Here is a 144,179-nt window from a genome sequence, read left to right on the forward strand (position 1 = left end):
TGTAAAGGTTTTTAGAATGCAAAAAAGAGCTTTAAGAATAATTTGTGGCCTTAAAAAGATGGAGTCCTGTAAATCCCATTTTACTGAGCTTGGTGCCCTAAATGCTCCAAGTTTATTCATTTATGAAACTATCTTGTTCACTAGGGACTACCTCCTGAAAACAGGCAAACTGCTACAGAACAAAAGTGTACACAACCAGAATGGAATCAAATATACATCAAAAATATCACAGAACAACCACCTATCAGAGGAGCATAATTAACATTGGTGTAATACTACACAATAAGATACCAGAGGAAATAAAAAATACTACTTATCCAATATTTAAAGCTAAACTAAAGGCATTTCTAATAAAACACTGTTTCTATTCTGTCAGAGAATTTCTGAATAAGTAACAAAATTAATTGTAGTAGGTACCTAATTTTAATTGCTAATACTATGTATTATTGTAACTTATCTTTGACCTGTCCAATATCAATTGCACAATTTGTGCTATATAATAAAACTGGACCAAATCAAATCAAGGTTGACATTATACCAATTATGCTATCAACTACAGGAGTCATACCACACAATATCCACCAGTACATCAATGCAATACAGCTACATCCAAACTTATATATACAACTACAGAAATCTGTAATTATTGATGCATGTTCAATTACCCAAAAATTCCTAAATGCAATGTAACATATACCATACAGTTAAAAGGAAGTCACGCTTGATCAAGGTCCATGTCACTTTCCATTTTTAACCAGACATAATGTCTGAGAAAGGGAAAGAGTAATAATTAGTAAATATAATAATGGTTAAGGAAAGGTGTACACACACACACACACACACACACACACACATTATGAAACGGTAATAAATTTAGTTGAGACTATATGCATATGTGTTGAATAAAAGTGGAGAAAATGAAATTTTAAAAAGAAGATTGGCTACTAGCCAGACAATATTTGATAGGGAAATCCATTTTTCACAAGGTTCTAAATAATGGTGCTATAGACAAAGGGAACCAGTTAGAGTTATAACGTCACCGGGAGCAAGGTGGGGCTGCAATGAGCCAGGATAGTGCGAGCAGGTGGCGGAGATGAGGTGGGAGAGCAGGAGGCTCCAGAGAAAGGGAGCTGCAAATGTAACAATGGTGTGGCCCATTGTGCTGTGTCACTAAGTCTGAGGATGAACTTGGAATGTAGAGCTGCTGCCCTGCCATGGCCTTGAACTGGTGACTTCTACTGGGGAGTTCCATGTCGCATCCTTGTTGGGCACAGCCCCATCATTCTGGGTGGGCTGCAATACTCAGAATAATCATATTACAAAAATGACTAGTACCTACAGATGGCAGCAGTATGCTAGTGCACATGTGTCACTACCAGTTATGTGTCCTAAAATGCCACTGCCACTGTCAATGTGGAAATCTCCCTTGACCCTGGCTGCACTAGTATGTGTAGTACTGATGAGATTGCTGTTTGAGCTAGCTAACCTACCTCGCAACATTGCAAGGGACTTGTCGAATTATTGAGTGACAACATTCTGTGCTTGCCTGCTGACAATGCTGCTCCACACTGCTCAGGTTCACCCTAATGTGCCCATGTATGTTTGTTATGCTACATTACCCCTCTCTATGAACAAGACCCGGTCCCTCAGATTGACCCTAACACCAGTTTCATATTCTACTGGATGTTTGTACAAAATGCAGAGAAATTTTAACCAAAACAACAGGAGGCTTGCCTAAGGGGGTTATATACTGCATCCAACCTTACTTACTGTGTTGCTTATTGTTATTTGTTTATGAGTTTACTTAACATACTTATTTCTGCTTTTGGCAATTTAAACATTCATGGCTTACCCCATTTCTTCCTTTTCTCTTAACCCTAAATTTACATCTAGTCTGGATTCACACTGAAAGATTGCACCCTCAATCCTTCCTATGCTGTATGGATGCGTAGCAAAGTAAGAGCCAATATGACACATGGTATCATGGCACTCAGAATTGCTGTCACACTTCAATGTCCTTGTCTGAACTGCTACACATGTTGACTTAACCGCTCAGGTGAAACGCGCCCTTCCATGTGGCAACAAATTGATACAGGTGATGGATTAGGTCAAGTTCTAGAGTTTGATTTAGGAATGTTATATTCGGTACTGGGAATAATTCCAAAGATGCATCTGGCCAATACAACTGTGGTTGTTAAATGTTCACTTGTCCGATTCCCATTACCATGGCTGGTAGATGGAAGGTTTGCCCTGTTATGTTGAATGTAGTCCCACTCAGTAATAATCCATTTCCCTTCTATTCATTCCATCTGGCCTCGGTGAGCCTCCCCTACTCGTAACAACTTGTCACTATTACTAAGCCATCATATGTGGAGTAAATCCAATAAAACCATTTTTTTGGAAATGCATTCTGGGTTCCATGATATCCCTCAGACAATCCAACCCATTCAGTCTAACTAAGAATACCTGTACTGCGCATGTGCACTTGCTGGTATTTACAATGAGGTGACAAAAGTCATGGGATAGTGATATGCACATATACAGAAACTGGTAGTATCATGTACACAAGGTATAAAAGGGCTGTTTATAGGCCGAGCTTTCATTTATAATTAGGTGATTGATTTGAAAAATTTTCTGACATAATTATGGCCACGTGATGTAAATTAACAGATTTTGAACATGGATTGGTAATTGGAACTAGACACATGGGACATTCCATTTCAGAAAGTGTCAGGGAGTTCAATATTCCAACATCCAGGGTGTCAAGAATGCACCAAGAATACAAAATTTCAGAGATTACCTCTCACCAATGACAATGTGGTGGTTGATAGCTTTCATTAATGACCGACAGCAATAGTGTTTGCGTTTAATTGTCAGCACTAACAGACAAGCCACACTGTGTGAAATAAATGCGTCTGTTAGGACAGTGTGGAAAAATTTCGCTTTAATATGCTATGACAGCAGACAACTGATGCAAAAGTGTTTGCTAACAGCACAACATCACCTGCAGTGCCTCTCTTGGGCTCGTGGCCATATCGGTTGGTAAACTGTGGCCTGGTCGGATGAGTCCCTACTTCAGTTGTTTAGAGCTGATGGTAAGCCCTGAGTGTGGTGCAGACCCCACAAAACCATGGAGGCAGGTTGTCAACAAGGCATTGTCCAAGCTGGTGGAGGCTCCATAGTGGAGTGGTCTATGTTTGTGTGGAACTGAACTGATCATTGAATGGAAATGATTATTTTTGGCTATTTAGGCAACATCATGGACTTTATGTTCCCAAACAATCATGTAATTTTTATGGATGACGATGCGCCATGTCACTGGGCCACAGTAGTTCACGATTGGTTTAAAGAACATTCTGGACATTTCGAGCAAATGATTTGGCCACCCAGTTCACCCAACATGAATCCCATAGAACATTTATAGGACATAATCAAGGGGTCATTTTTTGCACAGAGTCCTGTACCACCAACATTTTTGCTATTATGGATGGCTATAGAGGCAGCATGGCTCAGTATTTATGCAGGGGCATCCATCAACTTTTTGAGTCTATGCCACATCTAGTTACTACACTACACCAGGCAGAAGATGGACCAACATGATACTAGGAGGTATCCAATAACCTTTGTCACCTCAGTGTATCGCCCTGGTTAGACACACTGTTGTGTAACTCCTGTTGTTGTAACTCCTCTTCAGTCATTACTACATGCCTACTACCATCTTCAGAAATTATTAACTCCCTGCAGATCCTCACCTACATGAATTTTCCGAGAACTCCCCATTTCACTGTGCACATGAACTGCACAACACTTAAACTCTGCATGTCTTCCTGTTACCTGTAATTGAATTAAAATATACAATCATGTTCAGTCAGTTTTCACTTCTACTGATGCTGTGTCATAGTAGAAGGGTAGGTTTTGTTTGTCAGGTTATGTAATTAGGCTTGACTCAGGCAGGAGCTCACACCATGGTTTCAATAACCCTGACAAGTACTGTTCAGGCAATAAAATGAAATACCCCTGTGTCTCATATTCCTTCCATTCTTGCCCTTGATGTCTCACAACTGGAGGACAGGGATAAATGTCATCCTTCCTCCCTTCTCAGGATGCTTCCATTATCAAGCTCATTCACAAATAACAAAAACAACAACAAAAATTTCACTAATGTAACTTATTCACTACAATCCTATACATACACAAACATATTAACAAAGAAATCCTTGACAAACATCCCTCATCTTCTTGATTTTAACATATATGGTACTTCATGTACAGGCTAAAACACATCTACTTGTGTCTTCCTCTCCAACTCCTCTTCCTTCCTTTCTTCTCCAGCTCCGTGATTGATACTCCTGGAATTGACTCTGGAATACCTCGAAAAGGCTATAGATGCCCTACATGTACTGTTCTTGTAATTGTTGGCAACTGAAGTTTCATGTTGCATGGCAAAGAAGTCTCCACCATCTGATAAGATCCTTGATACCTTGTGATGAACTACTTTGTCTTCTCTTTTGGAGTGTAATGAGTAGATAACATCACCCATTGCCCTACTTTATATTGTGGTAAACCTGTTGTATGTTTCACTGATCACTCCTGCTTCTCTAATGCTTTTGTATTGGCCTTCTATACTTCTTTTCATACTTGCTGTTCTATTTTTGCAAACTTATGTACTGACTCCTCACCTTTACCTTTTGTTACCTTCATCAAATTGAATGGTATGGCATTTTGTGACCATAAACCATGTCATATGGGGACAACACAGTATTAGTGTGCTTTTCATTAAAACACTGACATAACATACCTTTGATTTGTATCCCAGTCTCCATGATGTTCATTCACATAGTAAATTAGCATTTTCCTTACTATTCTATGTACCCATTCCATTCTACTGTTGCCTGTGGATGAAGAGTAACAGTTCTTAACTTCTTCACACAGCTCCTTCAATAAGTGTAACATGAAATTTGTACCTTGGTCCATAATTACCATATCTGGTCTCCAAACTTCAATATCCAGTTTGTAAAGTGACACCATCTTCTAGCATTAACTTTCTTTAACAGAAGTAGTCGATACCAGGAATATTTTTGAGTCTTGTATAGGTGAACACTATCTCAGCTGTTTAACTAAATGAATTTCATATGATTTTGCATGTGATGTATTATATTTCAGGCTAAAATGTACAGAAAGAAATTACTTTATTACAACAGATATGTATTAACTCTGTATGTACAGTTAAAATTACTCTTCTTTTAGAAACATTTGAAATTACAAAATATCTGGCATACCTAAAATTCCTATTATTAATTGCACAATCTGACAATATTTATTAATTTTATTTCTGGACTCAGTTATGAAATAATGGTATAACTTGGTGAAGAGTCTTCTTTTGTCAAGAAAGTCTGTAAACTCTTTTTGTTTTGTAAACTCTTTGGAATATTGTCAGTACCACAGAAGGAGTAGTAGTGGGCATGCCTCTGATCAAATCAGACGTGTTTTTATGTCAGGCAATAACAATGCAATTATTGGTTTGATGAAAGTGGAAATTGTAAAGACAGTGTGATATAGAGGAATGTGACATAATAAAAAAGGAAACAAAACAAAAATTTTGCAGCAGACTTACTTAACAGTTATCAAGTGATGTGGAACCCACAAAGCCAAAAATTTCAGCCACAAGAATCTACCCCTAGACGTGACTAACTGCAGCCAACAACAAGAAAATGAAGATAAGTAAAAAAAGTTTATTTGTAAATCTTACTCCTCTCAAAGCTTGATAAAAGAAGTTAATTTTTATGAAGAGACAGAAAATCTACTGGTGATGTGTGGGAGGGTAAGATTACAATTTGTTAACAATTGCTTGTACGACTGTCATTGCTTGCTGGTTCGGCAGAGCAACCATCTCCATGTACCAAGAAAAGTGAACTATTATAGTTAATACGAAGTGGTTTCCTGCTGCTGTACAATCGAACGATACTAATACCCTAATCCCAAGCATTTCAAACAGTTTTGATGCTTCTGGTAACCTCTGCAATGGTACTTCTTTACAATTCAAGTCCGCTCTCTGTGCACACTATATGTAATTTCTCATGTATTGATCCACATCAATTTCTTTCCTTTCCAGCAGTGCCTCTCAGTGGCTCTCCAGTTTGTTGCTCTGTACCCTCCATGACCAGACAACATGTGATCATATGCTTCCTCCAAAATCTCCTCCTTAAACTTTGCTGGTGGTTCTACTACCTCTGGCTGTAGCCTCATTTCCTTGTACAATAGTCTGTCACATGTACTAAACTGCAACTGTGTCCTACACTGTTTACAGTCACTGTTAGCTCTCTGCAGTGCCTGCCACTTTGCAAGACCATGACCCACAACTTTTAGCTCTACTCCCTTCCTGCTTAATGTGTCTCCATTCATGTGCTTATTCCCTGACTTGAGTACTGCTTCATAGTTGAATATGGTAAGTCTCAGGGCCCATCTTGTCACCTGGCTAGATGGGTCCTTCAGTCCCAATAACCACTTCAAAGTGGCATGGTTGTTCACTACCTGAAAAATTTTCCCTATAAGATAACATCTAAAATATGTGACAACATATATGAGGCTCAACATCTCCTCCTTTGTCACTGAATAGTTCTTCTTTGCTGGATCCAGCTGTCTCAACCCTTAGACTACAGGATGCTCTTCACTGTTAATCTAGTGGCTTAACATACACCCCAAAGCATGATCAGATGCATCACATGAATGGATAAAATCCTTCTGAAAATCTGAAAGTACTAAAATCAGGCAAAACTCTCTTTAATTCATCAGACACACGCTGATACTCTTCTGTCCATATGAGTTTACCATCTTTCCTCCACAACTGCATGAGTGATTATGCTATGCCAGCAAACCCTATCATGAATTTTCTATAGTAAATTGAGCTTCCCAGAAAATTATGCAGCTTCTTAATTGACTTAGGAAATGGGAACTTTCATACAGTTTCCACTAACCTTGTGGGCAGGGCTATCCTTACTTCTAATAATTACATGACCTGAATAACCTAACCCTTTTAATGTGAAATGGCACTTTTCTGTACTTAGTGTCAGATGCACAGCCCTTATTCTGTTAAACACTTCCTTCAGATATTGTCTGTGCTATTCGATGCTGGAAGCCAGTGAGGGCACTCCAAGACATAAAAACTGTAACATAATGCAGAGATCAGGCAAAGTGTCGGCATTTAGGTCACCAGAGGTAATTGCAGACACTCTGGACAGCTGTTCCAGAGTAGAAATTTAACTTCAGAGAATTTAATGATAACTTCATGCACTGCATAGATACTATTGTAAGGTGTCACAGTAGAAAATGGTCACAAACAGACATGTATTAGCACAAGCATCAGTACATTTATACAGGTTAGAGTGAGACGCCAAATGGGTAAACCCGCTGCAACAATGGTCCTCACTTACAAGAGTGCTCAGGGCGGCGAGAACACATTTGTTGCTAGCCGTAAAAGGAAGGACAGTGACACTTAGCTTTGAGCTAAATGCTGTTGCTACCACACTTGGAGTTTGTTAATGTAAGACAAGAAACACCCCTACCTAGAAAGTAGGAGAAGGGGTGGAATCTGAATTTTGCTGGCTAGAGATACTGTGGAGTTGCAGGGGCACAAGTCATATTGGTTGAAGCCCATAAAGTGCCAGTGGATTGCTGCGCCAACTATAGGAAGGGAGAAATAGTGTGCCACCACAATTCTTTAAAAACCCAAGTCCTTCGTATTAGAGGGAGTTCTCAGTCAGATTATTGGGATGCCAACCACCATTCACACTAAATGACTTCCTGGTGCCTCCTGGCACACAGTCATGCAAATAACGCCTTAGTACAATTGTATGCAGTTCATATGGATTGTCCAATATGCTAATCACATCTCACAACAGTTTTACCATTGGCAACAGCTCCATTAGCTGGATTGTCATTCCATTAATTTCTACTGTACAATGTACAGTTTTAAAACAATGTTGATACAAAAAGCCTAACCCCAGGATAATGCTGTAGCACCCGCTTACATGTGGTACTACTTCTATATACTGCTTAAATCGAACAGACCCTAAATGAAAATCTGTGTCCACCAACCCCAATGGTCTTACATCATTATCCCAGACCCCATGTAACCTACAGTATGTCGGGATCCACTGCCTTTGATCCACTAAGTCTCTGCACCGGCCGGAGGGGCTGAGTGGTTCTAGGCACTACAGTCTGGAACCGCACGATCGCTACGGTCGCAGGTTCGAATCCTGCCTCAGGCATGGATGTGTGTGATGTCCATAGGTTAGTTAGGTTTAAGTAGTTCTAAGTTCTAAGGGACTGATGACCTCAGAAGTTAAGTCTCATAGTGCTCAGAGCCATTTGAACCAACTAAATCTCTACTGACAGCTGACACATATGCCCATGTGTCCATCAAAATCTTGTGCGCCTTATGTCTTACAACACCTATTACTGCACACTCAAACCTCTGCATGTATATTTGTTGCAACTAATTTTAATGGGAACGCCTTTAGGTGGACTTTGGGTTCACTCCTGTGTTTAACAGCTGCTTACCACTCCCTCATCCACCCCTATGTCCATTACTAAAATTCTGCTGCTGATACTTTTCCACATTTTCTCTATTCCCCTGTGGATGGCACTACTATCTCTGTAAAAGCCCCTTCTGTCCACACCCGTAATACTTAATGTTCATAGAAAATATCTGACATCTATTTCATACCCTGTTGATACGTCAATTAGAAAATATCTGACGTCTATTTCATACCCTGTTGATACATCAATTTCTTTGCATTCCATCGCATTCCATTCTTGTATGCACCCTTGTTGAGATGTCTGACGGTACTCCCATCAGAAAGGCATCGAGCAACCGCTGCTCAGCTTCTTGCAACAAAACTGCATGAATTTGGCCTAACTTGTGTGTGTGTGTGTGTGTGTGTGTGTGTGTGTGTGTTCGTTACATTTCCATATCCGGTCCACAACATTTTCTACAGTTTCCCCATGTCTCTTCACAACAGTGCTCAACTGCTCCCAAAAATACCTTGCACTATTCTATATTTGCAAAATCCCTTTCTCCAACTGTTCAAAGCTTGCTGGATTTTTTAGTGCTTCCATACATCTAACGTACTGTTTTGCTTCCCCAACAAGCCATATTTTTGCTACCCACAACAACTGACAATCAGTCCAACCACCCAACTCCACCTACGTCTTACGGTCCTCTAAGAATGACTGTACATCCTCGAATTATTTTTCAGAACGGGGAACAGTTAATCTTGCGGCAGGTGGATCCACCTGATCCTGCAGTACCTGAAGCAATTCTAGCAGTTCGATGCTAGCTGTCAACTGCCCATGTAGCTGCGTCTTTCCGTTGTTAGCTGCGCTACCATTTCCAACGTAATCTGTACTGCTTCCTGAAACAGCAAACTTTTCGTCTCTGACTCTGCCTTTGTGATATTCTTGCTCTATAAATTTAAGCTACCATGGATCACTATAAATTAATCTTTACATCTTATAGTGAGCCACCTACTCTCTACACTGCCTAGCAACATCATCGTATTGGCGATATGTATAAAATGCTACAGGTACTGACTTGGTGCATGGCGCAGTATGCGCAAGTAAGTCACACTGTATACACCTTACAGGCACCAAATATGCTCTCTGCAATCACCCTGAAACTCAGATAAGTCAAACGGCACTACCGGTCCAAACAAGGTAACCTTTACATTATGTCGACAGTCAGCTGTGTGCATATACTGTATACAGCTGTCTAAGGCGTGTGACCTTGAGCGGGACTTAGCCACTGGACGAGGCTGCCGGGCAACACGGGCCCTAGTATTACTAGGCCCGTGTTGCTGGAAAACTCAGCTTCCGGTTGCGCAATCGGGACTTGCTTCCAAGTCTATTACACCCTCCAAAACATAACCAAATGGTTCATCACTCACAGCACCATGTTGACACCATTGGTCGTGGCTGAGTGAAGACAATGCTGCAAATTCCTGCACCAAACTATATAGCCTCCCGGTGCAGGGTGGGGCAGTTATGAGTCACGACAATGTGAGCAGGTGGTGGTGGCTAGGTGAGAGCACAGGAGACTCCAGAGAAAGGCAGCTACAAATGTAACAAAATCTTTCATTGACGCAATTGTACTGCTTGATATCTGAGTCAGTGGGCCGGCTCGCTGCTGAATTCTGGTTGGCTGGCTGCCTGTACGCCCCGCGATTCTCACGCAGTACTCCACCGCGCTAGTGGCCAAGCCGACTGTTTGGTTTCCACGTCAGCGGCGTGTTTTCGACTCTAACTGTGGTGTATCTGCCACGGCCCCTGTCGACGCCCGGCTGTGTCATGGTGGGGGCTGCCCGCCTTACTGAGGCGCACATCTGGCAATGGCGAATGGTGACTGATGTACACGGGGTGCAGCCCACTGACCCCTAGGCTGGAGTTGGCCGTGCCGGTGGAGATGACCAGGCATGGCGCGCTGCGTTGTGTCATTAAGTTCTTGGAGGTAATTAGTCCGTAGAGCTGTTGCCCTGCTATGGCTCAAACCGGTGACCTCTACTGGCAGGTCAGTGTGGCACCCTCGTCTTGCACAGCCTTGTCGCCCTGGGTAAGCTGCGAGACTCAGAATAATTCTGTTAGAAAAATTGCCAATACTTATAGCCGACAGCGGCGCGCTTGAGGGATTTTGAAATTGCCGTAATCTGGCAAACAGATCTTTTTCATGCACAAAATGGTGTCCACCATTTCTAATTTCTTAGAAGTTCGTACAGTGGTACGTTAGTCTCTATCGGTTCCCTAATTTCATTACAGGCGTCACAGTTAAAAATAATGTGTCTGAGACCTCTCGTATGACCACAGTGACAGATGACATTGTCTTTCCTATTGAACCTATACTCGGCAAGCCACCTCATGGTGTGTGGCGGAGGGTACTTCTGGTACCACTAACTGACCTCTCCTACCCTGTTCTACTTGCGAATGGCGCGTGGGAACAATGGTTGTCGATAACCTCTGTATTGGCTCTAATTTCTTCAATTTTCTCGTCGTGGTCATTACGTGAGATGTATGTGGGAGGAAGTAACATGTTGTCTAACTCTTTCCGCAAGGTGCTCACTCTCCGTGATGCACAACGCCTCTCTTGTAACGTCTGCCAGTGCAGTTTGTTGGGCATCTCGGTAACGCTCTCGCACTGACTAAGCAATCCCGTGACGAATCATGCTGCTCTTCGTCTGATCTTCTCTCTCTCGCTCTCTCTCTCTCTCTTCTATCAGTTCTACCTGGTAAGGATCCCATATTGATGAACAGTACTCAGGTATCGGTCGAACAAGCGCCTTGTATGCCATTTCCGTCATGGTGAATTGCATTTCCTTAAGATTCTTCATATGAATCTCAGTCTGGCATCTTCTTTCCCTACTAATTGTTTTATGTGGTCATTCCGTTTAATGTCGGTCGGGATAGTTACTCCAACATATTTTACGGTAGATATGGCTTCCAGCAGTTTCTCACCAATAATGTAGTTGCACAGTCGTGGCTTTCTTTTCCTATGGATGCGCAATATGTTACATTTATTTACGTTCAGGGTCAGCTGCAAGAGCCAGCACCATTCATCAATCTTCTGCAGGTCATTCTGAAGGCAAAAGTGAAGCTGTGAGGACGGGGCGTGAGTCGTGCTTGGGTAGCTCAGTTGGTAGAGCACTTGTCCACGAAAGGCAAAGGTCCGGAGTTCGAGTCTCGGTCCAGCACACAGTTTTAATCTGCCAGGAAGTTTCATTCTGAAAATTGATACTGTCTTCTGGCGTTGCTACCTTCTTACATACACCTGCATCATCTGCGAACAATCTTAAAGGGCATGCGATGCTTTATACTACCCTACCACACTTCCTTTGAGTACTCCGGAAATTACCATTACGTCTGTCAGTTTTGTTCCGTTAAGAGTGACGTGTTAAGCTCTGTCTGAAGGGAAATATTGAATCCAGTTGCAAATCTGGTCAGATACTAGATAAGCTCGTATTTTTTTTCACTAAACGGCAGTGCGGGACGGTGTTAAATGCCTTCCTGAAGTCAAGGTACACGATATCAATCTGAGCGCCACTGTATACAGCGCTATGACTCTTGTAGAGGAACAGCTGAGTTTCGCAAGATCTCTGTTTACGGAATAATGTTGATATTTTTATAGTGGAGACTTTTTTCTCCAAAAACGCTATAATTCTTGAGCGTAAAACATGTTCCACAATCCTTCGACAGATTGATGTCAGTGATATAGGTCTATAATTGTGTGCATCTGTCCTATGGCCCTTTTTGGAAACGGGAATGATCTGCGCCTTTTCCCATCGCTTGATACCCTTTCTTGCTCCAGCAATTTATATTAAATTGCTGCTAGAAGGGAGTAAGTTCTTTCGAATACTCTTTGCACAAGTGTATAGTTATCTCAGCTGGTTCTGACGCCTTTGCTTGACTAAGCGAAACAGGTAAACTGGATATAGGCCGTGTCTCGTTAGGTAATGTGTCATTCCCTGCCTGGGGTTTACATGGCCAACGCCTAGGCATTCTCGAATGAACGGGAAAAGTTGGTTGACTCTTCAGCTCATTCCAAAGTTGTCACGCCCGTTCTGCCATGTACTCAATTTCCAATTCAGGAGTTGGCCTTCGGTTTAAGATTCGTTGGATTTTTGTGAATTCCTTTTACGTAACCAGTAGGTGGGTGCATTACTCGTTACCATAATGTCTCTTGGGTAGATTCCGAGGGTCACATGTAAAGCGTTGGTTGGCGTGTTGCCAAAGGCCCCTGTGAGTCCGAGCAGCACATCCCTCTGTGTATGCCGCAGGATTAGCCTGTTCCACTCTTACTGCGAAGCCTACGATGGACGTAAAAATGGCATCGTGATAGGTCCTCACCACATGCAGCGGTAGTTTGCAATTAGCTGTAGAGTGCATATTATTGCTTGCTCTGTGTGCGATTGTCAGACTGTGGTGTGTGGTGTGTGATGTTATACTTTTCGTCCAATTGGACTCCAATGCATCAGGTGACTGTTTGTCTGGTGATGGAGATGTTTTCTAATTTAACTGTAGGATATCTGCTTAATGAAACTAACCTGCAAACTACAGTCTGGAACCGCGCGACTGCTACGGTCACAGGTTCGAATCCTGCCTCGGGCATCGATGTGTGTGATGTCCTTAGGTTAGTTAGGTTTACGTAGTTCTAAGTTCTAGGGGACTGATGACCTCAGAAGTTAAGTCCCATAGTGCTCAGAGCCATTTCAACCATTAACCTGTAAATGTTAGGGTGAGTTTGTTCAAACAACGAGTTAAAACGAGATTGAAAACTCTCTCACGCATATTTTCAAAAGCGCAGAGGACTCTTCAGCCCAAATACGAGGTCAGGTAGACTCTTCAGCCCAAATACCAGATAAGAAAGATGCATTTTCGTCACCAATATAGTTTTCTATGAGGCGGTCAGCAAACTGTTGTGTAGGTGATGCCAGGAGAGAGGGTGAGCTGAGAATCTTTTGCCCCCCCATCCCAGCAGCACATGCACGAAGCAAAGTAGCCCACGTCTCTGCATCTTTTCATATATTTGGCAGAGTTGCAACTTAACGATAATCAGTCTACCTGACTACAAACCCCAGTCAGCTAGCCACTTCGAAACGAGACGATCAGTGAGAGAGCGAAGGGACGGCGACCAGTCACACTTTGCAGTAATGCTAGTCCCTAAATTTCGTCTCTTTTAAACTGGCGTTTATTTGATAATAAATATGCAACCAGTCGCTTTTTACGACATGACTATCTCCACTCACAAAAACAAGCATACCTTCCAAATAAACAGAAAACCCACTACCAGTGACATTACCATTAACAATACCTCACGCCAGCTGAACCAACATAAAACTGATTTCTTCAGGTCATCAGTAAACCGCATGCTCCACACCCCTATCAGTGAAGAAGATGCATGTAAAAAAATGAACATACTTAAATCTATAGCCCAAAATAATGGTTAAACTGCCTCTTTGATAAACACCCTATACGAAAAAATCCAAAGTAAACTCAAGCAACCACAATCTTCCATTCCTTGGCAAAGTGTCATACAAACTTGCAAATCTTTTCAGATCACACAACATAAAAATATCCTTCCACACTGCAATAAACTACAAAATAAAAATGTTCACAATAATAAATCCACTAGAGATTGGCACAAAAATTCCGCCATATACAAACTCACATGCTCCTGTTTTTCCTTGTACAAAGGCCAAACAGGGAGAAACTTTGCAACCCACTACAAAGAACATATGGATGCCCTTCGACTCAAAAACTTAGGTAAGTCCAGTTTTGCATCACATGTTGCTCATCATGAACACTCTGTTGATGACAGTCTTTCCATGCTACACACTGCTGAGAACGGACTACAGATGGACCTTCTTGACAATTAGAAATTTTCATCCACAAACTAAAATCACCCCAAAAAATCCTGAATGAACAGACTGAGTCAACGCAAAATCTTTTCTTCCAGAATTTCCAGGATATCCTGACACCAAAAAAACAACAAAATGACAATAATTCATCTTCCTGCATAAATAATGTTCTTGGTGTGTAACGACTATGGTATTCTGTAACTCACAAAAAGTTTGTAATTATGTATTAAATATTCACCTCTAGCTGTTTATCTTTTGCATGCAGCAAGCAACATTTACTGAAATGTAAAACCTGTATTAGTAATATTGGTATCATAAGACAATGCATCTCTTGCTAAAGACTATTATGTAGTAAAAGTGCAGTATCTGTCATATCCGTATTCTTTGTAAAAACATCAAATGTTTACATCCTGCAAGCCAGTGTAAAGCCAAGTGTAGCTACATACTGTGTTTATTTGTGTACATAGCGTAATAATGCACGTTATAAGAAGCAATCTGATGTGAATTCCACAAGACAGTGCACTGTAAGCACCTAAAACATAAAAAAACTTTCGGATTCGTAAATGTTTCGTCACCGATTACTAATTTCCGCCAGCAACACCAGCACTGCATCTAGCTACACTTGGTCCACAAGATAACGTTTCTGTAACACCTCCATCTGAAGATGAGCCTGTAGTGGCTCGAAAACATGTTCATCGTTGAATAAAGCGTAAAAAGCGACTGGCTGCATATTTATTACCAAATAAACGCCAGTTTAAATCACAGTCGCAGTTCGTCGTCCACAATGGATATACTGAAATTCATCTCTTTTGTTCGTACTATGTTGTCACAGCAGAGCAAAAATACATAGAATGTAAAAGGATATGAGAAACAAACATTGCTAGAGGAGGTAGACAAATCTCCTCTTTCGAGAATGCTTGGACAAACGTTTTAAAATTTACCCTGACGCGAGAGAATTCGGCATATATTTCGAAACGTTTTGTAAAGTGCCAACATTTAGTTGAGCATATTTTAACCGGATACAAGCCGGAAGTAATACGAATATTTACCCTGAGCGCAATCTTGGTACTCTACGTTATGCAGCACACAGTTCATGGTATCACTATTGTGTGTACTGTCTCTGAGAAAATTACTGCAAAAGATGTCGCTCGATCTTAATGAGAGTGCTATGCAAGTCAATAACACGATTGGACGTTAGTTCTAACAACGTCTGACATCGTGCGGAAAATCTAGCCAATCAACCGTGCGTCGATCTCAACATTCCTCGTACGTCTTTCAGCTATCATATTTATCCTAGGGAATTTTGTTAAAAACTCTCGAAGTGAAAACGTCAGAGTTACGGAGTCCCTCCTCGACCAATTCCGATTGTTTCATGATGTCGTTAAGGGTACTGCTTCCGTTCTGATAAAAGCTGAAATGTTGCAGGCGGCAAGAGAAATTGATTCAACAAAAAGAATGGAAAAAGAGATTCCCATAATTAGTCTAGATATATTGGGTAGGTGCGGCAAGGATGCATTTCCTATAATGTATGAGCTCGTACAGATTCCTGCAACGCTTCCAGTGACAAATGCAGCCGCCGAGAGACTATTGTCGCCGTTGCGGCGTCTTAAGACATATTATAGAGCAACCATGACTGAAAACTGCGTTCTCGGTCTTGCTCTTATGTGCATGCATCAGCATATCCCCGTTGACATTGAAAAAGTAATTACAAGATTTGAAAAAAACCGGCCGTAGAAGTAGAATGGAGTTACTTACTTCATATTAAATATTTTCTCTATATTTCTGAGTTTTCATTTGATAGTACGAGGGCTTTTCGGTAAGTAAGAAACGATAGGTCGCGAAATGGAAACCATAGTGAAAATCAAAACTGTTTTATTTGCAACAGTTCGCTACAACTTCCAGCTACATACCCCTATAGTCGCCGATGCGACTTATTCGTTTGTCGTAGCGTTGTACCAACTTTCCAATACCCACGTTATAGAAGGCAGCCGCCAGTGCTTTCAGCCAATTCTCTACGCTGGCCTACCGCTCATTGTCTGTGCCAAAATGTTGTCTCCATAGCCAACGGTTCATGTGGGGAGAGATGAAACTCAGAGGGAGACAATTACGGGCTGTATTGCGGGTAATCAAACATTTCAAATTGAAAATGATGCATGAGCATCTTCATTGCCCCTGTAGAATGCGGCTGAGAATTGTCTTGAAGAAGAAAACGCACGACAATTATGTAATGTTGGCTGCCTAGCTTCAGGCGAAATATCTCACCAGGCCCTCGTACTTGGGGGGAGACACTACAGTCCTAGGTATCTTTATGTGCTCCCTGTGCGCTCAAAACTAAAAAGAACGACGTAACGCGATCGACAGGCATACTAAAGACACTGTCCAACACACCTGTGCAAAACTACATCGGATTTTCACTGCAGTTTCCATTTCGCGACCGGTCGTTCCTTACATTCCGAATAACCCTCGTATTTGAAAGTTAGTCAATCTGAGTATAATTCAAGTGCAAGTATTGTATATATAATAAACTAAAATTTTGTGAATAGTGTTGTTTTGAATTACTTTTTTGGGAGATAGGCAGTGGATGCAAAAATTGCTCACCCCTAAGAGAAATCATGGATCCATGTCCAGGTTGAACGAATGGAGTTTTGATTTAGTGTGTCAGTTTTTTTTTTCGGTTTATGCCACACATCGGCCTGTTCGTGGCGATCAAGCAATTCTCTGTACTGGGACGTAAGATTTCTGTATTGGGTCAGTCGGGCTGCTTTGGTGGTCGCAGTGGAGGACCTCTGGTATCCCCATCTAGCTCGCTTTTGTCCGTCAGGTCAAGAGTTCAAGGCCTATTCTTTAATGATGTAATGGCAGTTTTCAGGATACAGTTGCGCATTTGGTATTATTTCTTGTAATAATTGAGCCCTTAGACCTACACGGCCTGATATTTGGTTGACATTGGATACTATTTCGCCCTACTTGTTACAGTTTGCTTTCTTAAAGATAAATCTTTCTACCATAATTAGGTTTCGCTCGGTATTGCTTCTACCGTTAATCGTTAATGTAATTCTGTCGTTATCACTGCTGGTCTATCCAGAGTGGACTGCCCACTAGGAAATTTTGTTTACGGCTTTCCTATTTATTATTGAGATGTCTTTGTTGGTAGCTGCACCGGCTCTGTTGTGATTGAAGTCTCTCGAGCACGCCACGCCCCGCTATTGCGTTTTCTAGTATGAATGCTCAGAGCGGGCAGGCTGTGCTCGAACGAGGCGCCAGTGATTTTGGGGGTGGGGGGACCATCTGGTAAGCTCGCCGCTTTGCTGCTACGAACGTTGCGGTAGCTCTGTGTCTACAGGCTGGCGTCCCCCCCCCCCCCCCCCCCCAGCTGATGGAACTACCTCAAGATCAGTTTAGTTATGCTGCAGACGTATGCTCCTGCATGACAGCGTCTAATCGCAACACCATTATGACGCCTGAGAGAGAAGACAGCTTGCTTCGGACAATAGCAAGCTTTGGAAACAGTTAAAAGTTTGAAAGAAAAACTGAGGACCTACTAACTTTTGTAACGATGGCCGATCTCGGAGTGACAAAGACACCTTTGCTCTTTTTATAACATCATCTGTTTATTGGTTCAAATTTATATGTATGAAAGTTACCACATAAAAAATTAGAAATCTAGAAACAAATTGTCTCCTAACTATTCTTCGTTAGAATTTTAATTGCAATGAATTGTTTGAATATCATCGACTCGTTTCTCATCAAGTCTGCTTCGTCCGTCTGAGGTTCTCTGCAGCACTGAAATTTCTTTCACTAGCTACATTTGACGCTGATACACAAAACACTCTTTTCGCTGAAATAGCTAGCTTTGGATAAAGGCTATTGTTACGTTTTCACCAGTCAAACGGATCGTCATCACCACCATTCATTCGCGTTAAATATAGATCAACCTCATCCGTGGATTGAGCATCAGCTGGCCGACAGTCCAGCCACTCCGTTAACATGGACTTCATTTTTTTGGCTGGTAAGCGTGGATGACATTCTCCAGACGCCCCTAAATAAATATATAGCAAGTATCACAAAAACAGAATGAGCAGGGTAACATCTTACAGTTGGGTAAATGGAAGAACTGTAATAAGTAAACTTAAAATAGCTATAGGCTATATGAGCATTATATCAGTATATACCCGGGAAGAAGAAAGAGTGTATTTGATAAATTTCACAAGAGCCTGCAAAATTTCTTTGATTCTGTAAATAAGAAAGACTATATTGTCAGAGGAGAAGATATGAATCCTAGAATAGGAAAATAGTCCAGTAAGGTTCTAATCGGAATAAATAGAGAACCAGCAGTTAATCAGAATGGATAAATGTTACGACACTTCGTGAACTTAAACTCACTGTGAATAGAAAATAACTTTTTCGAACATAGAGAGATTCGCAAATTTACCTGGGCATCTCGCGGATGTAGATCAATAACAGATTATTTAATTGATACAAAATGAAAAACTGTTCTCTAAAAGTCGGTGGCCGGAGGAAGAAGATAAATTAGAAGTAAAAGAAATCAGCTGCTGTCTTCCGGAAATCGATAAAATTGACTTTAAGGAACTTGAAGACGCCTTACAGAGTTGCAAAATCCGAAGAGCTCCTGGAATGGATAATCTAAATATGGAACTTCCTAAATACCTACAAAAAGAACTTAAGTATAAGCTTTAGATTTTGTAAATAAATGTTTGCAGTCAGAAAATTTCCATTGTAATCGTGGAAAGCAATAGCAATACCCATTTTCAAAAGAAGATCAATAAGGTACTGTAGAAATTAGATATTTAAGTCTCTTAACTACGGCATATGCTACATATGTGATGATAGAAATACAATGACAGTATATTACTCAAACAACAAATTGCTTTTCGGAAAGGAAGGTCCTGCTAGGATAACACTTTCTGATTAAAACGACTGATAGAAAAAAGAAGAGAATGCGATTCACTAACCTGCGTAGTCTTTACAGGCTATAGGAAAGCTTTTTGCATAATGTAGAAAGGAAAACTACGGAATGTTATGGAAGAATAGGAATACCACTACATCTCATCGAAGTTATACGAAGTACATATATAAAGGAACGCACATAAATTTAATGCTAGCTTGGTAATATCGCTCAAGGAAACAATAAAGGGCTCAGATTGGAGTGTATTTCTCCGATACATTTTAAGTTTGGACGACGTTGTGAGGGAATGGACACAACGAATTATAAAAATTTGAAGACAACTTCAAAGAAAGAAATTTTATGAAAACTTTATATTTTAAGATGACGAAGATAATTTACAGAGAGCGTTGTATGAATTACACAGAATAGTAAAGCAACATATTTTGAGTACCTCGACAAATAAAACGAAGTCCATGACATGCCAAGGCTCACAACCTTTAAGATGTATATTCATATTGGAAAACAAAACTATTGAACAACTTAACATCTTCAGATTCTTGAGATGCGGATATAGCCCGGTGAAGTGGATATTGCAAAAAAAGGTTTAGACATTTAATATGATGTGTGGCACGATCAAAAGAACTCTCAAGGAAAAAGTGCGAATGGACCAATGCTAAAATTTTGTTAAGTATGGCAGTTTCCTGTGGACTATGTCGAAGTGAAAACTGGACTGTGAACTCTATAGCACATAGCAGACTCCAACAGCCGAGATGAAAGTTTAGAGATCAGACCAGAAGAGAGATTAAAAGTGAGACCATGCGGAATAATGTAGGAATTTAGAACTTAATTGTAAAGGTTAGGGAATACAGCAAAGAATAGAAAGAATATATACAAAGAATGGGTGATAAACGTATTCCAAAATAACTGTTACGGTACATCCCGAAACTCAAGACAAGCTGGACTCATTCAGATTTCGCAGTGGCCAAGTGGTATAATACTTCAGGGGATGAAGGAGATAAAAACAGAATGGCATATTACTGTCAAGTTACAATTTTATTCTTGTTTACTTGGCACTGATATTTCGTCACAAATTTCACGCACAGCATTCAAAGTCTCGTCTCTATTACCAACTAACATAATTTACAGTAGTCGGAAGGGTAGTCACAGAAATGTTACTATTCTGTGCAACGTCTGAATTTCTACTTTGTCATCCATGAGAGGGAGACAACGCTCTTTCAGCGTACATATTAAATACAGTTAACATAAAATAATGCGACATTCGCACTGCACTGTCAAGTACCACTGACGCTGAAACTGGTGTTTTGCAACTACATTAAATACAGTTTGTAGTTTCTAAACGCGCAGCGTGTGATCAAACGACAAAAAGTGGATCTACAGTAATTTAATGAAACCTGTCTCCGTATCATTGTGCCCTGCGTAGCATTGACTTTTCAGTTTATGAACCCATAGGAAAACAAATTGAACTGTAGGAAATTTCTCGCCCTCGAGCATTTCTGTTGCATCCTTGAGGCCTCCAAAAAGTCACGAATTCTTTCGCAGTTTCGTTATTGTAACCACTAAATTTTTCAGGTACTTCCTTCTCAGCAAGTACCTCAATGTTTTTGTCGTATTGGATACCTACAGACTGTAGTATTGCAAATAAATTATTCCACCTAGTCTCCGTTTCATGCTTCAAGCTCGTCTGTGACGTATTCACATCACCTGTCTTCTTCATGTGATGATCAGTGTCTAGGCAGAATAAATAAACCGCTGCTAGCTCATTTTTCAAATAATCGTCATCGAAATCGTGTTTTAGGACTATATTCAAAAGATGAGCAATACATGCATAATGTGGAATTTATTTCTGTGCCTTGCATATATTAGCGTCTCGGTCGGTGGCAAACGAATTCTTATTGAGGTGCTGGGGATTTACTCCTAAATTAAATAATGTTTCCTCAGTATCGTTCTTAATAAATTTCCCAGATTTTTTCTTCTCAGAAAAGTGAGTTGTTGCCAATACCATGTTCTTAAGTGTCCAATGTAGATCGACGAATTGTGCATGGCGTGGACAATGTTTGGCGTCATACTAGCCCGTATTTCATTGGCTTGTGTTTCAATATTTCGTGCCATCATCGTATTATGAGGCAGAATGTTGGAGACATCCGCCTGTTCAAATTCGGAACCGACATTTCCAAGTTTCTGACAAAGAGCGAAATCCTCCTCCCAATTTTAAAGTAATTGGACGAATGTACCTAGCACAAAATTTCTATGCACTTTTTAGTTACAGAGTCTTTCAGTTAAGCCGGTAATGCTTCATAATTCTGCAGACATGTGTCTTCAGATACGGCGTAGGTAATGTCTAAGAGATGAGAGCAGAGAACCTACCACAGTACATGTAACCAACACGATTTCCATCCTTATTAGTAACCAATGAAAATCTCTCCCAAACATTGCTGCGAGCATCTACTTTCACTCAGGATATATTCTTTCAGATTAAGCTTCCTTCAGACACGCTCCTTCACCTCACGTTCAAACGACGTAATGCTGCAGAAGGTGAATGGGCGGCGATCGGGTAAGAGTAGACAGCTGCCGAACTTTCCTGTGACTACGTGCACCATGCAATTCGAGCGAGCACAAACGCCAGATTCAGACCTTTACTTGTGGTAATGTCTCTGGTTGTAACGGACTATTCGCCACTAACAGGTCAAGTTCTAGCACCTATTATCGTATGTTTTCTAAACCAGAGTTTTCTTTTCTGCGTTTATGTCTGCTGTTATCAACAGGTTTTTACCGTGAGCTAAGTTGACAGCTTCCTAATTTTTTTCAGTGTATGATTCTATGTGACCCTTCTGTTCTTTTTGTAAATTCAGCCAATTACAAAGGAACTTTCCATTGCATTAATCGGCAGAATTTTTAAGACCCATCATAGGAAGTGTGTTCTTATGTAGTACTGTAGCACTCCAGAGAAGGGGGGGGGGGGGGGGTGTTGGGAGGAGGGGCTGGAATTCATGTCGCCCATGGTCATGTCGCCCATGGTCATGTCGCCCATGGTCATGTCGCCCATGGGCGTTTACAAGGTCTCTGGACACGTTGTGTAGATCCAGAGGTTCCGATATTTTTGTGCGGACTTGACGTCGCCGGTCACATAATTCTTTAAAATCTGTGGACAGATTTTCTCCATTATTAGTCAGTCTGCTGCCTTGTGGGGACAGTGACTGATTTCCCCTTTGCATGCCCTATTCTTGTTATGCATCGGAGGACGTTGTGTATAATTATTTCGTCCTCTAGGTTACTAAGTTTCGCGTTGATGTCAATATTCTTATAAATATGAGTAGGTTTCACTGTTCCTAAATGTTGTCTAGTGCGTGTACTTGTTAATGTGCTCACTTTGTTTCGTATTTTTGACGCTTTCTCTACGGCGCTGTTCATTTCGTTGCGATACCTATACATTTCTCATTACACGTCTCTAAACATTGTCCTGTCGAAATATGGCATGCTGCGTTGATAGAATAGAGGCAGAATCTCGGAGGGGCATATTTCTTGTGTAGTGGCATGCACAGGATAGTTTGCCATCAGTCCGCGCAGAGATGAATAAAACATTCCCAATTTGAAACGCGAATTTCCTTCGTATTTGTTTTCATTCCTGCAAAATAATTATATTACTGAGTATATCTTATAGGCAAGTATTATTATCCGTCAAAAGACGGAATATCTTTTAGTTGATGTCATCTCGATCTCATTAGTTAACAAAGCTGCAAACCTTATTTTCTCCTTTGCTCCATCAGTCACTATTTTATGAGCATGTTGTGACTATTGATATTGACTGAAATATATTACCAGCGTCTTTCGCGTGTCAAAGCTATCTGAGAACTAGTGTTGGCAAGAAGGAGACGGAGAGAGATAGGGAGAGAGGGAGAAGTAGCGAAAACTATTTTTAGGATACGCGCTAATAACCCCCGTAAACTGAAGCGATAGAATTAGTGAAGTGATTTGCATGTTCTTCGGCTTCTATACAGTATGAAAACATTCCTCATATCAAATACCAAAGAAGGATGAGATAATGTTGGCCACTGTATATGAAGGACATCTATTTCGCAAGAGCAATATGCTTTCTTCAAATCACCAGGCCCATTATGCAAAGGCGGCATGAAATTATTGCAAGGCACAGGAACAGAAACTTCTTTCGCAGCATCATACTGTTCCTCGTGTTAAGGATCCAATTTATGCACACGAACGCCTGTCCCTTCACTTAAATTATGATTTACCACGTTTAATCCCACGAAATAGGTAGAATATATTACGTAAAGTTAACTCGTAGTAAACTTATTTGTGGCCGAGAGCGTCAACTACATTTTGTGCAAAACGCTTCAGGGGTTCACCGTTTCTTTAAGTACGCAGCGCCGCGTGCTGCAAGACGGACGCGCTGCTGGCAGTAGCGACGAGGTTGGCAGCACTGGAGCGCCTCCTTTCCGGAGGCAAGCGTTACGCGATCAGTCTTGCGGTGGGAGTATCTGCGGCAAGTCCGAAGCCGAGGTGGTAGATAGCGGCACTGACGACTCTGACAGAGAGCTATCGCCGAATCGACTGGAATCTCGCGAACCGTCACCGCCGCCCAACATTTCTAAACAGCAGCACCCAAGAGAAGTTCGACGCCAAATGTCGCCACAACCGGGTACTTCAAAACAACAGCAACCAAGAGGAGCTCGACGCCAAATGTCGCCACAACCTGGTACTTCCAAACAACAGCAACCAAGAGGAGCTCGACGCCATATGTCGCCGCAACCTGGTACTTCCAAACAACAGCAACTAAGAGGAGCTCGACGCCAAATGTCGCCACAACTGGGTACTGCTAAACAACAGCAACTAAGAGGAGCTCGACGCCAAATGTCGCCACAACTAGGTACTTCCAAACAACAGCAACCAAGAGGAGTAAGACGCCAAATGTCCCCACAACCTGGTACTTTCAAACAACAGCAACCAAGAGGATCTCGACGCCAACTGTCACCGCAACTGGGTACTTCCAAACAACAGCAACCAAGAGGAGCTCGACGCCAAATGTCATCACAACCAAGTACATCCAAACAACAGCAACCAAGAGGAACTCGATGCCAAATGTCGCCACAACCGGGTACTTCCAAACAAGAGCAACCAAGAGGAGCTCGACGCCAAATGTCGCCACAACCTGGTACTTCCAGACAACAGCAACCAAGTGGAGATCGACGCCAAATGTCGCCACAACCTGGTACTTCCAAACAAGAGCAACCAAGAGGAGCTCGACGCCAAATGTCGCCACAACCTGGTACTTCCAAACAGCAGCGACCAAGAGGAGCTCGACGCCAACTGTTGCCACAGCTGGGTACTGCCAAACAGCAGCAGGTATCGGAGTATCAGGAATTTGATACACAGAGCAGTCCGGAGCCTGAAGAACCTCCTCCAGCATATGAAGCGCCACAGAACGAGAACGTACTTCCTGAGCGGCCAGAAACTGCTCAGAAGCCTCCAGAAAGTGCGCGTTCAGAACAAGAGCAAGAGTCGCAGCTGTCGAAGCTTCACACAGACAGGCTGTCGGATAGCCCACGTTGGTGGCTAGAGAAGAAAGACCGCTTGACACGTGTTCGCTACTGGCGAGTTCTCACCCGTTTTTGCAACATTCTTGGTGAGTATTCTACAGATATAAGATTTGGAATTTCACATTGACGGGGTTGTCCTTTGACTCACGATTGTGTCCTTTTGCGGGAGGCCACCTCAGTGAGTGAGGTTCGTGGCGTACCAGTATCGGCGCTCGACATTTTAATTCACTACGTTTTCTTTTCTGAAAATAAGCAATAGAAAAAAATAGGATTTTGTGTGTTGTGTGGTCTCTGTTCAAACAATTAGCTAGGCTGTTTCAGTGCTTCTGTTACCGGTTATTACGTTTAAGGTTTGTTTCCTTATCCTTTTTGCTTTTCGTTTTATGGTGGATCAGCCTCTGATCGATGTAGATATAGAGAAGTTCCAACGGAGAGCAGCGCGCTTCGTTACAGGATCATTTAGTAATCGCGAAAGCGTTACGGAGATGATAGATAAACTCCAGTGGAAGACTCTGCAGGAGAGACGCTCAGTAGCTCGGTACGGGCTTTTGTCAAAGTTTCGAGAACATACCTTCACCGAAGAGTCAAGCAGTATATTGCTCCCTCCTACGTATATCTCGCGAAGAGACCATGAGGATAAAATCAGAGAGATTAGAGCCCACACAGAGGCATACCGACAATCCTTCTTTCCACGAACAATACGAGAATGGAATAAAAGGGAGAACCGATAGAGGTACTCAAGGTACCCTCCGCCACACACCGTCAGGTGGCTTGCGGAGTATGGATGTAGATGTAGATAGATGTAGATTTGTGAGGGATGTTGGAAGGAAATCGCACGTGTCCTTTTCAAAGGAATCATCCCAACATTTGCCCTAAGTGATTTAGGGAAACTACGAAAAACCCATATCTGGACGATCGTACGGAGATCGGAACCACCGTCCCTCCGAATTAGAGTCTAGGGTATTAACAAATGTGCCACTTTACTCAGTGCTTTTTATATATATCATTAACAAAGTCTTAATTCTCATAATTATACTACTTAAGCACTTGCATATTGAACAGCGCGCATCTGTATCATTACATATTTAACAACCATCAGTCACAGGAAAAAAGCAGATAAACGATTCAGGTGCTAATGAACTGCCTGTCGCGTGATCAGGAGACAAAACCATCGTAACCATCTTCGTTAAGATGTGAAGGCTTGTGGATATTTTAATTGTTGGACAAACTCTAAGAAGTAACGTGAATAATCACACAGTTGTTGTAGAGGCTAGAGCTATAGCATCCTAAATCGTAAACTATAGGGAACTGAATGTGCTTTGTCCGTATTCAATCCAGTCTGCGAGAGCTGAATGTATTGCATGAATTACGTGCGTTTTCACACTTACTGTACTGAAAATAATCCACTACTACCGTGTAAGAGTTATTGAATTATCGAAATTAGGTAAGAATTACAAACATATAAAGTTTATTTCATATGTTTCTCATCTACTCCGTGTCCGCAGCTCGTGGTCTAGTGACTAGCGTTTCAACCTCTGGATCACGGGGTCCCGGTTCAAATGGCTCTGAGCACTATGCGACTTAACTTCTGAGGTCATCAATCGCCTAGAACTTAGAACTAATTAAACCTAACTAACCTAAGGACATCACACAGATCCATACCCGAGGCAGGATTCGAACCTGCGGGGTCCCGGGTTCGACTTCCGGCCGGGTTGGGGATTTTCTCTGCCCGGGGGCTGGGTGTTTGTGTAGTCTTCATCATCATCCTCATCATTCGTGACAGTGGCGGGATTGGACTGCGAAAAAAATTGGACTGTGAAAAAGTTGGGACTTTGTACGGGCGCTGATGAACGCGCAGTTAAGCGCCCCACAAACCAAACATCACCATCATCATTTACTCCGCTGCTACTTGATAGTTTATGCAAACGTGAAGAAACATATTCCTCGAAACACCACGTTCGACTTATATTTTTGCATAATTCTCTCTTTTCATTGTGTTTATCAACCTATTTCCTTAATTTATACCTTTAATTAGATGAAAAACCCATTGATCTGTGGCTTGCACCTGTTATTTAAAGTAAAAGTACATGTTTCATATTAAGAATTGATAGTTCAAAGTGGGATATAAAAGGCAGAAAAAGAGAGAATGGAGAGAAAGAGATCCAGTGCACTGCAGCTGAAAGCAGCGAATTTTTTCCATTGCTACAATCTACAGTATTCGCATTAAAACTGTAATTGTCACAGAAAGTGCCCCTACCAAAAAATTCGTCTTCGCTCCCTTGTTTGCTTTATTGGTTCCTAACTACAAATTTGCCCAGTTATATCCATTTACATTTTATCTGAATCTTACCTATACAAATAATAAAGCTTCTCAGTATCGTGCATCTGTACATTAACTTCCCTTCATGCGTTTACTTTCATTAGCCATTTTCGGTAGCACTTATTGCAATAACTGTTAAAAATATGGTTGCAGATTTCCTCCATGTTATGGAAAAACAGTTTGCACCCAAAAAAATATCGCCACTGTTACTGCAGTGTTAGTAGGTTATCTTTATTTTTTCCTTACGTTGATGTAAATATTTATTACAACTAATGCCATACTGATTTTTCCATAACACATGTTTCTGCTTGTTTTTACCTGACGTATTAAGTACGTTACAGGTTTGTAACTTGCATATGCGTACAGTACATTATTTTCAACACAAGCATGAAGGTCATAAAAAATCTTTAAAGCATTTTTGCGTTATTTGCAGTATAAGAATCACAACCGTCCTCTGTTTGCTTATTCCAAGTGGGATCCTTAATATAACTTATTTTCTCTTTTTTTCTCTTTTTGTGATAGCCCATGATAGAATGGTTTGTTAAAAAGGCCAATCATGTCTCTCATTCTTCTCCAGCTTTTTTAATTTAATTTTATCGGGTTTTTGCTGGAATCAAGACAGCCATTAGAATGGCTTATTAAGGTTAGTGAAGAAGTTAAATCTGAAGTTTACCACTGTTTTATAGAAATATGTGAGAGACTTATATCCGCTTTTTGCAGCTAACGTTGTTATCACTCATTAGTGCTTTAATATTTACTGTCAAGTGAATCCACATTTTTGCAGTGATTCCATACAGTTTATTTTGATGTGGGGCATATTTAGAGCATCTCAAAGTGACGTGGTTAAGATCTTTGTCGTCTCTTGGAAGATCGCTGCAAGCAGGAACGTCTATCAAAATGGTTCAAACGGTTCTGAGCACTATGGGACTTAACATCGGAGGTCATCAGTCCCCTAGACGTAGAACTACCTAAACCTAACTAACCTAAGGACATCACACACGTCCATGTCCGAGGCAGGATTCGAACCTGCGACCGTAGCAGTCGCGCGGTTCCGGACTGAAGCGCCTAGAACCGCTCGGCCACCGCGGCCGGCGAACGTCTATCACTCCAGTCCACTAGAGGTGTGCAGGGAACCATGTTGGTCCCAACCTTTTTCGAATAAGTGATATCACGTATATCCGCGGAAGATTCTTCTGGCTGTACAACGGATTTGCTGGAATAGTGTCTTTGACTGAAGCAAACGAAAACCCCTTCCTCTGCTGCTATATTTGGCACTCTTGTTCCCATTGCTCGCATGCCTCATTTCTTGAAAAATGGAGAAAGTAGGAAAATAGAAGCTGCGCAAATAGTCGATCGCCTTCTTTGATGTTGTCTTTTGCAAGACCATCTGCCACTTTTTTGCGCCGAATACCGGAGTGCCCCTTTAACCACATTAGATGAACGATCTTTTTATTTGTTAACTGTCATTATTAATTCCTCCACGTCATAAATACAGTAATTATCAGATTTTCACTTCGAGTGCTCTAATTGCTCCAGAGTACTTCTAGAGTCGATTAGAATAAATATTTTGATCTCTTTTCCTGCTCCAAACATAATACTTCTTTCATTACGGCTACTTCTGCAGCATAAACAAGACTTACGTGCGGTAATGAAAAATTTTACGCTATCCGCGACGCAAGACAACAATATCCACAACCGACTCCATCATGTGTTTTAAATTCGTCGATATATACGAATATAGCTATATCACACCAAAAACACTTTCCATTTCCGCAATATTTACGGTGCAAGTCTTAGGTGACTGCTATTGAAGTGCGGTTTTCACAGAATGTGTTGGTAGTAAGGGGCTCGTATTGTTAGCCAATCAACAGAATGCAATAACGCTTAGAAAGTTTATTTTTGTGCAAACATACACTTTTTAAATGTAACAATGCCTATTGTCATTAACAGACTAATAAGTATGGTAAATTAGAATGTCGGTGGTGTTTGTTGCCGGATTCTAGTGCGAGTCGTTTACGAGATATCGTATTTTGAAAACTTTCTACACCGAGACTTGTTTGTGCCATTCAACCCGGATGTCAGGTAGCAACAATCGGTACATACTTTGTTGTATCTTTTGTCTAAACAGCACGAATGAGGCAGTCACTCCCTTCGTTTGACAAAGTAATAACGGTTAACTCATGACAGGTCGCCTATTAATGTCGTCACACGCTATTATTCTTCATGTGGCACTGAATACACAATCCTCAATGCAATCCAAATCATGGGTGCCCGGCTTGGTTGTCACGTAATCACAGTGTACAAATGAACTCTTAAACACATCAATAAATCACTCATTTAATGCCATTTAGGTATTTGCTGGAGGTCAGGCCCACAGCGTTGTGTGACCTTGTGCGACGTTGTTGCTACCTGACATCCTAATTAGCTTTGTTGCATTTGATACGACGTTGTTATGTTTGCTTACAGTGTGCTTGTGTGTTCTTTGACTGCATTGCGACTTGCGAGTCAGTGCCTGACAGTCCAAGCAGTAGGTCGTGAGTGGACGATGGGATTTACTGTTGCAGAAAAAGCCGACATTCTCGTGGTGTATGAAGCAGTCACCTGCCTTGATATCGTGTATATGTTTACCATCTGTAACCACCGTATAGTTTGATAAATTGGCTGTCTTTTTAATAGCCTGTCGCTGTGGCCGAGCGGTTCTAGTCGCTTCAGTCCGAAACCGCGTTGCTGCTACGGTCGCAGGTTCCAATCCTGCCTCGGGCATGGATGAGTGTGATGTCCTTAGGTTAGTTAGGTTTAACTAGGTCTAAGTCTAGGGGACTGATGACCTCAGGTGTTAAGTCCCATAGTGCTTAGAGCCATTTGCCAATCTTTTTAGTAAGTATTTAATAACTTTTCCTTCGGGAAATAGCTACTATTAAATTACCTCTTTTTTCTTTTTCTTATTCGCTAAGAGAAATAAAAGAGAGGCACCCTGCTCATCACTCCATGACTGAACCAAAAACACGGAGACGCGGCAGCAGCAGCAGATTAAAGCTGCGACAAAGGAGCAACTTCTCTTTGCAGTAGCGCCGCGCAGCGCCGTTCGGCCCGGTGCGCTGTAGATGCGCTTCTCAGTGGCTACTGTAACAAACAGTGGAAACATTTTTACGACCTTACGGTTTGATGCATCCATCACTACTGAAATAAAATTAGCTTTGTGTAAACCAGTTTCTAGTTGAGAAGTGGCAAATGAGGTTAAAACGTTTAATATAACTGTCTCGGTTTTGCTACGGCCAGAAGTAAATTTTGGGTCAATAATACAATGGATAAGGGATAAGCTTAGCAGTACAGTCCGCTGATCTGAAAGATTGTTTGTGCTGGACAGTATGGTAAGCGAACGCTCCTTCAACAGCTGAAAAAAAAAGAAGAAAAGTGCTAGAAGAAGCACTTGCTCGCACCGCACCCCACCATTCTTTTATGTTTATCGCGGATTATATGTTGTTGTGATATATCCAATCAGCGCTAGCCCCCCTCCCCCCTCACCTCACAGTGGCTTAAGTTGAAAGTAGATGCACATTCGTTACATTGGATATATGAGTAGGAATTTTTTTCACCTTTTGTTGGTCACTATTTAAAAAACTCTTCCATTTCGGCGGAGGCATATTACTAATTTCAAATGTTGTAGCGCTCGCAGTTTACAAAAGTTCTCTGTCTTTTATTATTGTATAATTTTAATTAATATTGTGTTTATACTGGTTGCTGGTGAGGAGGAAAATTAGTTATTAGTATTTTTTTAATGACCTCATTCATAGGCAGCCGTATCACAGTCATCACAGTCGCTCAATAAAGTTATAATTAAGCTTTACTTGTTTAATCAGAATTGGACGATGACTCTCCTTGTCCGCAATCTCGATGATTCGAAGCGATATGCAAACCTGTATATATATATATATATATATATATATATATATATATATATATATATATATATATATCAGAGCAAACTTTCCGCTTGATCTGAGGTTTCCCGACTGACTACGTAACGCAAGAAAACCAAGACATTTTATTTACACAGGTTTGCATATCGCTCCGAATCATCGAGATTATATATATATATATATATATATATATAAATAATTCCTTACACACCCTTGATCTTGATGTAAATGCTCAGTATATATTTTCTTGAGTAGCATACAATATATTTTCAATCTCTTTCTTCCAGCAATCTCGATAGCAAAATTACAATTATTAAATGCGGCTATTCGGCACGGAGAAGATCCTATAAGTCCTCTCAACATACACCAGAGATAATATTACAAAGAGTAATTATGCGCTCATGGAATAGTAATAGTACTATACTACTTTGCGCATCGATTCTGCGAGTATATAGATGGTTAAGTAGGAAACGTAATTCATTCATAGAATTGTGCAGGGATAATTAGTAGAATATAAAGAGATATTACAATCGCACAAGTGCAGAACACAGGACTGCACATTCACGTGAACGAACGTTAAAGTTAATGATTGGGGTTATATGTTTCAGGTAAATGACTTCGTTGCTTCTGATGTTTCTTAAGATACTACGAGAGTATTATATTGCGTGGGTAACTTATTAGAGTGTGAGCTACTCCCTTTCTTCACTATTTGTTTCTTCACTTGTAGAATATGAGGGTGACAAAATGTACTTGGCATACGACTGGTTATTGTATCATCATCGTAGATAATTGTTTCTTTCTTCGGGGGGGTGGGGTGGGGGTGGGGGGGGGGGTGGAAGGGTTTGATTCTGTTCAAGGACAAGATGTCCATTCAGATCAGTATCGCAAAATATCAGCAAGTAAACTGTCATAAACTGTTTCGCCCTATGTAATTGGAGCACAGGTTGCATCTACTGAAAATTCTGATATTTTGGCGATAGGAGTGGTGCTGCCAGGTTGAGCGGTGTGCAACAACATTCAGGAAACATTTTTATAAACCATATAACATCTTAACCGACAAGTCAAAATCAAGACACACCCCTTCCCGGCCCTCCCCCCACTTAACCATATAATACAATACACCGCATATAGAGACCTCAAAACACGTCCACCAAAAGAAAATACAGAAGAAAACTACTTATACAGAATCTGTCAAAATTAATTATCACACTAGCCAGTTTGAAATTCCAAAATTAAAAAAATCCTTAAAGTCTCAGCTTTGTGGCGGCATGTACACTTGTCTTTTTAAAACAATTATATAGCGTGCATCATTATTTCAAATCCAGTTAGATGCTTTAAAAAGGAAAACAATATCAAATAGTAATCGCCAGAGGTTAAGGAAACACAGTGTAGTTAAAATAGGGCCTCCAAAAATACTCCATACTCACAACATTAGGAACAAGGATGATTCCAGTTACCACAAATGGGTTTTAAAAAGAAAAACACTTCTAATGCCATTTAAATGATAACGTACGTTAACATGAAACTTCATAATGTCAGTAATAAATAGAAAACATTTGTGGAAACAAACAACACAGCCACCTTTAAACTTGTCAGTGGCGAAGTTTATAGAACGTTCGTAACCATGTGCCTCCGACACTAAAGTTCTTAGTGTGCCATTTCATACACACCAATCTGAGCTGAAACGAACCCAAATCTTGTTGGTAAGTGTAGCTCGTTGCCATGTCGAGGCACATGGCACACTCAACCCAGGGGTCGACGCTATGATGATAGACGATATTTTTTTCTTGCTGATAGCTCGACAGGGGAGACCACGCTCGCTCCGTCAATAGTTGCGGCGCGCGTGTGTATTTCTCCGGCGGCGCGCGCAGGACACGACAGTCGTTCGGCGGTCGTTCAGAAGTCATGGAATTGAGCCGTCAAAGATACAAACGAATGTAGATGAAAGCACTGTAGTAGAAAAACTGCTATGCGTATTGATGTTGACGCGTAACGTGAGTATTTAGCGCCTATAAACTGCATGTTACGCAACACTCCACTTAAAATTATTTCTTTCTCATTATAGTAGATCTCGAAAGAAAGCACTTAACATCGACACCGGAAAATAACAAGCATCTTCTCTATAATGACATATTAAGTTCCTTCTTTCTCTTTGCGAAGTTATCTCCTTCCATTGGTGTAACAGATACTGAACGAAGAATGGACAAGAGGGCTAATCCATTTAGTATTCTCTGAAAGGATAAAACACAATTATTAACGTAATTCAACTCATACAGCAGCATAAATTATTTATTTTTAGAACGTGTAAATTTTAACAAACGATAATCTAATAACTGTTATGTGGCTTAATGTGTGACAATAAACTTCAAGACTCGCCTGTCCTGTTGAATTTCACAGGTATGTCTTGATTCTCTTTAAAGTGAAAATGACCTCTCTGCTGCAGATGTAGCTACAGGAAGTGCGACCAATGTCTTCAGAAGGTTGCTGATATTTTGAATCAAGTCTTTGTTGCTTAACTGCAGTGATGTCATGGCAGATGAAGGTCTAGAATCTTCTTTAACAGGTTTCCTTCGCGATAAATCTAATTCAGCAAGAACGTCTTCAACTCCGCACTCTCTATCTTCAATGCGGAATTCGATCAGAGCCTTGGCCTCTTTTCGTACTTCACAACTGAAGAGTACTTCACTGGTAGAAATCGTGAACAGAGAAGAAAATGCAGACGACAGTTTCTTATGTTCTGAAAACTTTAACTCTGTTATAAAACAATCTAAAAATGGAATAAAGACCGCTCCTAAGTAGTACTGATCAAGACCACGCATAAAGTAGTTTGATCTTTTCTTTTGGATCTTAACGACCCGGGAAATCCAGATTGAGATGTCCAGCTGTTGCCAAATTTCAGTGGCTCTCTCAAAAAGTCCCGAAAGTTTTTATAGCATCAGACCCCAGAATTTCCAGTTCTTCTGGGATGTCTTCAACTACTTCCGTAATTTCTCTAAAACACAGTTTGGGTTTCTGAAGTAACATTTCCACGCTTAAAGTGCTTTATACCCAATGGGTCTATCTTATGGGACATTACAGTTATTTTACTGCATTTAAAAAATATTTATGGTTTATTTAAATGATGACCCCATAACCTTAATACTGAATGGGTGGTAAGAAAGATGCATTTAATGTCATGTTCCGTTAGCGTGATTAAATTAACGCAATTATTTAGTAGAATCTCAGTCTTCCAAAATGTAAATAATAAACTTACCCTGAAGTATCACTTCATATGAACTAGGGAAGCAACACAATCTCGCCGGTCGGGGTAGCCGCGCGGTCTGGGGCATCTTGTCACGGTCCGCGCGGCTCCCTCCGTCGGAGGTTCGAGTCCTCCCTCGGGCATTGGTGTGTGTGTTATCCTTAGCATAAGTTAGTTTAAGTTAGATTAACTAGTGTGTAAGCTTAGGGACCGATGACCTCAGCAGTTTGGTCCCATAACACCTTATCACAAATTTTCAAAAAACACAATCTCAATCACGCAAAGTACTGCAATTCCCTTGTTGCTATCAGTTTGACGAACGTTTTAAAACTTCTACAGACTCTATTCGCCGTTTAACCCTCATGTAAACAAACACGCTCTCAGTGATTGGTTAGTGTTCCTAGGACACAGTTTCCGGGTGCTGCTACGCCACTGGAAATAGGTCCAGCCTGTGCATTGGGTATGTCATAAACTCACCAGAAAAACAATTAGGCACCCCTAGAGACATCATTACAAGCATCATTTACTACCGTTTAATTCCGCCTCTGGTTTGGATTCGCTGCTTAGGAAGTGAGTCCACAAGGTTGTGCAGGTACGCATCCAGGTTAAGCCACCCGCTAAGGCTTTAAAAGATCACACAGTTCCAACAAATCGCGGGGATGCTAATGCTGGCGTTTTACCCGCTGTTCCTACATGTCTCACAGATTTTATATGGGATTCACGTCAGGTGATCTTGTAGGCCAATCGAGATGTAATAGAGCGGAGAAGTGCTCAGAAAACCAGTCACATAGTTTTCTAGCCCCATGAATTTTGCTGTTGTCGTCTTTATGTGCCAGTAGGAGCAATACCCTCCTGTGAGGTGACCGACTCCAAATGTTCATTGCATGCAGTTCCCGTCGCAATGTTCTCTCGCTAACGCGTTGGGATGTACCTTCGTTCACCACCTGCAGCAGTTCCTGTCGGGCTTGGATGCGATTTTGATTCACAAGCTGCGAAACGCGTCTCCGGTCCCGCCCTGTCAGGATCTTTTCCGACCACAATTCTGACGTCATGTTTGGTGGCCACATGTGTTCCACCACTGCTTGTACATACGTTAAACAGTCCGCCGCGAAACACCAACAAATCCAACAACTTCGCACACTGTATGGACATGGGCACTGCCGAACCCGATTGCCACTTCTTGCCATTTTGTCACATCCCTACATTTGCTCACGTTTACGTACAATGTTCGCTTGTAACATTAGTAACTCACTACTCACGCTACTGCCTTATACAGTACTTACGTAGAGGCAGTCATCTGTAAAGACCTCATGCTTCAGCTGCGCGTGCGCACTTGGATGTGTATTTTCTTGTCTGGTGAGTTTAGTTACATCACTACCAATGAAACTCTAACACGCTCTAAGGTCGAAGGCATTACAAGTCTTCACTTTTTTGTAGCCACTATGTTGTTTAAGCCATGTTTCTTTTATCTGAGGTTTCAATGAAGTCAGACACAGTGGTTCCACTCTCTAGGTATCGATAAAGTCTATGTAAGATGTCCGTGCTGAATTAAGCTTCGACGGTGAAGTGTGAGGTGTGGAGAAAGCAGGAAGAACTTTGTCGCTACGGAAGGACATGGCATGGGGACATGGGAATTTTGTCTCTTTGCTAAAAAACGATGCAACTTCAGACAGAAAACAGCTATTTTTAGCAGCTAGAGATTGTGTGCTGTATTATTGGAATGTATTGAAGAAGAGAATATTTTCCATGATTAAATCTTCCCTGAAGCAATGATTACTGTTGAGGATGAACACATTTCGCAAAATTCGTGTTTGTCAGTGATAATCAGTATTCTCCATTGGCATCATGCCCACTATTCGTCCAGTTGTAATCACTGAAATGTTTTTGGAACATAATCCCAGATGCCTCAGGATGCTGTGCATCCATATTTAGTCACTAAAGAATGTGTTGTCAAAGAAGCTTTCCTTACATGTTATGATGATGACCCTTACAAAGTCGATTTGATTCTGCGATCTGTTCCGAGCATCATTTTTAAGGATTGGCACTCCTGATGCTGTCGGATACTTTGAGATGTTTTCACATTAGCTGGTACATCCGTTGATTTGTATAGTACAGTCACTAGGTTATATACCGGGATGACAATGTCCCATTACCGTTCCCAAGAGTGTTTATGTCTTCAGCGCTGCACCAAAGATATTGTTTATGTTTATGGCGTGGGACATAAGCTAAGTCTAGGGAATCAGAAAGGCTTTCTTCATTCATATTCATTGAGCAGGTTTTTTTAGTTACGCGTCATTAATGTGTCTCAAAAATGACTCTTAGGTATGGGTGACTGTGGAATTTTGGAGTGTAATGTCGTGGATGATCATCAGATTAAAGGAAGAGCATGAAAACACATAGCCTACACTACAGTAGCACAGATGGGGGATGGGGCCATGGGGCCGCAGTGTTGAGAAATTTAGAATTTATTCCAGGATATTGGGAGAAAGTCTGGTGATTAGGAACATTGTGAGACAAAGTGATCTCCATTGCTGTGCCAATGCTAAGGGTGACAACAAGCTCTGTCACCAAGATTCTAGCAGATTATCCCCGAATCAAGTACCACTGCATAAGCTATCTCGACACGGATGCTACAGTAACACGTGAATAATTTATAATATGTGCTGTTATTTGAAACGGATTAATAACTACACCCATAGAAGTACTAGGAATGGCCGTCTACACATATTGACCTGAACATTGTTCCCTGCTGCCTATCTTACAATTTTGTTAAGACACCTCACATACACATTAAGAGTCATAGTTTTGCACATTTTTTATTAAGTCTGCATCAGTATATGTAATAGTTTTTTTCTCTTTCTAGCACCACGGCGACAAGTAACTCCACAGGCCGGCAATGATGATCAGGGAGCGCAAGGTAACGTGTGCAGGGAATTTTGTTGCCTACAGTTTTAAATTCTAGAAATAGCAATTTCCTGTGTGAGATGCCGTGATTTACCTATCTATTCTAGTTCCAAAAGATGTTTTTCTTTTTCTAGCTGCCCAGCAACAAGTAATTGTACAACCCAACGCGGCTGCACCAGGACAGCAAGGTATGGTCTGCAGACTCTTTTATTGTGTTTAAAGTTTCGTAAGACATAAATAATATAGCTTCTTATATGCAATATAATTTTCACGTAATTCGTGCTAGTTCCAAAATATGGTTTTTTCCTCTTGTTTCTAGTAGGCCCGCAGCTAGCAGCTGTAGAAGAAATGGCTGCGCTACCAGGTCAAGGTAAGGTGTACAGGAAACTTTGTTGTGTAAGCAACTCTTAGATTCTGGACAAACGCAGTTTGTAAATGCATTGTCCTCTTTCGCGTTAGTAAACACGATCTGTACGATGTCTAGATAGTTCTGATTCTCTCTCATTGCTCGTCTAGTAGCTCTCCTTTCATGTAACGTCTTTTTAATATTAGTGCAGCTTTCCTTTGGACACCTTTCACAACTTTCTTATCAGTTCTCCTTTGAAACGCCTTGTAACGTAAATCATTCGTTTTTTTCTCGTGCTGTTGATGAGTATTTTTATGAAAAATTAAAAAGGCTACAGTGTATATTAAACAGTGGCAGAGTTAGCACAACTACTCGTTGGTAAGACTTTAAGCGTTCCTCACAGTGACGTGGCAGAAATTGCGTCGCGACCTCCGGAGCATTTAAATTTGAATCCGAATTTTGTGTCAGTTGGCGTGTAATGGGCTTGCCTACACCGACGACTGCTTAACAACGTTTCCTACCTTGCGATCGCTGTATACAGTTTATTTTCCGGTGTGGATGTGTTCATGATGTGCACAAGGGACCTAAAAATTTATCGAACTGTTTGGACGAAACTGTTCCTTTAAAACAGTTGATAATTTCTCGTCTTATTGTCCCACACCGATACTTGACAATGGACTAGTTATGTTTCGAGCATTCGTCATAGTTATTCCAATGTTTCGAAAGTAAGTAACCCAGTCATAGGTTCCGCATTGGAAACGTAGTCACTAGTTACATTGGACTTGGTTCACTTTAGGTCACATATTGCTGCATCAAAACTGTGACTAACACATCGAACTTACTTTTAAAGCTGAAAGCAGAATCATATATTGATAATGTAGATGAAATAGATTTTAGGTAGTGGAAGTATGCCACACACTGCTGTGCTCGAGACTACACTCATAGATTATCATATATTCGGCTGTATATGTTGTTGTTGTTGTGGTCTTCAGTCCTGAGACTGGTTTGATGCAGCTCTCCATGCTACTCTATCCTGTGCAAGCTTTTTCATCTCCCAGTACCTACTGCAACCTACATCCTTCTGAATCTGCTTAGTGTATTCATCTCTTGGTCTCCCTCTACGATTTTTACCCTCCACGCTGCCCTCCAATACTAAATTGGTGATCCCTTGATGCCTCAGAACATGTCCTACCAACCGATCCCTTCTTCTGGTCAAGTTGTGCCACAAACTTCTCTTCTCCCCAATCCTATTCAATACTTCCTCATTAGTTATGTGATCTACCCATCTAATCTTCAGCATTCTTCTGTAGCACCACGTTTCGAAAGCTTCTATTCTCTTCTTGTCCAAACTATTTATCGTCCATGTTTCACTTCCATACATGGCTACACTACATACGAATACTTTCAGAAATGACTTCCTGACACTTAAATCAATACTGGATGTTAACAAATTTCTCTTCTTCAGAAACGCTTTCCTTGCCATTGCCAGCCTACATTTTATATCCTCTCTACTTCGACCATCATCAGTTATTTTGCTCCCCAAATAGCAAAACTCCTTTACTACTTTAAGTGCCTCATTTCCTAATCTAATTCCCTCAGCATCACCCGACTTAATTAGACTACATTCCATTATCCTTGTTTTGCTTTTGTTAATGTTCATCTTATATCCTCCTTTCAAGACACTGTCCATTCCACTCAACTGCTCTTCCAAGTCCTTTGCTGTCTCTGACAGAATTACAATGTCATCGGCGAACCTCAAAGTTTTTATTTCTTCTCCATGAATTTTAATACCTACTCCGAATTTTTCTTTTGTTTCCTTTACTGCTTGCTCAATATACAGATTGAACAACATCGGGGAGAGGCTACAACCCTGTCTTACTCCCTTCCCAACCACTGCTTCCCTTTCATGTCCCTCGACTCTTATAACTGCCATCTGGTTTCTGTACAAATTGTAAATAGCCTTTCGCTCCCTGTATTTTACCCCTGCCACCTTTAGAATTTGAAAGAGAGTATTCCAGTCAACATTGTCAAAAGCTTTCTCTAAGTCTACAAATGCTAGAAACGTAGGTTTGCCTTTCCTTAATCTTTCTTCTAAGATAAGTCGTAAGGTCAGTATTGCCTCACGTGTTCCAGTGTTTCTACGGAATCCAAACTGATCTTCCCCGAGGTTGGCTTCTACTAGTTTTTCCATTCGTCTGTAAAGAATTCGTGTTAGTATTTTGCAGCTGTGACTTATTAAACTGATAGTTCGGTAATTTTCACATCTGTCAACACCTGCTTTCTTTGGAATTGGAATTATTATATTCTTCTTGAAGTCTGAGGGTATTTCGCCTGTTTCATACATCTTGCTCACCAGATGGTAGAGTTTTGTCAGGACTGGCTCTCCCAAGGCCGTCAGCAGTTCCAATGGAATGTTGTCTACTCCGGGGGCCTTGTTTCGACTCAGGTCTTTCAATGCTCTGTCAAACTCTTCACTCAGTATCATATCTCCCATTTCATCTTCATCTACATCCTCTTCCATTTCCATAATATTGTCCTCAAGTGCATCGCCCTTGTATAGACCCTCTATATACTCCTTCCACCTTTCTGCTTTCCCTTCTTTGCTTAGAACTGGGTTTCCATCTGAGCTCTTGATATTCGTACAAGTCGTTCTCTTATCTCCAAAGGTCTCTTTAATTTTCCTGTAGGCAATATCTATCTTACCCCTAGTGAGATAGGCCTCTACATCATTACATTTGTCCTCTAGCCATCCCTGCTTAGCCATTTTGCACTTCCTGTCGATCACATTTTTGAGACGTTTGTATTCCTTTTTGCCTGCTTCATTTACTGCATTTTTATATTTTCTCCTTTCATCAATTACATTAAATATTTCTTCTGTTACCCAAGGATTTCTACTAGCCCTCGTCTTTTTACCTACTTGATCCTCTGCTGCCTTCGCTACTTCATCCCTCAAAGCTACCCATTCTTCTTCTACTGTATTTCTTTCCCTCATTCCTGTCAATTGTTCCCTTATGCTCTCCCTGAAACTCTGTACAACCTCTGGTTCTTTCAGTTTATCCAGGTCCCATCTCCTTAAATTCCCACCTTTTTGCAGTTTCTTCAGTTTTAATCTACAGGTCATAACCAATAGATTGTGGTCAGAGTCCACATCTGCCCCTGGCAATGTCTTACAATTTAAAACCTGGTTCCTAAATCTCTGTCTTACCATTATATAATCTATCTGATACCTTTTAGTATCTCTAGGGTTCTTCCATGTATACAACCTTCTTTCATGATTCTTAAACCAAGTGTTAGCTATGATTATGTTGTGCTCTGTGCAAAATTCTACCAGGCGGCTTCCTCTTTCATTTCTTAGCCCCAATCCATATTCACCTACTATGTTTCCTTCTCTCCCTTTTCCTACACTCGAATTCCAGTCACCCATGACTATTAAATTTTCGTCTCCCTTCACAATCTGAATAATTTCTTTTATTTCATCATACATTTCTTCAATTTCTTCGTCATCTGCAGAGCCAGTTGGCATATAAACTTGTACTACTGTAGTAGGTGTGGGCTTCGTATCTATCTTGGCCACAATAATGCGTTCACTATGCTGTTTGTAGTAGCTTACCCGCATTCCTATTTTCCTATTCATTATTAAACCTACTCCTGCATTACCCGTATTTGATTTTGTGTTTATAACCCTGTAGTCACCTGACCAGAAGTCTTGTTCCTCCTGCCACCGAACTTCACTAATTCCCACTATATCTAACTTCAACCTATCCATTTCCCTTTTTAAATTTTCTAACCTATCTGCCCGATTAAGGGATCTGACATTCCACGCTCCGATCCGTAGAACGCCAGTTTTCTTTCTCCTGATAATGACATCCTCTTGAGTAGTCCCCTCCCGGAGATCCGAATGGGGGACTATTTTACCTCCGGAATATTTTACCTGAGAGGACGCCATCATCATTTAATCATACAGTAAAGCTGCATGCCCTCGGGAAAAATTACGGCTGTAGTTTCCCCTTGCTTTCAGCCGTTCGCAGTACCAGCACAGCAAGGCCGTTTTGGTTATTGTTACAAGGCCAGATCAGTCAATCATCCAGACTGTTGCCCTTGCAACTACTGAAAAGGCTGCTGCCCCTCTTCAGGAACCACACGTTTGTCTGGCCTCTCAACAGATACCCCTCCGTTGTGGTTGCACCTACGGTACGGCTATCCGTATCGCTGAGGCACGCAAGCCTCCCCACCAACGGCAAGGTCCATGTATATGTATCTATACAAAAGCGTTACCGATCGAGGTGGCGCAATGGTTAGCACACTGGACTCGCATTCTGGAGGAGGACGGTTCAAATCCGCGTCCGGCCATCCTGATTTAAGTTTTCCGTGATTTCCCTAAATCGCTCCAGGAAAAATGCCGGGATGGTTCCTTTGAAGGGGCACGTCCGACTTCTTTCCTCACCCTTCCCTAATCCGATGGGATCCCTCCCCCAAATCAACCAACCAACAAAAGTGTTCATTCCATTTTGGTGCTGCAATGTCAAAGTTCTATTCATAAAATAACATCTAGAAATTGTTACCGCAAGTAACACATTAACAGCAATTTAAAGAAACAGTAAGAACACACGAATTTAATAATATTCGATACACGCGCTATATAAGGGGAAATGATAAAAGATAAGAGCATGTAGGACTGTTCGGGTCTATTACTGGTGTTATTTTCATAGTATCAGTCCAGTTTGTACTGAAGTGATGGGACAGAAATTTAATATGATATAATTTCATAGCCAGTGATTGTTTGGAGGCTGTTGATTAATTATAATTCGGTATATGTTTTCAGCATGATAAGCTAATACCTAAATTAAAGTAAAGTAATCACAGATCATTCTAAATCAAACATAAAAACTACGTAATGGATTCACATTTTGTGAATTCAGCTGTTTGTGATAAATAAAAAATTGTACCGGACGGGGACTCGAATCCTGTTTTCCCACTTATTGTGAGAGGTCGCCTTAACCATTTCGCTTATCCGAACATGCTTTCAGCACTGACCTAAGCTTCCACATGTCATGGAATCCACAACCCTTACGCTTTCACACTGTGTGATTCCCGTACAGGAAGAGAGAAATATTATATCGTCATACATGCAAGCATATCTGACGGAACACCGTTCTGACGCTTATAGCTGTGATAAACACTACAAAATGGAAACGCATTTTGCGAATCCAGATTGACATTAGCTGTTTGTGACAAATGAAAGTTCGTGCTGGACCACGTCATGAAACCAGATTTCCCGCTCATCGCGAGCGGTCGCCTTAACCACTACAGCTATCCGAGCATGCTTCCAGGACCGACCCAAACATCCATATGTCCTGGAGTCCACGACTCTTTGCTCGCGCATTACGTGATTCCCGCACAGGGAGAGACAAATATCTTATTGTCATTTTAGCCCCTTAAGGCAACCCTACAACACTGAAAATCCAATTAACCGTCAATTATGTATCCACGTCTCAACAGGCTAAACTGACGATAAAATATTGGTCTTTCTCTGTGCTGGAATCACGAATTGTGCGAGTTTAATGGTTATTCACACCTAGACATGTGGAAGTTTGGGTTGGCCTGGAAGCGTGCTGAGATAAGCAAAGTGGTCAAAAATTTTGGTTCGTCAGAGTATATACTGCAGAATTATGGACGCACTTCCATGTTCCAAATTCAAATAAACCCCAGACTACGCTACAGCTCAGTCTGGTACGACAATGACTTCATCTTTTAAGCAAAGAGTCCCCTTCCAACCTAGCCTAGAAGTCGAACTACTCTACAGATCAGTCATTCACCACAACCTAGATTTAATTTTCACATTCGTTGCCTTCGCCGACTCACTACCCAACTGCCACCTTCCACCCTAATCAAGACCTTGGGCTAGGCTACAAATCAGTTTGTTATCACAAATGAGATAATATTTTCATAGATGTTGACTGCACCAATTCACAACCAAACTGTCACCTTCCAAACTAACTTAGACCATTGTCTACACTACAGACCAGTCCGTCACCACAATCTAGATTTCACGTTCAAAATCGTTGACTTCACCAAATCATAGCAAAACTAGCACCTTTCAATGCTCCCTTGTACAAGGGCTAATCTGTAGATTAGTCTTTCACCACAACCTAAATGTTGTGTTCGCCAACTCATGACCAATCTATCGTCCTCCAATCTAACCTATATCTCTGGCTACTTTACGTGTCAGTCTGTCACAACCCAGATTCCAGTTTCATATTCATTGTGTTCCAGAATTCAGAACCGAACTTTCTCCTTCCAGTCTAATCTAGTGCTTAGGGTCCGCTACAGATTACACATGTATACTTTCACCTTCGAATCTATCTAGAACTCAATTAAGTTAGAGATCAGTGTCACCACAACCTTGATTTCACTTCTACATTTCTTAGCTTCACCAATTCACTACCAAACTATCACCTTCCAACCTAACCCACACGTCGGGCTACACTACAGATCATTCTGCCACAATTATGTAATTTTCACATACTGTACACATTCGTTGGCTTTGTCACTCTGTCACCACATCGCAGATTGTACATTTCAAATGGAAAAGTTAATATTTCAAAACAGATAGTGCATGAGATCTGTATACATCAATAAAAGAGACGCCCGTCCATATAACGTGACTAATTTGTATCAATTTGTCACCACAGCCAAGTTTTGTATTTCACACGAAAGCATTAATAATAGTTCATCAGTGAAGATGCAAATATGCTATATAGGTTTTTTTTATATAGAAATAATAGAAATGTTACGATGTAAAGCAGAAACAGTTCCCAAAACAGTATTGATTAGTATGTTAGCGGCATATATACACTCAAAAAAGTTACTACAGCAAAAAATAATTAAAGTAGAATAATGACATTTCGCGAATACATTCGTGTAGGTAACATATTTAAGTGATTAAAATTGTAAGATCACAAGTTAATATACGCGCGAGATAAGCCATTGCAAATGTGAAATGCTGGTACATTAATAACTGGTGTAACCTCCAGAATGCTGAATGCAAGCATGCAAACGTGCATGCATTGAGTTGTGCAGGTGCCGGATGTCAGTTTGTGGGATGGAGTTCCATGTCTGTTGCACTTTGTCGGTCAATATAGAGAAGGTTAATGTTATTTGTGGATGATGCTGGAGTTGTCGTCGATGATGTCCCTTATGTGCTCGATTGGATCTGGTGATCGCGAAGGTCAAGGCAACATGACAACTTTCTGTAGGGCAGGTTGGCTCCAACAGCGTTTATGTGGGTGAGCGTTATCCTGCTGGAAGACACCCCCTGGGATGCTGTTCATGAATGACGGCAGAAGTGGAATCACCATATTGACCTACAGATCTGCAGACGGATTGCATGGGATAACCACGAGAGTGCTCCTGCTGTCACGCTAAATCGCGCCGCAGACCATAACTCCAAGTGTATGTCAAGTGTGTCTAACACGCAGAAAGGTTGGTTGCAGACCCTCAACTGGCGTCCTTCTAACCTACACACGCCAATCATTGGCACTGTGGCAAAACGGCTTTCGTCAGAAAACACAACAGACCTACACACTGCCCTCCAATGAGCTCGCGCTTGACACCACTTAAGTCGCAAATGGTGGTTGTTTGAGCTCAGTGGAATGCACACTACAGAGATTCTGGCTCGGAGCTGTCCTTGAAATAATCGGTTTGTAACAGTTCATTCTGAGACTGTGATGCCAAGTGCTGCTCAAATAGCTGCTGCAGGTGCAGTACGATGCGCGAGAGCCATGTGCCGAACACGATGGTCTTCCCTCTCGGTAGTGCCACGTGGCCGTCTGCAGCCTGGTCTGTAGAAAGACGTTTACCAACTTTCCGTTATGTTGTGCAACTACTTCTTGGTGTTGCGATTTTTTCCGTCGGTGTATATATAGGGTTAACAGATATTCATTGGCAAGCACGTAACATCTTTCTACTGGATGACTCAGCTTGACACAGAGATGCATTGCCAGTTTTATTCTGTACCACAAATTTCAATTAATTATCATTTATCCTAGAAAAGTTGCACGGTCATCAATGATATCTGTTCTTTCGAGAACAGCTACTATTTTCATACAAATAATTGCATTGTGTGGCTGATCCTTTATAAAGTTTAGCCTCATTCATCTAACTTCCCGGTAACATTTGTCTTCTCACGTCATTTCCGTTTACCGTTATGTTTAAGGTCATAGACTGGTCGGGTCTGTAATTCATAATATGTATAGTGCCCGAACTTTGACTTCCATAGAAATGTACCACGGAAGCATGCAAGAGAGAGTGTTGTACCTTGGTGCACTTTTCAACTTTTGCCTCTGCGAGCCCTGTAAGAGAAATTTAATATCTTTTCTTATTCCATGTTTAAATGAAGGTACGCAGTCTTGGTCTGAAATTAAGAAAATTACCTCGGAAAATTAAGGTTTTTCCAAACGTGAAAACATGTACTAAGGTCATGAACCGAGGAACAAATATTCCAGTGAAATTTAAAAGCATAACTATTAATACTATATTTAATAGTATATATGTTACATTACTACTCTCCTACACATCAATAATCAGCAAGTGAAATCAAATTAAGCAGAAGTTTCATTAAAAACTAGTTACAAGTTAAATACATTTTGAAATAGAAGTTATCGGAAACTAACACAAATTTCTATTTTCTAGACGTGAAAAATTGATAATAGATTAAAGAAACTCAGTTCATTTGCAACTATCACATGTTTCAAGGTACAAGACGGTGCACGACCGACGAAATCTGGCTTAACCGTTCACATGTTATATAAATACTTATAAGGATATATAGCATTTTACTCATCGTAAAATTCTGTGCCTGAAGAATTAGCAATAAATCTCAAGTAGCTTTAATCTATTACTGAACACTTAAACGTGTCGAACGGGAAATATTTACAAACGTAGGCTGAACGCGAAATATTTACAAACGCAGGGCATAACACAACCTCATGTCTAACAACAACAAACACTGTAGAAAATGGCGGAAACTGCTTATGGCTGTCTGTAGTGCGCATTCCGTCATGTGATTCTAAAATCAGTCGCTAAACTGAAATACCGACCAAAGAACATCCTGTATTCCTAGAAACACTTTCCTTTAGGTACAACTCTTTCCCCTACATGTGAAAGCAGTCTCTTACATTATCCTTTAGCAAACGTGCATTTGTTAGTCAGTTTCTGCATCTGCGAAATGAAGTGTGTAATTTTGTCTGTTTCTAACTGTTGACTGTGGTGGTCTCTGTCAAATCAGGCAAGCTGTCAGCACGTAGTATTTCTTCACACCAAATGATTTCATGTGTTACTACACTTTGTCCATCGTTGACGAAGAAACTCCTGGACTCTACTGAGTTACAGTTTGTATTGGCCTGACTGCAACCAGTTACATGTGTTGGAAGGACTTTATTTCTTTAATCAGTTCATCACCTACGGATTACAGAGTGCTCCTTTCGCACGAAAGGTGTTTATAGCACGTGCTCAATTAACCGGCTAATACACAAATGACATTAAAATACAGAAGTTCATACCGGAACCGTTCTAAGCACCATTCGCAATAAAAATATCCACGTTATTGTAAATCCCCAGAAAATGAGCACGGCAGCGCCGAAAACATTCACGTTTGGAAAAAAAAATTTAAGCTATTCCAAGACATGTGACTGGTAACAGCTATTCCAATACAGCTTCCATTCTGTGTAGGTCATTATACATCCACCAAATGCAAGCGATGGTTGTTTGTAGGTCCTGAAAATCATCTGTTATAAATACAGTTGGAGATATTTGCTGAAATGGTTCTCAGATACAATGGCTGGGGCGCAGCTTAAGAAACTTTCCAGTTTTCGGATTCATATGTGCAATGGAAATTAAGAGTAGTCTGATAAAAGATAATCGGAATGACAGTCTGAAAAATTCCTTTCTATGGAGTTAGGTTACTTTTTAGTGTTGTTATGTTCTAAATCTGTTGCGGCAAAGATTACTTCAAATTTGTTGACTGTGGTTGTGTGTTAAGTGCAGATCGACAGACTTATCTATTATAAGAGTATGTATGATTTTTTGTCATTGTAGGTGCAGCACAAGCCGTTGATGGAGCTGAAGGTGGACCTGCTGCAGCTCTGCCGTGGATGTAAATGTAAGCTACAGCTAAGCAAATAGCCGCAACTCTCCGTTTCGTCATACACGACGTTTGAAATACTCAAAGCTCGTCAGAGCATATGCTTCATAAAATGTGTAAAATTTTCATGTAGCTTAACATTACGTCGGAAGTGTTCATACTAAAACTTTTCTTGGGTCAACAAAGATAAACAGTCAGTCGTCAGCGGCAGAAGGAAACCTTTATTTGGTTCACTTTCCAGCGTCGACAGTTTAAACTATCATCTTCGGTTTATGTTCAAAGTTTGGTGGCGGACTTTTCTCGCACATACTATGTACGATGCGAAATATGACATTTAATTGTTTGCTATTCATCGCAGGTATCATATACTTTTAGAGATGTCACTCTGTTTTATTGACTCTGTAGCAAAGTACACTACCGCCTAATTCTTATTTTGACGCTGGCTTACCAATGATCTGAGCTTATGTTACTTCTGAAGATGACAGTTTAAACTGTCAAAACCCGTAAAGTGAACCAAATGAAGATTTTTTTGTGCAGCTGACGGCTGACTTTTTATCATTTTGGAAATATTCTGCAGCTGCCGAAGTACAGTTGAGAACAAAATCACTTTTCTTGGTATTTGCTAGAAAACAAGTAGTTTCATTGCTCTTACCTCTGTTTCGTATTCCAAGGAGTATAATGTGCACAAATAGTCTTTCAAAAATGGTAACTTCAGAACGAAAAAATTTAGGAATAATTCGAATTCCGGAGTTTCCCTAATTATACAGTAAAACGGGATTACTGAAGCCAGTTTTCAACTTGAAACATCAGCAGTTCAAAAACTGTTTACTGAATTCAGAGAGCAACTGACTGAGTTAAAATTGGAGCTACTACTCTACTTCATATTACACTAGTTGCAGTAACCGGCGTTGCCGTGGATGTTTAATATCTGCCACACAAGGTGAATGGCACCGTGCCCTGTTGACAAGCATAAAGAATGCAAGCCGCATGCAAGACTGCACTCTGTTTAAATCGAAGGGCATATTTAAATCACTGGGTATCAACGGAATGCAAGGAATGATTACGTCTTCGCCTGCCACATACCCAGTGATGTTGGTACCATTTATTAGGTTCGGCAATAGGTTCTTCACGATTAGCATTGTTCCGCTGAATATGTAACAACGGCATCTAATCAGTAAATGAGACCATACAGTGCAAGCTTTCATGGTTGGTAATGGCATCACTTAAAACTTCCCGGCTAATACACCGTGGTCGATGTATTTGAAGAAGTCTCCTGCAATCGGAGAGGAAACGTTAGGGGAGTTTTATACATCGACCACGGCCTGTTAGCCCGGAAGTTTTAAGTGATGTCAGTAAATAAGAGTCTGCAATCATGTTTCTGTCAAATTCTCGAGCTTTCGCTCGTCCCGCCATCTAGTGCCGTCTGATGGTACAATCTCAAAGGCGGGTATTGCCACTGTAAATTATTCACGATAGAAATGATAGTTAGTTCACCACGATATATTTCGTTTGTTAGGCCATTAATTTTCATTAATTTTCTTAATTGTTTCATCTGAATGTAGAAAATGGAAGTAAATCGTCCAAGAACATAACAATCTTTCCCCTTTATATATTACACAGATAGATGTTTCAAGACAGATTACGAAAACTCTGTAGGCAAGTCATCTTCTTCTTGTCTTGAAGGTAAAGTGTCCAAAATTTTATCAAGACATAAGCTGTGATGTGGCGTGTCGCGAAAAGTGTGGCATTCATATCGGTGCATTACCCCGTAAACATTAGCGTCATGGGAGCTATAGCTTTGACTATATGCGCTAGGAGCTCTGCTACTGTGTTACGTGACAAGGCGGCCCGAGAGCTTCAGTATGTGAATCAAGCCCACGGGTAACCAAAGGTTGCCCATATTTGGTGTAAATAGAGGATGACTCAAGCAGAAATGACAATCAATCTTACCCTTGTCCCGCATAATTCTCTGTTGATATTAGGTCTCCCGTGGTTTCCTTGACATTCTCCAGAAGCAAAGTGCATTTATTTCTCCATCGAAGCCAAAGATAATGAAATAACCAATTTTGTCACATTTTACGGAACACTAGTACGGTAGTGCACAAACAACTGCAACCTAATTTTGTTCCAGAAATGCATACATCTTTTGTTAACAGCCGGCCGCGGTGGCCGAGCGGTTCTAGGCGCTTCAGTCCTGAACCGCGCTGCTGCTACGGTCGCAGGTTCGAATCCTGCCTCGGCCATGGATGTGTATTTCCTCATTAAAATCAGCATTGCTACCACAAAATTGTAGTACTCTACAGTTGTGTTTAAGTCTTGGCTCTGTATAAGTAAACAAACAAAATACTTTAAGAAAAGACTACTTGAGTGTTTTTCCTTTACATACTGTTTGTTTCTGAACACGCCTGAGTTCATTCTTTATGTTGTGGATTTGCGTTTTGGTTTCTTATGATGTCTTACGCAGGTTCTTTCTTTTTAATTTCAGGTACTGAATGCAGTGGCTGTGATAATAAAGGACAAATTTGCCAGATGGACCTATAGGACTGTCCTGCTTTTAGTTCATTTAAATATTGTTAAAAACAAATCTATTTTTGGAAATTTATTTTGTCTAACTAAATTGATCTACCCAAAATGTTACTAGTCTTTCATGTTTTATGATGGATAAGTAGTCTGTGCTTTACTGTGTGCTTCAGATATTTTTTAATTATGTGTGTTTAATGTAAGAAGAGTGGTAATAAATATTGAAACCAAAAATGCCAAAATAATGTGACTCAGTGAAATGAACTTTAGTGTTTTATAGACTGATTGTGGAAGGAATGTATAACACATCGAAATTTTATTTTTATTGAGTTGAGCTCTGTCTCTCTCATACATGATCCAGATGCAGATAACGAAAACTGAAAAATATGGAATACAAAAAAACAATACATATTTAGGTTGATTTTTGTTGAATGCTGAAAATAAAAAAATGACAGATAATACTGAAAGGCATCGAAAAGTTACGTAACATCTTTCACATGTATAAATATTTATGAAGCTTTCATTATTTTACTGTAATTCATACACAACAACTTGTAAGAAAATAAAACTTAACAATGTACCCATACTACTGTTTGTCCTTATAATTACCGAGCATGGCTGCCTGTTGGGGCCACAGTCACTTTATGAAGGTTGTTCCTAGAAACAAAATACCTTTATACTGACTATTGATTAAACAAAATTGGACTAGGAATTCTCATCAGCAAATTACCTGTACTTTCTGCGTGCAAACATTTCCATACATACTGAAAAGTCAACCTGCACATACACACACACACACACACACACACACACACACACACACACACACACTGACAAATATATATGCGCCTGTATGTGTGTGTCTGAGTAAGGAACAGGTATTACCTTCAAAATATGTAAGCAGAATGTACTTCACTGGTTTTTTCATTTTTTTTCTACAGAGGTCAACAATCTTATGTCATGAAAAGGATAGACTGCTACTTACCACGTAGCTGAGATGCTGAGTCACAGATAGGCACAAGAAAAGATGGTCAAATAAGCAAGCTTTCGGCCAGAAAGACCTTGATCCGAATTAGACAACACACACACACACACACACACACGCACGCAACTCACACGACCACATCCTCTGACCTCAGAAGCCAGAGGCTGTGGTCGTGTGTGTGTGTGTGTGTGTGTGTGTGTGTGTGTGTGTGTGTGTTTCTAATTCAGATTAAGACCTCTCTGACCAAAAGCTTACTTGTTTGACCATCTTTTTCTTGTGCCTATCTGCGACTCAATATCTCTACTATTTGGTGAGTAGCAATCTATCCCTATCATAATATTGCCATTATATATTTATATAGTTTGGTGACTTCTGTAGAAAAAAATGAAAAACCAGAGAAGAAAGAGATACATTCTACTTACACCCTGTGAAGGTAATACCAGTTCCTTACCTTGTACTCAGAATACATAAAATATTATTTTAGTGGGATGATATGAAGTGGTATTCGTGGAGTTGCAATCACATAAAGATAATGATAATAAGATATGCGTAAAAGCTATGAAAAAGAAAACTAATTCTGTTTCACTGTAGTTGTAATACTTTCATATTGCTAAGCTATTAATGTGCCCATTCAGCTACTCATTCCTATATATGTGTAAGGATAACATTCTGAAGAAGTCATAACTCGAAAGTAAAACAAAGAGAAAGAGTGGGGGGGGGGGGGGTCCTATATACATGTAAAAAGTCGACAGTTTCTCTAATCAAACTGTTGATATTGTTGTTGTAAAAGTAACAATGATATATGAAATTACTAATTTATGCAATTTCAATGGTCATTATAGTATACCACTGAGGAAACATCTGTCTCAAATTCAAAGAATGAGATGATTTGATTAGAAAACACTCATGCTGTTATTACATGAAGGTATGAAACTAATACGAAGATGCTAGTAAGATACCATAAGTGCATATCTAACAAATAATAATATAAAGAATAGTTAGTGGAGGAGAGAAAGGAGGGAGGACAGTTTTACGACATGTCATATATTATGTTATGTTATGAAGTAGATGATTGCATTAACTCTGCATAGTTCGAGGCTGTCCTATTGATAATTATTAATGATGTAGGCAAAATGCCAGTTAGTGCACATCTGTGGTGTTTTTAATCATCAAGCTTATGAAAGAATCCTAAGAATACTACTTTGTAGAGGTAACTTTTACAGAAAATTCATCAGACTTACATGTAATCAGATTCCAGAAATAGGAAACAGGTATTTAAACTGATTCTCACTAGCCATACAGTCAGGGAACCTGTTGACGATACACGGTAAATGTTAATAGTTCATAACTGGGGTTTGAATGTTATTGTATTTGTTCGACAATGCTGGGTATCTATCAGACTGAACGTTTGTTTCGTAACTTACAAATACAGCATTTAAATTTTTTGATAACATTAACACATTAAATGTTGGATTAAAAAAATAGAAAGCTAATGCAATGAAAAACTGTAAACTGACATGTCATTTCGGTGAAGTAGAATGGCTCACTGCAATATTATGTGCATAGGCCTTCACAAGAATACTACTACGGGCCATTATTCGTGTCATAGTCTCAAAACTGTCCATAACATCTTTTGTAGGCTTAGAGGTACTTATCACACGTGGAATGAATGTGGAAATAAAAAGTTAACGAATTCTTTAATGTACTCTAGTTACAATAAAAATACAGTGAAATCCCGTCAACTTACACTCTAAAACTAAAAAAATAAAAGGAAGGAAGGAGGTAGATGTGTTGTACATGTATAAACAAAGAAATGATAACAACTTTAGAAAAACTGAATAATTTGTTCAAGAGAAAGAGCTTTAAAAATTGAGCAGGTCACTAACACAGTGGTCCAGCTCTGGTCCTTATTCGAGTACTTATTCTGCTTCGCACTGGCTATCACGATTTCCCTCAGGAGCACATCCAACAACAACTCTGTCAATCACGCCATGCCGAATAACTGCTTTCATAAGAACCAGAGGTAAACGAACATAGTATGTACCTGTTAAATTTGTGAAGCTTTTCCTCTTGAATAAATTATCCAATTTTTCTGAAAATGCAATAATTTGTTTGTTGACGGATCATGGGATCTTTCGCAGATATATTCTGGGATAGTATGGTTTAAATGTAAAGAATTAGTCATGCACCTAAGGAAGATTTGTACCCCCCAACGTGGTAGCTAAAAGAGACTGGCCTTTTCTAAGGCCTCATCCACAATGTAAAAAGAGAATACCACAAATGATGGCCAAGACTGCTGAAAACAGAATGACCCACCACGACAGTGAAAGTGGCGAAAAGCCAGAACAAATGCAAGCAGCATTACACTAAAGTAGATTAGTTGCGATCCACGGATCCCGTGGATCGTGGTCTCTGGGCTGTGCCTTATTTAATATACATGCGACACAATAAAATGACTTAACATTACGAAAGACTACTATGAGGCATGTTTTTATAAGTAATTATCATTTTGAAATAAAAATAAAGCATGTAGATTTTTCTCGGCAATATCATTTTTGCACGAAAGCCTGTACTTTAATTACTTTCCGCCTAACTCCCACCAATATTGAGGCAATTACCGTATCGTACAACAAGAGTTGAATACCATCCTTGTAGAAATCTGTCGCCTGAGGATAGCTTTCGATAATTTAAACTTTAGTAACAATTGCATAAAGCACATTTCTCGACACTTATGAGCAATGAGCAGTGGGGTTCGGAAATGGGTGAGAGCTTTTAAAGATGCCAGTACTAATGTGCGTAATGAGGAACGAAGTGGACGACCTTTAGTCATTACTGCCGATCTGGTGCAGAAAGTTGATGAAAAAGAAAAAGAGAACAGAAGCTTTACGTTTCCGAATTCATGTGATGAGTTTCCCCAAGTGTCAAGAAATGTGCTTTATGCAATAGTAACATAAAGTTTAAATGATCTAAATTTATGTTCAGACAGTAGATATCTACGAAGATGGTATTCAAAGCTAGTACGATAAGGTAAGTGCCTGAATATTGGTGAGAATTTTGTAGAAAAGTGGATTAAAGCACGGACCTTCATGTAAAAATGAAATTGCTAAGGAGAGTCTACTTACTTTTTTTTTTTTTTCGAAACTGTGTTTACTTAAAAAGCACACCTCGTACATTATAGTGCAAATTCTACTTATGAAATAAGTTGCAACACTGAATTTTAGTTTCTGTTCAAACAGGGAACCGTGCAGCAGCCGCCTGAAAAGGTATAGAAGCAAGTGGTATAAAAGAAATGTGGCAAAAGCAGGCTACTCTGTAGCAAACTAGAAATGGAAGAGTCTTATGCTTGGACGATGAGCAGTCAGGTGACAGCCTTCTTGTACGAACTGACGTGTACTGTTTGTCTGTGAAGACAAAGCTTGTTTTATTCTGTTATGCAAGCGGGATCACAAGATATTCATGCCTGTAGAGCCATAATATCCTGGTAACAGGAAGTCAGATTTTGCAAATAAAGACTCAAGTCAAAGGCTGCCTGTGTTGGTTAAACACAGTCCCACAGCTTCTCTGGCCCCACGATGTGTGCATGAATGGATCTGAACTAGCTCTAACGTGCCATGAATAGCTTCGAATTTGGATGTGTTACATAAGTGTTAGGGTTTAAGGGAAAAAAGGATGAGGAAACCCGAGAAAGACATGGGAAAATGGAATATAAGAGGTAATGCAGGAGAGGAACCTGTCGGTGAGAGGCATTAAGCATGGCTGCAGATAGGGAGAGAGGGAGATCTCTCTTATCCTCTGTACTGTGAGGTAGACCAGCACCGGATTAAGTATGAATATTTATTTTACAGGCTTTGGCAAAATAATTAGTAATTTTTGTTAAAGAACTAGTCTGTCCATGGACAATTGATCACCTAAGTTATTACTATGAGGATTAGCTCACAATGTGTAAGCCAACATTTGAAATACACACATGACTATCCGGCTGGGTCGAAACAACTAAAATAGTGATTGGCACAAACTCCTAGAATAAATTAATAAAGCACCAGAGCAGACATTAGGATTGGCCACGAATAAAAAAAGGAGTGTGATGAAATACTAGAAAAAAGAGTTGAATATGGAGAAACTGGATGCCTGAAAAAGACCTACATCAGTTCAAACAACCAAGAAAAGAAGCATCAAAAATAACCTGGAAAATCAAAATAACTTCTGAAGAGTCTCAACTTATAGAAATACAAGAAAACTGCACAAGAAATGTTACTACAAATTTTTACCAAAATATGTAAAAGGTATTAGGTGCCACATACCTTTTCAAATTTGAAAGTTGAAAAAATAGGATTAAATAAAAAGGAAAATTATGAACTATTAGCAAATTTTTGATAGACTCGTAAACTTTTTAGTTCCAATGATTAGTTTAGAATTATCAACAATGCCAGAAAACCTTGACGAAGATTTTCCATCATCAGAGCTAGAAACTTGTGAACCCATCGAAGCTAATAAAGTAAGTGGTGAATATTCAGTGACAGCAGAAGTATTGAAATGGCCATAACTGAAAATTATAAATGATCTACACTTGGTATTTGAGAACATTTGGAAAAGAATACAGAACAGTGAAAAATAGCACTAACCCACTCACTGTATAAAATGGTACACAAACCAAATGTTAACAGTTACAAAATTTTGTCACTTCTACCAGTGAAATACAAAATATTATCAAAAATTATCTTGAACACAGTTGAGAAACCCAAAGAAAAAAACTGAAAGAATATCATGTTGGTTTTTTAAAGGTAAGATGCTTTTAAGAACAGATTTTTAACTTAAAATGAATAAAATGAAATGACATGACAATATTGTCCAGAAGACCCCATCTGGAGTTGTTCAGCCACCTGGTGCAAGTCTTTCTATTTTATATCACCTCGGTGACTTGAACGTTGATGAAGATGAGATGAAACGATGAGCACAACACAGACACCCAGTCTCCAATCAAAGAAAATCTCTGACCCAGCCGGAAATCAAACCCAGGACCCCATGATCTTGGGACAGCAGTGCTAACCAGTAGACCATAAACTGTGTACAGTTCAGCATAGAATGTCAAACAGAATACTTGAAATAAAACTAAACTGATTCATAGACAGAAACTCAATAGATGAAGTCATTAGAGGATTAGTTGTTGAAGCAAAATTAGAAAAAATATTCCATTAAATACAGCAAAGACGATATCTAACGTGAAATTTACGGGATCTCTTAGCCATCTGAAAAGAAATATGATTTAAAACAACGGGTCAGCTTATCACCTTCACTTTTCAACTGTGTTTTAGAATAGAGGTCCTTGGACTTGGAGCCAAAAAAAAGTCACAAAATTTAACCAATAAGTCTACGAAGGAGGTAAAATTGAATTAAAGTGAACTACCCACATTTTGCAGACGAATTTCCAATGCTTCCAAAAAATATAACAGGAACAGTCACTTTAAAAAATCTCTTGGAAAGAATAGACAATAGAACTGGTCTCAGAATTACAACTGATAAACGTAACTCATGAAAATTTTTTAAAAATGCGCCAGAATATTTGGAAAAACAAACAAGTATAACAGAGTCAGTAAATATAAATACCATGGTGAAATCGTCCAGCAGAATGGACTAGAACAATTTGCTCTTTATGTAAGAGATGTATCATCATCGATTTGTTGTAGAATCTTAGAACATCTTGTGATCTCAAACATAATGAGGTATCTCGAACAAAATGAGCTTCTACATGCCAACCACCGTGGATTCCGAAAACAAAGGTCATGTGAAACCCAAATCGCACTTTTCTCAGATAATGTTCTGAAAGCTTTCGATCAAGTCAGTTACTTACGTGGAGTATTTCTTGATTTCCGAAAATCATTTTTACTCAGTACTTATCAAAAGTACTGTAGTACATGGTATCAAGCGAAATTTATAACTGGATTGAGAATTTTTTGGTGGGGAGGACACAGCAAGTTATCTTGGAAGAAGAGTCATCGACAGATGTAGAAGTAGCTTCGTGGTTGCCCCAGGAAAGTGTGCCGGGACCCTGGCTGTTCATACTGTATACTAATGATCTTGCAGACATTATTAATAGTAACCTCAAACTTTTTGCAGATGATGCATTTACCTGTAGTGAAGTACTGTAGGAAACAAGGTGCACAAATGTTCAGTCATACCTTGATAAGATTTCGAAGTAGTGTAAAGAGTGACAACTTACTTTAAATGTTCATAAATGTAAAATTCTGCACTTCACAAAAAGAAAACTTTTTATTTATTTATTTATTTATTTTACTGTAACTTAGAACTTAGTTGGAACCGGTCAGCTCATAGAAATGTATGGGTGTTACACATTGTGGCGATATGAAATGGAATGATCACATAGGTTCAATCGTGGGTAAAGCAGGTGATAGACTTTGGATTATTAGTAGAATACTGGCGAGATGCAATCATTCTACAAATGAGATTGCTTACAAATAACTCATGCAACCCATCCTAGAATATTGCTGAAGTGTGTGGAACTCGTACCAAGAAGTATTAACAGGGGCGTATGCAAACAAGGGCAGAACGAATAATCACAGATTTGTTTGATTGTGGGAGAGTGTCACAGAGATGCTGAAGAAACTGAACTGGGGGACTCCTGAGGATAGCGATAAAGTATCCCGAGAAAGCCTACTTACAAAGTTGCAAGAACCTGCTTTAAATGACGATTCTGGCAATATACTTCAAACCCCTACGTATCGCTCCCATAGTGATCATAAGGACAAGATTAGATTACTTACAGCACTCACGGAGGCAATTAAACGGTTCCATATGTGAGTGGAACGGGAAAAACTTTAATAAATGGTACAATGAGACGTAAGCTATGCAGTGTACTTCACAGTGGCTTGCTGAAGTTTCTCCTCATGCAGTTGATGTGTATCTCTTTTTGCTTTGCTCAAACAGCCTACGGTAACTTCCTGCATTCTGTTTAAAGATTTTACACGGTCCAGTCACATTAATGTACAGTAACCATTCAGAGACGGCAGGTAGCAGCAGTAGCAGTCTAGGGCACATAAAGCGTGTCCAGGGGACGCAGAAAACTGTCGGTCGTTGTCGTAATGCAGAAACGGAGCGATTTATCTTATGTCCAACGATCATTTGTTTTCGGGCCAAGAGTGGAAGCATTTCCGGAACGACTAAGTTTGTGAACTGTTTGCGTGCCACTGTGGTTGAAATATACTGTGAATGGTAAAATGGTGGGTCCAAAACCGGCCCTGAGGCACTGTGGTTCACTACGGGCCATATATGACAGGGTGAACTACGGCTGCGGAAATGTGTATGGGCGAACAGACGTGCAACTGTTGAGCAGCTTACCGCCCAGATGAACCACGGGACTGCCAACGGTGACTCCTCGACTACCGTTCAGCGAACGTTGCTGCGCATGGGCTCCCACAGCAGGCACCTTGTACATGCATCCATGCTGACTGCTCGTCATCAGCGACGGAGGCTGGAATTTGCACGCCAGTACCGCATCAACAAGTCCACTGAGTGGCGACAGGTGGCCTTTTCAGATGAATCACGTTTTATCCACCAGCAGACAGATGGCCCTCGGCGTGTACAGCGTGACGCGTCTGAAAGTACAGGGTCCAGGCTGGAGAAGAGAGCTTTATGGTCTGGGGAATGTTTTCGTGGTATTCCCTGGGTGATCTCGTCATTTTGTAACGCACAATGGATCAAGAGAAGAATGCATTTGTCCTTGAGCACCATATCCACCACCACATGCAGATTGTTTCTCCTCAGGACGATGGCATCTACCAGCAGGACAGTGCAAAGTGTCACACAGTTCGCAGCGTACAGGCATGGTTCGAAGAGCGCCAGGATGATTATCTCATGCTCCCCCGCCCACCAAATTTCTCGGATTTAAGGCCAGTCGAGAATCTGCGAGACCACCTCAATGGGCTGTTCGCGCCATGGATCGTCAACCGGGAAATCTTGCGCAGCTGGCCACGACACTGGAGCTGGCGTGGCTCCAAATCCATGTCGGTACCATCCAGAACCTCACGACACCTACATCTACATCTATACTGCGCTGGCGCGCGGTACTTTGTATTCCACAGTCACTTACTCCCTTTCCTATTCGAGTTGCGGATCGTTAGGGGGAAGACCTATTGCCAGTAAGCCTCCGTGTAGGCTCGAATGTCTCTAATTATGATCCCTTCGCGAGATATACATGGGAGGAAGCAATATATTTGTTGACTCTTCTAGGGACCTACGCTCTCGGAACTTTAACAATGAACCACACTGTCCGAGCGGTTCTAGGCGCTACATTCTGGAACCGCACGACCGCTACGGTCGCAGGTTCGAATCCTGCTTCAGGGATGGATGTGTCTGATGTCCTTAGGTTAGTTGGGTTTAAGTAGTTCTAAGTTCTAGGGGACTGATGACCTCAGAAGTTAAGTCCCATGGTGCTCAGAGCGATTTAAACCATTTTTTTGAACCACACCGTAATTCAGAACGCATCTCTTGCAGTGTCTGCCAATAGAGTCGGTTGATCACCTCTGTGACGCTTTGGTTCCTACTAAATGAACCTGTAACGAAACATGCCGCTCTTCTTTGGCTCTTCCCTATTTCCTCTATCAGTCCTATCTATTATGGATCCCATACTGACGAGGAGTATTCAAGTACTGATCGAACTAATGTTTTGTAAGCCTCATCCTTTTCTGAGGGACCGCATTTTCCTGAGGAGTCTTCCAATGAGTTACAGTCTGGCATCTGCCTTACCAGCGATTAATTTTATTTGGTCGTTCCATTTCAAATCGCTCTGCAGGCATACTCGTAGGTATTAAATGGAAATAACTGCTTCCAGTGATTGCTCTGCAATTATGTAATCGTAAAATAAAGAAATTTTTGTCTCTGTATTCGCAATACTTAACATTTGTTTGTTTTGAGGGTTAATTGCCACTCCCTGCATCAAGCGTCGATCTTCTGCAGGTCTTCCCGCATTTCGCTGTATCATCCTCGAAAACCCTCATGTAAGTTCCGACGTCATCTACTACGTCATTTATATATATCGTGAAAAGTAATGTTCGTATAAAACTCCCCTGGGGCACTCTCGAAGCTACTTTCACATCTGAAAACTTATCTCCATTCTTAACGATATGCGGTGTTATGTTTGTAGGAATTTTTCAATCCAATCACACTGTTGGTCTGATATTCCGTACGCTCGTATTTTGTTCATTAGGCGACAGTGTGGAACTGTAGAGAACGTCCTTCGGAAGTCAAGGTAGGCGTCATAAACCTGTGAACCTGTATCACCCTGGAGCACATTACAATCTTAAAAATGTTAGGAAATGATGTGAGGAGTGACGTGAGCGATAATTACTGACTTTCATGGCGTCACCCTTCTTGTGGAGATGGCTAACTATGGCATATTTTAATGATACGTATCTGTTGTGGAGAACATCCTTTTGCTTCGAAAACTCCCCTTAAGAGTAGAAGTTCACCTTGCAGATAGTTCTCGTCACTCTATGGGTAGATTTCATATTTTTGGGAGTCGGTGGTGAAATAAATGGCTAAACTTCGTTTGGTGAAGAATTTAGTTAACAGAGATAGCGATTTAAACATAGAAAAATCATGCAATTTGGCGCTTTCTTTAATAAGCTCTATCGCTTAGCCACAGATTCAACATGTGCATACACTTCTCTGCAATCAGCCTCTCTGGCATGTGTGTATATGTGATTTAAAAGGACGCAACGAATACTGTAGATTCAGGGAGAAAAGTTAGTTTCACCCAAAGCTTCCTGGGAAGTGACGTCAAAATGTCGTGCACTTGTCTAGCATAATTGTCGAGTTTCGTTGTCGCACATAATTTTACGGGAGTAAGGTGTGTGAGTGAGGAGTCATTCGAAGGTTGGTTGTTACTCGGTAGTGATGACTTTAACGATGCGGCACCGTGAATGTGTTAATACAACGCCAGTATCTAAGGATAGCTTTTGTAATGTCAGCTGTATTTAGTTCCACCGTACTCTAACACTAATGTTGCATCTGGTTTACTTGCTGCATTGTGCCGTGAATGGAAGCAATGTGACTGGTTGCTGTTTCAAATAATAGTGGTAAAAGTCATGTAGTAGACTCTCCTTGCATCACTCCGTCGCCACCATCAACAATCCACACTCTAGCAAAGAAATGGAAACACATTTATAGGCTACATACGAGTGAATACGTCATATCTTTGGTTTTTTAATCAGACTGAAATGTATACTCTGCAACAAATTGCCGTGTCTCTTTTTCTGCCAAAGTAATTACAGCGTTTCTTTTTACATCAGTTCAGCAAGAGAAACGTGTAGTTAATGGTGGATAAATCATGAAGTGTCTTCTGTTGTCATATTCCAATTAATTGTACTGTCTTTGTTGATTCATTAACGGTCCAATATTCATTCTATGTATATCTTCCAGCTACAGTTACAGAATACTAAATGCCCTCTATACCACAGTAAAGAAATGCAGTATTAATACAGTTACTCTAGAAACAACTTATATGTATAATTAAAAATACATGTAATTGGTTTGGCAGGAAAATAAATGAGGCTTCTTTTTGCAAAGTATACACTTCATTCCGATTAAAAAACGAAAGTTGTCACACAACTGTAGCAGATTATCTGTATTCACCAAATGAATATATGAAACTATTTATATCAACACATCACTTATAACGTTCATTATCACGCTATCTCGACAATTTTCGCAGGTAATATGGATGTGGTTCATCTATATCTACCTCTACATGGATACTCTGCAAATCACACTTAAGTGCTTGGCAAAGGATTTATCGAACAACCTTCACAATAATTCTCTATTATTCCAATCTCGAACAGCTCGCGGTAAAAACAAACATCTATATCTATCCGTGCGAGCCTTGTTTACCCTTATTTTATTATGATGATCATTTCTCCCTATGTAGGACAGCGTCAACAAAATATTTTCGCATTCGGGGGAGAATGTTGGCGACAGAAATTTCATGAGAAGATTCCGCCGCAATGAAAAACGCCTTTGTATTAATGAAGTCCACCCCAAATCTTGTATCGTGTTTGTGACGCTCACTCCCCTATTTCTCGTTAATACAAAACCTGCTGCTCTTCTTTGAACTTTCTCGATGTATTCCGTTAAACGTATCTGGTAAGGATCCCACACCGCGCAGCAGCACTCCAAAAGAGGTGGACAAGCGTAATGTAGGCAAGTGTGAGGGTAGGCTTCTGCGATTATCAGTGTCAATAAAATTCTTGTGTGCTGTTGACCGCATTGCCGATATACAAAACTGTCCGACGTTTCGGCCACTATTGCAAGTGGCCTTCCTCAGAACTTCGTGGTAAGCTGACGGCTGAGTGAGAGACTTTAGATCTTATATAGTAACAGAGGGAGCTGTTTACGTACTTTGATAGAGTATTTGAGGGTAGGAGGAGGTCATTCTTTATTGGTCTTTATATTACTCCTTGTCATTGGTGGATAAAGACGTGCTTGATTGATGTTTACATTATTTCTTACCATTGGTGGAAACAGGTGAATTAGAAACGGGTGGTAGCTGTGACGTAGCGCCGTTTACTTGTTGCCAGGTTCAGGCTGCGGCGTGCCTACGCTCTGTGTACGCACGACCACAGCGGTCTCCCGCGCACCTGTGTGATTTATTTTGCGCGCGCTGTCCTCCCGTAGCGTTACCACTGCTGGCAGCCAGGACGCCGGAAGCCTATAATCGTCCTCTCTATTCATGTGGCGGGTCGCTTGGCAATATCTGTCACCTCTCCAATCTCCTCCTCAATGTAAATGGTTGTTTCGCCAGTACTCGGACTTCACGGAATATTATTTCTTTATCGCACTCATCCAGGTGTTCCGCCACCGCTAACCTGGTGCGTTGTCCTAGACGGATATATCTTGCGTGCTCTGCAATTCGTTTGATGATCAGCCGCCCCGTCTCGACTACATACACCGGTCCACATTCGTGACCGATTTCGTAGACTTCTGCGATTTTTAACCTGTCCACCACACCTTTAGTTGGGCCTAGAACATCCTTTATTTTGTTATTGCTCCGAAAGATTGGCTTGATGCTGGCTCGGCAGAGAATTTTGCACACACGTTCAGTGACCCCTTGTACATATGGTAACAGGGCTATGTTCCGTGCATTCTTCTGCTCTTCCCTGTTGCCTTCACCCTTTGTCGTCATAGTCTTATCTGTCATATTCTTGCCATGACCATTGGCTCCAAAAATAGATCTGAGGTTTCTTAGTTCCGCCTTCAGGTGTTCGTCATAGCTGATCCTGTGGGCCCTCCTGGTTAAAATGTGAAGGGCGGACTTCTTCTGCACAGGATGATAGCGGGAGGAGGCGTGGTGATACCTGCCCGTGCTGGTACGTTTTCTGTATACTCTGTGGCCAAGTTTACCATCAGGCTTTCCGTAGACTTTCCGTCGAGGAAAGGCAGCACCCCATTCTTTTCATTATCCATAATAAACTGTATTTTGCTATTCTGTTGATTGAGATGTTGGTGGAACTTCTGTAGTTCTTTCTGTCCATGTGGCCAGTTGACGAAGGTGTCATCAACATATCGGAGCCAGCAATCAGGGCGTAATGGTGCGGACTGGACAGCTGTTTCTTCAGATGCCTCCATGAAGATGTCTGCTGCAACAGGCGAGAGAGGGGAACCCATAGCTACATCGTCCGTCTGTTCATAAAATTTCCCTTTCCACCTCATATAGGTGGTCGTTAAACAGTGGCGCATTAGATTGCAAATGTCAGTTGCCACACGTTCCTCTAAGATGATGATCATGTCTGACACTGGTACATTCGTGAATAGTGACTTCACTTCAAAACTGACCATCATATCCGTAGCTAAGACGCACTTTTCTTTTAAAAGTGTCACAAAATATGTGGAGTCCTTGACATACGAATCTGTGTGGCTCACTAGACGTCGTAGCTTCGGTGCAAGTACTTTTGCTAGTCTGTAGGTCGGTGAATTAATACTATCCGCAATGGGTCTCAAAAGAAAATCCTTTCTATGGATCTTTGGTACCCCATACATCCTAGGTAACGGTGGAACTTGTGGGATGAGTCTTTTGGCCCTGTTGAAGTTCATTCTAGATTGTTTCAGCAGTGCTTGTGTCGATTTGATTATCTTGGGTGTCGATCACCCTATAAATAGATTCTCTAATGTAGTGCCAAATTCTTACAGCTGACGGCCCGTATAAAATAGAAGAAGGTAAGAATATCTGTTTGTAAGTGCTTTTTTTTTTTTTTTTTTTAAATGAGAGGAGGCAGTACATTTGTATTAGCCTCGACAACAACAACAGGAAACTGGGTGAATCGTACCTCTTCCTGACAAGGAAGCTGTAGATGGAAGACTGGGAGAAGGTCGACAGGTCAACCTTTCAACAAACCACAAGATCGAGAGACAATATCACTGTCCGTCAGATGAGGAAGTTCCCCAAACTGCAGCCGAAATCGATGGAAGAAGAACTGATGTTGGAAACATGATGGACAGTGGTAAACCTCCCCAGCCACACCTTAAGTGACGCAACCACTCAAATTCTGGCTAATGAGTGAATTTGGGAATTGCACCACAACAAGTCCCGAAAGAGGATATCATTGAATCTGATGAGACCTCGGTACGTCATCTGCCACAAGCTGAAGTGGAGAAGATCCGACAAGAAACGGTACAAGTCTGACTCAGGCACAGCCACCCAAACAAAACATCAGCAGGGAGGAAAGCCATGCTATCTTGGAGCTGAAGAAGAACCCTCATTTAGCAATGATACAGGCAGACAAGGACAATGCCACCATGGTACTGGACACAATAAGTGGGACAACAAGGGCATCAGCAAACGTTGTGGGTTACCTACATCAGGGGCAAGTATACATTCAACCTATTGTTTCTTCGGATTGACAGGTACTTAATCTATTGTCTGCTAAGAGTATTTTTGATTGAGAGGTCCTTAACCTATTGCTTGGTTAGGTGCTTTTCCAAGAAACCCGCACCCATCCTCCACTCCCTCCTCCTTTCCCTCCCTCTCCTCTCCCCCTCCATCCATCAGGGAACTCCCCCTCGCTCATACAAACAAGCTTTTGATATCAATTTGATTGGATAGTTAATTAAATCCATCAATTAATGAAGCCCTCCCCATCTGGGAAACCCCACCGCCCCCAGCCCTCCCCATTCCCCACCCACTTGCAAATTGAAGGAAAAAGACTCAGATGATTGGTCATTTGTAGGGAAATCGATTGCACTCATGGAATATATTGTTCAAACAATTTAGACAATGTGTGAAATATTGTTTATTTAAACAATTTATAGGATATGAGACTGTGTACAGAATATAATTTATTTATTTACGTAAAGAATTTGGCAGGAAATAGATTGCAATGTATGGAATATTGTTTAAATAATTTAGACAATGTGTGGAATATTGTTTATTGATATAATTTACAGAATAAGAGGTGATGTATGGAATATTTATACAGCTGCGATGTTTTTTCATTCTGATCGCATAAGGAAACATGTATTTACACTGTCACACAAAGCTTAAACATATCTGAAAACTTTCTCGTGTCTCACGATGTGTGCAGGCTGCATGGAGCCGGGACGCACCGAAGGGATTTTGGAAACGCCAGTGGGCTCGCCGCACCACTGTCGGCTGCCGGCTGCCATCTCAGGTGGTCTGTATGCATGAACCAACTTGTCGGATAGCAGCACACGCGAGAGATGCCTTCCTTCCAAAGTAAATATCTAATTGGGAGCGATCCTGAAATACTGCTGAAGCTTACTGGAAGAAATGCTGTCTGTGATTTGGAATCAAGTCTATCCATTCAACCTCATACTTGCGTTGAATCCTATGGAGATGTCTTTTAATGATTACAGCCACTGGTAATCATATTCGTGATACACTCATATCCCAAAAAGAGTCACCTTTTTTCAAACCTATCTGCTACAGCAAAACGAATGGCGGTTTTTAGACAGTCCCTCTGCATCTTGAAACTGTTCCTCAGTCTCTGCCCCACCCTCCCTGCAGCTTTGTGCATGTGATCACTCCAGTTTTTGTCGGAACTGAACAGATGCTGGAAAGAGGTATATTTGCCACCTTCTACAACCCATGCAGAAACAGTTCGCGCTGAGTAAATGCGACCACACCATGTTTTGACCACTCAGTGGAAATGGGAACATTTTGTCGTAGATCAGCCAACTGTGTACGACGTGTAAGGCCAGCGCCAAATGAAGCTTTCTACTGCAACGCGAGGTAGTATAAAAAGACAGTATGAGCAGTTGTAGTGGTGTTTCTTATTGGGAAAGTAGAAAGACCCCACATCACATAGGAACTGGAAGAAAGAACAGGATTTTGCTACAGCATTGTGATGCATCTCCAAACTACATACAGGTACTGCAGTCTGAAAGAGGTCTGCATCCCTTTGGATGCATTCATGTCTGTCACCCAAACATCCTTCAATCATCGTTATTTTGTACTGTCCAACAGAGATAATCTGCGAACTATAAAAACTCTGCAAACATCATCTAATAGAGAACTCGATAAGATATTAGCATGTACCTCTCTTCCAATATATACACTGCTGGCCACCGTAAAAGCAACACCCTGAAGGAAGTATCCGAATCAAGTGAAATTTACACCATGGGTTTGCAGCGATGAGAAATGCAGCGCAGACGCACATCACGCGCTTCTGTGGCGCCACCTCATAGCGCCATTTAAGGCTTGGCGATTTCGACGAGTGTACGTTCGGCACGTGTGTTTATCTTGTGGTTGTTTCACAAGACGATCAGTTATGCCTCGTAGACAACAGCGAACATCTTTTGATTAACTATCCGAGTTCGACAGAGGAAGGATAGTGGCTTACCGAGATTGTGGATTATCATACAGAGAAATCGCTAGTCGTGTTGGACGAAACCAAACAACTGTAATGCGGATATGTGACCGTTGGATGCAGGAGGGTACGACGGACCGACGTGGTCGATGGCATTCACCTCGGTGCACCACTGCACGTGCTGATAGGCAAATTGTGAGCATGGCAGTGACGGATCGCTCAGTGACATCCCGAACCAAAGCACAGCACATTGCGTCTGTAACGCATCATCCAGTGTCTGCGCGTACCATTCGACGCCGTTTACAGCAGAGTTGTCTGTCCGCAAGACGTCCATTGCTTCGTCTACCATTGACGCAGAACCACAGACGTCTCCGTCGCCAATGGTGTGATGACAGACGGATGTGGACGGCAGAATGGAATGACGTTGTCTTTACTGACGAGGCACGCTTCTGTCTGCAGCACCACGATGGTCGGATTCGAGTGTGGAGACACCGTGGAGAGAGGATGCTGGACAGCTGCATTATGCACCGCCACACTGGTTTTGCGCCGGGTATTATGGTATGGGGCGGTATTGGATATTACTCTCGCACGCCTCTAGTAGGCATTGCGGGTACTTTAAATAGCCGGCGCTACATATCAGAGGTGCTGGAGCCAGTTGTCCTTCCTTACCTTCAGGGCTCGGCCACAGCCATATTTCAACAGGATAATGCGCGACCACACGTGGCACGCATTGTCCAAAGGTCCTTCGTCAATAACCAGATTGAATTGCTTCCCTGGCCGGCTCGCTCTCCGGATCTTTCGCCGATAGAAAACATGTGGTCCATTGTTGCTCAACGAGTGACCCAGATTACATCCCCAGCTGCCACACCAGATGATCTTTGGCAACGTGTGGAAGCTGCTTGGGCTGCTGTACCCCAGGAACACATCCAACTTCTCTTTGACTCAATGCCGAGACGTGTGGCAGCGGTGATCTCCAACAATGGCGGCTACTCTGGCTACTGATTCTGGCAGGAACCACATGTCACAGACGTCTGTAAACGTAATCATTTTATACTTGGTCAACATGTTATCTACAAAATAAATTTTGTTGTGCTACCTCTTGTCTTTCTTGGTGTTGCATTTACGGTGGCCAGCAGTGTATTTCGAAAGCAAATACTGTCTGCGTGCTGACATCAAGCATATGTGGCGATCCTATTAAATATTCAGGTACTGGTTGATTGGAGCAGGTGACCAGTGATCAAAGTCCATTCCACGGACCAGTGTAAAGTTTCATCACATGTGCTGTAGGAGGACCATATCCCACAGACTATCAGTCGCAAGAGAGAGTCTCTGTGTTGTTGTTTGATACAGTGTTTTTTTCTGCTGTGCCACATCCAAGTAGTGTATGATTACAGCTACATACACCGCCATCATTTTGTTTTTCCACCACGACTTCAAGGTCTGTGTCAGGTGCCAAACCAACATTAACACATTTTGATCCATTGGCTCTCACAGAAAACTGAACCTCGCTTGGTGTAAATTATGCTGCTGCTGCTTCCACAATACACAGGATGATTGAAATAGAAAGCTAGGGGCAGTGTTTCTTATTGACAAAAAAAAATGTGGAAGACATCGCGACGTAGGGAAACTGTAAGTCTTTTGCGGCATTGTGGGACATTTCCAAACAGCTGCTCGAATGTGATTGATGACCTCTGCATTTAAAGTTGTCTTTCGCAGTGACATGGTAGCGGATATCTAGGTGTCCCATTTTGATTGATCCCCCATTGATGTCCTGTACATTTAAAGTTATCTTTCACAGTTACGTGGTAGCAGATACCTAGGTGTCCCATTTCGATTTATACCCTATACTGCAGTCACGTATGCGGTCATGCCGGCCGCGGTGGCCGTGCGGTTCTGGCGCTGCAGTCCGGAACCGCGGGACTGCTACGGTCGCAGGTTCGAATCCTGCCTCGGGCATGGGTGTGTGTGATGTCCTTAGGTTAGTTAGGTTTAAGAAGTTCTAAGTTCTAGGGGACTTATGACCTAAGATATTGAGTCCCATAGTGCTCAGAACCATTTGAACCATTTATGCGGTCACTGTTTCGGTGCAGGCCGTCCCTGGAGGGTGTCGTTTCCACCAAGACTCTCCATGTCAAACAAGTGATGTCTGTCAACCATTATGTGGCAATCAACAGCATACTAGTGGACGGATGGGATGGAAAACACACCTTCGATGTACTGTAATAAGCACCACAGTTGATAATGCGATCAATTTCAGCAATTTTACCAGTTCCTTCCATAATTTCAAGGCCAACCAATGACACGGCAACATGCTTTCCAATTTCTATATCATCGCTAAACCACCCCTCTACTACTTTGCGAGCACCATATACTAGATTGTGAATGTAAATAGATGACAGTGCAGTACGTCCATTCATTATTAATTCTGTAACATATATATATAACAAAGAATACCAGACAATGATCTACGTATTTATAGTACTGTGCTTCGATCATAGTGCATAATTTACGATTACGATTGACGATCTTTCCCTATGTGGGTGAGAGTCACAGAGCATTCTTGCATTCTTAGGATAAAGTCAGAGATTGAAAGAGCTCCCGGCATTTCCTTTGACCAACCCTTCCTGCAACACTGTCACTGATTTAATTTGCAGCTGGCCAGAAATAGGAGGCTACATTCCACGTCTCGTCAAGAAACAGAGCAAGCCGAGTCAGTAATTACTGTTCTGCACCAATCTTCCTCACGGCACCCATCCAAGTGCACAAGATTTCTACAGATGTGGGCATGTCGAGAAGGTTAGTACTCCTTATCAGCATATAGTAGGTGAGAAAGTGTTTTGATGATATAAAAGATGGTTACGGAGAACAAACGTGTGGTTTTTAGGCTTAATGGAGCTCCAAACGGTCATAGTTTTTAGCATTTTACATAAATCGGTGGCGCTATCAATTCTAAAGTATTATTCTAGTTTCCAGGGTCAGTACCAAGAATATATTGGTAAGAGAAAATTGATCGTGGAACATAAACACATACATTAATAAGGATACACGGTTTTGTACTTAACACGTGCTATAATGCTAGAGCAGTGCGGCTTCCGACCTATTAGTCGTGAGGAATGCAATGGTGTTAATATTCCAGTGTAATAAATATATTCCCAGCGCATGACATACATTCTCCCTGCAAGCTTCTCTACAATAAACTATGATGACAAAGTGATAAAAATACTACCTTTCACACCAAACAACACATCGATTCTATGTAACGCAAACAGTAAATACACTCCTGGAAATGGAAAAAAGAACACATTGACACCGGTGTGTCAGACCCACCATACTTGCTCCGGACACTGCGAGAGGGCTGTACAAGCAATGATCACACGCACGGCACAGCGGACACACCAGGAACCGCGGTGTTGGCCGTCGAATGGCGCTAGCTGCGCAGCATTTGTGCACCGCCGCCGTCAGTTTCAGCCAGTTTGCCTTGGCATACGGAGCTCCATCGCAGTCTTTAACACTGGTAGCATGCCGCGACAGCGTGGACGTGAACCGTATGTGCAGTTGACGGACTTTGAGCGAGGGCGTATAGTGGGCATGCGGGAGCCGGGTGGACGTACCGCCGAATTGCTCAACACGTGGGGCGTGAGGTCTCCACAGTACATCGATGTTGTCGCCAGTGGTCGGCGGAAGGTGCACGTGCCCGTCGACCTGGGACCGGACCGCAGCGACGCACGGATGCACGCCAAGACCGTAGGATCCTACGCAGTGCCGTAGGGGACCGCACCGCCACTTCCCAGCAAATTAGGGACACTGTTGCTTCTGGGGTATCGGCGAGGACCATTTGCAACCGTCTCCATGAAGCTGGGCTACGGTCCCGCACACCGTTAGGCCGTCTTCCGCTCACGCCCCAACATCGTGCAGCCCGCCTCCAGTGGTGTCGCGACAGGCGTGAATGGAGGGACGAATGGAGACGTGTCGTCTTCAGCGATGAGAGTCGCTTCTGCCTTGGTGCCAATGATGGTCGTATGCGTGTTTGGCGCCGTGCAGGTGAGCGTCACAATCAGGACTGCATACGACCGAGGCACACAGGGCCAACACCCGGCATCATGGTGTGGGGAGCGATCTCCTACACTGGCCGTACACCACTGGTGATCGTCGAGGGGACACTGAATAGTGCACGGTACATCCAAACCGTCATCGAACCCATCGTTCTACCATTCCTAGACCGGCAAGGGAACTTGCTGTTCCAACAGGACAATGCACGTCCGCATGTATCCCGTGCCACCCAACGTGCTCTAGAAGGTGTAAGTCAACTACCCTGGCCAGCAAGATCTCCGGATCTGTCCCCCATTGAGCATGTTTGGGACTGGATGAAGCGTCGTCTCACGCGGTCTGCACGTCCAGCACGAACGCTGGTCCAACTGAGGCGCCAGGTGGAAATGGCATGGCAAGCCGTTCCACAGGACTACATCCAGCATCTCTACGATCGTCTCCATGGGAGAATAGCAGCCTGCATTGCTGCGAAAGGTAGATATACACTGTACTAGTGCCGACATTGTGCATGCTCTGTTGCCTGTGTCTATGTGCCTGTGGTTCTGTCAGTGTGATCATGTGATGTATCTGACCCCAGGAATGTGTCAATAAAGTTTCCCCTTCCTGGGACAATGAATTCACGGTGTTCTTATTTCAATTTCCAGGAGTGTAGCTTTCCAGAGGTGTAGGACGCCTACCGTTTACGAAGTTCAAGAACAATTGTGGTTCAGAATTATGATATGACCACAACAGCCCTATAAAATGATAGTTTACAGCCAAAAATGCGTAGGAGGTAACAGTCTTACCACACATTACCACTATATCTTTTTCCACAGCTGTTTCACAGAGGAAGACTGCACCGTAGTTCCTTCTCTAGATTGTCGCACAGATGAAAAAATGGTAGATATCGAAATAGACGACAGAGGGATAGAGAAACAATTAAAATCGTTCAAAAGAGGAAAGGCCGCTGGACCTGATGGGATACCAGTTCGATTTTACACAGAGTACGCGAAGGAACTTGCCCTCCTTCTTGCAGCGGTGTACCGTAGGTCTCTAGAAGTGCGTAGCGTTCCAAAGGATTGGAAAAGGGCACAGGTCATCCCCGTTTTCAAGAAGGGACGTCAAACAGATGTGCAGAACTATAGACCTATATCTCTAACGTCGATCAGTTGTAGAATTTTGGAACACGTATTATGTTCGAGTATAATGACTTTTCTGGAGACTAGAAATCTACTCTGTAGGAATCAGCATGGGTTTCGAAAAAGACGGTCGTGTGAAACCCAGCTCGCGCTATTCGTCCACGAGACTCAGAGGGCCATAGACACGGGTTCACAGGTAGATGCCGTGTTTCTTGACTTCCGCAAGGCGTTCGATACTGTTCCCACAGTCGTTTAACGAACAAAGTAAGGGCATATGGACTATCAGACCAATTGTGTGATTGGATTGAAGAGTTCCTAGATAACAGAACGCAGCATGTCATTCTCAATGGAGAGAAGTCTTCCGAAGTAAGAGTGGTTTCAGGTGTGCCGCAGGGGAGTGTCACGGGACCGTTGCTATTCACAATATACATAAATGACCTTGTGGATGACATCGGAAGTCCACTGAGGCTTTTTGCAGATGATGCTGTGGTGTATCGAGAGGTTGTAACAATGGAAAATTGTACTGAAATGCAGGAGGATCTGCAGCGAATTGACGCATGGTGCAGGGAATGGCAATTGAATCTCAGTGTAGACAAGTGTAATGTGTTGCGAATACATAGAAAGATAGATCTTTTATCATTTAGCTACAAAATAGCAGGTCGGCAACTGGAAGCAGTTAATTCCATAAATTATCTGGGAGTACGCATTAGGAGTGATTTAAAATTGAATGATCATATAAAGTTGATCGTCGGTAAAGCAGATGCCAGACTGAGATTCATTGGAAGAATCCTAAGGAAATGCAACACGAAAACAAAGGAAGTAGGTTACAGTACGCTTGTTCGCCATCTGCTTGAATACTGCTGAGCAGTGTGGGATCCGTACCAGATAGGGTTGATAGAAGAGAGAGAGAAGATCCAACGGAGAGCAACGCGCTTCGTTACAGGATCATTTGGTAATCGCAGAAGCGTTACAGAGATGATAGATAAACTCCAGTGGAAGACTCTGAAGGAGAGACGCTCAGTAGCTCGGTACGGGCTTTTGTTAAAGTTTCTGGAACATACCTTCACCGAAGAGTCAAGCAGTATATTGCTCCCTCCCACGTATATCTCGCGAAGAGACCATGAGGATAAAATCAGAGAGATTAGAGCCCACACAGAAGCATACCGACAATCCTTCTTTCCACGAAAAACACGAGACTGGAATAGAAGGGAGAACCGATAGAGGTACTCAGGGTACCCTCCGCCACACACCGTCAGGTGGCTTGCGGAGTATGGATGTAGATGTAGATGTAGATGCCCCTGGTAACCTTCTTGCACACAGGAGTCATGACATGATGTTAGACTGTATTGCTCATGTGTGGGATAATATTGCTGTTTTGCCTTGGTGCCACTTCTCTAGAATACCTCCTCTCTCCGCTGTTAAAATCTGTATATGTAGCACCAGTCTACTCTCCTCCTATACAAGACACAATTTATTGATTTTGCTCAGTGACCATTTCATGGCATTTGTCTCTAATTTCACGTATTCTCAGTCAGTTTCTGTAATTTTATTAGGTTTTCGCGATTTTACATATTTCACGGTATTTCCCTCAATTTTTACGTATCTCACATTAATTTTTCGTGATTATACCAGATTTTCCTCGAATTTGACCGATTTTATGTCGTTTTCTATATTTTTTCCACACTTTTCCATATATACATGGTCATATTGCTGACGTACGAATGTGCTGTTTGATTTTACACGAGAAATATTTGCACGTCTTATGCACCAACCTACTAAAAAATCCTAAGACTTGCCCTCCCCCTGATAAACCACTTGTATGTATTTAGGATAGCACGAACATGAAAAGTGTAGTAACAGTCGCTTCGTACCTATATGAAACTGAATACTCGATTTACGTCAAAAATGGAGAGAGCAATGGACTGCTTCACATACATCTTCGTTCATCTAGGGGAGGGTACTGAAACAGTTTTTCCACCGATGGACATGTTTCATCACACATGAGTTTTAAGTCCTTTGATGACTGTGGTTTGGAGAGGTTTGCTGTTAATTATCGCAGATAGGTAGTGCTTTAAGTTACACGCAGAACACGCAGTTGTATACGAGTCGATCACAGGTTATACCACACAACTGATACACCCCGACAGAACAATGCAAAAAACGGTTAAATACGTGACGAATTGCCTGCAGCAACATATCCCTCTCTCCCTCTCAACCGATCAATCCATCTTCTATCTATAGTCCTTTAACACAGATCCATATCAGTTTAGCGGCCGATGGCTCTCTTTTCCAGGAAAGCATCAAAGACAGGAGTTGCCTTGTATGTATCACAATTACCTCAACAGACATACAGTAAAATGTTGTTAAAAACGATATAGCAACTGTTTGTTAGCTGACACCGCAAGGTTGTGATTCGCGGAGAGTACAGAGAAGCACATTGTAAATACTGTTTGTTGGAGTTTAAAACACCTAATCAGTGCTGCGCAGGGTCAAACACGCGATCTATTCTGTTGTTGTACATCGAAGTCACCCAGCTCGTAATACAACTCTCTCTAGCTAAGGACTCTTTATAAAAATCTATATGGTGTTTACCGATAACTTTGGGGTCACATTTGGCTTCTGATCCGACATATATAAATGTATTACTCTGCACGTGTGGTCAGCCACGTTAAACATTCTATTCCAACTGTCTTATCGCTACCGAAAAAAAAAAAAAAGATTGGTTCCCTGGTTCCCGATGCTTCCATGCCAACTTTGTCTCGTATTCCTCTTGCTGTCGCATGTTCGATCCCATGTACATGAATTGTCCTGCACCAAGCACAAGACATGAAAGTATTTCCACAATTTCCTCGCATTTAGGCGTATTTTCCCTCAATTTACACCTGTTTTCCGTCATTTTTCGTAATTTTACAGATTTTATGTCACTTCTGCCCATGCCATCATGACATGACGTCTCGCTCCGTGTTCTAAAATTGCTTGTAAATGTAGTACAATCGTCAACACCTAGCGCAAATGCACTATTTCTCTGGTCGGACGGCATAGTATAGCACTGTACTCTAATGTATCCAGTCACCTCCAACCAGATATTCGACAGTTGCAGTGCGTTTGCTCTGTTTTCTGCATGTCTTTCTGTGCGTGTGATATCAGTGATGTTCCGCCTGGCGGGTGGAAGCGGTGGCTAGGGTACAACTGATATGATTCTTGACTTGGAGCGGTAAACAGGCTTTTTTTGTTTCATTGCGGCGATTCCTTTTAGAGATATTTCATTCTGTGACCTACATAGGTAGAGACGACCATCGTAACAAAATCAGATGTATTACCGAATTTGTAAGCGGCCGGCCGCTGTGTTCGAGCGGTTCTAGGCGCTTCAGTCCGGAACCACACGGCTGCTACGGCCGCAGGCTCGAATCCTGCCAGGGGCATGGATGTGTGAGATGTCCTTAGGTTAGTTAGGTTTAAGTAGTTCTAAGTCTAGGGGACTGATGACCTCAGATGTTAAGCCCCATAGTGCTTAGAGCCATTTGAACCATTTTTTTCGAGTTTGTAAAGTGATGCATGGTATAAACCTGATATTTATAGCTTCTCTGTGCTGCTACCTTAAGAGACGTCGTACGTGGCGAGGCATTTGGTTACTTTAGGGGAGTTCGAAAGTGAGGAGGCGTCCTGTGATAGAGGTAGATCGTAGCACTTAATCATGAGCCAAAAATAAATTTAATATTCTATTTCTGTGATACATGACGTAACAGATAAGAAAAGATTTTTTTCCTATCTTATGAGAAAATACTTAGAGGAGATGCAGGCTATGCCATACTGTTACAGGATTTTCACAACAAATAACGATACTTTAGCAACGTGAGAACGCGTGTAAGCTTGTCTTCTAAAATAGCCCGTATAAAAGGCAGAAATCTACTTTCCACGTGAGAAATACGAGTTGTATGGTCAACAACAATTGATAACATTCGAATCTGTATCACTGCAATCATCCCCGGATGCCCTCCGTGGTCAGGGGTGGTGCACTCTGGCATAAATGCGCGTCCACGACTGCGGCTGCGACCACAACGGTAGTTTTCACTGACTATGGATATCGGGAAATGAGTGCGCAGGATGTGCGAGCGTTTCAGTGATCTCCGAGATCAAGCCATGACAGCTACTGCTACAGACTGGAATGTGGTTTAAGTGTGTCGTGTTTAGTGTTTCTCAATACATTTCAATGGACTCTGTCTTCAGCGGTATTTGTTGTTGTCTGTACCCTATCACGCTGTAGTCCCTTCCTTCTTCCCGCCCAGGAAAGACATATTTATTGAGAGTTGACGCCCTGGTACCAGTGAATCCACCTGTGTTATTAAGAAGTACGATGTAATGCTCCTTCGGACCTACATGCAAGCAGGCTCTGCTCTTTCGTACTGTGTTGTTTGTCCAGTCCATGACAGATGATTTTTGACGGCAATTTTTTTGTTTATATTTGGGATGAGTGAAGTGTTACTAATAATTGTGTTAATTTAATAATATACATGACAATAAATGTATCTTTTGTATCGTCCTTTAAATATTAATGTTAGAAGCTTAACATTTAAATAAACCATAAATGGTCTTTTTGTAGTGGCCTTTACCATGCATTAAAAATAAGGATAAATCTCAAGAAGACAGAACCTTTGGAGAAAAACACTTTGAGAGTGAAAATGTGACTTTATACAATGTCTAGTCGCATTACTGTGACCCGGGGTAAAAACTGAGTAACTACTTTTTGCAGCGCGGATCGCTGCGAGACGTGCAGCAAGTGTCAGTGAGGTTCTGCAAGATACCGGAACCATGTCGTCCAGTGCTGAGGTCAGCTGCGCTTGGGTTCTCGGTTGAGGATCTATGGCGCCAACAGCCCGATCGAGATGGTTCCACAGATTCTCGATTGGGTTTAAATCTGGGGAGTTTGGTGGGCAAGGAAGTACCGTAAATTCATCCTGGTGCTCTTCGAACCATGCACGTACACAATGATCTGTGTGATTCGTTGCATTGTCTTGTTCGTACATGCTAAGTAGAAATAAATTGCTTGTAGGGGTGGACATGGTCCCCAAGGATAGATGCATACTTGTGTTGATACAGTGTGCCTTCCAGAATGACGAGATCACTCAGGAAATTCAACGAAAACATTCCCGAAACCACAACGCTCTCACCTCCAGTCTGGACCCTTTACTTTCAGGCATTTCAAGCTGTACACGCCAAGGGACACCTGTCCGCACGAACATAAAACCATCTGTCGCCACTCAGTGGACGTCCAGATGCGATATTAGCGCGAAAATTCCAATCTTCGTCGCCGTTGAACAGCAGTCAGCCTCGGCGCATAAACCAGGTGCCTGCTGCGGATGCTCATAATAAGCTACGTTAACTGAACAGTCGTTGAGAAGACACTGTTGGTAGCCCCTCGGTTCATCTGGGCGGTCAGTTGCAAGTCTGTTCGGCCGTACAAATCTCCGCACCCGTGACACAGCCCTGTCATATATGGCCCGTGATGCACCACTGTTTTGCCTCGGCACCGGTCTCAGATAGCGCCATTTTGCCATGCACAGTACACTTTAACTACGGTGGCATGTGAACTGTTTACAGACTTAGCCGTTGCGGAAATGTTTCCGCCCTTGACCAAAACCCAATGATCACGTCAGGTAGACTGCTCTGTTGAAGCATAACGACAACGACTGAACTGTTTTCCGCGCTTTTTAGACCCTCCACTGCTGGCGCTGCCACTTGCCGCCCGTGAGTGGTTATTGGATGTTGACGTCGAACATACGTGGTGGTCACATTAATCTCATCTGACCGTGTAATTTTGCTTTAGATTCATATTTCATTTCGGCAGTAGTTCCAAAGGGTTGCCAATCCTTTCCCTGACACTACACACCTACAAATTATGCCTTAAAACAAGAAATTTTGAGATTATTTTCAAATTATGTTCACCAGGAAACAGCAAAAATTGATAACATTGTGAAGGAAACTGAAAACTGTTGAATATGGCGAAAGCACTCAAAGTCACCATGGCGGACCTTTTTTTCTGCCATAAGGCAATAGCAGTATAACTTGTTCAACGTAATGTTATGGGGTGAACTCTCCCAAATTACTGAAAATATTTGCAGCTCGCGTTACGATTTGACCACTTGCTGTTTTGGAAATGACGCAAAGACATAACAAGGTTTCATGAAAGCGCCTTACAAGTATGTTCATGTTCACATCCAGTACTTATTTGTCGCTGTGAATATGAAATTAAATTATTGCTACAGCTCAAGGCAAAGCAGTTCACTGCGTAATGGCCCCTGCAGTTAGTCAGACAGCGATCAATGTAAAAATTTGTGACACCATAACATTTGGTATATTGCTTTTCTTTCCAAGGTGAAAGTTAGACATGAAAGAATTCATATTCCGGCGGATGCCACTTTGGCACTCTTGAGCATGAGTTTTTATGTCTTCATATATTTCGTCTTATTACATAATATATGGTGTGGCTTATTTACTGACGGTATTGAAATATCACGAAAACCATGCGTTGGATCGAAGAAAGTGAGTCATAAAATGTGTTACACTAGTAGTGGGAAAGAGAATGACAGGAAAAATTTTCCCATCTCGCTCCCTCCTCTCCATTACGAGTGTTATGGGGGTGGCAATTTTAAACTCTTAAATTACACCTTTTATTTTTTTGTTGCAGATTCGGATTCCTCATGAAAATTATATAGAATTTACCGATGGCTGATGTTCCTTTTTTAGATATATGTGTTCTCACTATGTTTTCAGACAAAGCACGGCGAAAAGCAGTTAGACGTTTACATATGGTAGTCACAGCTCTCCCTTGCACTTTCTTTCCTACTGATCTCTCTAATACAGATGAACTTCAGATAACTTTGGAGGAAATTAGAAATAATCCTATCAGTAGGTTATGGATGGTATGCTTATTTACCGCGTGATAATTTTCCATCTCCTCATAATATGGCAAAGCGAAGAGGACTGGTTGTTAGAAACGCATTGCATAAACGTATGCTTCCATACTTTTTTGCAACCGGTCACTGGAATTATGCTAGCTATATGACAATTCACGTACCAGAAATGGAAAATATTATACATTGCCAGAAGGTACGAAAATTCTTCTAAGAAAAGGAGCCCACATACGTCGACACAAGCCCGAGTTTTGAAATTCTGTACCTCTCGACCAGTTTGGTGAACACACCTACATCCACTGTGGGAAAGCGAAAGGGCGTCTTGCACGGATGACGCTATATACTGATCAGATAGCTGGATGCGTACCTTCGCAACACATAGGCAGTGAAGTATGCTTGTCAGTGGGCCTATTGTTTCGAATATCGAGAGGAGTAGTAGCCATTTCTCATAACGAGACGAGAAGTCGTAGACAAATGTTAGATGCTCACGGCAACAAGATAACACAATTCGCTCTGTCACAATATATGCATCTTTTGTTTGTTGAAGATGATACTGCAGTCAACATTCTGGCCAGAAATCTGGTAAAAGAGTAAATGTTCACGATGCTCTAGGTACTGGTGATAGAACGGCCACTGCTCTCAGAAACAGATTACTTGCTCGCTTATAAGACATGATTCACAAAGAGGTAACAACCACGGCTGTAATGAAGAAAACCAATACACTTGGAAAAAAAGAAATTTATGATTCAGGAAAGACATATTGTAAAGTTGTTACATTAATTTGTTACGAAAGCGGTGCTGATGTTCAAGATCATAAAAGTGGGTTAAAAGCTGTGAGCTATCTGAGGAAGTTAACCTTGCATTACTGCGCAACTGTTTCACCAGGTATCCAGTCTAGCTTACCAACTTCCCAACCAGACTAACATTAATTACAATCTTTTAGTTCTCATCTTACGATAACCGGTGATATATATACATAAAAAGACAATTTAAATAAAAAGAAATAAATCAGTTTATATTTTGACATTTATTTTAACATTGATCATTGTTCCGTTAAAATTGCAGCATATCAAACTTGATTCATAACTAAACTGGTGCCTTATTTAGGATTGTGTAAATGTGAGTTTGTAATCTTACGGAACACGTCAAATAGAGAGCCAAGATTGGGAGACTACATACAACACTGCATTCATAAAATAACACACGAAGAACGTTGAAACATATGCAAGAGGAAATTAACCACAACCAACCGATTCAATTTTCACCAAAAGAAGTTACGTTCGTAGCGCAATCCTGTCCGTCATGAAATTGCCACACACTGGTATACTAAATTCATAATAACTCTCTGTGAAATCTTTCCGAAAAGAATAGCTGAGGGCTACTTTGATGCTTACACCACATGCTTCACGTGGTCAAGTTGGTTTACACAAAGAGTGTAACTCCACAATAATTTTGATAATTAAAATAAATTACATCGAAACGCAATTTACAAAAGAAAAACCTCGAACTGGTTACTATCGTCTCACTATTAACCTGATGGGTCAAACAATTGTATAAGCACGTGGTACTGGTCTCACAAAGTACGCCCCACGTGGGTTGAACATAAAGAAAAGTTGCTATATTGAAAAATATCGTCAAGACAAGACGTTGTAATCTCACGCACATTCGCATTTAAGATTGATAATCTTAGTTAGAATTACTGATCAACACATGGTTCCACTTTACTCACAGCTACCCTCAAGCATGCAACTAGAAATACATTTGCTCATTCATCCTCTCACACAGAAGGGAAGGGGTATTGTAACGCCGGAAATGCATATCCTCCTATTTCCATCTATTGTACTATTATTTTTTTTCCTTGTTTTGTTACCTCAAGATATGATATTTCTGTCTCTTTATATATTATAATTGTTTTACTGTTTGTATATATATATTTATGCACTCATGTCGATGTATAATTGGTTTGTTTCGTAAATATTATTTGTATTTTTACGCTGGGTCTTGCCTAGGGAAAACTGCTATCGAACGATTACATCGATGGGTCGTGTGAAGAATCAAAGTGTGTAGGATCTTTGGTAGTGTTAACTCTGCCGCGTGGAGCGCGGGCAGAGAGAGTCTGGCTGGAGTAGCGAGTGGAGCAGGTGTGTTGTGTGACGCTCCCGCGAGTTGCCGCGCTTTCGGGGTTTGGCAGCATGTAATTGCGCTCGACTCGCGATGATAGTTTCTGACATGGTGTCGCGGACGGGAAGCATTAGCTGGCGCACATCAAGAGCCCGTTTCGCCTGGTGACCGTGTCGAGAAGAAGGCGCGCCAACATCCAGTTTCTGCAACAGCGACGGCCGACAATGAGTGACTGTCGCCACCTCCTCGATCGACGGCTTCAAACCTTCAATCAACCAACAAGGAAGACTAAAAGCACGTAAAGTTTCAGAACTGTATGGCAGACCTCAGCTTTTCAAATTGTTCCATTTGCCTCGCAAAATTACAGCAACTTAGCATGAACCTTTGTTGCTCATTGTCCCAATTGCATTGCCAAGCAGGGTCCCTTCCTTTTCCGAAATGAGCCCGAGGGTGGTTGGAATTCAAACGCCAGCATCATTCGATTTCACTGCTTTAATTTCAAAGTTCAGCTGGCTACAATATTTAGATTGCACAAGCACAAATTAAGAGTGCGAGTTTTGTTACCGTATTTTAGTTACCTGTGACTGCAGCTCAGCTTGGTACGTACTAAATTTTACTATTGTTAATTGTTCAGACCCCCCCATGAACCATGGACCTTGCCGTTGGTGGGGAGGCTTGCGTGCCTCAGCGATACAGATAGCCGTACCGTAGGTACAACCACAACGGAGGGGTATCTGTTGAGAGGCCAGACAAACGTGTGGTTCCTGAAGAGGGGCAGCAGCCTTTTCAGTAGTTGCAGGGGCAACAGTCTGGATGATTGACTGATGTGGCCTTGCAACACTAACCAAAACGGCCTTGCTGTGCTGGTACTGCGAACGGCTGAAAGCAAGGGGAAACTACGGCCGTAATTTTTCCCGAGGGCATGCAGCTTTACTGTATGATTAAATGATGATGGCGTCCTCTTGGGTAAAATATTCCGGAGGTAAAATAGTCCCCCATTCGGATCTCCGGGCGGGGACTACTCAAGAGGATGTCGTTATCAGCAGAAAGAAAACTGGCGTTCTACGGATCGGAGCGTGGAATGTCAGATCCCTTAATCGGGCAGGTAGGTTAGAAAATTTAAAAAGGGAAATGGATATGTTAAAGTTAGATATTGTGGGAATTAGTGAAGTTCGGTGGCAGGAGGAACAAGACTTCTGGTCAGGTGACTACAGGGTTATAAACACAAAGTCAAATAGGGGTAATGCAGGAGTAGGTTTAATAATGAATAGGAAAATAGGAATTCGGGTAAGCTACTGCAAACAGCATAGTGAACGCATTATTGTGGCCAAGATAGATACGAAGCCCACACCTACTACAGTAGTACAAGTTTATATGCCAACTAGCTCTGCAGATGACGAAGAAATTGAAGAAGTGTATGATGAAATAAAAGAAATTATTCAGATAGTGAAGGGAGACGAAAATTTAATAGTCATGGGTGACTGGAATTCGAGTGTAGGAAAAGGGAGAGAAGGAAACGTAGTAGGTGAATATGGATTGGGGCTAAGAAATGAAAGAGGAAGCCGCCTGATAGAATTTTGCACAGAGCACAACTTAATCATAGCTAACACTTGGTTTAAGAATCATGATAGAAGGTTGTATACATGGAAGAACCCTGGAGATAATAAAGGTATCAGATAGATTATATAATGGTAAGACAGAGATTTAGGAACCAGGTTTTAAATTGTAAGACATTTCCAGGGGCAGATGTGGACTCTGACCACAATCTATTGGTTATGACCTGTAGATTAAAACTGAAGAAACTGCAAAAAGGTGGGAATTTAAGGAGATTGGACCTGGATAAACTGAAAGAACCAGAGGTTGTACAGAGTTTCAGGGAGAGCATAAGGGAACAATTGAAAGGAATGGGGGAAAGAAATACAGTAGAAGAAGAATGGGTAGCTCTGAGGGATGAAGTAGTGAAGGCAGCAGACGATCAAGTAGGTAAAAAGAAGAGGGTTAGTAGAAATCCTTGGGTAACAGAAGAAATATTGAATTTAATTGATGAAAGGAGAAAATATAAAAATGCAGTAAATGAAGCAGGCAAAAAGGAATACAAACGTCTCAAAAATGAGATCTACAGGAAGTGCAAAATGGCTAAGCAGGGATGGCTAGAGGACAAATGTAAGGATGTAGAGGCTTCTCTCACTAGGGGTAAGATAGATACTGCCTACAGGAAAATTAAAGAGACCTTTGGAGATAAGAGAACCACATGTATGAACATCAAGAGCTCAGATGGAAACCCAGTTCTAAGCAAAGAAGGGAAAGCAGAAAGGTGGAAGGAGTATATAGAGGGTCTATACAAGGGCGATGCACTTGAGGACAATATTATGGAAATGGAAGAGGATGTAGATGAAGATGAAATGGGAGATATGATACTGCGTGACGAGTTTGACAGAGCACTGAAGGACCTGAGTCGAAACAAGGCCCCCGGAGTAGACAACATTCCATTGGAACTACTGACGGCCTTGGGAGAGCCAGTCCTGACAAAACTCTACCATCTGGTGAGCAAGATGTATAAAACAGGCGAAATACCCTCAGACTTCAAGAAGAATATAATAATTCCAATCCCAAAGAAAGCAGGTGTTGACAGATGTGAAAATTACCGAACAATCAGTTTAATAAGCCACAGCTGCAAAGTACTAAAACGAATTCTATACAGACGAATGGAAAAACTAGTAGAAGCTGACCTCGGAGAAGATCAGTTTGGATTCCGTAGAAATACTGGAACACGTGAGGCAATACTGACCTTACGACTTATCTTAGAAGAAAGATTAAGGAAAGGCAAACCTACGTTTCTAGCATTTGTAGACTTAGAGAAGGCTTTTGACAATGTTGACTGGAATACTCTCTTTCAAATTCTAAAGGTGGCAGGGGTAAAATACAGGGAGCGAAAGGCTATTTACAACTTGTACAGAAACCAGATGGCAGTTATAAGAGTTGAGGGACATGAAAGGGAAGCAGTGGTTGGGAAGGGAGTAAGACAGGGTTGTAGCCTCTCCCCGATGTTATTCAATCTCTATATTGAGCAAGCAGTAAAGGAAACAAGAGAAAAATTTGGAGTAGGTATTAAAATCCATGGAGAAGAAATAAAAACTTTGAGGTTCGCCGATGACATTGTAATTCTGTCAGAGACAGCAAAGGACTTGGAAGAGCAGTTGAACGGAATGGATGGTGTCTTGAAGGGAGGATATAAGATGAACATCAACAAAAGCAAAACGAGGATAATGGAATGTAGTCGAGTTAAGTCGGGTGATGCTGAGGGAATTAGATTAGGAAATGAGACACTTAAAGTAGTAAAGGAGTTTTGCTATTTGGGGAGCAAAATAACTGATGACGGACGAAGTAGAGAGGATATAAAATGTAGACTGGCAATGGCAAGGAAAGCGTTTCTGAAGAAGAGAAATTTGTTAACATCGAGTATAGATTTAAGTGTCAGGAAGTTATTTCTGAAAGTATTTGTATGGAGTGTAGCCATGTATGGAAGTGAAACATGGACGGTAAATAGTTTGGACAAGAAGAGAATAGAAGCTTTTGAAATGTGGTGCTACAGAAGAATGCTGAAGATTAGATGGGTAGATCACATAACTAATGAGGAAGTATTGAATAGGATTGGGGAGAAGAGAAGTTTGTGGCACAACTTGACCAGAAGAAGGGATCGGTTGGTAGGACATGTTCTGAGGCATCAAGGGATCACCAATTTAGTATTGGAGGGCAGCGTGGAGGGTAAAAATCATAGGGGGAGACCAAGAGATGAATACACTAAGCAGATTCAGAAGGATGTAGGTTGCAGTAGGTACTGGGAGATGAAGAAGCTTGCACAGGATAGAGTAGCATGGAGAGCTGCATCAAACCAGTCTCAGGACTGAAGACCACAACAACAACAACAATTGTTCAGAATCATTTAATTCAAGTTCAAAGTTAATTCTCTTATTTCTAAATTGCGTAGATTCAAGTAGCTTTTGAAATGATTGTTGAGGTAGTCCAAGACTAACCTTATTTTACTGAATGTCGATGTGCTTCAGAAAGAAAGCTCACTATTAACTTCAGTCACTAAATTAACTTTCGATTTTCCAGTTTTATTAATTCTTTTGCTAAATTAAGTCAGAGTGTAGCGTAATTTATTACTTCTGACAAACTTTCAGTTTTCACACCACACGTGTCAACCTTCGGTTGCCACGCTTCTAGTGCTAATTATATGTGTAATTACCTTTCTTTTTCAGTTACTATAGTAATTGTCCTTAGGACTGGCGACCGTAATTTCCCCCAAATCTCAAATATCTAATTACCGCTAGTTAATTGTTAACGTAACGGCTGCACATTTACTTTCTTCATTAACTTTACCCCTTTTCAAAATTAATTTCCACCAGTTTCATTTGCATTTTTCCTTTCATTTAGATGTAACCCTTTCCTCCCTCTTTACCGACAGATTAACTTCGGTGACGATTGCTTTTCCCAAATTTCCATTAGGTACACGCGGTTTAATTTTTCACTGTCATTAAGGTCGATAAGTGAGGGGGAGGTTACACGTGGTGACCTGGTGACAGGACAATCTTCAGTTTTGAGGTTGTTCTGGACACGAATTTTGTATGGTGCAAATCTCGTAACAAAGTACTGGTTACGTACAGGCCGTTACGTCAGCGAGAATAAATAGTGGGAGTAATCCTAATTATATTTGAGATTTGGCATTTATATTGAAAATTATTAAAATGAGTGAAGGCAACAATTACCAAAATTTGGTAGACTTGGATACGGAACAATCGGTCGAACAGTGGGAAACGCGCACCGCGGTACCCATTGTTCAGGGACAGGCGGCGAACATGAAAGACGCGACCGCCGAAACGCAACAAAGAGCAGAAATGGATTCCAAACTTTAGAAAATGTTTCGGAATCGGAAGTGAAAATCAAATCTGAATCCCTTGATGACGAATACGGGGGGAAAATTAAAGAGGAAGCCGCTGCGGAAGTAAAACCGGTAGTTTCCGGGAATTTAACTGATTTATTGAATGTTTTGATTAACGAAATCAAGAGTCAATCGGCCAAGCAAGAAGATCAGGCTGCCAAGCAAGAAGCTCAGTCTGAAAAATTTGAACGGATGCTAGACAATCAGAACAAAGCTATTAACGTTGTTATCAACAATGTTGGAGTTGTTAACACAAAAGTTGATAAAATCAAAGAAGATATTGTTGTAATTAATACCGAAATCGGTAATCTTAAACAGGAAATGATAGGCGTTCAGGCGGAAATTGCGAGCATAAATACTCGTTTTAATTCTGAAATTAGCAGAATCGAGAAAAGTGTAGGAGAATCAGTTGCTCCGATCATCGAGAATAAGGTGACGGAACAAATTCAATTAGTGAAAAAAGAGGATCAAAAGAAGGTGGAAACTTTAAAGGCTTTAGTATCCGAAGTAGATACCAAAGTGACGAAGCAGGCTAATACCTGCGAAGAGAAAAAAAGGGAAGTAGCAAGTAATTACGAGAGTGTCGGAATTAGAAAAGAAACTTGGCGAAAAACAGAGCTATGTGCCAATCTATGCACATAGTTCGGAATTGTTGACGAAAGAGGAGCGGTTCGACCCCTTGAAAAAAGGCGGTATACACGCGACGGATTTCATTAAGAATTGTGGAAGAGTTTTACCCAGATCATGGACTAATGAGAGAAAAATTAATGCGATTATTGATGTGTTGACTGGTGATGCCAAGCGTTGGGGCTTAAACCTCGACATTACGAACCTGACTTTGACGAATTTAAAAATTTGTTTCTGGCTGAATACTGGTCAGAGCAAAAACAGCAAAGTGTCTGGCGCGAATTTGTCGTATCGAGGCCTTTCTATGCGAATTCGCGCGGTTCGATGAAGGAGTTTTGTGAGGGCTGGATCCGCAAGTTGGAATATTTGCGTGACCGCCGCTCGGAATCCGAAATAGTCTGGGAACTCTACAAGAAGCTTCCAGATGATACAAAACGATACGTAGGAAGCAATTACAGGACAATCAATGATTTCCTGGAAAGAGTGGAGGACGAGGACAATTGGCGCAATAATCGCGACAGTGGCAGAGGCCGTGGTATCAACAACGGGTACCACAGCAACCACAACAACGATAACCACGGGAATAATGCATACCGCAACCATGGCAGCAATAACAATAATGGTTCGGACCGTAATAACAATCGGTACAATGCAAATAATAACAGGAATGACGGAAACCAGTATCATACTAACGTGATACGGGCTTCACAGAATAGTAATAACGCCAGAGGGTGTGATCAGCCGCCTCAGCAGCATCCGGGGAGCGTATCTGCTGGGACGAGACAGGGAAACCATTAGCCGCGCCGGTGAGGGGCCGACCAGGCGTGGAGAAATTTTGGCGGCCCAATAACAGGAGAAAACCCAGGTGTCGTCGTTATGAAAATTCCGTGTGGAATAATCAACGGCGGGAGAGTGTGCCAGTGTTAGGAGAAAGGAGTGCGCCCACAAGTAGTAGATCAACTGTATACACGGCAGTAGAAAATACATTCACTGTCAGTGAGAACAATTTAAGTAGTGTTCCGCAAATCGATTATAAAGGGGCAGCTGTAATACCCACAGCGGAACTGGAGATTGAGTTTAAGAATGATTCGCAATTGTTGAGAGAAGATCAGATGTCGGATAACACGTCCGTCATTGAGCGAGGGGATGCAGAGAGGGATGAGGTCTGGTTAAGGCAGTTCGGTCGCTTATACGACGAACTAAGAGATTATAGGGGCCTGTACGGGAGAAGCATTTATGGAGAGCGCGGGCAGAATTTGCCGCGTCTCGTGCCACAGGAAGATAGTATTTGTGAAGTGATGGAAAGTTCTGGCCCAAACCGGCAGACTTTACCAGAAATAGTTGATGTTAATGGGGAGCACGAGCAAGATTCGTCGTGTTTCGTCCCGCAGGAGTTAGATGTTGAAGTAGTAACGGAAAGTTCTGGCCCTAACCGGCAGACTTTACCGAAAGTTATAGTGATAGAAGTAGCCGACCCATCCGACGCAAACCTCCAGTTTAAACGTTGCGAGAGTATTAAGGAGAAAGATTGCGAAAATTTTAGTGATAGCCGGACACGATTGGTAGAAAACCACGTAGATTACAGTGTGTATGAGGTTAGAGCTGACGTTATACGGTCAGACGATAACAGTGTGGGTTGCGCAGATCTAGAGGAAGTAATTGCAGATACTACTGGGCACATTTCTCCAGGTAGATTGGCAGATGAGATCAATCTGGCTAAAGAGGAATCAACGAAGGTGACAATTAGTGAATTGATAGCAAAGCAACACTCACTAGTTGACGAGTTACAGGAAAAGGTTTCGGTATTGGAGGCGAAGCTAGAGACTAAGCCTCAGGACAAACGTGTTGAAATTAAAACTGTAAGTGAACAGAGGCTGAAAAAGCCGCCAGATAAGCCGAATTTAGGATCAAAGCCGGATGGTTTTTTCTGGAATGACCTGGATATAGACGAGGATTTACTGTGGGAAAATAATGAAACAGTCGAGGACAAGTGTAGACAGATAGTAGTGTCTGTTAATATGCACGACCTACAACTAAACGTGTTGATTGACACCGGTGCAGAATTGAGTGCTGTATCTGGGAAAATGTTTGAGTTACTGAAAGACAGACCCGGCATCGTAGTTATGCCAGTAACAGGAGTGAAAATTATCGGTGCTACTGGGAAGGCCAGTAAACCGGTCACAAAACAGATTTTTGTCAACTTCGAGATATGTGGGGCACGATTTGAACAAGAGTTTGTCGTCGTGCCAGACTTGACTACGGAAGTAATTATCGGGTTAGATTGGCTATTAAAGTACCGTGCAGTGATTAATTGCGAAAGCAAAACTTTGACATGTACGTCACAAGGTAAAACAATAGTAGTTAGTTTTGACGAGGCAGGAGACGGTGTGCATAGGCAATACCAGCCTATACACATTGTTAACTGGCCGGATGCTATTGACGTAGGTATGAATTTGAACTACTGTAATGTGAGGAATCTCGGCATTGACAATAGTGTAGAAAGTGAATTGGAAACTATTGTAGACGGTGTGTCAAACGTAACACACGAACAAAGACGAGGCCTGTATGAAGTAATAATGAAGAATAAGAGTGTGTTTTCAGACAAACCGGGACTTGTGGAAGGATATAAATGCAAGTTGCACGTAATTCCGCACGAACCATTCTTCGTGAGACCGTATGCTATACCGCTGTCCAAAAAGGAAGCAGTGCAACGGGAGATAGATAAGATGATCGAATGGGGAATGATTGAAAGAAGTACGAGTCCATACAATAACGGTTTGGTCATTGTAGCAAAACGGGATGGTAGTGTGCGTATTGTGATTGACGCACGCACGTTGAATAGGGTCGTTCAACGCGAAACAGACAGACCAGAGAGTATGGAGGAGATTTTGCAACGTTTTCATGACGTTAAGTTCATGACTAGCCTCGATCTGACGGCTAGTTACTGGCAAATAGAACTCGAAGAACAATCTAGGCCATACACCGCCTTCTTGTTTGCGGGCAGGTGTTATCAGTATAGAGTACTGCCGTTTGGACTTAATATATCTGTGTCCGTATTCATTAGGGCCCTAGATAAAGTGCTAGGACCGGCTTTGAGTTCAAGATTAACTGTATATGTTGACGACCTATTGTTGGCCAATGCCACTTGGCATGACCATTGTGACCTGTTAGATGAAGTTTTTAGAGCATTGCGCCGTGGCGGAATGACTCTAAAGCTAAAGAAATGCGAATTTGTGAAGCAGGAACTGAAATTTTTAGGGCATGTAATTACCACTGCTGGTATTACGAAAGACCCAGAGAAACTAGAGGCAATAAGGAATTGTCCTCCACCCAAGTCTAGGAAACAGTTAAAAAGTTTTCTGGGGCTCACAGGACTTTACCGTAAATTTGTAAAAGGACAAGTGTTTAATGATGAAAATTTGAATAACCTCTTACGCAAAAATGTTCCGTTTGTGTGGACTGACGGGTGTCAGACCGCTTTCGAGAGATTAAAAGACGAGTTGTTAAGATCTAACATACTATTTCATCCTGATTTATCGCTACCCTTCCATCTGGGAACGGATTCGTCGAATTACGGGGTGGGGGTAGAACTATCCAAGAAGTTGGTAAAGGAGAGGATAAGGAACACCGGACGATAGCGTTCGCGAGTCGAACTTTATCAAAAAGTGAGCGAAACTACACGATTTCTGAGAAAGAGTGTCTCGCTATCGTGTGGGGATTCAAGAAGTTCAAGGGTTACCTATGGGACCGTAAGGTGATTGTTCATACGGACCATAAGGCGCTCACTTATCTGAAGGATTGTAAACTACTTCACGAAAGACTGACTAGGTGGTCGTTGTATTTACAGCAATTTAACTATGACATCTGTTACGTAAAAGGGACCGACAATTGCGTAGCGGATGCGCTGTCGCGGTTGCCCGAGTCTAATCAAGGTCTATTGAAAGATGAGGCAGATGGAGTGGTCAAATTGTACTATTTTAAAGAAGTTGAGGGACGTAAATTAATAATGAACATCTGTAAGAATCTACGTCGTCATCAGAACGAGGATGGTTGTTTAAATATGGTGAAAACCCGATATGATGAAAAGAGTCCAGAAGGAGAGAAATTGAGGAAGTATTACAAGATATACGATCATATCTTGTACATAAGTAAGGGTGAAGATAGTAATATTTGGCGGGTATGCTGGCCCACCAAATACGTCACGGAAATAATAGACTACTACCATTTGGCGTATGGTCACTGTGGACCAAAGAAATGTACGGAAAAGCTGAGTGAAGTAGTGCATTTTAACAACATGTTAAAACGAGTTACTGACAGAGTGAAAACTTGCGATTTATGTCAGAAGGTGAAGGTTACCAACTGTACGAGTCGTGGTCCTATGCAAAGTATAAGGCCTAACGACACCTTTGAGTTACTGTGCGTGGACTTGTACGGACCTTTGCCCAAGTCATCAGGAAACTTTGCCTACATTTTAGTAGTGCTAGAAGCTTTTTCCAAGTTCATCAAACTATACCCGATTAGGAAAGCTACAGCCAGAGCGGTCTATAGCAAGCTTGTGAACGATTATTTTGTTCATATTGGTAAGCCCAAGGCGATTCTATCAGACAATGGGGCACAATTTACTTCTAAGTTGTGGAATGAAGGCATGGAAAGTAATGGGGTCGAGGTGATCCATATTTCTGCTTATTGTCCGGCTGGGAATCCCGCTGAGAGGTATATGCGCGAGCTAGGCCGACTGTGCCGTACCTATTGCCATCACAACCATAGGGCATGGGGCAAATATGTAGCAGTATTTGAGAGAATTATGAACACCTTGAGACATGAATCGACGGGATTTTCTCCAGAGGAAATCCTGTTGGATGACAGAAGTAAAAGTTTAGTGGAAGAGATAATCAAATTCCCTCCACGGATTGACATTAGTATTGGTGTGAAAAAAGATCGTTTGCGAGAAGTAATGAAGCTTAAAGCCGATGCTCGCATACGTCGTCATGACGCTAAAGCGCGTTTTGCTAAGTTTGCGATCGGAGACTTAGTACTTGTAAAAGCTCATGAGAAATCGAGCGAGATAGACAATGAAATCTCTAAATTTAAGTTTGTTTATAATGGACCATATAAAGTCATTGGTATACCTCACACAAATGCTTATTGCTTAGAGTATCCAAGCTCTGGAAAGCTATTAGGTATACGAAACATTGTAGACCTGAAATTGTACCAACCAAGGATTGATTAGTACCACAGATAGGGTAATTTGTACAGTATGTAGATATAGAGTGTAAGATTTAAGGATGTGCCATGTGGCGATGCTTTTGCCTGACCTAGAGGTCATTAAAGAAGTTGTAATTAATAAGTAATTTATGTTGATTAAATGATTTAAGAGTTACTGAATATTAATCAATTTAAAAATCCAAGCTGCTAGTTTAAGTTTTCAGCTGAGTCACAGTAGATTAAGCAATGTAAATATGATTTTGTAACTAGCTGTAAGATTCCATGAATATGTGTTTTACTAGTCATTGCCGATGTACTTAGACGCTGTTTTAAGTTTCAGGCTTGTACATGTGTGATGATGGACAGTGTTGAGTTATCCACTGTGATAGTGTTAATGGACTCCTTGAGATTACTCGGGAGTGAGTTTTTCCGAAAGAATTCAGTGAAACGGACGTTCTGGAAATGCCGTTACACAGGCGAGTGATATCAAGCGTGCCGCACAGGCGGGCGCAACAATACTGGCGAGGCGGTGCCGCTGTCGGCTCTTGTGCCGCTGTCGGCATTCTTTGTACTTGCGAGTACGGAAGGCGGAATTGTTTTTCTTCCCGGACAGATGATGTGAAAGAATTCTGCTGTCAATACTTATGTTTTTTTCGATCTACTGAATATTATTTTCTTGTTTAGCATTAAGTGGACTCTCATGGCAAGCGTATTAATTACGAAAAGGTTATATAAAATTTGTATTCTATGTAATTAATAATTAATTTGCGTATTTTGATCTACCTGTTTTTATGACCATGTACTCTGATTAATTTTGTAAATAGTATTCCATTTCATGATAGTGTTACGGATTTTGACGATTTTGGAATAGCTAAACCATTTTCTATATCTTCTATGAATTTTAATATGTTGTCAACCTGTTTTATTTTGTGCAAGATGACAGAGTGGAATAAGATTAGGAGTGTCTCCACTCAATTATTATGGTCTAAAAATTGATTTATGATTAATTAGACGAATGCTAAATTTTGTTGATGTTTTGAGCATATGCATTTCCGCTGTTTCTTTTTTGGGACATTTTCTGAGTCTGTTTACGTTACACGAACATCCTCAGACAATGTGGGGCACGTGTAACGCCGGAAATGCATATCCTCCTATTTCCATCTATTGTACTATTATTTTTTTCCTTGTTTTGTTACCTCAAGACATGACATTTCTGTCTCTTTATATATTGTAATTGTTTTACTGTTTGTATATATATATTTATGCACTCATGTCGATGTATAATTGGTTTGTTTCGTAAATATTATTTGTATTTTTACGCTGGGTCTTGCCTAGGGAAAACTGCTATCGAACGATTACATCGATGGGTCGTGTGAAGAATCAAAGTGTGTAGGATCTTTGGTAGTGTTAACTCTGCCGCGTGGAGCGCGGGCAGAGAGAGTCTGGCTGGAGTAGCGAGTGGAGCAGGTGTGTTGTGTGACGCTCCCGCGAGTTGCCTCGCTTTCGGGGTTTGGCAGCATGTAATTGCGCTCGACTCGCGATGATAGTTTCTGACATGGTGTCGCGGACGGGAAGCATTAGCTGGCGCACATCAAGAGCCCGTTTCGCCTGGTGACCGTGTCGAGAAGAAGGCGCGCCAACATCCAGTTTCTGCAACAGCGACGGCCGACAATGAGTGACTGTCGCCACCTCCTCGATCGACGGCTTCAAACCTTCAATCAACCAACAAGGAAGACTAAAAGCACGTAAAGTTTCAGAACTGTATGGCAGACCTCAGCTTTTCAAATTGTTCCATTTGCCTCGCAAAATTACAGCAACTTAGCATGAACCTTTGTTGCTCATTGTCCCAATTGCATTGCCAAGCAGGGTCCCTTCCTTTTCCGAAATGAGCCCGAGGGTGGTTGAAATTCAAACGCCAGCTTCATTCGATTTCACTGCTTTAATTTCAAAGTTCAGCTGGCTACAATATTTAGATTGCACAAGCACAAATTAAGAGTGCGAGTTTTGTTACCGTATTTTAGTTACCTGTGACTGCAGCTCAGCTTGGTACGTACTAAATTTTACTATTGTTAATTGTTCAGAATCATTTAATTCAAGTTCAAAGTTAATTCTCTTATTTCTAAATGGCGTAGATTCAAGTAGCTTTTGAAATGATTGTTGAGGTAGTCCAAGACTAACCTTATTTTACTGAATGTCGATGTGCTTCAGAAAGAAAGCTCACTATTAACTTCAGTCACTAAATTAACTTTCGATTTTCCAGTTTTATTAATTCTTTTGCTAAATTAAGTCAGAGTGTAGCGAAATTTATTACTTCTGACAAACTTTCAGTTTTCACACCACACGTGTCAACCTTCAGTTGCCACGCTTCTAGTGCTAATTATATGTGTAATTACCTTTCTTTTTCAGTTACTATAGTAATTGTCCTTAGGACTGGCGACCGTAATTTCCCCCAAATCTCAAATATCTAATTACCGCTAGTTAATTGTTAACGTAACGGCTGCACATTTACTTTCTTCATTAACTTTACCCCTTTTCAAAATTAATTTCCACCAGTTTCATTTGCATTTTTCCTTTCATTTAGATGTAACCCTTTCCTCCCTCTTTACCGACAGATTAACTTCGGTGACGATTGCTTTTCCCAAATTTCCATTAGGTACACGCGGTTTAATTTTTCACTGTCATTAAGGTCGATAAGTGAGGGGGAGGTTACAGTATGACAGTATCTTATCATATACAGTATATAATAGAAAGCAGACGTAGGTTCCGTATGAGACTGTGTGACATGAATTACATATAAACTGTGTTTTAAAGTGTAGTAGTGTGACAGATCGTTCTTGTTTATGTGTAAAAGTAACACGTTCCACTGCTCAGTCTCCTCCCAGATAGTCAGAAACATCACAGAAGATTTGGAAGAATTTATGCCGTAAATGACAACATATTTAAGAAATTAACATGAAAGGAATCCAACAGAGACCTTTCAATATGTTCGCTTATTAATTATCTCCCAACAAAGGAAGGACGTTCTTAAATATGAACAGTGTGCAGTTTCATTGTCAGTGTTTGATGAATACGGCAATATACGAAAAGGACACAAAGCATTTATGCTAAAGAACTACTTCCGTTACTAATTCTCCATGTGCTCAGCTAATTGATGGCAATGCTTGTATGTATCAGATGAGATCGCCAACTAGTTCTCATGTGTACCTCCTCCACTCCACTGTGAAAGGAGATTACAACACATGTATCATTTTCGATAGATATGAGACTCCATCTACTAAAACCATATACGAGAAAGAGATTCATCCGTCAGCGCTGGTATACAACTGACAACAGCAATTTCTATCGGAAATATTGTTTTAAACAACATAAAAATGAGGAACACCTTATTGATTTCCTATGCTCCATCGAATACTGAGGTAATCAAGCACATTTCGTGAATAAAAAGAAGTCATTATTCTCTCATGAGGAATCTGATGTTACGCTACTTTCCCATGCTCTACATATGTGTTTCCAATATGGCAAGAACAGCCAAATTGTTAGTGACGTTATAGACGTATTTGTTTTAATACTATACTTGCCAGAATGCCAGTGCCCAGTACCAAAAGGGTTCGAATTGTATCATAACATGTAACAGGGCTGAATATCTCCTTATAATCAGTTCCTTCCGTTTGGGAATGTCCTTTGACCACAAGTCGAACCTTGAAGCGAACATTCCATTTCTTGCCATCTTCTTGCGTAAGACCCATCGATTCCGCAAAATCTGTGCACCAATTTAACACTCAGCTAATACCCAAGAATGGTTCTCTTTTAGGGACTTCAGTTCTTCATGAATGGCCTCCAGCATCTGATTATTATTGCTACACTGCAAATCCTCAGTATGCTAGCTTGGATCCTTTTCCATGATGACAGGAGTTTCAGCTATGTACACATAATCTCCACTGGTCATCCATTCTGTTTCTTCTTTTCGCGTTTTTTTCTCACTTAATCCTTGGCTTCCACCCAAACCTGACAAAGGTGCCACAGCAATTAAAAAAAAAAAACATGAAAATAACATCAGTATTGTAAAGCAGAACATTACAATGCGCAATCCGCAAAAGCAAAAAAATGATAAGAGAAAAAAACATGTTTTGCAAAGAGGTTATCGCAAAAAATTCTATATCTTATAAAACTAATAATTTGTAGAATTAAAATAACTTTTTGGCACTAATTTAATCACTCTGCTGTATTTCAGTTAGTTAGCAAACAATGATCACCATGTCATTACATTGAAACTACAATTAATTATGTGATTGTTACCCTTATGGGGTTCCTCACTGTAAATATGCCCCATGCAAAGGCTAATCGATCACAGTCCAATGAGAATGAATAGCTATCTGACTGATAAACGAAGCAATGCCACAGGAATGAATTTATGAAACAAAATATCACAAATCTAATACATCACACAAGAACAAACATTGATCAATAAAATAGCTCTGAAAGTACAGTAGTCAATGTCTAAAGAAAAACGCCAATAAATAGAACACCTGCAAAATACAAGAGTCAAAGTCTAAAAAAAAAACAATAAATAGAACACCTGCAAAATACAAGAGTCAGTCTAATAAACAACAATAAATCGAACCCCTGCAAAACACAAGAGTCAAAGTTTCTCTGACAGAAACACACGCATATGCATTGGACTAAGAACCGTATAATCACTGTTCACTGGCACACTCAGTAGTTCCACTGTTCCGAGGCAAAATATAAGAGGGGGGGTTCGTCGCCGCAGCTGTCAGTAGGAATTTTTGTCCATCTGTTGTGTGCAATTCCGCCGTCTCTGCCCTCTCATGAAGTTTCTCTTGGTGGCCCGTGTCACGTACATCTCGATTTGGTTCCATGTTTGTGTTGTCAAATTTGTGCGGTATCCTCGTTTGACACGCCAGGTTGATATTCCTGTGCAAGGATGACACTTCATGGCTCTTCTTTGTGCCACCCTTAGCAACCAGAGAACACCGAACCATGATTTACTTTCGCTTGACAGTGGGCATCCGCCAGGAAATGTTGATAGGCGTCGTTGAAGTCTGCCAGTTTCTCTGGACAGTATATGTCAAAAGGCTCCACGCCCCTTGTGTTGTTACATTCTTGAGTTATCCTCAATTCGCTCGCCTGTTTGATATTCTTGGGCAAGAATGACACTTCATGGCTCTTCTTTGTGCCACCCTTAGCAACCAGAGAACACCGAACCATGATTTACTGTCGCTTGACAATGGGCTTCCACCAAGAAATGTTGATTGTCGTCGTTGACATCTGCAAGTTTCTCTGGACAGTACTTGTCAAAAGGCTCCAAGCCCCTTTATCCCCTGTCTTCTGCCGTTTCACCGCGGCCGTCTCGTCACGGTCGCGTGCGTGTGGTGCTTTTCCAGCAGATGGATTTCCGCGCGGTGGACCGTTCGGCCATCTCAGGTCATCGCCACCACGAAGGGTCGCACTGGTGCGGTCGGCCATTAGCTCCGGGTGCAAGGGAGAGTGTTTGCCCCGCAGCCCTTCTTTTGTTGGCGAGCGTGCTCCGGATGTGGCCTGGCTGACAGTGTGTCCTGCTGGGAAACCCGCCTGTTAACACCTAGTCCTCCTCCTCGCTGCTCCCGCTGTCTCGTAAGAGTTTAGCCGGTTCGTTTTCACGTTCTCAACTGCATTCACTGAAATTGTTCGTCATGGTTAGGTGATTACAAAATGTCATACATAATACCGCTTAGTATTGTCTTTCATAATTTTTAAGAACGAAAGTGAAACTTATTCTTTTTTTTAAATAAAAAAGTTACATGAATCGACAATATAAAAATAAAAGTTAAATGACTTGACAATTTAAAAAAATTAAAGTGAAATGATTTGACAGTATAAAAATAAAAATTAAATGATCTGACAATATAATATCTAAATCCACATCACTAATGTGGTTCACTTGCGTTTTAAGAAATCAAATGCTACTTATTAAATCACTAAAATGAATAGGATTATGCCATGTGGAAGTATAGGTCAGGACAGCATAGGGTTCACATGTTATTTACACACACACACACATGCACACCTGTTGTCTATACTACAGACTAACTACCCATAAACATGTATTACTCAAAATTCTACTTCAATCCGCTACTAGTTAATCCAACAAGCTACTTCAATGCTACGTCAACACAGTGTTTATACCTCTACAACATTGTTCTAATTCGTCCTCTTCTTGATGCTTGCGGCATATGTCTTGTCCCATGACAAATATGGAGAAACTTTCCTTAAACATACATAGTAAAAAGAACAATGGTTATTTACACGCCAGAACATTTATACCAGTTGACACACCTGATAAGAGACTCGCAATTATACATTTATAATACTCATATATTCACACATAAAACAGTAAGACAATTTAATCTAAAATTACGTTATCACAAGAATTAATCACACAGATGACTCTGAGAAGGGTAAAAATATTTTCATTATACAGGTTATGCTACATTTTCTTACCAATTTCGTTCCTTATTTAAGCTACCTTTCGCTTCCAAATCAGTTATTTCGCCTGTGGTGGTCATTCTGGATTCATTTCTCATGAATGGCAAAATTGTGGTCACCTCTATTCTGTAAAACAGTTTCATCTTAACATCCTATTGAACTTACAACTGACACAAAAGATCCGAATCCTCCTGCAGTTTAAATGACAAATGTTTTGCTTCATCCTTATTACATTAAACCAAGCTTTCCTTCGGTCCCATAATCAAAATTCTTTAATCTTCCTCTACCTTCAAGAGGGAAATTTCTTCAGTTCAACTCATATAGGCTGCAGTGCATCCCGCACCAGCAAAAACAGTAAACTGTAATGCTCACAGCATCAGCAAAACACATAAACGTCACTTTTCTAGGACAAGTATTAAAGCAGAATAATTTTTCAGGCTCTGGCTCAACATCAATCAAGACTACAAAAAGGATCCATATTTCTTTTCCATTCTCCATTTGCTGGAAAACTGCTCGTCGTTTGACTACCACAATAATATTTCAGCGCCACGTAAATTACACAAACCACAATTCTTCTTTCACCTCAGGGGAATCAATCCACTTACGAAATCCACAGATAGCACTTTACGTACTCAGCTGTAAAGAACAAAAGAGACATATATCATCAATATTAACGTACATCGCATTTTGGGAAGCCATTGGTTAAACAATCGTATTATTGCATCCTGTTTTTAGAATTCTAAACTTACTCATTTCTTTCTCAGAGTTCTCCTATCTCAAAATATTCTTACAGCACGCATACTATAATAAGAGATCCTCATTTATACTGACAGATACAGAATAGCAATACATAGATAGTAGCACTGAAAGCAGAAAATCGGAAACAAGGCTACTAACAGCTGGGGACCTGGGTTTGCCAGACCCATAATACCCCCAGATCGGAGATTCCCCTGGGTTTTGCATTAATTCAACACAGATCTTGCTTCTCTCAGGAGCGACTCCTTTCAATTTACACAAAAAAACCATAAACAGCATTTTACTCGTTGACAAAGAAACCTTTTATCTTTACATTTGAACCAACCTAAATCTTAATTGCACAAGGAAAGAAAGAAAACACAAACATCACTTCAATCAATCACATAGAAACATCTTTATCATTATTTTTACCAACATATTATTCACAATGCATAAGTTACAAATGTAAACTAATCAATTCTTTCTCCTCACCGTCCTCTCTACTCCTCACTGTCCTTTCTACTCAATGTGTGGTTTTACGTTTGACACATGGTGTAGCCCTTTTGATTTCTTCGATCGAAGAGTTTCAACTTCTATGGCGTTTTCATGGGGAATCTTCCTTATCCGATACGGGTCGTTAAAGAGATTAAAAAATTTCTTGCAGACACCTGACCGTTTGTTAGACAGCTTGTGTGATCTGATAAGAACTTTTTGTCCTACATGAAACACTGTTTTTCTCACGTTTTTCTTATACGTCTGGACTCTGGCTTCTGCTGCACGCTTGATGTTGCGTAAAGCTGAGTCAACAATTGCGTTCCGGCGTAGTATCGGCTCTAGTGGCCAAGGCACCACCTCTTTGATTTTGTTCGGGGGCTCCTTGTTTTTTAGCACAGTGATTGGCGGAAGCTTTGTTGACGTATTAGGCAACTCATTAATTATGTTCTGAAATCCTTTTAGGTGTATGTCCCACGATCGGTGATCACGACTGCTGTATAACCTACATAATTTTCCTAATTCACGCATAATACGCTCACTGGGGTTCGAGCTGGGTTGAAATGGAGAGATATATATAGGTTTAATTCTTCTCCTTCGAAGCATCCGCTGCCAGTATTGCGATCTAAATTGTGGTCCATTATCCGAGATAACCCTTTTCACACGCCCAACTTCATGCAGAAACTGCTTTGCAAATGCAGTTGCCACTGCCCTTCCTGTGGCTCGCCTCAATGGAGTCAGACACACAAACTTGGAGGTTAGCTCCACCGCTACGAAAACATATGCAAAACCTGCTTTAGATCGTATTAGTGGCCCAAATAGATCCACGGCCGCGAGGTCACAAAGTTTGCTTGGTATTTTCTTGTGCAATGATGCAGCATACGTCACTGTGGCCGCCTTTGCTCGCTGACAAGGTCCGCACACTCTAAGTACACAACGAATACGCCGTAGCATGTTATTAAAATAGCATGTCTCTTTCAGTTTTTCACAACATTTCTGTGCTCCGAAGTGACCATAACTCAAATGTATGTACCATATAATTTTGTTTACGAGTTCCTCCGGAATCACCAACACCCATCTGGAGTCGTCCGGGGCTCGTTTCTTGAATAGTATTCTATTGCGCACTAAGTAGTACTGGCGTATTCCTACATTCTCCTTGTCCTCCCACTTCTTCTTTATATCTTTCAATACTGCGTCCTTATCCTGTTCGTCCGCTATACTCCCTAAGGAGGTGGTAACAAAGTTCTCGAACGCTACATTCTGTAAGTATAGGATGCTAAAATTATTTTCACCGAGTTCCCCCTCTTCTGTGTGAACCAAACCTATAGGAATGCGCGATAAAGCGTCAGCAATTACATTTTTCTGTCCAGGAATGTATTCTATAGTTAAATTATATTCCTGTAGGTATAGTGCCCAGCGTCCTAGTCTCCCATGTGTGATTTTTGTGCTCATAAGAAATTGGAGTGCACGATGGTCAGTGTACACCCTGGTGGACCTCCAAAATAAGAAATACCTAAATTTTGAGAATGTCCAAACTATCGCGAGTGCTTCGAGTTCTGTCACGGAATAATTTTTTTTCACATCGAGAGAGCACCCTGCTCCAAAACGAGATTGTTTTCCAAGTTGTAATATCATCATTTCCTTCCGTTTGAAACAGTACCGCACCTAATCCTGACAAGGAACTGTCCGTCATTAAACAGAATTCTTGTGTCAGGTCGGGATGCACGAGGATGGGAGCCTCTACCAATGCCTTTTTCAATTTATAAAATTCATCCTGTGCCTCTTGATCCCAGACCCACAAAGCGTTCTTCCCTGTTAGTCCACATAGACGGGGTGTACCAAGTACACTAAAATTTATAAATCGCTTATAAAAATTACACATGCCTAAGAATGCTTGCAACTGTTTTTTATTTGTCGGCATTGCATACTCCGCTATCGCCGCAATTTTCTCCGGGTCAGGTTGTATTCCATTTGCTGAGACAATATGGCCTAAGAATTTTATGTTCTCTCGTCCGAACTGTGACTTATCTAAGTTGACTGTTACACCTGTCTTCTCAAAAACATCCAGTAGTCTGTTCAGAACGTCATTATGATCCTCCCACGACTTTTCCGCAATTAATATGTCATCCACGTAAATTGTCACTCGCTGTTTCAAATCATCAGGCAAAATGCTATTTAACCCCCTTATAAAAGCAGCTGATGAGACGTTTAGTCCGAACGGGAGACGCCGAAATTGGAAACAATTTCCATAACACAGGAACGCTGTATATAACCTGCAAGATGGCTGTAGCACGATTTGCCAAAAACTCGAACGGAGGGCGACATATGATAGTACCTTTACCCCGTGGAAACGTTATAAGAGTTCCTCAAGGCTCTCAGGCCTGTCCGTTTCCGACATAATAATTGTGTTTATCTGTCTCGAGTCTAGTACCAAACGAACCGAGTTGTCGCGTTTTGGTACGACAAGCAAGGGTGAGTTATACGAGCTTACTGCCCGCTCAATTATTCCTTGTTCTAACATCTTGTTTATTTCCTTCTCCACCTGGGCTTTATACGCCACGGGAATAGGGTATGGTCTAACAGAAAACTTCTGATGGTCACGTACTCTGAATTGGTAAGTAAAACCCTTAATCACCCCCGGAGTCTCAGAAAATACCCGTTCATGATTCCTAAGTAGGCAATATAATTTCTCCTTTTCCCTGTCAGTGGTTCTGACACACGCGATGCTTTTTCTCAGTGCATCATCAAAAACAACATCTTTCCCCTGCTCACCAGACGTAGAGCACGACTCACTTACATAGTTCACGAGTAGCTCCAGTCTGGGTTGCGACTCGGTTTGAGCTTGATATTTTAGGCAACTAATTTCTGACTCGGCACGTAATATGCATTCATCAAATACTAAATTAATTGGCTGATCCCCAACTTCAACTGTCATTACTCCTCCACCCATGTCAATTACTGCATGGTGGGCATTCATGAAGTCATTTCCTAAAATCATTGCCACTTTCAGCATTGGGAGCACAAAGAAGTTGTACTCAAACTCTCTTCCCTGGCAGGTAAAATTAAGCCGAGTCTGCCTTCGGATTTCTACGCTCTTACCGTAGATTGCGCCCTTCACCTTTATTCCTCGCACTTGAAAAACGGGCCAAGTCCCAGTCCCTTCGCATTTTTGAAATGCTGCCTCGCTCACTATCGAGAAAGGTTTTCCAGTGTCAATGACACACTTAAAACATATTTCGTTTACTGCAACTGACACGACTGGATTTATTCCAGAAATTTTAGCACTCGTAGTTTCTTGCAACAAATCCTCTCTGATATCTTCCCTCTCTATATACCCTATGCACTCATTTCTCATGTCGCTCATTTGTTCCGATTGGGCGCCTTCTGCGCTGATCGTTTCTCATTGCCGGTTTTATTCATTTCCATTTGCTGGATTATGTCTAGGGTTCGCCGGTCGAATTCAACATCATGAGGTGCTCCGCCTACAGTCCTATTCCCACCGTGTTCACCGTAGTATCGATTCTGGTTGCCGTAACTGTTGCGTTCACGATCCTGTCCACGTCCTCGATCATTTCCGTTGTTCCACCTGTGTTTGCGACTGTTACCCCAGTTTCTATACGGCCGGTCCCGATTATTGTTCCGTTCGCGTCGCGACGACCAGTCACGCCGTTGATTAGTACTACGGCCACGACTGCGATCGCGCTGCTGTGCCCCGTAATAACTTTGTGCCTGATTAGGGGGGCATTCTCCTGTATTATATTCCAACTCTTGGAGAAGTGTCTTAAACGTTTCCACGTCCTCTTTGTATAGTCCCGCAAGAATGACGTGGCGCAAGTGCATCGGCAATTTGGTGATGCATATCCTAATTAGTTCCGCAGGTCCGTATGGGTCGTATAAAAATTGATTTGCCTGCAGCATGTGGTCGAGTAGGCGTGCTGGGCTGCCGAAACCAGACTGGTTCAAATTTGGCAGCATAATTGTGCCATGCTTGACCCTATCTTGTGCCGCTTCCGACCAATATGCGGACAGAAAGGCTTGTCGAAACTCCCAAGTGGAGTTGCAGTGACGCGCTGCCGACGTCATGCGAATCGCCGGTTCGCCTTCCAAATAGCCACACATATATTCTATCTTATGTGAACCTGCCCAGTCGGGGGGAAGACAGAATTCAAATTGCTCGAGCCATGCTCGTGGATGTATTCCTTTTTGCGAATTTCGAAATATCTCAAACTTTCTCACCGTAAGGAAATGTTTGAAATCAAATCCCCGCATTTCCTCCCAGCGAGGCCCTTGAATGTTTCTATTTTTCTCATGTCTGCCCCTCAAAATACATTCTTCCCTGTCATCAATATCTCCCTCGTGGCCAGAGTCCCTCTCTGCACTGTTCGTATGGCTATTTTTAGTGCTATTGGCGAGTTCGGAATCACACCCCATGCGGCTTTCCAGATGCGCCACGCGTTCTTGTAATTCGCCTGTTACAGCTTTGTGTCGCCTGTTCACTTCGAACTGTCCCTTCTCAAATCTAAGAAGCGAACGCACTTCTTCGGTCTCTGCGACCGCTGCCGGTGTAGTATTGTTATCGCTCTCTGTCACCTTCATCGTGCCTACGATGTCCGCTAATGCCGCAATCTTATCATGTATTTGTCTGTTGTCCTCCGCCTCAGTCTGCTTCAATTGTTCTACTTGCTGTTCGAGTGCGTGAATCGCTTGACTACTGTACGCTACTGTGTTGCTAACGGACGCGGGACAATGCGTTTCCGCCTCCTGGACCCTGGAGAGTACCTGCTGGCGTTCCCTTTGGCATTCTTCTCTCAGCGCTTGGAAATTCCTAAGTAGCTGTCCTTCTCTCTCTTTCTATTCCGCATCGCGACTCGGCTTACCCTGTTCTAAGGCTTGCAGACGATCATCGATTTGTTCAAATGTACGGCCTAATTCTTTCATAATATCACTTTTTATTTCACTTGCCAGATTGTTTATTCTTTGTGAGATATCATCGGACACTCTCTGCATCGACTTGTCGACTTTATTTGTCTGCTGGATTAGTTTTTCGTCTATTTGTTCGCCTAGCTCACGGATCGGTTTTTCAGATTTCTGCGTCATTTGTTCGCCTAGCTCACGGATCGATTTTTCAGATTTCTGCGTCATTTGTTCGCCTAGCTCGCGGATCTACTTTTCGGACAATTCTTTTTGTTCTCGGAACGATTTTTCTGATTTCTCTGCGTTTTCTTTATTTTGATGCAATAAGGCTTATATGTCAATTGAATTAGTTGCAGGCAAATTAATTTCTGGATCTGCTGTGAGCCCGTTCGTCCTGTTTTGCATTTCCTCTGAAGTATTCCCCATTGCATTTTCGGAACCATCCGACGTGCTAATATTCGAAATCAAATTATCCCCTTGGTCCATGTTGCTTAAGTTGTTGGACCACCTACTTTTAGCTTGGTTATGTGTCTGCATTAGTTCAATTTATACCCGGTACGCAACACAATAATCAGAATAAATGTATCCCCCAAAAACTTACGACAGTCACACGAAAGGTACCCAACCTAGTACGCACTTTTTCACACGCAAAACAAATTTATATCTTTGACTGAAGTCAGTGCAATTTACAAGCGAGAAAAAAAAACACATACATATAAAACACACAAATATAGAAAACAAAACAAGACAAATAACACAACGCCGCTCAACAACGCCGTGAATCTTTTGAAAGTCTACTCAGAAACAATGCAGAAGTTGTTTGAGCGCTTCAGGGAAAAAAATTAAGATTATACAATGCTCCAAATCTAACGTTTCAGAGATTCCAGAGTCTAGCGGAATCACAGAACAGGGTCGCCATGTGTAAAGTTGTTACATTAATTTGTTATGAAAGCGGTGCTGATATTCAAGACCATAAAAGTGGGTTAAAAGCTGTGAGCTATCTGAGGAAGTTAACCTTGCATTACTGCGCAACTGTTTCACCAGGTATCCAGTCTAGCTTACCAAATTCCCAACCAGACTAACATTAATTATAATCTTTTAGTACTCATCTTACGATAACCGGTGATATATATATATATATATATATATATATATATATATATATATATATATATATATATATAAAGACAATTTAAATAAAAAGAAATAAATCAGTTTCTATTTGGACATTTATTTTAACATTGATCATTGTTCCGTTAAAATTTCAGCATATCAAACTTGATTCATAACTAAACTGGTGCCTTATTTAGGATTGTGTAAATGTGAGTTTGTAATCTTACGGAACATGTCAAATAGAGAGCCAAGATTGGGAGACTACATACAACACTGCATTCATAAAATAACACACGAAGAATGTTGAAACATATGCAAGAGGAAATTAACCACAACCAACCGATTCAATTTTCACCAAAAGAAGTTAAGTTCGTAGCGCAATCCTGTCCGTCATGAAATTACCACACACTGGTATACTAAATTCATAATAACTCTCTATGAAATCTTCAGGAAAAGAATAGCTGAGGGCTACTTTGATGCTTACACCACATGCTTCACGTGGTCAACTTGGTTTACACAAAGAGTGTAACTCCACAATAATTTTGATAATTAAAATAAATTACATCGAAACACAATTTACAAAAGAAAAACCTCGAACTGGTTACTATCGTCTCACTGTTAACCTGATGGGTCAAACAATTGTATAAGCATGTGGTACTTGTATCACAAAGTACACCCCACGTGGGTTGAACATAAAGAAAAGTTGCACCTCTTTTCCCACCTGAAATCTTTTCAGGAACAGCAAATTCTGTATAAGAAACAAAATATTGTTTATTCGCAGTGATAGCACCACTGTCGCAGTACCAACTGTCCACTTTAACACAGTTACTGACTGAGGTACGGGTACCGAAAACATGTCACAGAAATGCAACTTTTTTTCAGACTGATTCCTGCGAATGCTATTATCTGTCTTTTTCATTGGACACTCTGCTGCTCAGTAGCCTTCCAGTCCACACTGATGACAATGAAATATTCGTTTTCCAAGTTCAATGTTGTTTTTCGATTTTTTACTGTAGTCACTTTTATTTCGCTGAATTTTCTTCTTAGGACCGCTGCATGCAGCAGACACGCCTGATTCAATCATACTTTAATCAGTTATGCACAATTTTTCGATCAAAAGGTTCGAACTTTGATTTTACAGAGGAGACGTGTCCCACAGGTCTTTAAAAAGGTCATTTTCTTTGCCTAGCATGAATAAAATTCGACAATTTAAAATTCTTGCCCACAAAAAATTTCCTCATGTTTCTGCAATTCATCGTTCAGATCCTCGAAAAACTTCTGCAACTTCATGGCGTGCGTGCTAATGATCTCTTTGTCGTCACCCTGAAGAAAGAAACATTCTTCGATCAACATGTTAAGTTGTTGCGTGCTGCTATGTTTGGATCTTACACGTAACTTGTCCCAAATTTTTCTTGTATGACACATATCAACAAGAGCTCGGCTACGAATTTTCCTAGTACACTTGCTAATAAACTTTCCGCTTTTGGGCCGTCTCTTAACCACTGCCAATGTACCGCCATTTTCCGCGATCGCGTCCTCCACCAACTCAGTACACTTATACATACTGTTTGCTGTATCGAGGCTTTGCACTTATTCAGCCAGCATCCGACAACACTGAAGGATTATGTGGGCACGGACCTCGCAAAGGCTGCTCTTCAGATGACACACAAGGGGTGGCCGCACTCCACCCGGTCGCTAGGCAGCAACCCAAGCGCAGCCAGCGGTCACTGGACCTATTTTCTTCTGCAGGCCACGTGACCGGCGGTAGTACCTGCAGTATCCTTGCGCCCTGGCAGTATTTAAGTCGGCCCTCACGCTACTCTCCATAGATCACGGGGCCCCGCTAGGAAGACCCAAATACAGCACATCCAAGTTTTACAAAAAAAAAGTCCTCCGGTGGATACGTAGGACTTCACACAATAAACGTGCAGCCGAACACTGCATGAGGAGCTCAACACAGAACTTATTGTAGAAATGATCAAACTCAGGTCGACAAAAATTCGTGAGAAATTAGATCAACTCAGACATGGCATACTTCACATTCGAGAAGTAGGTATTACCAGAGCAGAACCCTGGCATCGGTTCAGAGTCCCCAAGGCATTAGTCGAATAGGAAAATTAAAAATGAGACACTACATAGAAAGAAACAAACAGTCAGAGGAGAGGCTTCCGGACCTGTGGCCCTTACAAGTCCTACCCAAGTGAAATAAATTAAGTGCTGAAAAATAAACCTTAACCTGCTAGAAGCGATGGGACTTTAAAAAAGGCTGCTCTCCGGTAGTTGACTCCGAGTGAGATTCCTCGATTACAGAAGCATTCCCAAAATCAGTATGTCACTCTGGAGCCGCCGCTACAACAACGTTGCTGTCCTCATCGGCATTCGCCTCCAGGAGCTGCCAGCTGCGAACGTAAACCATTTGTGGCCTCTACAGTCTGGAACGGCGCGACTGCAACGGTCGCAGTTTCGAATCCTGCCTCGGGCATGGATGTGTGTGATGTCCTTAGGTTAGTTAGGTTTAAGTAGTTCTGAGTTCTAGGGGACTGATGGCCTCAGATGTTAAGTCCCATAGTGTTCAGAGCCATTTGAACCAATTCTGGCCTCTACACCGAACAGATTTGGCCTTTGAAGCCTTGACGAGCAACTGGACATTGTAATATTTGTCTTTGTTTTTCCACAGGCAATACGCCAGACTTAACCTTTAGTGCGTTTTTCAGGACTGTAACTTTTGCTCGTCCTCTCGGAACTTTAACTTTTGCACATCCCTTCCGGGCTCTGACTGTGGGACCCTTAGTGTATGGACTTTGTATTTTGAACCTTCCAACTTATCGTGGCATTTTCAGACTTTCAGCCTTTAGATATCTTGATGTTCTATCAGTATTCAAGAACTGACTTGTTTCAATCACTGTGTTCCAAACTAACTCCAATCTGAGAGGATTGCTTATGTCTCACAATAAACTTCATATTCATTTTATACCCGGATATTCTTCCTGCGCCGACTTCTGCGGACACATCACCGTTAATGACGTCTTCAAGTGCATATGGTCGACACATGCCATTTCCATTTTGTGCTGTCTTCGGTGCTTCCAATTTATCTACTTGAAATTAGTAGTCACCAACGCCGGTTGCTATTTTACTCGAACAAAAAAACAACGGGCATGTTCACATTATTTCACGAAAATTTATTCACAATCGAAAATAAATTCTTTGCAGCAGTTCATCCACGACCTGAACCCGTAACCCGCTGAGACTGTTTATTTCAAACAGATTACAAAAGATTTCCTGAGCTCCTCAGTGATATGCTCACAAGAAACACAGTACCAAGCACTTTCCGTCTTGCAAGTTCAAAGATTCCTTTGCATTTGCATAACAAAAATGTGAAAAGTCATCTTACACTGATGTGATAATACACTTCGTATTTTTCTTTTCATTGTTATCATAAGTAGTAGAAAAAAGAACAATGTTCCAAATTTTTACGACTGCTCGAAACACCAGCAAGCACAACTGACAGGTGCCCGCTGTTGCAGACTGTCTCGAAATGGATTATAAATTATTGCAGCCGACGGTAAAAAGTAAACAGCATTAGGTGACACAGTAGTTACCACCCTCTTAGTCGAAAAGGCATCACTGACGGCAAAGTAGAACCTGGTTTCATCACTGAACACAATCACGCGACAATCATCAAACCAGTCACGCCTTCCGCTACACTATTTGAGGTGGGCTGCAGGTCGACCGCTGTGGCCGAGCGGTTCTAGGCACTTCATTCTGGAACCGCGTGACCGCTACGGTCGCAGGTTCGAATTCTGCCTCGGGCACGGATGTGTGTGATTTCCTTAGGTTAGTTAGGTTTAAGTAGTTCTAAGTTCCAGGGGACTGATGACCTCAGATGTTAAGTCCCATTGTCCTCAGAGCCATTTGAACCATTTGTGCATTATACTCTGAATGTACTGAGTAAAAGACACTTGTTCTCCTTTGTTATTTGGTAATTTCCAAAAACCTGATCGATCTTCACTGTATTGTTTATTATTTGCCGAGTTTCCCATTATAGGAGGCCTGAATCTTCATTCATAATTGCTTCACTTCATACAAACGCGTAACTCTATCAAAGCAGCTCTGTTTTTTTTTTTTTTTTTTTTTTTTGTAGTGTGCTGGAAGACCAAAGCAAGGTACATTTTTGAGAAATAGTGTTATGATAAAATTGTTATAGACATAGACAACGATAATTTGTTGCCAAAGTTTGCCCACTCACTAGTTTTCTAAACGTTAATGACTTGACTACCTACCAGTAATGCATAGCTAACTGACACAGGACATCACTCTGAGGACGTCCAAGTCAGATCTTTAGACAAAGTCAGAAAACAGCAACATCATGGTCAGGCAACAGAGAAGCTGGAGGCAAACGTAATAACAGGACTGGTAAGTACGACATAAAACTTGAGCAACATATCATATTTTTCATAATGTTGCCCCCACGTAATGTTTCATTTGACAAGTATTGTGCCTGGGAACACGAATATTCTATTGCATACCAACCACAGGTTTGGCGACCACGAGACGGAAGGTTTTCTCTCTGCACCTCCAAAACCCAATTAAAACGATGCTGAAATTAATGAGATCCGAGGCCGTCGGAACTTCACAGTCTGTTTTCTCGTCACTTTTCCTGTGATATTCTAAACGGCAAGCAATAAAAAATTGTATCTGTTGTAGCCACATTCACTATAAAGGCTCACCGCTTTTATAATAATTTTTTTTGTAGATGATGTCGATATTTGCATGGCGCGCTTGTTACGTGATACGCTAACGATTTCCTCGGTATCAGAATTAGCTAACAGACCAAATACGGCTGAGAATTCTTTCTTCCGCCAACAGAGAAACTGACACAAACAATCGTATCGTTCTCTCTCCACTTAAAATGTTATCGGATCCTTTCTGTGGCAGCACCATCATTACGCGCCTGCCTACTGATACAAAAAACTGAAATTTATTACGTACAACACGTGTGGCGAAAAAAGAAAGAACAAATAAGAACATTTTTGTGACTCACCATCGGAGTTCGCCTACTATAAAGGGTGATCAACAAGTTACCAATCGACAGCAGTACAGACCGCAATCGGAAAAATCAGGCAAAATCGCCTTGAGTATTGAGGCAATCATCCCACCGACGCACCAGATTGAAGATATCAGTTTGATAAAACATCGTGTTCTGTTGCAAAATTCTTACCTGCAGCGACAGTGACCAGAGGCTTGCTGCATCCTCGTGAGGGAGCCTTGCGCCAATAGAGAACAAAAGTGATCTTCATTCAATCTATCCGGAGGAAAATATGTCCACAGTTTCTTGAAATTCCTTAAGATCTTCCAACGACGATACTTTCCTCTACACAACAGCATCAGCACCGAAAAATCTTTTAGTGCTGGTGGCCCTATCTGCTAAATTGTTTATGTGTAAGGGGCGATCAAAAAGTTTCCATTCCAACGTCGTACAGTCCAGAATCCGTATGGCAATCAGGCAAAATCACCGTGAGCATTGAGTTATTCACCCTACCGATGCATCAAGTGGAAGATACCAGTTTGCTAAAACACCGTTTCCTACTGTGTCAAGAAATCCGTAACTGCCTGCTGCACATTCGCATCCGACAGGAATCGTCGAGAATTCAAGGCCTCTTTTAAGAGACCGGATGCTCAATGTCTTTCACATCGGATCGAGTAGCTTCTGCGTTACGACATTCGCCACATGGGGGCGTCTTGTGTCGAATTGCGACCAGCACGGAACTTTTCGCACCGTTTCACAAGGGGGATTTCCGACAGACATATTTTTCATTCTCCACTGGATATCTATCGGTGTTGGTCCTTCGGCATCCAAGAAAAGAGTAACAGTACGTTGGTCCTGTTTGGACGCATTTGGTAATAACATCGCCATAGTTCATGTTTACGCATTGACCGCACGTTCATCGAAAAGACACGAATGCCACACTAAGACCTTGCCTACACTTCGGTATCAGATACTTGTATCGGAGTCGCGCTACGTTGAATATACGCTGTAGCATCGCCCTAAAAAGGAAACTTGTTGAGGGTCCCTTACATTTCGGTTTTCGTGGTGCTTATATACTTAGAATTTAATACATCTTTAACAGACGTTATGATGGAGATGTGAACCACTGAACTTGTGATTCGGAAAAACTGGATAGTTTGGTCAACCTCTTTTGAGTTATCAGTTGTTTTCCTTAATCACACCGAGTGAATGGAAAAGGTTTCAGACGAATTCTGCCGCCAGTTTTTTTCAGATCGGAAGTAGTCTGTTGTCTGTTATGACCTAGCTGTCGAATTGATGCATAACACTCAAACAAAAAGAAATGAAGTGAGTTTGTTTTCTCTCACCGCCCAAGAATCGAAGACATGACATCATGTCACATAGCTACGTTATGTACATGTACTGCTACCCATCGTTTTGCTAAAATAGTTATGAGGGTGTATTTAAATGAGCGAGTGAATAGTTTTTGGATCAATACTACGCAGACAGGATGTTCAAAAAGATCCGGCGACGCCCTCTCGTGTATGGTCCGAAAAGTCGGTGCTACGCAAACGAAAATCTAGCAAAGAGCGCAGTTCCAGCACATGAGTGTGTTCCACACTGAGGTGACAATAGTCATTGGATAGCGTTATGCACATATACAGATGATAATAGTATCACTGGCGGAGCTGTGAGTCATGTGAAAAGGTTCCCGGCGTGATTATGGCAACACGACGGGAATTACCAGACTTTGAACACTGAACGATAGTTGGAGCTAGACCCATGGGACATTCCATTTCGGAAACCGCAAGGGAATTCAATACTCCGAGGTCCACAGTGTTAAGAGTGTGCCGAGAATACCAAATTTCAGGTATCACCCCTCACTGGTGGCAACCACTGGCCGACGGCCTTCACCTAACGACCGAGAGCAGCGGCCTTTTCGTAGAGTTGTTAGTGCTACAGACAAGCAGCACTGCGTGAAATAACCGCATAAATCAATGTGAAACGTAAGACGAATGTATCCGTTTGGACATTGTGGAGAAATTTAGCTGACGACCGAAGCAATTGTTTATACTAACAGCACCTCTCCTGGGCTCGTGATCTTATCGGCTGGACCCAAGACGACTGGAGAAAGGTGGCCTGATCAGATGAGTCCCGATTTCAGTGGATAAGAACTGATGATATGGCCATGGACCGAAGTTGTGAAAGCTGGTGGTGGCTCCACAATGGCGTGCGTTTTATTTACATGAAATGAACTGGGTCCTGTGGACCAAATGAAATGATCATTTAACTGAAATGGCTATATTCGGCTACTTAAAGACTGGTTGCAGCCTTTCATGAACTTTATGGTCCTGAACAACGATGGAATTTTTATGATTGAGAATGTGCCATGTCACCGAGCCACAATTGTTCTCGATTGGTTTCAAGAACATTCTAGACAATTGGAGCAAATGATTTGGCTACCCGCCCGACATGAATCCCATCGAACATTTATGGGGCATAATGGGAGAGGTCATTTCGTGCACAAACTCCTGCACCGTCAACACTGCCGCACTTATGGATTGTTACAGATGCGGCGTGACTTCTAACGACTTGTTGAGTCCATGCCACGTCGAGCTCGTGCACTACGCAGGCAAAAGGAGGTTCGACACTATATTAGGAGGCATCCCATGACACCTGTCATCTCAGTGTAAGTTGGCAGAATGTTCCACCTCTGAAAAGTGGATCTGACATTCTGAGATATTTGGCCGCGTGGGATTAGCCGAGCGGTCTAAGGCGCTGCAGTCATGGACTGTGCGGCTGATCCCGGCGGAGGTTCGAGTCCTCCCTCGGGCATGGGTGTTTGTCCTTAGGATAATTTAGGTTAAGTAGTGTGTAAGCTTAGGGACTAATGACCTTAGCAGTTAAGTCCCATAATATTTCACACACATTTGAATTTTTTTTTCTGAGATATTTGTGGTGGATCAAAGCACGTGGGACTGGTGGTGTCCAATGGCTCGTTACAGTGCACCTGCACTTCATTCGATTTCTTGCCCCATTTCTCATTGTATCCACACTGCATTGAAAATATCCGCAAAATAATGGAAACGCTCACGATATGCCATGTGTGTCTTGTTCGGAAGCAAAAGTGTTTCATTTAGCGACGGCATTTGCTGTTGACAACAGTAATGCGCATTTTACTCTTCGTCCATAAATTTCCTTCAGTACTGCTCTATTCTGTCTCCGGTTTCTTTTTCTGGCAGCTTTAGGTGTACGTTAACAGTGATACATAGCAGTGAGGATAGGTTTACTAACGAAGAGTTGGCCGATCTGCACCTTCTGTGTGGTATACAATGGACTCAGACCATTTTATGTGTCATGTTTATGATATTTATTCACTCATTATGCCTTACGCGTTTCGGCTTTCTCCATTTTCAAAGACTACTTAAATATAAACTGGTATCACTGAAGGGTAATTATGGCAGTACCACAATATGTCCATTACATGTTGAAATAAATCTCTCACCAGAAACACATTCTTGCATAATAAACCAAATGGATATGTCCAGCATAGATAGAAAGTATCTAGTCAACATTCAGTGGTGACAAGCAAGCGCAAACAGATTTTATACTATAGTGATAACGTGAAGGGAAGAAAAACGCTAGATGAAATTATAGTCGGGGCGTTTATGAGATATCATTTTAGATATACGAAAATAATGTACAATTAACGAAAATACTAGCAATTGTGACGGTATTTGCGATAACGATAGCTTTAAGAGGTAGCAATACCATCAGTTCTTCAGTATTCAACTTAAATATTTTTAGTCTTTGTAGTATTGCTACTGGTTAAATTTAGCGTTGTCACAAATACGGTCACAGTATTTTACTCCTTCCTCTCCTACCGCCGTCCGCAGCTCGTGGTCTTGCGGTAGCGTTCTCGCTTGCTGCGCACGGGGTCACGGGTTCGATTCCCGGCGGGGTCAGGGATTTTCCCTGTCTCGAAATGACTTGGTGTTGTTGTGTCATCTTCCTCATCATCATTCATCCCCATTACGGTCGGAGAAAGGCAATGGTAAACCATATCTGCTAGGACCTTGCCTAGTCGGCGGTGCGGGTATCCCGCGTCGTCCCGTACGCTTCTCGGAGTATGGGACCTCATCGTTATCTCCTACCACCATACCACCTTTCTATTACTTCATGTCTATTTACGCAAGCTAGACTACAGGAATTTATATAAAGCATCCTGTTGGATATTATTCTGGGAACGCAACAGCGTTCTGACCAGTTTTGTGTACCATGGGGCATCAGATCCGTCGTTTGTTACTTTATTTGATCTAAATCTCTGAATTACTGTCGTTACTATTTCTTTGAAACGCTAGATGAAATTATAGTCGGGGCGTTTATGAGATATCATTTTAGATATACGAAAATAATGTACAATTAACGAAAATACTAGCAATTGTGACGGTATTTGCGATAACGATAGCTTTAAGAGGTAGCAATACCATCAGTTCTTCAGTATTCAACTTAAATATTTTTAGTCTTTGTAGTATTGCTACTGGTTAAATTTAGCGTTGTCACAAATACGGTCACAGTATTTTACTCCTTCCTCTCCTACCGCCGTCCGCAGCTCGTGGTCTTGCGGTAGCGTTCTCGCTTGCTGCGCACGGGGTCACGGGTTCGATTCCCGGCGGGGTCAGGGATTTTCCCTGTCTCGAAATGACTTGGTGTTGTTGTGTCATCTTCCTCATCATCATTCATCCCCATTACGGTCGGAGAAAGGCAATGGTAAACCATATCTGCTAGGACCTTGCCTAGTCGGCGGTGCGGGTATCCCGCGTCGTCCCGTACGCTTCTCGGAGTATGGGACCTCATCGTTATCTCCTACCACCATACCACCTTTCTATTACTTCATGTCTATTTACGCAAGCTAGACTACAGGAATTTATATAAAGCATCCTGTTGGATATTATTCTGGGAACGCAACAGCGTTCTGACCAGTTTTGTGTACCATGGGGCATCAGATCCGTCGTTTGTTACTTTATTTGATCTAAATCTCTGAATTACTGTCGTTACTATTTCTTTAAATTCAAACCACATGTGGTCTACACTTACCGCTACATTCTTAATTTGAAAGGAATGGAGATTCTCTCTCAGAAATGGGCAAAGCGACCTTCTGTCTACTTTTTTTGAATTAATATATTTTTCGTTCATTTTCGGTGGATTTCGGAGCTACGGTATTCAGTCTCGCTACGACAAACCTGTGTTCACTAATTCCTGTATCCATTTTGATGTATTAGTTCAGGATTATTTTGCTAAGAGGCGTTTTCACAACCGTTTACTATTCGAATGGGCTCATAAACTACTTGCTAGAAATAATTTTCAGAGAAGGCGTTTAGAACTACACTCCTGGAAATTGAAATAAGAACACCGTGAATTCATTGTCCCAGGAAGGGGAAACTTTATTGACACATTCCTGGGGTCAGATACATCACATGATCACACTGACAGAACCACAGGCACATAGACACAGGCAACAGAGCATGCACAATGTCGGCACTAGTACAGTGTATATCCACCTTTCGCAGCAGTGCAGGCTGCTATTCTCCCATGGAGACCATCGTAGAGATGCTGGATGTAGTCCTGTGGAACGGCTTGCCATGCCATTTCCACCTGGCGCCTCAGTTGGACCAGCGTTCGTGCTGGACGTGCAGACCGCGTGAGACGACGCTTCATCCAGTCCCAAACATGCTCAATGGGGGACAGATCCGGAGATCTTGCTGGCCAGGGTAGTTGACTTACACCTTCTAGAGCACGTTGGGTGGCACGGGATACATGCGGACGTGCATTGTCCTGTTGGAACAGCAAGTTCCCTTGCCGGTCTAGGAATGGTAGAACGATGGGTTCGATGACGGTTTGGATGTACCTTGCACTATTCAGTGTCCCCTCGACGATCACCAGTGGTGTACGGCCAGTGTAGGAGATCGCTCCCCACACCATGATGCCGGGTGTTGGCCCTGTGTGCCTCGGTCGTATGCAGTCCTGATTGTGGCGCTCACCTGCACGGCGCCAAACACGCATACGACCATCATTGGCACCAAGGCAGAAGCGACTCTCATCGCTGAAGACGACACGTCTCCATTCGTCCCTCCATTCACGCCTGTCGCGACACCACTGGAGGCGGGCTGCACGATGTTGGAGCGTGAGCGGAAGACGGCCTAACGGTGTGCGGGACCGTAGCCCAGCTTCATGGAGACGGTTGCGAATGGTCCTCGCCGATACCCCAGGAGCAACAGTGTCCCTAATTTGCTGGGAAGTGGCGGTGCGGTCCCCTACGGCACTGCGTAGGATCCTACGGTCTTGGCGTGCATCCGTGCGTCGCTGCGGTCCGGTCCCACGTCGACGGGCACGTGCACCTTCCGCCGACCACTGGCGACAACATCGATGTACTGTGGAGACCTCACGCCCCACGTGTTGAACAATTCGGCGGTACGTCCACCCGGCCTCCCGCATGCCCACTATACGCCCTCGCTCAAAGTCCGTCAACTGCACATACGGTTCACGTCCACGCTGTCGCGGCATGCTACCAGTGTTAAAGACTGCGATGGAGCTCCGTATGCCACGGCAAACTGGCTGACACTGACGGCGGCGGTGCATAAATGCTGCGCAGCTAGCGCCATTCGACGGCCAACACCGCGGTTCCTGGTGTGTCCGCTGTGCCGTGCGTGTGATCATTGCTTGTACAGCCCTCTCGCAGTGTCCGGAGCAAGTATGGTGGGTCTGACACACCGGTGTCAATGTGTTCTTTTTTCCACTTCCAGGAGTGTATTTCGATTTATGTTTCTAACGTACCTCCACTTCTTCTGCTGGCTATTTGCCATGAGTACGTCCATGTGATAATTTGCGCAATGGATATTTTAACGCTACTGAAGTCGCCCTGTCACTTATACGTCCCCCAGTAGGAGTACGTTATTCTCATTAATTATGTAAATTGTCACGTGATAACCGACCCGTTTCCTAATCTTATCCTGTGCATACGACAAAATGTCAGGATAAGCCGACAAAATTCAGCCCCCTCTTTAATGAATAAGTTATTAAATGTACACAAGAGACAAGATTAATTGGTACAGGAAAATACTATCTACTACATGATAAATGCCGTGATTTTAACACATTTATACATCACAGAAACAATTTAAAGAATCTAAATAATAATTACAAATCTCGTGTTCTCCCCGTCTTGTATTAATACTGGCCCTTAAACTGCCTGGCTCTGCCCTATAATGTACTCGCGATCTGTGATTAGGCGCGGATTAACTGACATGCCCCGTTGTACTAAATAGCAAGAAGGAACTACTATCTCAATGAGCAGTGTGAAACCTCAGTGCAGAACGGAATGGAAAACGTGATTCATCAATGTAAATTCACTTTCCTACACACCGGTGCATAAGCAAGATCATCGTAATGAACAGAAGCTATAACCGCAGAACTTCTCGCCTCAGCGAGATAATAGCAAAATTGTACTTCACCAAAATTACAGCCGTAGACGTTCGTCGACTGCCGTGGACCTCCAAGACGACTCTCCTCCTCCACGCCCCCGCAACGACCCTCCTATTTACTTCTCTCCTCTTTTCGCTGCTCAAAGTCTTTTCTACCCCTTGAATTTGGGTGGCGAATCATCTTTCCGGAAGGCGCTCGTTTCTGAACGCCGACCAATCGCAGTTTAGAATCAAGGTCGAAGTTCCTGGAAGTTCTTTCTATGTTCGTAGGAAAGTACGCGAATACCTGCTGCCATGTGTTTTTGGCTGACCAGGTCGTTTTCTCACGCCTGCATGCCAGCCACGTGTTCCCGTTTTGTAGGTGGTCTAGCTCACAGGCGGGTCCCGGGATTAGCGTCAGAAGCGGCTGTGCTGTCCTGTTGTGCGAAGGAATGTGTGAGCTTCCTGTGTCCTTCCGTTCTGCCACGAGTTTCACAGTTCTGCTTGTTCCCCAATCACCCAACATGTAGACATTATACAACAAACGAAGTGTACTAGACGATGTCAGTCACATACATGTTTTTAATGAACGAACACAGGCCTGTATTTTCTATCATTGAAGGGGCTTACTTATGTCGTAATGGATGTGAACGCGGTTTGTAAGTTGTAAAATAACGCCACCTTACATGTTTTATTAGCCCGCCCGGTGGGCAATGCGGTCTAACTCATGGCTTTCCGGGCGGGAAGGAGCGCCGGTCCCCAGCACGAATCCGCCCGGCGGATTAGTGTCGAGGTCCGGTGAGCCGACCAGTCTGTGGATGATTTTTAGGCGGTTTTCCATCTGCCTGGGCGAATGCCGGCTGGTTCCCCTTATTCCGCCTCAGCTGCGTGAACAAGTTCTCCCCATACGCGTACACCACCAGTACTCTCCCACGCAAACATAGGGGTTATACTCATCTGGTGTGAGACATTCCCTGGGGGGTCCACCAGGGGCCGAACCGCACAATAACCCTGGGTTCGGTGTGGGGCAGCGGAGGGGTGAAGTGGACTGCGGTAGTTGTCATGGGGTTGCGGACCACTGAGGCTGCAGCGGGGACGGAGACTCTCCGTCGTTTCTAGGTCCCCAGTTAACATAACATAACGTACATGGTTTATTTGCACCTCCAGATTTAAACATAAATGTTCGCCAATGTACCAATGGTAAATTGTAGTCACCACCAACTATGATTGTATGAGGTGTGTACATGTTCGAAACTAGACTCAGTTTTTCTTTGAGCCTTTCAGCAATTGTATCATTTGTGTTAGGAGTTCGGCAGAAGGATGCAGTTGTTATTTTATTCCGATTGCCAGGAATGACTCACAGGAATAACTCACAGGAACTATCTACTTCAATTTCGCTACAAGATAAACTACTTCAACAGTAACAAATATGCCACCGCCAACTGTATTTAGCTATCATTCTTGAATGCCGTTACATACTCCGCAAAAGTTTCGGCTGACTTGCCTTCAGCTTTAACCAGCTTTCAGTGCCTATAACGAATTGGGCATCAGTGTCTTCTACACACATCAAAAACAGTTTTACATCACCCCAGTTCCCAGAACTCCTGAAGATAGACGTTGACTGTGGATATTGTATCACAGACACAGTTCTTTGACTGTTCAGAGATGTCACTAAACTTGCCCGAAGATGTAAACAACCATGCATGAGCAGTGCCTATTAGATGGAGAGGATCCGACAGCCGATCAGTTCCAGTCATTCCACCAGGAAGGAGGTACACGGCACGTTTTTTGTGTAGTTCAACCATGTCTAGACCGTCAATACCGCGGTTCGATCGCGTTGTTTGTTTGTGTGAGGAAGGGCTCTCAACAAGGGGAGTGCCCTGACGTCTCACAGAGAACCAAAACGATGTTGTTTGGACATGGAGGAGACACAGAGAGACAGGAACTGTCGATGGCATGCCGCGCTCAGGCCCCCCAAGGGCTACTACTGCAGTGGAAAACCGCTACCTACGGGTTATAGCTCAGAGGAACCCTGACAGCAATGCCACCATGTTGAACAATGCTTTTCGTGCAGCCACAGGACGTCGTGTTAGGACTCAAACTGTGCACAATAGGCTACATGATATGCAACATCACTCCTGACGTCCATGTCAAGGTCTATCTTTGCAACCACAACACCATGCAGCACAGAACAGATGTGCCCAACAACAAGCTGAATGAACCGCTCAGATCTGGCATCACGTTCTCTTCACTGATGAGTGTCGCATATGCCTTCAACCAGACTATCGTCAGAGACATGTTTCGAGGTGACCCGGTCAGGCTGAACTCCTTAGACACACTGTCCAGCGAGTGCAGCAAGGTGGAGGTTCCCTGCTGTTTCGGGGTGGCATTATGTGGGACTCACATATGCAGCTGATGGCCATGGAAGGCGCCGTAACGGCTGTAGGATACGTGAATGCCATCCTCCGACAGATAGTGCAAGTAGTGGAACAAGGCAAGTGCAGCGGCGCTTTCCATTGTTTCCGGACGTCACCAAGATGGCGGCGATGACGTCATCCAAGATGGCGGCCAGTGGAGTTGGCAACAGCGCTTGATGTCATCCAAGATGGTGGCCATGACATCATCCAAGATGACGGATTTGGGTGGGAAGATAGATCAATTGGGCTACCTCCACTAACCTAACCCCCATCACCTCTCCTCCCCCAGAAAATAGTGATATGTTCTAACTCCATCACGACAGTGCAACACAGCACAGCTACCTATACTAACCTAAGAAAATGGCGGGAAGATAGGTCAATTGGGCTTCCTCCACTAACCTAAGTCATCCAACTGCCACCTGTTCCTAGGGATTGGAGAGAAATTTGAATTTTGGCAGTGAAGAAAGGCTACTTGGGCTATCTCTACTAAACTAAGAAAATGGCAGGACAGAAAGGGCACTTGGGCTACCTGTACTAACAAAAGTCAGCCGACTGCCACCTCTTCCTAGGACATTGTCTGAAGAGGACTAGACCTGTGCTGGACATAAGTCCTTATTTTTCATGCACTATTTATTTAAGCAAGTGTAGTCACCATGTGGTCCAGAGTCCAACTAACCTAGTACACAGTACTACCACCAGAGGCGTCCATTCCAGTACATAATCCAAAGTGTTGAGGGAATATGGCGGGAAATGGTGTCATCACTATGGTGTCAAGAATCCTACTGACCTAGTACACAGTACCACCACCAGAGGGCTCTGTCGTCCATTCCATGACGTAATCCAAGACGACAGTATGGGTTGGGGGAAAATGGCGGGAAACTGTGTGCCCACCATAAGGTCTGGAGTCCAAATGACCTAGTACACAGTACTGCCACCAGAGGGTGCTCACATCCCTCCTTTGATGTCATCCTAGATGGTGGGGGGGGGGGGGATGGCGGGAAAATGACTCAGCCTGTGCTGGGCTACTGGAGAGAGGAAGGAGTGTACTTTGTTTATTTTTGAGCAATTTATTTAGCGACGGATTTCACATAGTTTATTTACTACCCTGATATAAAACACACACTCTGACATGCTTGGGGTAGCGCCACACAGCCTACAGACCTACAAACTACTCGTAAATTACTGAAATAATGCATATATAAAGCTCTGCCAACAAGCTCACAGTGCTTAAACAGCTGGAAATAATGTAGTCCGCAGAGACTCATTGCACGTAACAACACTTTCGAGCTCCTGTTAACATATCAGAAGCTCCAAGGATGTGCACGCGTCGACGCCACCGCGAGCTGCCGCCAGACGCAAGCCAGGCCAAGCCATCACTTGCTCGCTACAGCTGCCTACAGCAAGCAGATGAAAGTTGGGTCTATTTTCGAGAATAGGGTTACAGCTCTTTGAGTGTTATACTGACGTCACATAACTCCAGTGCGCGATGGTGCCATACACGAGACGCCTCTGGACAGCACATGAGTTTACCATAGCTGACAGAATAGCACAGGGTGCATTGTTCCTAGCGATTCTAAAGGGACATACGAACTGCGTATAGCTGTGTACGTACACCCAGCGTGGATGACACATTGCCGCAAGATGTTCATCCTGCTGTTCATGTTCTCAAATTTCCACTTGATCACGAAAGCTATCCAACACATACTAAGTATTAGCTCGATATTCGGCCCTCTAGAGGACAACACGGCTAAATCAGCTACATTCCTACACTCCCACCTGCCTCTGCATTCGGATGTCTCCTACAGTTAACAGGTCACCAGCACTGCATGCAAGCAGACATAGATAGAATCGTCCTAGGAAAAAAAACTAGCCTCATATATATTTTAACCCTGTACTTACAACTAAATGTTACGATTGCAGTCTCAGTTGAATGACATTCGACAATGAGCAAAGTATCGGAAATATACCCTGCTGTCGGCTGTGGCTCTGGAAATAAAAATATCGGTACCATTCTTATGACTTGATATACTCTTTCCTTTGGTATCATAGAACTCCACGTGAAACCCATACTTTCCTTACGACTGGACATAGTCATTTCATTTGAGCATGTTCGAACAGAAACACAGCTGACCGGCGTGGCTAAGCGGTTCTAGGAGCTTCAGTCTGGAACCGCGCGACCGCTACGGTCGCAGGTTCGAATCCTGCCTCGCGCATGGATGTCTATGTTGCCCTTAGGTTAGTTGGGTTTAAGTAGTTCTAAGTTCTAGGGGACTGATGACCTCAGATGTTATGTCCCATAGTGCTCTGAGCCATTTGAACCATTTTTTGAACAGAAACACATACTTTATAAGTCTGATGCTCAAGGCAAACCTATCATGAACCCCCTACTACTAAGTATAGTACTTCGTCAATAAGCAATTGCTGGTGATACAACATAATACTGACCTAAAATGAACGATGGGTGGACATGTCTCATGAGTTTTTCTTGCGAGTGCTACCACCATATCTTAGAGAGGCATAATCATCTTAAAAACCACTATATGTTAAAAAAATCACAACCATATTACCATCACAAGCGGTATTGGTTATACAGATGCACACAAGTATCCGAGGTAAAAGCTATACCGTCTTTATAAATCCACATATGGTATTACCTAGGAATGACGCGGTTTTTCCAGAGAAATACCGTGACACTGAATATAGATAGTGATCGCTGGAGTGTATATTATCACATCAGCAGTGCGATTACACGTCACCGATGGTGCACCCTCATAATAAAATTACCAAATTTTGAAAGTGATTCGGCTAAGGAGCGTGGTATGCAACTGGTATTTACAATCTCCTCATGCCGCCATCGCTAGGTATTTCTCCAGTATTTGTAGCGCATTCTGTGTCGATGCAAAGTCAGAGCATCGGTGATATATCCAGTGGGCTACAGGCAATGACTGATTGAGAAGGATCACAAACAGTAGATGGTCTGATGACTGAGGTCATAAGAAATGTACACTAGCTTTTCAGATCTCTAGTGCTACGCTATCCGCTATAAATGCTGTCTGGGATTTGAAATCAAGTCCCCCATTCAAGCACACACCTGTGATGGATCCCATGGAGAAGTCTTTTAAACATTACAGCCACTAGTGAATCATATTTCTAGCACTCTCATATCTCGAAACGAGTCACCTTTCTCGAACCTATCTGCTACAGTAACATTCCAAAATGGTTTTGGGAAGCCCCTATGCATCCTGCAACTGCATCCTCAGACTCTGCACTTCAATCCCTGCAGCTTTGGGCATGTGATCGTTCCAATATAAGTCGGAACTGAGTAGGCATCAGAGGAAAATATATCTACCACCGCATGTAACCTGTGTAGAAGTAGGCGAAACTGAGTTACTGTGACAGAACTGTGTTTTCACCATTTGCTGGAAACGAAACCTGCTCCTGCAACATGAGGTAGTATAAAAGTCAGTACGGGAACTGGAGGAAGGACGTGGATTTTGCTACTGAATTGTGGTGCTTTCCCAAACTACAGCCGACCGGAGTGGCCGAGCTGTTCTAGGCGCTACAGTCTGGAACAGCGCGACCGCTACGGTCGCAGATTCGAATCCTGCCTTGGGCATGGATGTGTGTGATGTCCATAGGTTAGTTAGGTTTAAGTAGTTCTAAGTTCTAGGGGACTGATGACCTCAGCAGTTAAGTCCCATAGTGCTCAGAGCCATTTTGAACCAAACTACAAGCAGACACTATAGATCCACGTCCCTCAGGGCTCATTCACGTCTATCGCCCCAACATTCTATAATTGTTATTCTATTCCATGTACAAGAGAAAAATTACCAACTATAAAAGCTCCACATCGTCATTCAATAGAGAACTTGATAAGATTTTTACTGCATCTCTCTCCTCCCATATATCAGAAACAAATACCCCATGCCTGCCAGCATCAAGCACTTGTGACGATCCCATTAAATATACAGGTGTTGATCCACTGCTCTGATCAGTTTAAAGTTTCATCACCTGTACTACAGGAGGATGACCGTACCCCACAAATCAATCTGTATGTCGAAAGAGACGCTCCCTGTGACCCTGTGTCATTGTTTGAAACATTGTTTTTTTTCTGCTGTAACACACTTTGTACACTGCCATACATTTTGCTTTTCCGCCAAGATTTCGAGGTCTGTGTCAGGTTCTAAACTGACATTAACACGTTCTGGTTCATTACCTCTCGCAGAAAACTAGACGTTGCATGATGTAAATCATTTTGTTACTCCGGCTACCATAACACGCCACACACACTGGATGATTATAAATAAAAGATAGTTACAACATAAGGAAACTGGAAGAGTTTGGTGGTGTTTGGAGAGTTTCCAAACTGCTGTCCGACAGTGATTGACGAACTCTACATTTAAACTCATCTGTAACAGTGACAGAATAGCCGATGGCTCTGCATTCTGTTTCGACTGATTCCTCACATTGCAGTCATGTACGCGATCGCTGTTTTGGTGCTGGTCTGCACATCAGTGTATCGTTGAACCGTAGGTAGAGAGAGGGATCACACCAGCAGCGGTGAACACATGTGCACGGTCGAGACTGTGACTTGGAACCTATTTACATAGAGATGTGATATCAGTAGAACACTCGAAGAACTAGCTGTAGAAATGACTTTCACATGCCATCGGCAGTGGCATGAGACAAATGGCTTGCGTCCAGCTGGTCCTGCAAAGTGCGTGTGCGCTAGAGTCTGTGATAGTTGCGGTTTATTACAGTTCAAAAGCGTTTTTTCGTGCAATAAGTGTTTGTGGACTACATTATTTCCGGCTGTTTAAGCATTATGAGCGTGTTGGCAGTGCATTATATATGCATTATTTTGGTAATTTATGAGTAGTTTGCAGGTCTGCAAGCTGTGTGGTGTGACTCCAAGCATGTCAGAACGTGTGTTTTGTATCTGTGTAATAAATAAACTGTGTGAAATCCATCCCTAAATAAATTGCTCGAAAGTAAATAAAGTACACTGCTTCCTCTCTCCAGCAGTCCAGCATAGGCTGAGTCATTTTCCCATCATTTTTCCCCCCAGACCAGCATCTAGGATGATGTCACAGGAGGGACGACAGTGCCCTCTGGTGGCAGTACTGTGTAATACGTCATTTGGACTCCAGAGCTGATGGTGGACACACAGTTTCCCACCATTTACCCCACCCCAGACCGCCATATTGGATTACGTCATGGAATGGACGACAGCGCCCTCTCATGTTAGTACTGTGTACTAGGTCAGTTGGACTCTGAACCCCATGGCGACCACACTGTTTCCCGCCATTTTCCCCGACATCTTGGACTATGTCACAGATTGTACTACAGCGCCCTCTGATGGCAGTACTGTGAACTATATCTGTGGGCCTCTTGACCCGATAGCGACCACACTTGGTAGTGATACTGCCTATAATTGTTTGAATAAATAGTGCATGCAAAATAAAGACCTATGAACAACATAGGTCGAATCCTCTTCCCACCATTTCCTAGGAAGAGGTGGCAGTTGAATGACAGGTTAATGGAGGAATCCACCATTTTCTTAGGTTAGTAGAGATAGCCCAAGTGTCCTCTCTCTACCGCCAAAATTCTAATTTCTCTCCAATCCCTAGGAAGAGGTGGTGGTCAGATGACTTAGGTTAGTGGGGGTAGCCCAATTGACCTATCTTCCCACCATTTTCTTAGGTTAGTAGAGGTAGCTGTGCTGTGTTGCACTGTCATGATGGAATTTGCACTTACCGCCATTTTCTGTGGGAGGAGAGAGGAGGGGTGTTAGGTTAGTGGAGGTAGCCCAATTGATCTATCTTCCCGCCAAAATCCGCCATCTTGGATGGTATCATTGCCGCCATCTTGGATGACATCAAGCGCTGTTGCCAAGCCTACAGGCCGCCATATTGGATGACGTGATCGCCGCCATCTTGGATACATTTGGCAACAATGGAAGGTGTTGCTGTACCCGCCTTCTTCCACTACTAGTGCAACGATATCGGCAGCATATTGGTGAGGCATTCGTCTACATGGACGTCAATTCGCGCCCCCATCGTGCACATCTTGTGAATGACTTCTTTCAGGATAATGACTTTGCTGGACTAGAATGGCCAGGATGTTGTCCAGACATGAACGCTATCGAACATGCCAGCAATAGATCGAAAAGGCCTTTTTATGGATGACATGACCCACCAACCACTCTGAGGGATCAACATTGTATCGCTGTTGAGGAGTGGGACAATCTGGTCCAACAGTGCCTTGATGAACTTGTGGATAATATGCCATGACGGTTCCAGGCATGCATCAATGCAAGAGGACATACTACGGTGTATTAGAGGTACTGGTGCATACAACAATCTGAACTACCACCTCTGAAGGTCTCGCTGTATGGTGGTACAACATGCAATGTGCAAGCAAAAGGGCAGAAATGATGTTTATGTTGATCTCTATTCCAATTTTCTGCACAGGTTCTAGAACTCGCGGAACCAAGGTGATGCAAAACTTTTTTCAATGTGTGTATTAGCACTCCGAGCTCAGGTGCTTTCTCAACACAGCCACAACAAGTTACAGCTGTTATACTGATGTTGCCTATATCTATGTTCTTATAGTGTTCGCCCTGCACACTTTCAGACTAATGGCCCTTCTGTGCTTTTCCAAGGCCCTCTAACGTATAAAACTGCCCAGTTCACGCCATGCAATCCCCGCTGTTGGTGTAGTCCTCAGTGTTAGGTGAATGGGGTGGGGAAAGGGATACAGGTTCGTCAATGTGGAACGAGGTGCTGAGGGGAGGGGTGAAGGAAGAGTAGTGGCAAGATCTGGCCCTGCTACTGGTGGCTCAGGGTATTGATGGGCCAGGTAATTACCATACCATAATATTTACAATTTGGATATGTTAAGTCCTGCGTTTTTTGCTCATGTTCACACACATGTATACATACATACACATACACACACACACACGCACACACACACACACACACACACACACACACACACACACACACATATATATATATATATATATATATATATATATATATATATCATAGTAATAATATTAAGAAATTTTAAAAAGTTACAATATATGTTTAATATTTAATCATGTATATTACTGTTGTTCCATACAGTAAACTTTATATATGAGACATAACTCCACATTATTAATTCAGCATGACAGACATGCATAAACAACCCACTCTTGTCTGTTTGTCTCTGCTGGGAACTGGTCTTGTATGGTTCTCCCATGCATACCTGTTTTGTGATAATGTTATTGTGTATAAAAGTTAATGGTCATAGGGACTCACCTGGAAAATTAAAGAAGTGATGGATAAAATGGGGATGTGTGATTATTACCTAACGCCAAATCATGACTTTTGTGTTGGTGTGTGTCTGTATGCGTTATGGCACTATCAAGAAAGTTGCAGTATCACTATGCATTCCAGTCTGTTTGTCTCTCTGGTGGACTGTTCAAGTATGTTAAACGCCAACAATGTGATTGTGCAAAAAGTCTATGCTTACTTCTCGACACAACAGTTTTGAATTTTATTGCAGACATAACACACATACCTTAGTGGCAGAAAAGTTTCCTACACAACTAATACAGCACAGACAAAATGCAAGCAACAATTCTTTTTAAGCAGCAACGACAGACGGCACACACAGGAAGCAAGTCACTTGGTTCCTACATCTCAACCTGAGACTATGTACTTTGCTATTGCGGCTCCATAAACAACGTACATACCCACAACAATATAAATGTATTCCCTTGTGCACATAACTTGTCTCCTGATATCATACCACTGCTCATCATCTATTGCTTAACTAAAGTTTTGGGGGTTACATTAATTGGGCAAGACTAGAACCACATTGGACATTGATCAGATTCCTATAGATGGAAACTGCTATAGTATAAATAGTTAACAGTCAAGTACAAGGTGAAACTTGAATCGATGGTTTCTTTTTTCTGAAACCGTGACCAGATTAACGCTTTCTTTCTGTTTTCAGCTGCAAATCTTTCTTTCCACACAGCAGCGAAAATACACAACATGAAAGACATGATGAGCAGTATAGTGCAATGACTATGAATCACTGGAAACAGTATCATTCGTAAAATATCCAGAAGTAAGCATCTGCTGCGGCCAAAAGTGCAATGCCTACACACAGCAAATAATAGAAAAAGCAGATGCCATGCTGAGGTGGATCTTATGTATGTTTTTGTTTTTTGTTTTTCTAGCAGACATACCATTAATGGAATGGTGGAAATCAATGTTATGCATTCGCTCTCATTGATTCTTTGTGCTATAATCCCTCTGTTAATACATATCGATAAGGTGAATCTCACACTAGACTAATTGGAAGCCAGCATCTTTGAAGTGTTGTGCTGATAAAACAGCAACTTTGCCTCACCCTTCCACTTAATGTAAACGGTGCTCTAATTATACCATTTCGCCCAATTTCTGCATATGTATAAGAAGAAACTGAAATGTTACTGTTGTAGCTTACATCATATACAGGGGTGTAACGCTAGCTAAAATGAAATTTTACCAAATCCTATGTTTTAATGACAAAGTACTTACCATTACTGGTGCGTCAGTTTTGAGGATCAAGAGTGATAAGAAATGTGTAAGTATAATGCTGAATAGGATTATGCTACAATATAAGTGGGAGGAGACTTTAATAGAGATATTCCATGAAGATACACAGTGTAGGTCACGCACTTGTTTATAAAATAAGTTTTGGATGCTTTAGGTAATGAAAGAATTGTTAAATCAGCAAGGGAAAGCCGAAATAACGTGTCTGAAAGAGACACATGAGAGTGTCTGCGTGCAGTGCACTACCACAGTCACACTGGCTACCCATCATTACTGGTTTAAAATATAACACAGACAACATAGACAACCTTACTGCATATGTCTTGCTATAGAGAAAATGTGTCAGGCTGATGGGAAATTAATATCTCATTTCTGAAACTATCCCCAACGACTAAGAGATCAGGTATATTAGAAAATCCTAAGTGTGTGTGTTTCTTAAGACTAATGGCTGTGGCTTGCCTTGCAGCAGCGAGCTGTGGGCTGTATGATGAGTCATGGCAGAGGCGGTCATGTGTGTGGTGGTGGGGTAGGGCAAGGCAAGAGCATACACCTGCACCAGCAACGACACAGGCACACACACACACACACACACACACACACACACACACACACATACACACACACACACACACTGGTTTGCCAGTTGCAAGGAGCACAGCACAGCATGTTGGAGGTGTCCAGATATTTTTAATCACGCAAAGAGGGGTTCAAGTTTGACCATGTGCTTGGCTCGAATATGTTTTGTAATTAGATGTGGCTTTTATTACATCATTCTCTCAAGAGTATCTGACTTGTGGTTTATGGCCCACGTTGTCTTGTATCTGTCACTCCAACTGCCGGCACGGAGAGGACAGAGGTTCATTTTTCCAGGCAGGAGCCGCCAGCGTACACGTGAGTAAATGTTCAGTGCTCAGTTCCCTCCTTCACTCTCATCATGCTACCAGAGGCTATGGTTGCTGGCTGCATCTTTAGATGTGATTAAATTGCATGAGCGACTGGACATGACATGCAGCGATAGTGGCAGCTGTGGCAGGGTGGAAATAATGATTATACGCTAAGCATGCACTGAGTCATGTAGAGACCAGGCACAGTGATGGGGTGGTCAGTGGGTATGAAATCTAACATTTTTATGTGCTTTTACATAAAGGTGTAACTGACTGTCCTCGCCCTCTTCCTAGCCCAGTGATGTGGACGAAAATGTACACTGTGATAAAAAAAATGTCATGGGATACCTTTTAATGTCGCGTCGGACCTTCTTTTGCCCAACGTCCTGCAGCAACTCGATGTGGCATGGACTCAACAAGATGTAGGAAGCCCCTGCAGAAATATGAGCCATGCTGCCTCTGCAGCCGTCCATAATTGCAGAAGTGTTGCCAGTGCACGATTTTGTGCACGAACTGGCCTCTCGATCACGTCCTTGCAATGGTCGATGGGATTCATGTCAGGCGATCTGGGTATACAAATCATTCGCTCGAATTGTCCACATTCGTGAACACTTGTGGTCCGGAGACATGACGTACTGTCATCCATAAAAAATCCATCTTTGTTTGAGAACACGAAGTTTACGAATGCCTGCAGATGGTCTCCAAGTAGCTGACCATAACTGACGACTTACTCCAATCCATGTAAACATGGACCACACTATTACGAAGCCACCAACAACTTGCACGGTGCCTTCCATGGCTTTGTGAGGTCTGCATCACATTTTAATCCTACTGTCAGCTCTTACGAACTGAAATCGGGACTCATCTGATCAGGCCACGGTTTTCCAGTCGTTTAGGGTCCAACCGATATAATCGTGAGCCCAGCAGAGCCATTGCAGGTGACGTCGTGTTATAAGCAAAGACATTCGAGTCACTTGTCTGCTGTCATAGCCATCAATACCAATTTCGCTGCAGTTTCGTAACGGTTACGTTCATCGTACGTCCCACATTGATTTCTGCGGCTATTTCACGCATTGCTGCTTGTCTGTAACATTAACAACTCTACGAAAACGCCGCTGCTCTCGGTCGTTAAGTGAAGGCCGTCGGCCAGTGCGTTGCCCCCGGTGAGATGTTTTGCCTGAAATTTGGTGTTCTCGGCTCACTCTTGACACTGTGGATCTTGGAATATTGAATTTCCTAACGGTTTCCGGAATGGAAATCCCATGGACCTAGCCCCAACTACCATTCCGCGTTCAAAGTCTGGTAATTCCCGTCGTACTGCCACAATCACGTCGGAAATCTTTTCACATGAATCACATGAGTACAAATGACAACTTTCCCCCTTCCCGGTTCCAGTGACAGACCGTTGGCAAAACTATTCCTGGTAAGCCGCAGTGAGAGCTCGAATCTCTCTAATTTTAATCTCGTAGCCTGTTTGCGAGATATACGCTGGAGGAATCCTTATATTTGTTGAATCTTCTATGAACGTACGCTCTTGGAACTTTAACGGTAAACCACACCATGATGCATAATGCCTCTCTTGCAATGTCTGTCTCTGGGGTTGATCAGCTCTATGACGATTTCGAGCTTACTATACGAATCTTTAACGAAACGGGCTGTCCTTCTTTGGATTTCCTCTATTTCCTCTGTCAATCCTCTCTGATATGTTTCCCATGCAGATGAGTAATATTCTAGTATCGGATGGACGAGTGTTTTGTAAGCTACCTCCTTTGTTGGTGCCGTAACTCTGCACTACGATCTACATAATGTGCCAAGCTGCTGGAGTTTACTCGGGAATACTGGATTTGATGTCCGTGAGAGTGCCCTCGTAACAAGCAGTTTACAATCTGGGTCAATAGCAGTGAACAAGCTACTACTGCTGACCTCTACCATTCTCGGTAGTGCAGTATTACGTAAGTGGCCGCACCGGGACAATGGCCTTGAGAGACTGCTGAGTACACGCGTCAGCACGTTCCATGCTGCTGGGACGGAGAAAATGATTCAATTGTAACACTTAAGTCGAATAAATGTATGCCCTGGTAATGCTATTTCAGTACCACACAGAGCACCAACTGGTGTTCACCAACATATTCCACACGTCGCCATCCAGCAATCGTTAGTGTCTCAACTCAGGCCCTTACAAATTTTAGAACTGTTCACGATGGCTGCCGCCGCCGTAGTGGGCCCATGTCTGCAGCATCGTCGTCGTCACCGACCTGATTTCCAGCCTGGCGTGGTGATAGGGTAGTGATATTTATGGGTAGCCATGCTGGCGGAACGTTAAATTATAACAGGTGTGTGACAGAAACGTATCTCAGTATCTGCATCGTCGTTCTGGGATGTCTCTTTTGTTAGGTTTTGTATAATTGTTAATGGGACAACTACGCCGCTTTCGATTCCACTGAGGGCTAGCCTGGAGGAAACACTGAGAATTTTATCAGCTGCAGTAGCCAGTTGACGGGAGTGCAGTGCAGAGCAACCCGCGAGCACTAGGAATCTGGTTAAAACAATGAATGCACGTAGCTCAGGTTTAGAGCAGAAAAGGAGGGCAGAGAAGGGGGAAATAGAGAAGGAAGAGAAAAAAAATGGGATGCTTGTTGGGAGGAAAACGCTAGCTGTGTCAGTCCAGCAGTAAAGCCAGCTGTCATTATGAAGAAACAGGAAGTAGGTTGAAAAGTGCTCGTTTGAGACTAGAAAATATGAACAGGCGTTAGGAATCAAAAGTTATGGAAGTTCCTGAAAGTTTGCTCGCTACACAAAGTGGCTCTGAGCACTATGAGACTTAACTTCTGAGGTCATCAGTCCCCTAGAACTAAGAACTACTTAAACCTAACTAACCTAAGGACATCACACACATCCATGCCCGAGGCAGGATTCGAACCTGCGACCGTAGCGGTCGCGCGGCTCCAGACTGTAGCGCCTAGAATCGCTCGGCCACTCCGGCCGGCGTTACACAAAGTAGTCGGAGAGTAATGTAAAACTATCAGCTCCAATATCGTGTGAAAATGTAGAGTTTGACGTATCCGTGGTGGTGGACGAAGTAAGTTTGGGCTGTTCGGAAGTAAATGAGTGTGTGAGCAGCAACATGGATATTTAGGTGCAGTAGTATCTATGTCACTGAGTCATAATAATTGTTCATGGAGCCTGGGCCAGAGGTACACGAAAGTAGACCCTACATGTGTCGTGCAGAGTGGAACTGCAGACAGTGATTTTAAGGTGGATACTACGGAGGATGCACAGGAAGCTATTGATAATGTTAGTTGAGTAGCAAATGTTGGGATAATGAAGTAGTTCAGACATATTTATTTCCGAAGAATGCAGATTTGTTGATACATGGTGTGGCCCCACTTTCTGCAAACGATGGAGAGAAGAAGACAAGAAGGATGAAAAAATGCTCGTAAGGCTAAAGATCGATCCGACAAGACTGAATCCTTTCAGGAATGTGTGTCTGAGGATAAGGGTAAATTTGACAATACAGTGTTTTAGGAAATGAGGCGAGCGGGCTATAGGAAGAAGATTATAGAAAATCGTATTTGGCTCGGTAGACAGTGAATATTTACAAAATCTAAATAATGAAATAGAGCAAATATGGGTAATAGCGGATACCACAAAAATTAAAGTAGAATGGCATATTACACAGCTATCAAACGTGGAATAGAATGTGTTAAATAATACGAGAATGATAAGAGAACTGATTACCGAATTGGTACAGTGTACCGGAAGTACTATGCGGATAATAAATAACAACATAGAAAGAATTCAGACTCAGCTAAGAACAATAGACGAGAGAATGACTGTTGCCAGGTTATTGCGAGCATTGGCAGATAGCTTGAATGATGCAAAACTGGACGTAGCAACCCCTCAAGAAGCGGTTTACCAAGCAGTACAGAGCCAACTGAGTTCTGCACTGCTACCTCCACAACAGTTCCTAGCAAAATTACGCCAGACAAAAGCAGAATTTCCCGCCGAACTGCAACATGTAATGAACTTAAATGAGAACATCCTAGCACTATTCTACCATTTAGCATGCGTTAAAGACAGTTCAGATAGAGCAAAACTGCATGTATCCATTCAATTTCTGATAGTGGTCACGAACGCACGATACCATTGTTTTATCGTTCACTCGTATCTGATAAAGTGGGGGACTATACGCAAGTGGGTACAGGTACAAACGCAGAAGTACTATTAATATCAGAACAGAGGGAGGCGAACGTCCTCACGTCACTAGCGTGACAGTTTGTTCAATCAGAGTAATGCAAACTAACACACGGGTATGTGAGGTAGAGTTGTTCTTAGGAAAAGCAGAAGTAGCACAATGCCGCAGAGAAGTGTTGGCCCCACGACCATATTTCCAGAGAGTGGGAGCACACTGGATTTGTTCACTTTTCTCACCGGAAGTTGTGATCGTAAACCGTTACAAAAAAGGAAACCCCACATACGTAATCAAAGTGGGGCTACGAAACGGTTATATGCTGATAAACTTGTGGTACAGCAGGAGCACAATTTCGCCTTCCAGCTACCGTCACCGGTACGACCGCGATCAAGGTATCACAACCTACGTCGTATTGGTCGAAAAAACCGTTGAAGTGTCAGCAGCACAAGACCTAACGTGCCTTAACAACTTCCTACACCCTGACCTGTGACACTCATTAGACGAACTGATAGCATCATAAAAATGGCGAATTAACATAGAACATTTGTTCCATTATATTCAACAACATACATATATAAAACGGTATAATATCATGACTTTAAGCATTACCACTACAGTGCTTCCATGATTCTACTAACGGTATATGTACTCTACTTTCGCTTGGGATATGGAGCCACTCATCCCCTTTGATCACCGATACATCAGATACCTCTCGAATGGCTAAACAGTATTAAAAATGAACGAAGAAATTAACATAAAATAATATTATGAACTAGTATTGGTGCATACAGTATCAGTCAAAAGTTTTCGCTCACCTATTACAACAATGGGTTTGTGGTTAAAACAGGGATTTCGTTTTGAATATTACATCGTATCCCCGTTCTGATAATTAAACAAGTGTAACCATATAAAGAATAAGCGCCTTTGTTGTGTATTTGACTGGCTGTTCGCGTAGAGAACCGCTGATGAGTATTCAGAACACCATTGTGCTACCTTTACCTACGACGATTCCATTCGAATAGGCCCCATTCATTCAGCTCTCTGTATAGCAATCAGTTGGCATTAGTTTACAGGATACTGTGTGCATCTAGCAGTGTGCTTGTATACCTGATCAGGCTCATAACACATTACCTCCTAATGGGACAGAAGCAGGAGATTTGAACTGAAAACGTGCTGTAATTGTAGCTCTGCTTTAGAAAGGCTGTTGTAGTAGAATAATAGCAACAGAAGTTGGTGTAGTCCAATCTACAATTGTGTATGTATTGCAGCGGATCGAGCAAACTTGTACCAATGCAAAAGTTTTGCGGTCTGGAAGACCCTGAGTAACATCACACAGGGAAGATGACTTCGTATGTGTACAGAGTAAACTTCAGAGGACTCGTACTGCACCTGAAATACTCAAAGTACTAAATAGTATGCGAACAGGTCCAATCTCTGTCTCAACAGTGCAACACCGTCTTTGTGAAGGAGGTTTAAGGGGCTACATAGCGTCCAAAAAAACTTGATTACTTAAACAAAATAAGGTGAAAAGGTTGCAGTGGGTGCAGAAACATAAAAAGTGGAGCGCGCAGCAATGGTCCAAGGTGTTATTCACTGACGAATGTAAGTCTGAAGTATTTGGAATTTATCATCGAATGTTTATTCGTCGACTTCGTGGAGACGTATGAAGAGTCAGAGTGTGACGCGAAATGTGAAGCACGGTGGAGGATCGGAATTGGTGTGGGATATTTTGCGGGTGATAAAGTCAGTGATGTAGTGAGAATTAAAGGAACGTTAAAGAAGGAAGACTGTCACAGGATATTAATGAACAATTCAGCTCCTTCTGGCAAGAGACTTGCTGGTCGTGGGTATGTTCTGCAGCAGGACAATGATCTCAAACATGGTTCTAAGGCGAGCAGGGAATATGTCAATAGAAAAGAGAAATGCGGGGACTGAAAAATATGGTTTGGCCAAGTCAGTCACCGGACTTAAATCCCATTAATCTCTTATGGGATAAACTTAACAGGGATGTCAGAAAAGTGAGGCCATCTAATGTTGAACATCTGTGGAATAATTTACACATAAGTTGGACTGCAAAATCACTACAAAATCTTATCAAGAGTGTGTGTAGCTGTTCTGACGGCAAATGGTTGATACCTTGAAGAGGTTAATATCTGCACCCTATTGTACTGTATTCAATGACAGAGAGAGAAAATACTTATATATGGTTTGTACGATACGTCTGTACATGAAAATAAAGTATGTAGTATCGGAGATCGAAAACTTTTGACCAGTAGTGTAGAGATTCAACAGAGACAATATAGGATCAAGAAACAAAAGAAAGACTTTGTGAATAAGTTTCCACAAAAATTTGAATAACAGGAAATTGTGTAGCGTTTAATTGTCCATGAAACATATATGTCATGAGATTGTTCCACAGACAAACTGTAGGGCGAATCTTTCCTTTTCTCCCTCTCTCTCTCTCTCTCTCTCTCGAAGGAGTATTGTATGTTGCATCACAGAATGATATCATGGATATATTCAAAGTTCTCTTAACTTACTCTAGCCACAACTAACACAAGTCAAACAAGGCCAGCGCACCATATAGCAGTCAGAATGACAAACAAGCGGACAACCGATACTCCAAATAATATCGTACACCCAAGAAGCGATTCCTTCACCGCACTCGAATGAGAATTCAGATTTTTTAATTCAGCAACGTGACATTACTGAGGAGGGATCATAACATCATTCTGACAGCACAGCGCGATGTCACAACTACAAGTAGATGTTCCATAAGAACACCTATCAGCTCGCTGACATGATGGGAAAGCTCCAAGCTGAAGCCCTTGAAAGCCACTGTAGTGACACTGAGGTGCGGCGCAGAATGCTGATGAACCCAAAATACGACGACACTTGCGGTCATTCTCGGCAAGACAGCGTCTATGAATCAGATGGACAGTAATCAATACTCAGGTTTCCAAGCCCACATCCAATTCAGTTCAGCATGGAGCCCCTGTGATGTGCTGCCTACTGTTCGCCAGATGACTTCTACCTTCGAGATTACTTCCTGCCTCGTTTGCCAAAACTGGTCGCTGTGAGCTACCAACATATCATTCGCTGATGTGAAGTCTTGGAAACTTCTGCGTCCCGCTTGTTGGGAGCCAAACTGATTGTATTTGGCGCATCGTCATATTGTCGCTGTATTAAGGAGGAGCGCTAACGTCTGCTGCCCCCTACTTGCATCAGTGACCACACAGCGGCGTTCATTGCCTAGGTCTGGTGGAGAAGTCGTGCTACAACTCTGCACTGTCACTTCATCATGTGCAGAGCTGTTGGAGTTTCCTCGGACACACCCCTCCGATGTCCATGAGAGTGCCCTAGCAACAGACCTATACGATCTGGTGGTCGACGTCACTGTGCGAGCTATGCCCGCCGCCCGCTACCATGCGTGGCTTGGTGGTGAGCAAGCGCAACAGAGACAATGGCCACGAGAGACTGCTGAGCAATCGCATCAGCGTACTACACTCTATGTGCTGTGTCCGCAGCCCTCCACGTAGCTGCTGCAGAGAAGATGATAGAGTTGTAACACTTAACTCGATTAAATGTACTTGTAGCTAATGTTACTTCGTTAGTGCACAGAGTGCCACCATGGAGGCTTAGCCATTCTGAAACCTTAAGGGTCTCAGTTCAGGCCCATACAGCATCACTACTTCGAAACTTCCTGAAGGCTGGTCACTACTCGGAGGAGCGGGTCGCCACTGACGACGCTGCCAGCATGACAAAACGCTGTGTTGGCTGGCAGCAACCCACGCCCTGGTTCCCGCATGGTGTCGTTACAGAACTGATAATCCAGTGAAAAGTTGATACATCTACTTTCAGTAGTGTAATTTATTTTTGCTTTAGGAGCTTGTAGATTTTGTTACCTTAGTGCAGAGTGAGAACTTTGCGGAGCAGATTTTAGTGTTTCTTTATTCTTCTCGTTCTAATTTGTTCGCATCCCAACTTCATTAGCACAACAGTCAGTTGTTTCATCTGTGTCTGAGGTATGTTCTTTATTTCTCATTTAGTCCTGACTGCACTATTCGTATTCTTTAAAGATTTTGTGCAGATATGGTTAGGGACTATGTTGTGTGCAGACACAAGGAGAATTTGCCACGGTCCATCAACGGCTGGAAGGTACGTTGGCCACAGTCGACAGGTTTCGGGCTATTGATCAAAACTGCGACGACATCAGGGCACCAGTGACTAAACCTGTGACATAGTTGATACCGCTAGAATCCCCTGGTAGCACTGTTGTTGCATCACCTTCTGATAAGCGACGTCTGACCTGTTTTGTTCACTCGAGGGAAAATGCCAGACTGCGGCGGGTTCTCTTAGCGCTGGGTGGAGGGGGAATGTAGGAACTGGCTGTATGGTTGACTCCTTGCGCCTCAGCAACAATTACGCTGTGCTACCAAGAGTTGATAACACTTCTGAGCTAGCACAGGGAGCCTCTCTTGTTAGGTAAGTGGTCAGTTTTGGTGCCCCATCTAGAGAGGTGCAGAGATCTGGTACGTTAGTCGTTGGGAGTAGCCTGACTGTTGGCTGGCAGATTGACAAATCACAGACAGTGATAACACGCAGGTAAGCTGACTAGTGCCGAGAAGTCGCCACTGCAAAGGGCAGCGCATTGAAGACCGGTAATGAAGCAGTGGATGGGCTCTTGTTAGGCAGGAAGACGATGAGACGACTGTGAGCTTTCTGAAAATTTCCGTGGGACAGGTCACTGATGTCCATACTCTGTTACAAAACATATTTGTGAAGGCACGAGGCTTTTAGCGAGTTTATGGCCGTTCTTTGGAAACTTCGAAGTGGACGCTATATGCGAGATAACAATCTTTTTATGGAGGGCTGTGGTGCCATCCTGGTCATGTTGTCAGCAAAGACACGACGTAAACGAGTGGGAAAGAGGCCACACAGCTGAATCTTTTTTTCCCTTTTCTCCCAATTAACTTGATTCTGATTGGTCAAATCTGTGTATGCAGAGGAAGGGGCATCTCCCATCTTCGAATGTGGCGCTCCAGCTCGTGATTGGCTTGTGTTAAAGTGGGAGTAGTCTAAGATGTAAATGGGCTTTGCTACCGAGCTGGTGAGGAAAGCAGAGAGAAAGAGAAGTGATCTCTCTTGTACTGGCACTTCACTAGTAAAGAACTGCAGGTCTCTACCTAAATTGTAAGACTTGTGTCCTTTGCTAGTGTGCCGCTTAGAGCCTGTGCAAGTCACCTTCTCAACCTTCAGAGGTGCTGCTTCTAGCATCACACACACAACGAGTAATGGTTGGGTGTACTGAATTGTCTTGAGTCGTCCACCAAAACATTTCACATATTCCGTCATGCAGAGTCGTGAGACGGAGTCAAATTGGTTTGGCAGACCAGCAAACGGGTCCACCTGCACAATGGAACCCGCCAGGGTTTCAGAGGCTCATATGGAAGTGCCTACATACCGAATATGCCGAATGCGCGATCGCATACTTGCATTTTTCAGGTGCGTGCCATTAATAACAGATTGCTGCCGTCCGTGACTTCAGTCTCCAAATGCATCGTGGTATGCAGCCCTGACCAGCAGAAGGGTGAAGTATTCGCTGCTACGGCGTAGGGCTGCAATAGACATTTCTCAGCACCCTGTTCTTTCGAACCATATTTTTCATTTGGAATAGTAGAGTAAAGATGCTTGATGGTGGCGTAGGTTTTGTGCCATACCCTGGATTCACGTGTATGAAGTCAGATAAGGCGATTAGTGTTCTGGTTTGTGTCGTGTGTCAATGGCCAGCTGATCACTGTGTAAGCCATAGACCCCATATTAGTGAAAGCATTTGTCAAATGAAAATATTTGTGTTACGTTTCTTTAGCCATTTTTTTGTCTTGTGATGTTAAAAACGAATAAATCTGTTTTTATTTAGATCACAATTCCTCCCTGTGTTCTCATTAACATTACCTTTGCCATATTTATTTAAGTCCTGATTACAAAAGAAGGTAGCAAGCTTACAAATTGCCCACATACAAAAGGCGATAGCGGAAGGAAAACAGATTACAGACCATTACACTATGCACTGGCACACTGTTAAACACATTAAATAAACTATACAAAATAAACACACATGCACACACAGACACACACACACACATGGATAAAAAATTTAGGATGAGCAAGCACACATGCACACTCACATATAAATAATAAATAGAGTGAGAGAGAAAAAGAGAGAGGGGAGGGGGGGAGTCAACCAAGTTCAAATTTGGTACCAGATCAAGCATAAAAACTGCACTCCAGTGTAGAACATGTCACAATCGCTGCATTGAATTTTATATATTACTGAATGTTCGTGTTGTTTAGATTTTCCTGTTCTATGTATTGTGTTCATTCTTAGATTTTTCTCTGTGCAAAAGCTAACTGAAACTGTAACATGTTCCACATTGGACAAACAAAACGAATATTTACAAGGTACACAGAACATTCAAACAAAATAGAAAACAAACTCTCCACATTTAGTATGTGTCTTCTACAAAATCGACACTCTGCTATAGAAATAATCACTGATCTTTCGATTACTCATAGACCCAAAAAAGAGAGCTGTATGAAGTTCATAGAGGAAATAGAAACCTCCACACACTTGGCAAAAAATTCAAACAACATTTTAAACGAATGTAAAAGTCCTTGAAATATAAAACGTATTGAGAATTTAGACAAAATTCTTACTGTTGAGAGATATTTCAGAACAAATGACGATCTTAATTTTTACATATGACATGAATCGATTTTGATCAACAAAATAAATTTAAAAGCAAACCATATCTCTCACATGTAAATCGTTATTGATATAGTCATACAGAAATATTACAGAACAGAAGTAGATTATAACTGAGAAATAACTGTAAAAGTACGCCAGATGCAGCCTTCTACGTGGGTGTAGGATATGCAAGACGAGGTGGAGTGGTGTGGTCCTGCGGTGCGCAAAGATGCTAACAAGAAATCATTCAACTAAGTCATTTATTTCTGAGAGTTACACTGTCTTCTTCCCAGTGTGACCTAACAGCAGCCGTGATGTGCCCACGTTTGACGGGGATGCAGGACGGCGTGTCAGCACCGGCGAGCAATTTGCTGGTGCGGGCCCTGGTGTAGTGTGAGGTCAGTGCCATGACCATCACAGCAGGGTGCGGCGGCCAGCCCTTATACGGAGGACAGCCTGAGAGGCCTTTCTGCCATACAGCCGATAAGGCGTAAGGCTCTACTTGTAATTCCCAGGAATGGTGGCACAGGCATACTACTCCCAATTTGAACAGCTCACAGACTGGCTGGTCAGTTCTTCATTCATGGAAGATCGGCCCAGCACTCATCTTTGTGTAGTCATGTGGGGCATTCACTGGAATGCAACTCACAGATTTGAAGTTGCCTGCGTAGCCGGATGGCTGTTTCACTCAAAAATGGAGCAAGGGGAAAACGACTATCTAATTTCTCTTATGTCTGTGGTCCTGACACAACAAGTACGTTGGAGGCAGTAGGATCGTTGTGCAGTCAGATTCTAATGTTGGTTCTCTAAATGTTCTCAGTAGCGCTCCTTGAAAAGAACATCACCTTCCCTCCAGGGATTCCTATTGGAGTTCCTGAAGCATCTCTGTAATACTTGTGTGTTGATCGAACCTACTGGTAACAAATCTAGAAGCCTGCTCTGAATTGCTTCGATGTCTCACTTTAATCCAGCATAGTGGGGATCAAAAACACTAGAGCAGTACTCAAGAATAGGTCACCCTAGTATCCTATATGCTGTCTCCGTTACAGATGAACCATACCATCCCAAAATTCTCCCAATGAACCAAAGTCGACCATTTGCTTTCCATACTGCAATCCCAACATGCTCGTTCCATTTCACATCGCTTTACAGTGCCATGCCTAGATATTTAACCGACCTAAAGGTGCGATTCCGAATGCAGCTACAGCGACTGACACCAGTTGTAGATGGCAGATGGCAACACTGTCACCTGTAGTTGGTGCAAAGCAGAACGCAGCAACAGACAAACAATGCAGTCGCTCGTAACAACTTCTCATGGAGAGATGTCTGATAACTCTGCCACAGTTATTTTACAGTTATTGGAAGCGGAAGAAAATGACATTTTTATTGTTACAAACTAGGAAAAGATGAAAGCTAGTAATGTCTTTATATACCAGCAAAAGAGCAGAAGGTAGTTACACAGTGTTGACCAAAAAAAGAACGTTTAAATAATGAAAACACATTCAGAAGTTACTGTCGTTTAAATAAGGCAGTTTAATTTTGTCCGTAATTTTATTAAAGATACCTAAGAAATTCAATAAGTGCAGAAAGAATGGTTCAAATCGCTCTGAGCACTACGGGACTTAACTTCTGAGGTCATCACTCCCCTAGAACTTAGACCTACTTAAACCTAACTAACCTAAGGACATCATACACATCCATGCCCGAGGCAGGATTCGAACATGCGACAGTAGCGGTCGCCCGGTTCCAGACTGAAGCGCCTAGAACCGCTCAGCCACTCCGGCCGGCTAAGTACAGAAAAAAATTGTATTTAAAGCGAATGTAACTGCACAAAATTCTATGCATTATTATGTTGTCCTGCACTTCCAAGACTAAATGAGACTAGTGTTAGGGTTGAAGGAGTGCTGGTATCACTTGACTGGTGTGTGTTGCACTGTGCAGCAATTACACTGACGTGACAAAAGTCGCAGGATACCTCCTGATATGTTGGATCTCCTTTTGCCCAATGTAGTGCAGCAGCTCGACATGGCACGGACTCAATAAGTTGTTGGAAGTCTCCTGCGGAAATATTGAGCCATGCTGCCTTGATAGCCATCTGTAATTGTGTAAGTGTTGCCAGTGCAGGATGTTGTGCACCAACTGACCTCTCGATTATGTCCCATAAATGTTCAATGGGATTCATGTCAATGGATCTGGTAGCCAAACCATTCGCTTGACTTGTCTTTAATGTTTTTGCAAATCAATCACGAACAATTGTGATGTGATGTCTTACGTATAAGGTGAAGCATGAGTGATGTGTTCAACTGTTTTTCTTCTTTTTTTATTTAGACAATTTGATGTTACTGCAATTGCTGTCAGGCATGTTTGTAGGACTATGACTGGAGTTTGTTGTTTTATTTATTTAAACAATTGGGGTCGGCATCCATAGACCACGCTAGCCATTGCATTGATGTGAGGTGCTGACCACATAGTGAGGCTTCTGCCAGCCGACAGACGCAGGCGACACCACGCCGTGTTCGTAGGCTGGTTGCGTTAAACAACAGCAACAGAGCCTACTGCACTGCAACACTCATCCGACTCTAAAGTCTCAGAGCAAATGCCACTGGCCAGTTGTACAAGGTGTCGCAGACTCACCATATGGGTACCTGGCTCACTGCATGACATCAGGCGGTGCTCGACTCAGGCAGCTGTCAGCACATCATGTGAGCTAGCAATATGCGTCTACATAGTGCATGTCAGATGCTCAATAACTCTTCGTCAATCGAATGTCCACGACAAATGAGAATCCATTCAACCCAGCAAGACACAACACCAAGCTGGCCCCAGGAGGAACAAACAGCTTTCTAAAGAGGCACAAAGTTTCTGCAAACTGATATTCTAATTTCTGCCTGTATACGTTCGATGGGAATGAAATAAAAATATAATTACTTGCTGGTTCAGTACTATATCTACATTTACACCAAACACAGTCTAGAGCACTACAAGAAGAGTGCAGTGATACACAGATTTATTAATTTTTCTGCATTGAAATTTTTTGGAAAAAAGACAAAATGTGGAGGTGTAGTCAGCAGTTTTTAGAA

The sequence above is a fragment of the Schistocerca serialis genome, chromosome 3 (genome assembly GCF_023864345.2).
Source record: "Schistocerca serialis cubense isolate TAMUIC-IGC-003099 chromosome 3, iqSchSeri2.2, whole genome shotgun sequence".
In the NCBI taxonomy this organism is placed as follows: Eukaryota; Metazoa; Arthropoda; class Insecta; order Orthoptera; family Acrididae; genus Schistocerca; species Schistocerca serialis.